Raw genomic sequence first — 115056 nt, 5'->3', positions numbered from 1 at the left:
TCTCGGCCACCTTTGACCTTCCTAATTGCAGCTTACGCAGCACACACACACCTACACGCCGAAATAAAAATGAAAGCAGTAAAAAATTCGAGTGCAAAACTTTCGCATCGCCCATCTGCAAGGGCCCGAAAAATATGCTGAAAGCAAAGGGGGGACCCTTCTCCTTTGTCAGTTTTGCTTTCTCTGTCTCTAAGCTGCCACATTAGCAAGTGAGGTGCAAAGTTTACGAGTGTCCTTTTTCACTTCTTCCCTTGTTCTTGTTCTTGTTCTTGTCCCTACTTTTTGCCGTCACTCTTATTTAGTCCTGATGGGACCTTCTGACTACCGTGGATTTTTATGTATTATTCTAGAATTTAATTAGAAAATTAAAATATTTAATTAAAATAATAATGATAATTATAATTATAATAATTTAAAATTGTGGTATTTTTAAGAAATCTGTTGGAAAATGAAAATATTCGCTATTATTCATTCATCAATTTTTAAATATAAACATTCAAAATATGTGAAGTATTTGTATTCTTAGTAAAAATTGTGGTCTTTATAAGAAATACTTAGTTATTTATATTTAAATGTTTAAATAATGTGTTGAGTTAAATAATGTTTACAAATATTTACAATGTAAAATATTACACAATAGAAATATTTTTTATTTGAAAATTCCCCAGTGAAAATCGATATTTTGTAGATATGTTCCCATCGAGATTGCCCTTATCCCAGCCTGTTTTCCATTGTACTTTCCGCTTCCCTTCATTTTCACTTAAAGTCAGCTTTCTTTCAGTTAAGTCTGCTTATGTCTGCAGTTGGGTCGTCGTCGCTTGCCGTTGTTCCTTGGGCTTTCTCATGTTTTTTATGCTCATTGCTGTTGCCGTTGATGTTGTTTGTTATGATTTTGAGTGGATGTGATGATGGGTAGCCCGTTTCCTTTGACAGGCGAAAGAGAGTGGCAAGTGCCGTCGAAAAGGTGACAAACAGGACTCGAATGGACAGCGGTCCGTCGTCCCTGTGCAGTGGCCTCATTAAAATTGACATTCATTGCATTTGGGCAATTAGACTAATTGACTTTTAACCAGTTCGCGGCACACATGTGACCCACTCTTACCTTTATATCATTTCCATGAATTTTCCATGGGCTGCCGTGCGTTTTGTTGGGCTTGCATAATTGTGGGCGTGGTCGGGGCCGGGTAATTTAGGTTGCTGCAGGTGGGGGCGCACTTTACGCAGAACGCAAGAATAATCTATAAAATACCGTCGAACTTAATCGTTAATCGATGGGAATGTTTCACTGTCTAAAGTCAATTTGAAGCTAATTATGTTGACTTTTTGGGTAAAAAGGATATGTGATTAAGTTGGTTTAAAGTAGGTTGTCTTTAGTAATAGTAATAATAATTGCCCTATTCTACAATTAAAAAAGTTATAATAATATTTAAAGGCACTTTACATATATTTTTTCTTTTATTGATAACAAATTTATAAACTATTCATAAAACGAACAAAAGTGATTTTAGTAATAATTATGTTGATTTTTTGGGTATAAAGGATACAAATTTAATAATGAGTTAAACATTAATAAACTAATTCTAAAAATAAAATCTTTTTTATTTTTTTTAAATATATAGAAGCTATATTATGGTACTTAAACTATCCCTAAACGTATTTAAAGCTCTTTGGTCTCTTAATTAAATTTATTAATTTGTCTAATGCAACGCCAAGCAGCCATGTGCGAAAACTGTCGGCGAAAGAGCAATCGATGGGATTACAGGAAAGTGAAAACTGTGATAAGGATCAATCAACTGAATCCTGCGGTCGACAAAGCCCCTTTCCCTGTCCTTTCTCCTCGCCTGGCTCTGCGCTGGACGAGATTCTGGCCCAGACCTTGTCAGGGATCTGACAAAAGAGCGAGAGCGGCGAACAAAAAACCGCACAGGAATGTGGAAAAAAGCTGCGAAAAGCGGGGAAAAACCGAGGGAAGGGCAGGGGGGGCTGCAGCGCGGAATGGCTGCGAAATGGAGATGAATGATGTGCGGGGGATTTGGAAACAGTTGCCACATGGCGTTAGTCAAGCTCAGGGATGCAAGTCAACTGCGCTTAGCGCTGCACTCACTTTTGGCCAAAATGTGGGGTGGTGGGGAAAGGGGGCGGGAAAAGCCCTGGAAAAGCCAGGGAACACAGTCCATCGCTCTGGCTCACTGCAGTCGCTCATTCATTCATTTGCCCAGTCAGGCATTCATTCATTTCCTTGATTATGTTTCTTATCAATGATAAATGAATATGAACGTAGCGAGCACTCAAAACTGCTCTAAACTGGCTGGCAAAGTGAAAGGAAAACCAGCAGGGGAAGCCTTGGCTTTTCCCCACAGTTGCCAATCGGATTTAGTTGGACTTAAGCGATTTTCCACATCACCCTTTTCGAAATGAATTCATTTAAAGCATTTTTGCGACTAAATGTTTAAGGTTATTTATGAAAATATTTAAATATTAGAAAATGTTTTCTATTATTTTAGAGCCTCAATAACTATATAAAATATTTAATAAATTAATTTTTTTCTTTATAAACTTCTTACATTTTACCATAACCATAATCATCAAATTACATTGATTTCGGTTCGATATTGTGTTCATAATAAATTGATATGCCACACCAACTACCTTACACACATCGGAAAATCCCAGAGTTCGGTGAGGCGAAAGCCAAAAGGGAAAACGAAAGTCAAGCGCAGCCCAGGACGAAGCGAAACGAAACCCAACTGCTCCTGATGCGGCTGCACATCCAGCCATCCAACCATCCAACCATCCAACCATCTAACCTTCCAACCTACCACATGGCCACCCTTTCCAGATCCTCCAGCCAGGGGCCCACATCCCGATCTAGACCAGACCAGAGAATACGCAGCCCGAACCAATCCAAATCACCCGGCACTCAGGGAAAAATGTAATATTAAAGAAAGGATACAATTTTAATTTTAATTATAATTATAATTTTTTTTAATTTGTAGAGCCACTAGACAGTAAATTTGTTAATGCATAATTTGTTAATTGCTTAATAACAGGACAGCATCTATTCGGGTGAAAAGTGAAAGAAATTGTGGTATTCAAAGAATGTGCCACAATATATTTGATCAGGATTCGCCGCTGGCTTGAACTATTTAACTAATATTTACCCACAATTGTTCACCACCTGAGTGAAAAGTGAAAGGAAATGTGGTATTCAAAAAGATTGCGAAAATAATACTTCTCTAACTGGTTTATAATTATGATTATTAAAACAAAATAAATATTTGTCCATTAAATAAAAATAACAAGGCACTTGTTTCGTATTTTAACATTATTTAAATAAAAATAATATAATCATTTCTCCCAGTGCATTTTTCGTTCGCCCCGCCATCACTTGATTGCCGCAACGACTTTGGAGCGCAAAGTTCTTTGTGGTCAGGCATGCGATGGGTTAACGGGGGCCAGCGAGGGGTTAAGGCGGGCAGCGAGGGGCTTGGTATGGCCAAAATTCTCGCTGGGAATCAGCTAAGAGATGAGGTAGTGGGCGGGAAAGGGGCATTTGGCCGATTCAAGTGGGCGCTCGGCAATTTTCCAGCACTTTAGAAATAAAATTTTTAACAACTCGTCGAGGCGGCCGCTAAGTGCGCCGACGTTTAAACTCCCCAGAGGTGGGACAAAAATACGACGGGGGCTGTGCAGGTGCGGTTTCACTGAGAAAAAATCTAACCAATGATATCTATATTTATTATTTACTTTACAACGGTCACACGGCTATCTTACATTGGGCAGAAGTCGATTTGCGTGGGATTTTCATGCCCTCAAAGGTAAATATATTTTTTGGAAATATGTTTAATTGTGTTTTCGCACAGTGTAGCTTTGAGGTCAGCCTCCTCGGCCGTCTTCCTTGACCTTCTGTCAGTTCCAATCCCGCCGAGCGCAAAACTTTGGCCATGCAGCTAATATATGCAGAAAGGAGCAGCGGCGGCGGCATCATCGTCATCATCGTCATCATCACCATCCTCATCATCACAGGAGAAGCCGTGTGGCTCTAACATCAATTACGCACACATTGAAGGCACTTGCCACGCCCACTGAACCACCATCATCCTCCGGCATCCCTTTGATGGACTTTCCCATGAATTAATAATGCCGAGTGGGTGAGCTGCATATTCTTGCACCTCTCTTCGCCACGCCAATCCACGTAATTATGTCACGGGTTAATCGTAGTCGAAAGGGGGGTTTTAGGGGGTTAAGGGGTTTAAGGTCCTGTCCGGCCTTATAAGACATCGATTGTCCTTGTGATCCCGGTGATTCTCTCGCTTCCCGTTCCACTTTCTCCTGCATTATTTATGCCAATTGACGTTGAATAATTAGCCTTCCGTTTTTGCCGGGGCTTAAAATTGTCAGCCCCAACAAGGCCCACCCCTTTTCCTATCCTAGCACCCCTTGGGTGCTTTGGTAATTTGTGATATATGACTAGTCAATGGCGGCCATCAATATTTCCCGGGCTAATGACTCCAGCCAGCCAGCTCGGCTTGCAGCGTCATCCCTTCAGCAGAAGAAAAGTGCCGGGAAAGTGCATAAAAATAAAAATATAGTGCAAAAGGGAGTCCGAGGATAATGACTATAATGACGACCCAAATGACTAGCGGAAAAATGGAGGATGGCTCGACCAAGTTATGGCTATTAAGAAAATCTATCCTCGAACGCTAATCGATTTCCGCCCTTTTGCTTACAAGTTAAACTTAGACAGCGGCTATCGAACACCTGGGCAAATTAGTGGAAAATACAATTTTAATTTTTAAAGAAGTCAAGTGACTTCAAAACCAAAAAAACAACAAAAAAACGGGCGACAAGTCGCTACTTTTCTGCCACTCTCCCCAGGGAAAATCAAACGGAATGCGAAAATCTGCAACCGCCATGGAAATGGAGCCGGAAAAATACAGAACGGAAGAGGAGAAGGAGAAAGAGAAGCAAATTGTGAAAGGCGAAAGAATCTGAAAAGTAGGAGAAGGCAGGGCGAAAGCACAACATGTGAGAAACTGTATGGGTTCATGCTCTCTTATACACTTTTTATATGAAATGGATCTCAATTTTTAATGGGCTTTAAATATAATATATATAAATACTTAGCTTACTTTTCTTCTTTGATTTATTTATTAAAAAAAAAAGCCTGAAAAATATCGACAATATCGATATTTTCGATATTTTTAAAACATCGTTTTTCAGAGGTTTTATTTTAATCTAAAAATATAGATATTTTTCATAATTGACCATAAAATAAATTAGACATTAGACATATTTAAGATATCACTAATAAGGTTATCAATCCATTTTATAGTACAGATCGTTTGCTAAGGGTATTCAAAATTCTTTCTAACCATTCTCCTCGAGTTTTTCTCAATTTCGTTGTATTTTTTTTGCTCTTCTGTGCGCGTTTCTTTTTTCTGTGTGTTGTGATGTGCCGGGGGAATTGGCTTTTGGGCTTTGAGTCCTGACAAGTGTGCCGAAATGTCCCAGACATTTGTCATGCCTACGAAAGGAGGGGCAGCTGTCGTGCGAGAGTGTGGGTATGTGAGTTTGAGAGCTTGTGAGCTTGTGAGCCTGGAGCTTGTGTGGCGGGCCAGAAGTCACATGGATACATTGAATGAGCGGCCTACAATCAGCCACCCCCCTCCGCCCCCCGCCCCACTACCTCATCAGCTGTCAGTCAATCAAATAAGCAGATAGCTAAATGTACGAGCGCGATGCCAATTGAAGGTGGAATCGGGGTTGACTTTAAAAATTGAGGGGCGTTTTGGGTCAGCAGTTCAACCAACAGGTTCTAAGTTCGCAAAGGGATCACATTTATAATATATTTCGCAACTTTTAACTGAATTTGAGTAAAAAAATATAGTTAAAAATACTCCAAAAATTTTAAAGTAAAGTTAAAAGCATAAATCTGCCTATTTGACAACTTAAAGACCTGGAAATCCACTTACTGCCAGGCTCAGCTAATCGATCTATTAACTTCGCCAGCTCTCAGGAAATGAAATCCCCACAAGCCCTGTAAGCAGCTTCTCGCCATTTCCCGGGGCCCGCGAAGTTTATGAAAAAGTAAATAGATCCATTAACCTGTTAACGTGGATTACCTGCCACTCGCGCTTTTCCTTTTGCTCGCTTCGCCTTTTCTGTTCTTTAGTTTGGCGAAAATCTCCGCTTGGATTTTACCCCTGAGAACTTCTTTTCGGGACGAATTTTAAATGCAAACGCAGTTAAATAAATTGCCACCTGATAGGAAAGTCAACAGGGCGGCCTCTGTTAGTTCAACAACTGTGGGGAAGAGGGAAAAGGAAAAGGGAAAATAGGAGGAAAACAAGAACCAACATAGGCGTGGCACGTACAGACCTTTTTGAAAAATATGCACTAATAAAAAAAAATGTAGTTCAAAAATTGCAAAATTTATCATAAATAAATAAACAATAAAAAAAATTGGAAAAATATGCAATAAAACGCTAAACAATAAATAAATAAAATAATAATTATTACCTTATTCGTTAAATATATTTAAATTTTATTATTAAAAAAAATTTATTTTGTATTTAATTTTTTAATAAATATGAACTTATATACCAAGCACTTTATAAGTCAAAAATTTAGTTTTCAAGTGTAACCCCTATACATTTTTCTCTGGCTTCGCCCTTCAATGGCGGACTGAAGGTGAACAAATTGACAAAGGCGTCAATGTGAAGTTGCCCCGCAGGACCTGCTGCTGCTACTCCTTTTCCTCCCTTTGCCCCGCCACCCTTCGTTTAGTTTATGCCACTGATTTCGCTTTCACCTCCCATGAATTCCCTGTTTGACTCTCGTTCAGCTCTTGGGCCAGATTACGCATACGCCGCGTGTGTCACGCATTTTATATGCCACAAAGGAACGGGGAAGCGGAGGTCAGTGCTCTGCTGCGTGCGGTTTGCCTCAGTCGCTTTCAAAAATGAAATTAAATGCCTTTGATTTATTTATTTATTTATTTATTGCTCAACATCTTCTGCTGCAAATGGGGGGAATGGAATGGAATGGACCGCCGATAGAGGGAATTTACAAAGAGCTTGTTTGAGACAATTTGTTGGGCAGTTTTTTTAATATGCACATAAATTATGCAGTTCTGGTCAAAGGCAAGTTAATGGAGGTCAGTTAAGAGGGAGTTGGGACCGTAAGTCACATGGCATCGGGTAAATAAGTGAAGAAGAAATTTATTTTATAATGTTATATTAAAAACAAGATTCCAGTAACTGGACTATCAAAAACCCGTGGCGCCACTTATCGGAAAATGTATTATTTGCTCATAACTTTTTCATGAATGGTCCGATATTAAAATTTTCTTTTACATTTCGATAGGTAATTATAATCCCAGGGGATTCTTAACTTAAAAGTAAAATCTAAAAAATATTTATTTTAAGATTATACACCTTTAAGCAACAAGACATCTAACGGACCTTTTATTGTTGAAAACTAACAACAAATCCACACTTCTATTCAAATATATATTTTTATCAAAACCCTTGGCCTTTTGCATATAAAAATATGTATAGCACTTCATCTGAAAGAACCGAGTTGCTCTTTTTTTTGCGTTTTATTTTCTCCTCGTTGCTTGCCACTTTTCACAACGTTTTCCACGTTTTCCACGCTTTCCCAGCTGCTTTTGTCTGGCACTCTGGCTGTATTTGTTGGTCTGCTCCACATGACATTGCTCAGTTGGTTGGCTGCTGTTAACCCACCTCTTTCGTTTTTTTTTTTACGATTTTTTGAACTGGGCGCGAATTTGTTTTCCACGCTTTTCCTTTTTTTCTTTACCTCTGCCGCTTTGATTTCACTTTGGCTGGCTCCCCGTGCCTTTTGTAGGTGCATGTGTGTGTTGAGTGGCACTTGACAAAGTTATGACACACCCGCAGGTGCGGCCAGAATGCCGGCAATGATGCTGATGATGATGACGGAGGTGGCTCTGAAATTTGCCAAGAGCCTGAGGATGAGCTGCAGGATTTTCCTGCTGCCAGCCATCGATCCTGCCGATCAATGTGGGTCCTTAAATAAAATGTAACGCAGTTGTGCTTTTGATTGTCGATTGGATTCCTGTGTTTTGAAATCCAAGTCAAATATCTGGTCCTTAGATAAATATTGGGCAGGTATTACAAGTAGATTAAGTATTATGTATTTTTTTACCTTTGGTAAGTCTCAATTTGTTGAGTACTAACATTTTTTTTGAAAAATTAGGATGTAGAACTTATAGAAAAAAACGGAATTTACTCTATGTTAAGAATAAATTTCAGGTATATTTAAAAAATATTATACTTTGGTATATTTTTGTAGTTTGTCCTTTTTTTTTGCAAAAAAATAATCATAATCTCAATCCGAGTCTTTGACTCAATCATATTCCATCCACATCATTCTGTTAGCCTTTGAAAAACCCCCTCGAACTTCTTTATTCACTTTTATATGTCTTTCTGCCACGTTTTGAGTGAGCGCCATTATTCTCCGCCCTTCGACTTTCAATTGTACAGGCATTGGGCAAATGGTAAATATGTCAAACCTTTTGCGTTAACTTCATGTTCAGGTCGTAAAAAGTGCGTCGCGACATGAAAAAAGTTGACTGCTGGGCGTCGGCTTCCTTGAGCAATTTCCTGTCCCGCGTTGGGCGCCAATTATTTGGCCGGACGACAGTGTCATCAAAGGGGATTGATGGTGGATCAACAGGTTGCCCAACCGCCCCCCCTCCATTCAACTGCCTGCACTGCCTCCCCGCCCATGGCTCCTACCTTTGATTAAGAGGAGGCAAACTTTGTTGTCAGTCTATTGATGGCTTCGACTGCCTTTCAACACCTCCGGACCCTCTGCAATTTTTGTCAGTTTTAATGGCAGTTTGCATGTTTGTTCGAACCACCCCGCCCCCTGCCTATCAGTCAATAGCTTTCATTATTGCCCATAGGACAAACTTTCACTTCGATTTGCCGCCAGGCTGACTTTTGACTCGACTCTCAACCGATGAATGTCCTTTGTCTTGCCCAGTTCCTATTTCCTATTTCCTTTCTCATTCTCTTTCTCTTGCCCTCGCCTCTCCCCAATTTCATTGAGTTTTTTGTTGTATTTATATGGCCCAAAGATTTTATTGCTTTTACCACGAAGACGACAGACGACAATTTTGCACAAATTATTTGCGCAAAGTTTCACAAAGTGAAGCTTTTGTTAAGGGTTTACTGACACCCTGTAAGAGCATGGCTAACGGTAAACGGTTTAAAAAACATATGTTAAATATGGTTAAAAATTAAAAATTTTTAATATTATATTTTGTTAAAAAAATCCCCTTTTGATTAATTGATGGGTATTTTTTTTGTCGATATGTTCGTTTTTTTTAACTCACTGGTTTTATATTGTTCCTGCTTGTCATTGATCAGCGTCTGGGAAACAATTTAGTCACCTTTGATGGCTGCAAAAAAAGAGAAGAAAGCTAACAGAATTGGGGATGGATAAAGAGAAATGCAAAAAGTTTTGCGTAAAATTCGAATTAATGATGTGCGTTGTTCCTTCGATGTTTTTTGAACTTTCAAGTGCCAAAATGGAGATGGTTACATGCTGAGAAAAAAAGCTGAGGAAGAGAAAGAAAGCTGGCAGCAGATAGAGACAACAGATGCCAGGACACTTGAGTCATCAATTCTTCTAAACTTCCGGCACAACTTCCCAGCCGTTTTGCCAGGCATTTTCCAACCGCTTTTCCTTGAGCCATTAGCTTTTCATTAGCAACTTTTATGCCCGTCGATTTGCCGGCTTTTAATTAGCAAAGAGCCGCAACAAGCTAAACAAAATTTTCAACTTTTTTATGGCCCCGCAAACTGATAAGCAGAAATATGCTTTGATTGTTAAGCGAGGGTGGGCCTTGTGATTTTCCAAATGGCTTTACGATGCACGAATTTTATGATTATATGTGTATATTAATGATGGCAATGAAATTTTACAGTGGAGTGAATTTTAAAAGCGTAAATTTTATAATTTTATATTTTTCATAATTTAAAATAAATTTATAATAGGGTTCGTAAAACGATTGTTAGCATGGTCGATACTACCGAAACATCGATGGTTTTGTCCTATATCGATAGTAACGCTCAGCTAAAAAAATGGATTTAACATGGAACTTTTGGCATATATCAAGATAAAAGAATATTTTAAAGTATTTTTTTTAGGACACGATTTTGTTCACTTAAGTAATTTGTTGTTCATGTTCTCTGGTTTCCGATTGCATCGATAATAACGATAGTGGCCACTATCGATAGCCAAAACTATATAATTCATCCGCTATATATTTCACAGCCCTACTTTATAACCGTTTCAAGTAGTTAGTGTGATTTGTTATTTTTATTTGCCTTTTCCAACCACTGTGCTCGTGTCGGGGCATCGTTTTGGGGCCAGAACGATTATTTTGGTAAGCGAGACCCGTGGCTTCCGTTTCACATACCAACGGGATCATTACTTCTGTAGTATTTTTACCCCATCTGCTTTTCTTTTAATTAACGCCATGCGCGCTGGGGGCTGGGGATTTTCGGGGGAATTGCATGGGATTTTCGGTGTGACAGCCTACTAAACTCCTTTGTGGAGAAGGTGGAAGGTCACGGGGCAGGTGGCAGGGGCAGACAGCTCAACTTGCAACACACACACTCATACTCACACTCACACGAGGCGGGCTTAAAACTGGAAACTCAATTAGGTTGCATGCGAGAGCTCATCGCTGCCTTGTCAAACACGTGGCATGAAGCTTTTCCGAGCGGCAAGGAAAATGGGAAAGCGGGAAATTCCGGGCGGGGAATATCAAAATCACGGCGACAACAGAAAGTACAAGCGAAGTACAACAATTACACGAAGGGGAGGGGTTGGTTTGGGGCGACAACACTAAATACCCAGCAAGTGGAAAGTGGAAAACGGAAACGGAAATGGCACACAGTAAGAGCGAGATGGCGGGAAGTGCTGTTCATCTGAATGTGTGAGTGTGTGTGTGTCGCTTGTAATTCATAGAAATAGCCTCCAATAGCACAAGGAAAAAATGCAGGACTTTTGAATAAAATACAATTGAATTAGAGTGGGGTAAATTAATAATATTAAATTAAATGAAATAAAATTATTAAATTAAAGTAAATATCCAATTTCCATTTAATATTATTATTTTTCTATCCTATGTATGTATTATTGACAGTTCCTTAAGTAAGAAAATATTGCTTTAATGATTAATATTTAATATTTATAATATTAAACAAATATAAATATATATTAAGTGTTGGTCAGAGCTTATGAAAAATCGCATTTGATCTATTTTTTGGCATTTCTTTCAGTGTGAAACCCCCCCGGCTGCCTACCCACAACCATGGCCATGTCAGCATTTTTAACTCGCATGTGTTAAAAACGAAAACCGGGTAAAGCAAAGACAAACGAGTCCGGGACATGCCAGGCCAAGAACTGAGCCACTACAATGTCCCCCTCCTACATCGCCCCCTCTCCCTTTCCCACCCTCTTCCCTCTCTTTCGCGGGGCCCTGCTGCCGTCTCTTTCGTTCACTGTTCAAAGCTTGCCAAGAGCAGAGCTCTTCAATTCAACTGCGCCATGTTCATTGTTTATTTTTCATTTAATTTTACACTATTTTTTTCTTCTTTTCTTTTTTTTTTGTATTTCCCATCTTCGAGAGGCGGACGTGTGTGTCTATTTGGCACCCAGTGGATACCCTGTATAAACCATTTTCAATTAATGATCTTTGAAACTTTTTCGAAATTCTGTTTTCTTATTACATTTCATGAATGTTAATGTAAATAAGAACCAATTATTATCAAAATAAAATTACCTTAACTCGCATTAGGTTACCACCTATACGTTGGTATCAAAATAGTTTATTTTTTAAACTTCTAGGCCCTTATATCCCTCAAGGTATTTGAATTTTCTTTATCATCCAGTGATTTTTGCCCTTGTCTTTTATTTTTTGTGTTTAGTTTCAGCAGCAGAAATTCAATTATGGGAACGAAACGAAACGAAACGGTACCGAAACGGAACGGGGCGGCGAGGTCATCTAGGGGGCGTGGCCGTTTGAGGAGGGGGCGTTTAGGGGATGAGAAGAGCAAATTTTCGGCGCGTAAATGACAAAAGTTTTGTAGCACTCGAATGTTGATCTTTAGTCAGGTCTAGGATGTGGGTGGTGGTGGAGGGGGTGGGAGACGGGAGGCAGGAGGCGTGGCAACTGGAACACACGGTAAACCGGCAACATCGTTAGCTAACTGACAAGCAGGGGCGTAGGGGGCGGCAAAGGGGGGAGGGGGTGCAAAAGGGGCGCGGTAAGTGGCATCCTTGAAAGTTGCGTTGAGGCGCCGCACGCAATTTGCCGCAACAACAACAACGACACAGTGTTTCTTCTGCCCACCGCCCACTCAAAAAAAAAAAAAAAAAATACTGAAAGGAAAGGAAACAAAAAAGTATATAATAAAATCAAAACAAAGGTCATTACAGAAAGAGAGGCAATGAGAGTGCGAGGGAGAAGGCAAGACTGCGTGCCATGGGGCACAGCACTGAAATTCGAAACAATATGATCTCAAAATAAAATGTATCATTTTAAAAGTTTCAAACAAATTGTATGTACATTTTGGTATTATATTTTTGAACATTTGATTAAATAATACATCGATCTCTTGGTGAGTATTAATAAATTCATAAGCAGTACGCATAAAAAAATATTCTTTTTATTTTAATAGAAAGTTTTACTAAAACCACAAAATATAATTTTTTTATACAAGTATTTTTAACAAATATTTTATAAATATCCCAGTTTATTGCCTAGATTTCCCCCCAGTGTATATGTGTGCAGGACTCGAGCTCAGTCTGATTCTGGGGCTGCGGCTGACAGGAGCTGAACTGAACTCGAGTCGCTGTAGTTGGCAGACAGCTGCGACAGCCACGAGCTCTCCGCCCGAGACCAAAATGTGCCAAATTGAGATAAAGAACCATTGAGAACTTAGTTGCAGCGCGAGTCGGCGGTTCACGAGCCGTCCGCCAGGGGGCGCTGCTGTCACGAGGGGCGGGTCAAAAGTCCTCGAAGCGTTTTTTATTGTATCGCTTTTCGATTGTATCGGCTATCCGGAAAGGTGAGCGACCAAAACTATTACATAACCGAAGTTATCTGATTTGTTTTAAAATCACTTTTCGATGGGTTACTTATTTATTATTATTTATTCTTATTTAGCCTTCAAAGGTACAAAAGTCCTACATGATGTTATTTAAATAAACCCAGGGATATAAGCATAAATATAAACTTTAAGTTAACCGCAAGAGCCATTGTCCTTCCGGCGGGGAATGTCCTTTCAACTGGCTGTGTGCGAAGGCCATAGGTGAATCCGCCGGGAAGCGGATGATTGAGCGGCCATTAGTGATCATTACACGAGGGCTGGCAGCTGGAGTCCTTCCTACTTCCAGGAGGACATAACAATGGTCGGGAGTCCTTTGTTGGCTGCCACCAAAAATTATTATTTGTGTGTGAGTGCGCGCGGCCACGATGTCCTTTTGTTCGTGTGTCTGCGGTTTGTCTAACAAGGCACAAGGCACAGGACACCAGGCAGCAGGCAGCAGTCAGCAGGCACAGGGCCATATTGTTTTCAAAAAACAATAACAGCTGGCGCGGAAAAAGGACAGAGAAGCCGGGGAGCCAAGGAGACGAGGAGCCGAGTTCGCAGGACAATGAGCAACGTTCGGCGAGGAGTCGACAACAATTAAATTAAATAAACTTGCTTCAAATGTTATGTAAATGCAGCGCTCGACTCGCTAATTGAGTCGTCGTCGCCGTCGCTCTCATTATCCCTCGTCCGGCGTTTGGCCTTTATACTCTGGGAAAAGGGAAACCTCACGATCCTAATAATGGCAATAAACCGAATTGTGATATTTCAATAAAAAATTAATTTAATGTTTTCTTTGTTGGCCAAGAAAGGTAAATGGTTTTCCCATAATTGCATTGAGCGTAATAAAAGTTTTCCTAGAATAACAAGAATAAATAATAATACAGCTTACTCTTCTTTAAACCAATATTTTCATACCGTCAATTCCAATCATTTAACTTATCCAATTCCCCAAGCAATTGTTATAAAATAAATATAAATAACAATAAAAAATATTTTTAATAAATAAATAAAGGTAACAGTAAATTACACAGCATACTCTTGTTTACACCAATATTTTCTCACCGTTAATTTCAATCATTTAAAATGGTTAATAAAGCTGGGAAATTTTTTAGGGTATTCAGAACATTCTTCTTTCCTTTTCGAAGAGCTGTCAACAAGACTGAGTGAAAGGAGCAAAGGAGTCACCTTATCCCTGATCCTTTTGGCATTCCGTCGGCTGCCGTGGGTGGCCATTAATGATGGATGAACTTAATTTTTATTGCGCGACCTTGAAAAAAGCCAAAAGCATCGAGCGACCCAAGTTATTAACCGGGAAATATCAATCAGCATTTTACACTAGGCTGCCGGCGGATGTGGATGTGGATGTGGATGTGTCAGGAAAAGGACAAAGGATGAGGCTTCGGTTTTCCCTTATCCCTGTCGAGGCATTAAAACAAAACATTTTAATTAATTGAGGCGGAAAATGGTGTAGCTGCTGTTGGGTTTCTCGGGGCTTTCTGCTGATGCCAGTTGCATGTTGTCAACTCCTGAAGCCCGGAAAAAGGGAAAGTCAGGGTTTGGTGGCCCCGTTTTTGGGTTATTTGGGCATTTGACGCAAAGTTGGCTTCCTGATGAGGGGGTAAGGGAAAAGGTCTCCGATTTGCCTCACTTTGTACACTTAATGGCTCAATGATGTGCGCCAGGTTCATTGAAATAAGTGCCCAAGTATGTGCTATATGCCAGGCGTATTATAATGAATTTCCCCTCTCAGATTTTTACTGCGGTTTCGCGCCGTCAAAAAGGTTGAACAAATTGAAAAGCCGAGTTATTAAGGGGATATTTATGCCGGATGCGGGCTGGATAAGCCCGAAAAGCCTGATAAGCGCGTGGAGTTAAGTTGGATTACAAGGGATTACAAGGATGAGGTTCGATTTAAATAAATATTTTTGATACTTTACCTTTGATTGTTTGTTTTCAGCATGTTTTTTTTACCGCCTATTTTGCATTGGGCACACGTCAATTCTTATTTGCGTCGCTGTCTTTAATTGTGTTTGCAAATGCACTGTCATTAAAATATTAATTCCACATTTATTTCAAACTTCAAAGCCATTTTGTCCAAAGTCAATTTACGCAGAAAACCACTCAGGCTACTTAATAGTAAAATAAATTAATTGACAAGGGGACTGAAAATGGTCTTAGCTTAATTGAAAACTACAAAACCTTCATTATGTTGCAGCAAAGCTCTTAAGAAACTATCAACTGGCATCGTAAGAAGGCGGTCTCATGTTTATGTCGGGTCTAAAAACATTGTCAGTCATCGTTAGCTCTAATTTTCAGTTGGCCGACACATGAATCTCCGCCGTACATTACTGGCCATTACACTGCAACACATTTCCCGCACTCGATGCCAATGCCACCTACCGTATCCCCAGGTCCCAGTTCCCGAGTTTCGAGTACCGGGCAAACCAAACCGAACCAAATCCTTCGACAAGCCCCAGACCGAAACCGAGAACCAGATCCAGACCAAGATAATGCAGAGTCCAACACAAAAAGCATCAATTTGCATGCAGCCTGACCACCAGCAACCGACAGTCGACAGTCGCCAATGGGCAGCGCTTTTGCATCTACACTGGGATAATATTGCAGGGATAATTATGTGGAAAATAAACGAAATGTAAACATTTTTATTCATTTTTCATTCATTCATTTATTTATCTCATCAATTTTTTTTGCATACATTTTTTTTTGACAAAATATTAATTTTTTCTTTTTTTTTTGCTGTAACTTGGCCAAAAATGGTCCTACACCAAAAATGAATACTGTTTTGAACAGATAACAAAATAATAAATAAATCCATGGCACATTCCGGGTGATATTGAAAAAATAAAATTTTCGGAAATTTTCAATTTTTTTATAAGGGGGTACCTCATGATTTTTTACGAAAATTGGCAAAAAAATAAAATGTCCAGGTTTAAATGCCAATCGATAGTACATTTAATAACGAGTTTAGAAAGGTATGACAATCCATATTTGGATCAATATTTCCATTGTTACGGTCAAAAATCGAATTATTTTTTGTGGAAAATTAAAATCTGGGATTTTGGTAAAAATTCTATGTTTTTTTGGGTTTTTTGCTGTAACTTGGCCTAAAATGGTCTTACACCAAAAGTACACACTGTTTTGAACAGATAACAAGATAATAAATAAATCCATGACACTTTCCAGGTGATCTTGAAAAAATAAAATTTTTGCAAATTTTCAATTTTTTTATAAGGGGGTACATCATAATTTTTTGCGAAAAATGGACAAAAAATAAAAAGTCCAGGTTTAAATGCCAATCGATTGGAAATTTAATAACGATTTCAGAAAGGTATGACAATCCATATTTGGATCAATATTTCCATTGTTTCGGTCAAAAATCGATACAGTATTGTAAAAATATCAATATTTTTCTATCTCTAACAGTAACTTAATATTACTACCTAATATTTAGTATTTCCATTTTTTAAGTAGGAATTTCGCTCAGTGTGCGACCACATCTATGTGTGGCCATCTCAGTGCCCCCACGACAGCACTTTGTTGGTGGTGTGGTGGTTTGGTGGTGCTTCATCACAATTCATTCAGCTTGAATCTGAATTCGTTGCCCGGCACCTACACCGAATCCGTAGTCGAATCTGAATCCAAATCCGTGGATGTGTCCGTATCCGGGTGCGAGAATGGCGCTCTTTTTCATTAACCTTTCTGGCATCCAACATAATTCAATTTGGCATCAAGTCGAGCATTCCGCATCCGCATCCGTATTCGCATCCGCAGAAGTACGTATATCCAGCGGCCAGAAGACAGAAGCCACCCAGCATTCCGCATCCTGCATTCAGCATCCAACATTCAACATCCAACATCCAGCTCATTTGCATTAATGCCGTGCACGTGTGCCATGCAGGATGAAGGACGCAGGACGCAGGACTCTCGACTGCAAACTGCACATGGCGCACTGCCTCGAATTTTCATAAATAAATTGATTTGCTCCAGCTGGCGTAATTGCGGCTAACTGCGGTTAGCATTAATGACTGTCAATTGCCACTTACCTTATTAGCTCACCGATAGATGCGTATAAACTTCACTCAGCAGCACGTGGCTTAAAAGTGTCGGTTTAATTAGAAAGTTCTCCCCGCAAAATTGCTTTGAATTTTCGATGAATACTTAAAAAGTTAGTTGCCCAATTTCTGGTCCACCTCCATAAAAGAGTTAATTTAAATGTTGGACAAGTGTGTGTGTTGTGGTTATTAAACTATAAGAATATATAAATATTATAACTAACTCATCTTAAACTATTTTTTACGATTTAATAATTAATAGGTAATAATTTAATGTAAATAAAATTAGGTCATTTAACTTGTAGGAATTCGAATAACATTTTTATTAAAATAAATAAAATAATTATAAGTTAATAAATATTCAAAGCTAAACAATGGTGGTTATTTTGTAAGGAATCTATAGAATAAATATTGGGAAAATTCCCAATTAATTCGTAAACAGTAGTAGTAATTTTGATAAATTCCAACGAATTCCCCTCTAACCCCCGCCTAACCCCACCCTAACCCCTTACCAATCGCCACTGCAAAGCGGTGGCAACAATGCACATCACGCATCCGCAGCGTTGGCCGGCTGGCATTGAAACTGCCTCCTGCATCCTGCATCCTCTGCACTCGCATTCGCATTCGCATTCAGATATTCGCGGCACACGGTGCGCATGCCAGGGAAATTTTAACAGCGGGGAAATTCTTGTGCCGCAGCAAGCGAATTTAACAGTGGCCGAAACAGCAGAGGCTGCGTGGCTGTGGAAGGGAAATTCTGGCTGTGAACGGATGGAATTCGGATTTTGGCATCGATGGCAGGATGCGAGGATGGCCTTAAATAGTATGAAACAGGACTCAGCGCTGACGGCACGCGTTTCGCTTTGAGAAAGAGAGAGTTACCAAAAAGCCAAGAAAGCAGCAGCAAAAAACGCGCTAAAGTCGCAAGTTGTCGTTGTCGTTGTCGTCGTCGCAAGTCGAAAGTCGCAAGTTGTTGTCGTTGTCGTCGTCGGTTGTTGTCGTTTGTTGTTGGTTTCTTAGATTTTTTTTTATTTATTGTTGTTGCTCTCGATCTTGTTGTTGTTGCTCTGCCGCCGCCGTCCCGCCGCCGCCGCCGCCTCCGCCGCCCCGCCCCCTTTCCGTCTGTCTGTCTGCGTGAGCGTGTGTTGGTGTGTTGTGTCTGTGTCGCGCATGTGACCGCCTCAGCTGTAGGTTTCATTTTGTTGTATTTTTAAATTATTTTGTATATATTTTTTGTTATAACTATTTATTTTAAACTACCTAAAATTATAACTTTTTATTACCCTTCCATGTGCCAAGAAGTCAGAAAAAATATTAAGGGGACAAAAAAAAAAGCAGAAAGCCACAACAAACAAAACAGCTGGGCAAACAAGTTGCAGACTTTTTCTAGCCCATCGCGTGGGGTTAACAAATTTTTAGTTAGTTGCAACTTTGTCGCGTTGGCGGAAAAAGCAGCGCCCGAAACGCGTGCAAAACGCGCACAAAACACTTACATAAGTTGGCCATTTGTAAGCGCGACTGTGTGTGTGTTTTGTGTGTGTGTGAGTTGCTATTTTAAGGCTAGGAAATTACCTAACCAACGGCTTAATGCAACTAACTGATACTTGGGAGAAGTATTGGCTAAAAAATCAAAAACGCGCGCCCTCCGAATTTTCGCTTGGTGCGCGCGTCTTCTTGCCAACCAAAAAAAGAAACCAAAAAAAAAAAAAATAGATTCAAAATAAAAAAATGGGGTGGGAAAATAACAACAGCAAAAAAAAAACGAAGAAAAAAAGGGGGCAAAGACAACCGAAATTGTTACACGGTCATTGCGGAGGTCGCGCCAAACTAAAAGAGAGATTTTATTTGCGAGCTGCCAAGGCAACAACAGCCAAGGGGAATTAGAAATCAATTGACATGTAATGTTTCGTAATAATAAATTGAAAAGGGAAATCTCCGTCAAATTTACAACTTGTTGATTGCCAACAAAAAGTATTTATTATTTTTTGAAAATTGTGACAGTACCAAAAACGGCCTTCAATATTTACTTTTAATTTTAAACTTATGCAATTATTGATGAACTTTATCGAAAATAGTAGGGAATAAAAAGAGACTGTTTGATTCAATAAATTTCTCGTTTTTTCTATATATATTTGGGTAATACCGATTTTTACCAATTCTAAAGTACTAACTTATAGTAAAACTTAGGGAACTTAAAAAGAAATGGACTCAATTATTTAAACAACAAAATGGATTTAGCCTTTATGTGATGGAATTATATTAAACTGGTTCTTGGTATTCACTAGTAGCCAACAAAAATTAGGAAAGAATCTTTTGATATTATTTTGATATTTTCATATTAAGGACTTGACTGCATAGGTAACCCAAATTTTAAATGAACTGAAACAAATTTTAGCAATGAGTTAGATCTATAAAAAAATTTAATTTCAATTTATACATTTTTCCGTTTTACGTTCAGCTGAGCGAGACCAACCCAAAGTTTTTTTCTCTTTTTTTAATGTTCTAAACTAAACAAAAAAAAACATAAAAAAACGAAAAAAAATATAGAAAAAACCAGGCTGAAACTTCAAAACAAATATTGGAAAATTCCGATAAAAAAGGTGGCTTGTAAGCCGAAGGAACCGAATGCAAATTGAAAACTAAAGTTCGAGGAAGCCAGAAACCAAAACAAGGAAGCGAGCTCCTGTCCGTGTGAAGGACGACGTCGGTCTGTGTGCGTGTGTGTGGGTGCGGGGACACCACTACAGCGGCAGACGAAATACTTTTTGTGCCAAGGTAAGATTAGCATTAGGACCAAAGTTAATGTTTTGTTTCTTGGGCTAGGCAAATATGTGCCTTCGAATCGAGGCGCCCAAATGTGGGTTAAGCCGTGTTGGGAACTGGAACTGGGCAAATATGGGTTAACTTTTACCACAGAGAAGTAGAAGAAATACTAAGGCATTCTTTTTAAAGAGCCCCAGTAACCTTAGTCTGCTCAAGATTAGCTGTCTAAACACTATACATCTTAAAAACCTCGATTAATTTATTAAATTTGCTCAATTATATTATATATTTTAGACAAGAGTCTAAACTCAAAGTTTATGTCGCCAGAAAAATTATAAAATTATCTTTAGTAGTTATATTAAATAAATTATAGAAAGAACAAAACTATTTTATACATTTTTAAATATTTTTACATTTGATTAAGACCATTTCAGAAATTAAAAAAGGAAGTTTTAATAAGATATTGCACTTTCATTTAGTCAAAATTTTAATATTTTTTAAGGCAAATTTTTCGCATACAAGCTTTTGAGATCTTAAGGTCTGTTTTGAAAACAAGGACCACGCCCAGACTTTAATATTAAATCAGCCCAAAACATGCGTTTACTTATTTTTAAGTTTCTGTTTTTTTTTTTTTGGAGGGGAAACTTTTGAGAATTGCCCCTGTGCGTATGCAATAGAAAATGTTTAAAATGTTTGCCAAACAATTTTGAGCGATTACGAAATGTGTGTGAGTGTGCGTGTGTGTGTGACAGGAATGGCTCCGTTGGGAGTGGAAATGCCATTGTTGCTGCCATCGCTTGTTATTATTGCTACACACAGGGAAAATATACACTATTATATTAAAAATATATATTTTAAAATTTATGAAAAATATTTTAAATAAAAATATAAATTGTTGTTATAAATATTGAATGGTTTTAAAAATGTTTTTTTTTTTTCGACTTGAAAGAAATATAAATTGGTTCTCTGTATTTCTGTGGTGGTCAGAATAGCAAACGCGCCTCTATTTATTCATTTTAGCCAGCTTGTAGCTATTGTTCTCCACTCTACATTCTCCACTCTACATTCTCCACTCTCCAATCTCCACTTTGCACTCTCCACTCCGACCATCTTCAATCTGCATTCGGGGCTTTTAATTAAATGCAGCAACAATAACGATGGCAATGCCAACGGAATCAAACAAAAGCGATTCGCACACTAAAACATGGCGTCGTGGGAAAATTGGGGAGTGGAAAATCCGAGGGGAAAATCCGTGGCGAATGGGAAAAGTCAAGGGCCAAATGAAAGCCCCCGAACTGTGACCAAACAACAACAAATAGCGATTTGTGCATGGAAATTAAACGAACTGATTAAATGTTGAATTAGAGCGCCAAACGCCAAAAACCAAACACCAAAATCCAATCCTCCTTTTTCGCACCCTTCATTTGACATGAAAACTAAATTGATGTTTATTATTCGTTTTGGCAAGATGGAAGAGCTTGGCGAAAAGTAATTAAGCCAAGTTTACTTAAGAGCGAGTATAGACTGTGTGTGTGTGTTTTTCGCTGCTTTTCGGTTGAGTGTTTGGTGAGTGGTGAACAAAAAGGCCCAATGATCTGATTACATGTGAATGCAATTACGAATGAAAATGGTTTTATTTAATGGCAAGAAGTCATTTTTATTCCGCTTTGGCCATTTAATTGAATTGATTCTATTCAATAGTGGAAACTATAAATATTTCTGTTTATTATCCACGTTTTAATGAGATTTCAAAGTGATGATATTTAATTTATACGTTATTGAGTATTGCTTGCGATTGTCTAATGCAATTGGCCACATAAATATGGCTGGCTTTGTTTTATTGAATATATCTACCGAGATACATTTTCCATGGATTTCCCAGTTTCCATTTTCCATGCTGGCTTAACTGCATTAGCCAGTTGACTTTTGTGCCTCGGCCATTCCTTTTCCATATCGGGGCCAATCGGGGCGATCCAGAAATTGGCTAATACAGTGTCGGCCAGCAGATGACCCACTTGGGGCTATGCTCTTCTGGCGTTGACTGTTTTGCATTTAAATCGTTTTAATTGTTGCCGAAAAACAAGCAAATGTCTGTGTGCCTGTGTGTTTTCCCTGTGTTTTCTCTGTGTTTCTCTGTGTTTCGGTGCAGAATGAATGAATGAACTTAGCATTTAGAATGTGGCTCTCGTTTCGCCATTGTTATGGCTTTCGGGTCCGAATTTTTGCCTGCACAATGGGGCGTATGAGCAACGTGCACGGAGCATTCACCCAGCCACATTGCTCATACGCCCCATTGTGCAGGCAAATAAAATGTTAACATGGAAAAAATCATTGTGGCCTCGGGCGAAATGAAGAGATTATTGAAATGACCAGGAGGGCCAGGAGAGGACCCTTCCTGGAAAGCCGCTGAAAATTCAGCTCGAAAACAAAGCCCAAAGGGCCAGGCTATCAAACAGCAAAAGGAGCACTGCAAAAAAAAAATAACCACTCAAATAAAAACTTTTTAATCAAATGAGAAGTTGGAATAAAAAATTCCTTTATTTAATTAGAAATAAAGTAGTGTCGTGGTAAATTATGTTTTGTTAGCTAACAAATGTGAAATGTAGAGATTTTTGCTTTGTTGGCTGGAATTTGTCGAAACAAAAGCTGCAACTTTTAGTGGGCCACAAAAAGTTCACAAATGTTGTTTTCCCTTTGCAGAATATTGCATAAAATATAAAATATTGGTAAATGCATGTACGTGCCTCGCTAACCCCTTTTTTTGCCAGTGTTTCGACCTGGGCGAGTGGTCTAATGTCCTTCTTCTTCGGCCCGCTCCTTGTGCTATCTCCATCTCACCGTTATCCTTGTCGTCCTCGTTGCCGCTTGCCTCGTTGCTTTTTATGGCCCATGTCAAACATTGCAAATCAGTTTAAACTAACAAGCGGCACTTGGAACTGGATCCGGGGATCCTGCCAGTGGGCGTGGCCCTGTTTTGTCTGCATTGCAGCTGACGCCTTTCAAACGCAACAAAAAAGGATTAAACAACAAGAAAAGGAAAAAGAAGAAGAGACAAAATTGAGAGAAATACAGAAAGCGACAACTTTAAATTGTAGACAAATTTCGTTAAATGTCTCCTTACTTTTTTATTGCTCCCCTTTGTGCGGAGGTCAATTTAAGGATCTGAATTATTGAGCGTGGAAACTGAAACTCTCACACACACACACAGACGCACACAGAGACTCGGCACACGAATACAGGTGCAGCGGGCTTCCTCGCTCACACACACAATTAACCAATTAGCACTTTTGCGCTTGTTTCTTGTTTTCTGTTTTCTGGCGCCGGCCATTTTATGATTTTTTATTACCGCTTTATTGTTGTTTGTTGTAAACAAAAATTTTTGTTTGCTCATAAAAAAAACAATTTTTAATTGCTGCCGCACAAAACAATGCAAAAATGGCAAAAAAAGAACAAAATCAAAAAAATAGAAATAAAACAAGGCAAAAGTAAAAGGAGCAAAATGAAAAATGTGTGAAAACTGTGAAAAACTGTGCGAAGCCGAAAACAAAGAGTGGCTGGCCGGTGCGAAGAGAGGAGCGGCAGCTAATAAAAATAAATCTAAAAGTCTAGAAGGAGAGATAAAGAGTGAAGGCAGGAGGCCTATTTGTTACCCCAATTAGCCTGCCACGAGGGTCGCTTCAGCAGTTTGATGATTAGAATGAGGACAGGTGAACATGTGTTCCCTTGCTGAATAAATATTTCCAGGATTTATTTTAATTTGGATTAATTAATATTTAATTAATTCTGCAAGATTTTTAATTATTTCCGCTTCCTGGATACATTTTAACATAATATTTGGCATATTCTATTATTAAAATATTTATTCAACTTATGAAAATATTGAACCTTTTTTTTTTTAGATATTTTCACTAATACAAATATTATTCAACATTTCCGGATATGAACAAACAGCAGAAAACAGAAAATATATTTTCTGGATATATTTCAATTTAAAATTTGGGCTAATGTATTATTTAAATAATTATTCGACTATTTCACTTTTTTTTATTTTTATTTATTCACTAATAAAAATATTATTTTTCATTTCTGGATATTTACAAATAAATTTAATCCGTTTATAAATTCTTACTTTATGAATTCTTACTTCTTCTCTTCTACATTTGTTTATTATTATCTTCATTTTTTGTATGCCAACATTTTAACTGCCCATTAATTGCCAATTTTTACCTTCACTTGCACTTAAAGTTTAAACTTTTCAATCCACCCCGGTAACTGTGTCCTTGTCTTGCTTCCGTTCTTCCTGCTCCTCCCCCACCCCCGCTTCCTTCTCATATTTCGCACTTTCCGTGCGGTTTTCAATGTGTTTTCCTCATTTTTTTCCTGCTCGTCGAGGGCGATTTTCTTTTTTTTTCGGTGGGCCGCAGTCAACGCACAAAATGCGTAAAATAAAAAATTATAATAAATATATATAAATTCGTTTTTTTCGTTACTTCCTGCCTGGCTCTGCCCCGCCCTCTGCCCCGCCCCCTTTTCGCTGGCATTTTCACTTCCCTTTTGCTGCTTCGGTGGCCGTTTTTCCTGATTCGCGTAAACTTTTTAATAGCACTGAAAATTCCTCGAAAAAAAGCCGCAGGAAGCATTTTGAGATTTGCGATGATGACGATGGTTCTCCCCTTAGTCTCTCTGTATGTGTGTGTGTGTGTGTGTGTGAGGGTCGTGCGTGTGTATTTCCCTTTTTTTCCTGTGGAGAAATTTTAAATAATAAGCTTGGCGCATTTTCCACTTGCGTAAGTTGCTTCTTTACAAAAACGAAAAATCATGGAGAACCCATTGAAAAAGCTAATTTAACTCAACGGATTAAGTATTTCCATTTGCTAAGGACGCTGGAAATTAAACATTAAGGTAAAGCCCAAATGGAAAATTTTTTTTAAGCGTATAAAATATTGTGTGCAATATATTTTTTGCTAAATATAAATGTATATCCTTAAAAAGCAATCAACTTTTTGATTTGTCCTCTGTGATATTTCTGCTTGAAATATCTTCCATTTATTCCATTCAAATTAAATATAAAATTTCAAAATATTTGCCCAATTTGCGCACACATCCAGTTCAGTTCACATACTGAATGTATCCACAAATATTTGTGCATTTGTTTGTCACCGGTGTTTAATCAGTTTCGGTTCGAACATTTTTCTTAATTTGCTTTTTGCATTCGTCTTGATATTCCCTTGTTATTTTATTTTATTTCATTTCATTTTATTTGCTCTGCCTTTCGGACATTCATTTGTGTGTAAATTTGTCATTTTATCTGCTTGTGTACACATATTTCCCATTTGTCACTAGTGTCAAAGTGTGATTTTTCGGCTCTTTTGGCTTTTATTTGTTTAATTTGGTCCCCCAGCTAAATAGTTCGAAAATACGGTTGAGTATATTTGTATGACTTTGAAGACCTTTTTTCACAAATTTAAAAACTAAACATAATTATTTTTTAATAAATAAAGAATAGCATTATTATTAATGTTGTCCATAAATAGAAAAGAAAGAAAAACTCTGACTTTTCTTCTTCTAAATATATTTTAATATTTTTAAATATATTAAAATATTTTTAAAAAATGAAAAGGAAATTTAAAAATAAAATTCATCTACAAAAATTGTTTTTCGGTTCCTGGTTTTCCTTTAAGGCTTGAAAACTAAAACCAAATGCGAATCTTTTTTATTACTCTGTATTTTAAAGAGTGTTCTTGCGAGCATTTTATATATGTGTGTACGTAGGCACACTATGTTTATTGTGAGCACAGCTGTATGCTGTATATGTGCTTATTTCGGTCTCAGCAAATGACAGCACTCTCGTGTATGCACATATACCCCCTCCTGGATTTTCCCCCCGACTTTTCCGCCCACTTTTCCGGACTGCTCTTTCTCCATTCTACATTCTCCATTCGATTCCCCGGGCTGCGGCAAAAGTTAACAATGTGCCACACAATAAGGCGACTTTGTCCGCACTCTTCTGCCAGCAGCCCCGCCCCTTTTTGGCTGCCGCCCGCTTTCATTACCATTTCCTCTTCAATTACCAATGCAGTCAAATGCTCCTCCCTTCCCCTTTCCCTTTTTGCATTTTGTTTTATTATGGTCAACAGAGTTGCACTAAAAAGTGACGCTCCTTTTTGTTCAGCTTTTTGACTTTGTTGTCTCCTCAACAGTTTATCCTCTCAACCGTTAATTGAGTTTTGTTTCGGCCCACAAAAAAAAAGAGGAGGCGTGGCAATTGCGATTTACCCGCCATCGATTCAATCTGCCAGCTGTCACGCTCCGAAAAATAAAATAAAGCATGGCCAAAGCCACAGGGAGGCATTTTCACCCCAGGGGGCATACGCTGCGTATACGCAATACGCGATACGCAATGAAAACTGAAGATGAGACGAGATGAGCTAATGCCTGCCACTGACAAGCGACGATTTATATGGGCATGTTTGCGGGCAGCATATGTAAGAAGCCACTGAGCTCCTTTAATGTAATTAAGGTTTATTTTCCCCGCAGGTGCAAAAATTGGATGAACGCATTTGCAACTTCCTTGTTATTTATTTATTAATTTACCAGCGATTCTGGTGTTGTTGGATTGTTCGGCATGTTAATTGAATACTTGTAATTTAATATACTTACATTTTTATAACTAAGAGCTTTAATATTATATTATTTGATATGCCGGCTTTTGTACGGATTTTTGATTTCCTCGTAGCCATATCAATCAAAAAAGATATCTTCTCAAAAACCCTTTTTATATTTCGTTGTAGTCAAGAAAAGTCAAAAACTCTTCTTAACAAATATTAATTACATAATAGAGGTTTTAAAATTATTTAATTAATTTTTCCCAGAGTTTTTCAGTTTTGTTTATAAAACTTAATATGTTTATATATTTTTTATGTGAACTTCCTATCCACTATTATTTGTAAAATTAATTAAGACAATAAAAGCCGAATAAATTCACTGCAAGTTAAGGTCCAAATAAAGTTGAATTCATTTGGAAATGATCTGCCAGCTGCATTTGAAGTGCAATAAATAGGTTTAAAGCTGTCGGAAATCGGAAATATATGCTAAATGCAAGAGCAAACTCATTTTTTCGGCTTACAAATGTTCACATTAGGACTGGAATGAATTGTGCACAAATTTGTCGATTAAACAAATTCTGGTAAGCCTCTTAAGACCCTGGAAAGAGGGAAAAGGAAGAAAAGGACAAAGGAAAGTGAAAACAAACATTTGCACATCGACACAACAAAAGGAGCGAGGGAACTATGAAATATGCATAAGGATTGTGCCATTTACAGTCATTTGAATTTGAGTTTCTCCGAAAAGGATTTTCCTCGACAGACACACACAGAGTCCACTGTCCAGTGTCCAATGTCCAATGTCCAATGTCCAGGACAATTATTCAAAATGTATTTACCAAGGCTAAGGATGAACGACTGGCGCTGAGAAGATGAGACGGTGCCTAAGACTAATACCCGGAATCTCGGTTCGGATAGGGCTAAGAAGCATATGCAAAAATGAATCCTTAGCATAACAAATGCGCTGCCCACTGGCCAAGGATTAAGCAGATACCGAATATATGTATATAATTGTGTACATACAGCCGTGTGCGAAATAATAGAGATTCCCCATAAAATAAGGCATAAAATATAAAAAATAAATATATAAATAAAATAATAGTAATAAAAAAATTACTAATAATAAAAGTAATTAGAAGTAAGTTTACTAATATTATATTCAAAATTGAAATGCTTTAAATGTCTGAGTGAAATACTCTTGCGTTAGGAATTTATAAAACAAATAATAATAATTTAAGAATAATTTAAAAGTGTCAAAAAAACTGTTTAAAATTTGAAATAATTTAAAACATTTTTGTGTACACTTTTTAAATATACAAACATTTTATTTTCGAATCTAAAAATTGCATATTATTATGTTTTCAAAGAAAAAGAAATATACATCTAACATTCTACTTGCATGCTTATGGGTATCTTTTGGGGCTTCTTAGTCAGAATGAGACTTAGGCATTTGGGGGAATGACTTTCGACTTCTCTAGTGACTAGTATCCTTGAAAGCGGAGCCCGATGACTGGTAGACAAAAGTGTGGCGAACAATGCCAACTCGCCCATCTTATCTATTTATTGTGCGCCATCTCTTTTTTCCCATCTGCCCGATTTTTGGGCAACATTAATCGAAGTTGAAATGCTGAATGGCCTCCGCAAAGAAGTCAGGAAACCCTGGTCAGGGATATGGGGAAAACGAGGTCAGCAGATGCAGTGGGAAAGGGGAATACACGAAAAAAAATTAAACGAAAATTGTATTACAGTTTTTAATTAGTTTAGATTTCAAATAAATTTTAAAATATATGAAAAGGGACACAACAATTTAATTTAAAGCAGAAACTTAAGTAACTGATAAAGTACAAGCTAAAAACGGTTCTGCAAATTGACCAACAATTTAAATGGAACATTTTAATTCAGATTATTAGATTTCGGCTTTGTTTTCTCCTCTGCTGACAGCAAAGATGAAGGTTTCCCGGAAGTCTTTTGATTTATTTGCCTAAACAATTGATATGACTATTTTCTTTTCGACCCCCGCCTCTTTTCTTTGGCGAGTAGGGGGGCGTGGCCAAGACATATATTCGCAACTCTTTTTGAGCCGCAGCAGATGAAAATATGTAAATAGGATTTATGGCAAACTTTTAACAGGATTTTCCTGACATATCCCGGAACGGAACGGGGCGCCAAAGGATGTTGAACCAAACACACACCCACATACTCGAATATAAAAACAAATAAACAAACACACACACAAACAGGCAAAGCTATCTGCAGTTGTAGACACATTTATCCAAGTGAGTGAGTCCTGCCTGTGTGCGTGTGAGTGATTGTGCTCGTTGTGAGTGTGTGAGTGTATTTGCCTAAATGCGGGCCGAGGGGCAATCGAAAAGTTTCACAGAATGAAAGGTTGAAATTTTGTAAAAATATTTTTGGAAAATTTATAAATGGAATTTAGCTTTCAAATATAATTTTAATTATTGAAATTTAATTTAAATTTAAAATAAGCTAGTTTTTGTTTATATTGAAGTTTTGTTTAGTTTTAATTTACTTTTGAATTGTATTATTTTTTAGAATAAATACTCTTGCCTCGCCCCTCGTTGACTCGATTCAATTGTGTTGTCTTAGGCGCTTCGCTTAACTGCTCGTCCAACATTCTACGCATCATCGCACCTCATCACTTACCCACTTCTGTCACTGCCTTCCCACCCCTTTTCTCACCCCCTCTTCCAGCCCTCCCTTAGCCATTCAACCCACTTTAGAATCCGCACTCAACCTGTTTCCTCATTTCTTCTTTTTTTTTGAATTTAGCTTGTGTGCCATTCAAAATGTCTCCACTCAGCTTGTCTTTTTTTGTTTGTCATGTGAAAATTAAGCCGTCGTCTGGCTGAGTTCTCCCCCAGCCCCGGCTATAACTTACTCTACACATCGTCATCATTATTATCATTATCAGCATCCCTAAAAAGCCACTCTCGAGAAACTTCTGTCGCATTGTTGTCCCAATCTCTTGTCATTTTTGTTGTTTTTTGGTTTTTGTTTTTTTGTGCTTTTGTTTTTGTTTTCTCTCCTTCGACTGCCGACTGCCGACTGTCGGCCGTGTTTTGGTATTTACGCTTTCAATAATTCATGCTTAAGGGATAATCAGGATATGCGTGTATGTAAATTTTGATAATGCCATTTTCGAATGCCAAAGGACATTCCACATCGCACCATCTCGCTTGCACGCACGCACAGGATGCGAAGTCTGAATTTTCACACCTTTTTTTGTTCGCTCTCCTCGTTTTCGCACGCCCCATTTGCCGGGGGGTCCTTTTTCCTTTTGCACCCTGGGATATTAGTTTTATTCCGGGATCAGCTGAATTGCCGGATTAGACTGGTTAGTGTGGAAGAAGAATCTCTGATTTATTAAGATGATATTCGATGGGGACTTGGTTGCAGGGTGCGCAGTGCGGAGCGGAGTTTGTTGATTCGAACTCTCATTTGATGGGGGCACAAAATGCTGCAGGCATTTAAATTACCATTGGATTTATTGTAAATGTTTGGGAGAGGCTTGAATAGCGCTTTCTTAAAGCTAGATATTTAGACAATTATTTTAAAAGCTATTTCACTTTGCAATTTTGTTTGGTTTAGTAATATCTACCGAAATGTAAAATACATTTTTTAAATCGGACCTTTCATTAAAAAATTGTGATCAAATAATGAGTTATCCGATAGGTGGAGGCACTTTATCTCTCTCGCTCTTTCTTTGGTTTTCTAATTAATTTATATTTACTTAAAAGATCGCAATTTCTCTGCGTGTATAGAGATGAAATGCCAATCCACTAAAGTTTCAATCAATTTGCCGCACAACTATAAAAATGCTTTTACATTTAGCCATAAATTGTTTGCCATTTCTCGACTTGGACCCTTTCGCAGGGTAACCAACTCTTCCAGCTTCCCGCTTCCAGAGCCCCAATTATTCCTCGTACATACATCTGGCTTTATCTTTATCTTCATCTTGGCTGCTGGGTTGTCGGTTGTCGACAGCATCGCATCGTCTTGGTAATTTAGCAAATCGAGAAAATGCCGCCCCAAACTCTCTCTCCGGATAACAATGGTGGGGATATTCTGGGGCTGGGGAATGGCAGGGAAAATGTCTTGAGCGAAAATGCCGCGCAGTTAGTCATTCGAGCTATTTACTCATTCATTTCATGCATTTATTCACACTGACTTTCCCCATTTCCTCCCATTTTCCCCCCTTTTCCCAGGTGCGACTCATTTGCCGCTCACGCATTTCTCTTGTTGAATTTTTAAGCGCCCACCCACTTACTTTCGCTTTCTCCTCAGGGAAACTGTCAGCGCGGACCGAAAATGAAAAATGGCTAAACGAAAAAAAAAAGAAAAAATAGGTATATAAAAAAAGGGGAGGCGGAACTCTTCCCATTTATCCAGACCAAATTGCTTTAGCCATGGCCAAGTTCTACTGACCGAAAGCCAAAGCCAAAGCAAACCGAATTTGCATGGGAAATATGCAATCGAGGGGAGCTCTCAAGCTGCTGCTGTCTCGCTTTCAGTTGCAGTTGCAGATTTTCATATGCTGATAAATTAAAAGGAGGGAACAACAACAATAGCCAGTTGTGGTATCATCTGGGCGTGGCATGATGCAGCAGCGTGCACTGCGAACTGTCGGGGAATTCTTACAAAATAATATTACAAAGAAAAAGAAATCACAAACTAAGTGAAAATTGTTATAGCAAGAAAAAAGTGCTTAAATCCAGAAATGTCTGGGTTTTGGGATCTCTTTTAAATGTCAGAATAAGTGTTTAAAATTATGCCACAATATATTTTTTAGCCGAAAGTGATATTAATTTATAGAGAAAGGCCATCATTTATTCACTGCATGCTTTTAGATACATATTGCATATATTATTTATAACACTTATTTCGTTATATTTCCTATTTTTTTTTATTTTATTCAGACAGAAATTTCAAATATAATTAATAATATATTTAATAATAATTTAATTATAGATAAATATATTTAGTTTATATTCCATCGCTTACAAATTTTTTCTAAATTCGAAAACACAATATTTTTTCAAGTGTATGCAAAAAATTCAATTTAGTTTGGATTTTTATTTACTTTGGCATTGTGTCTTGCCTGCACCTCCGCGCAGGTGACACTAACAGGTGGACATATATCACTCACGGTGCAACTAGCCACGCCCCCATCGCTGCACCCTCCCCTCCGCCTCTTTCTGTTGTCACAGCTGACACAAAAATGTATTGCATTCTGTTGGGCGCACACCTGGACACGCTTGCATTCCTTTGAGCAGGACCAAATGATTGGGATCTCTTTCAGCTTTCAGCTTTCTACTTTCAGCTTTCAGGTGTGTCCATCTGCTTGGCAGATTTCTGCAATGCCTCCGACCCACTGAATTGGATTTCCTTTGGTATTTCTGGTTTTTGCTTTATTGCATTTTCAGCTTTTGTTAGTTGACTCAATCAGTTACCATATACATAGTTTGATTTATCCAAGGCATTTGCTTGTTTTGCTTATGACATTTTTCGCAGCTGTTTGGATTGGGTCTCTTTGAGTTGCATTGTAAGGAAAAAATGGTAAAGTTAATTCGAATAAAAGAAAAAATATTTCAAAGGTTTTAATAGAAATTTATAGAAATGAGAAGGAAGAGCTTAGGTATTTTATTAATATTTTCCTCAGATACAACGAATAATAAGTTATAATATTTAAATACAATTTTTGGTACCTTCCATTGCAGTTTAATCAGATTTTATTTTTTTCCCATATTTAGTCCACTTCACTATGCCCTCGTTTTTCATTTCCAACCCCCTTTTGCCCCCTTTTGCGCCGCCTTTGTGCGCTGATGCACGAAATTCCGAGGCATGTTTAGTGCAGTTCTCCCCATTTTCCCGTTTTCCCCTTTTTGCCTGCAGTTTACTGCTTAACTGAACATATTTCAGCGTTTTTGCTCTGTGTGCTCGTGTGCCTTTGCGCGACAATAATTAAAATAGTTGCTGCCTATCGTCGCATTACCTATACGCCGCGTATGCCCCCCGTTTTTCGTAGCAATAGCAATATGTAATTCATAATGCGACAGCGACTTCCGCTTCATTCTGTTGTCTCCCTCCCACCAGGCACTTATAAATATTTCTGTCTCCATCTACTTCTACTCTCTACTTCCTGCTGCAGCCTTTGTCTCCCTGGTGTTTGTGTTGTTATTGCTGTTGTTGTTGCCGGCTAAAAGCGCGCAATTTGCATAGTTGTAAGTTGCATGTTTGTTGTCATAAGTTTCTCGCTATTCTATGTTTTTTCCCCATACCCTTTATAGGGGCCGGAGAAGGGGGTATTATAATTTTCAACACAACAACCAAGTTTGTCTCCTACCTAAAAAGTTTGTTAGTTTCTTCAATAGGGGAAAAAATTAAGAGGCAGAAGGCAGCACATCTTATCTTTAACATCATTCTTAAACTTTGAAATACATAGTTTAGCATATTTTGTTTGGTGTCTGTGCAAAAGTTTCATGAAATTTATAATCTTTATATCCTGTGTGTTTTAAAAACCAGAATCTTTTAAGTAATAATATTAATGCATTTTTATACAAATATTTTTATTTTTAATAATATTTATTTTTGATAATTAAATTAGTTACATTGAAATTTATAATTTTTTTTATGTTTCACTTTTTTAAAATATTTTTTTATTGTATTTATTTAGTTTTTTTTATTTTGAATTTTGTTAAAGTGAAGTCTTTTCATTAATTTGAGTTTTATTAGCATTTTTGATTCATTTAATTTAATTTAGCATTTTTATATTGTATTTTCCAGGGACCGAAAATAATCATTATTTGAGATTTTTATTTTAAAAGGCCTACTGAGGTTTTTACATATTTTAATCAACAATTTAACTGGTTTTTTTGCACTTTATAGACATGACCAAATAACAGTTAATTTGCTTTCCAGATTTGTTGAAATGCATATACTTTGTGGACAAGAGTAAAAAGAACGTTATTTTTGACGTTTAAAACAAAATATCACAGTAGTCTTTTTAAAATAAAAATCTCAAATAATGATTATTTACGGTCCCTGGTATTTTCTAATAATAGTTGTCTGAAAACACCTAATGCTGGGTATTTCCCGCTTCGAATCCCCGCGAACTAGACATTCTTTTATCATATTTTTTCGTCTCGTTTTAGCCATGTTTTATGCATGCGTTGACATCATTCACAAATGATGTGGGGACCAGGTTTCGCTGGCCTGGTGGGGAATTGGTGGCTCGGGTGGCTCCCAGGCTCCCAGGACGATACAGAGCAGAGCTTGCATTTAATGCAGTGCTTACCCCGAAAAGCAGGCGAATGGCCAGGCGGCTGTCTGAGTTGTCATAAATCAAAAATAATTACTTTTTCCACACGGCGACAAGAACTTAGCATACTTGCGCTCGCAAGCACTCGTCCTCGCATTTGGCCCCAAATTCCGGGCAAGGACTCGGCGCTCTGGCCAGGATTAGCCTTCGAAAGGGGGTGTCAGGGGGAGGCAGGTGGCGACAGGTGCAACTGTCGGCAGCTCTGACCTCTCTTAGCTAAAAATCAATCAATTTGCACTGCACGCCGTCGCACGCTTAATTTATAGAAATGAAATTCATTTTTGGACAGGTGAAAATAAATTGAAAAATCTGGCAAAAAATGTAAAAGGAGCGATTTTATTTCGCATTTCAGTTTTGGGGGAATATAGATTTTTGATTATATTTATTACCCCTTTTAACTTTTTACACTATTATTTACTTTACATTTTTTAAGTTTATTCTAAATTTAAAAATCACATGAATGCTTACACAATTATTATTGTCTGGCATTCCTGATATCATTCTCCCCTATTTTCCTTTCTTTTGACATTTTTGCATTGTTAGTCACTGCGCTAGCTTTTAATTGATTTCAATTTTTTATTCCTGCTCCTTTTTTGTTGGTTTCTGTTGCTGTTTGCAATTCCAAATTCAATTTGTCGCAATCGTGCAGTGAAAGCAGCACGGAAAACACAGATAAATGGAAAAGCGGACGAAGGCGATGCAGAGCTTAAAATAATGAAAATAAATACAATTATAAAGCAAGCGAAAGGCGAATTAAGCGCGCAGGGCCTTCAATTGCACTCGGGGATCGTCACGTACAAAAAAATCCCCAAAATACTTAACCTGACACCCGCCCCCCTCCCCCATAGCCGCAGCTCGTTGAAAACTTTAAGACACTTTTAAAATAATTTACACAAAAGGGGGGCGCCCAAGTGCCAAGTGGCGGAAAGGGGCGAAAGGGGAGGAAGATGGGCCAAACGTTGAGTGACTTTTGATGGGAGAATTGTCTCGCAGATAGGGAAGAATGAGGGTGCACTGGAAAAAATTGTACAAAGTATATTAATAATTTTCAAAGGTATTCATAAATACTTATAAAAAATATTTCCAAAAAAACGAAATTTTAAACCCAAGAGTCGCCTTCGTATTTCTTTATATATTTTTTTAAATAAATTCTTACCAATTTAACCCCTTTTTCTTGCCGTGTGCCAGTTAAAAGTTTCGTTGTCTCTGCCTTATCAGCAAATTGCAACCAGAATGTCGACGCACTGAACACAAAACTGTATACCCTTCAGCCAGTCAAATCTCTTTGGCAGACACCACCCTCGGAGGACTTTTCCCGCTTTTCCCCGAACCACTTTGCCACCCAGTGGCCAGTTGCCAGTTGCCAGTGGCTAATGCTAATGCAGCCGGCAAGGACCGAGCACCAAGGACGAAGGACATCGCTGGGGGAACGCCAACGGCTTAGAGGGCGATGAGCACTGCTTAAATGCTCTGTCCTTTCACCAGGACTTTGCTGCACCTTCACCATTCACCATTCACCCCATGTCCTGCTCTCTAGCGTCTCCAACTTGTCTCTTGTTGCAACTTCTGACGTCTGGGACATGGCAAACCACCCAACCACCTGGGCAAACCACCCACATACCAACCCACCCGTAAGCGGCTCGGGATACTTGTGCGTAAAGTTTTCCCCAAAATAGATGAATGAATGAAGGGTCGGTCGGTCTGAGGGGGAAAGCGAATGGAAAATGGTAAAAAACCTGCCCAGGACTTTCTATACATTTTTCAAAATCAGTAACCATTTTTAAGGTGTTTTGAAAATTATATTTTTAAAACCAAGACAGAAAAAAAATATATTAAATTATATCTGCATTATATTTTGTAATAGTTGCTTATTTTAAGTACTAATACCCTAAATTTGTTTAATACTTTTTTTATTTTTTAATGTTTAAAACAATAATTTGTCAATGCTTAAATCGAATTATAATTTTTCACATTTCTATTGTTTTATTTTTAATATTAATTTGTTGTAAGTTCCATTTTTAAAACAGAAAGTAATACATTGTTGTGATATTTTAATATTTAAATCAATTCACAATTATTTAAAATACTTATACCTACGACAAAACTAAATGAAAACTGTATAAAATAATATTTCGAACTGGCTAAATGTTTGTGCTAATTTTTGCCACCTTGGCCACACTGGGCGCACCGGTGATAAAGTCGTTGTTGTTTTTCGAAAATCCAAAATCCAGAGATTATCTTTAATGGAAACTAACTGAAAGACCAAACTGTGCGTTGTTTTTCTTGTTTTCTGTATATACACATGCATATATTGTATAAACTTTTCCAGGCTGAGGAACATTTCCCTGCCGTGTGTTTCAAACTTCTGTTCTGTTCTGTTCGGTTCTGTTCGAAATTTATAACGCCCCCGGCTAGGGTAAAGTCTCCGCCGCTGTTGCACCTGTCAGGTGAGGAAACTTCAACTTCCACCCACCCAGTGCACCACCCACTGGCGCCACCCACTTAGAAACATCCAGCTGCCGTTGGTGTTGCATTGTTTTGTGGCTTTCTGTGAGCTTTTGTGAGCGTAAAGGCGAAACAATTTCGGAATTTGTTTACGGTATTTTGTTTTGCTATTTATTTATTTAAGTTTGCTCTTCCTGGCTGCCTTTCTTTTGCTTTCTCTTCTTGGCTTTTATTTTCTTTTGGCAGTGCGTATTCAAGCTGAAAGTTTGCAGCTTGTTGTTGAATGAGTTAAGCTTTCTGCGGTTTCTTGCTGCGGCGTTTAGCTTAATAACACTGTGCAGCATTTTTAGTGCTTTTTAAATTTACCTCGATGGATGCTATATTTTTGGATTCGTTACGAATTCCCAAGTTAAACTGCGTTTTCCAAAAAGTTCCCCGACGCAAGGATTCTTAGCAAAAGGACCTCAAAGTTCGAAAAATGCTGAAATTGGCCAACTTTGCGGAGCTCTCAGAGGCAAATGGATGCATGGTTTGATTCGATGTTAAAGTTTTTTAAAAGATACACCCTTTATCTTTTAAACCCCATACTTAAAAAATTTTTAAGATTTTTTTTAAGGCAGAAACAAATTCTAGAAAACATAGTCAAAAAACATAAAAGTATACAGCTGCGGTCAAAATGGTAGTAGTGTTGCCGCCCTGTGTATTTAAAAGTTTGTTGTTGTAATTGATCTTTTCCTGGTAATATTGTATTGATTATAATTTTACTATTAGATTAATTGGATAAGAAAAAATTACAACATCAAACTTTTAAAAACACAAGGCGGCGACACTGCTACTATTTTGACCGCAGCTGTATGTTTTTCAGTTTTTTGACTATGTTTTTTGGAATTTATTTCTGCCTTAAAAAAAATCCTTAAATTATTTTATGTATGGGGTTTGAAAGATAAAGGGTGTATCTTTTAAAAAACTTTAACTTCGAACCAAGCCATGCATCCATTTGCCTCTGAGAGCTCCGCAAAGTTGGCAAATTTCAGCATTTTTCGAACTTTGAGGTCCTTTTGCTAAGAATCCTTGCGTCGGGGAACTCTTTGGAAAACGCAGTTTAACTTGGGAATTCGTAACGAATCCAAAGATATAGCATTCATCGAGGTTAATTTTTGATGCTGCATAGTGTAATTAGTTTTGATATGCCATGTTGGGCTTAGGGTTTCATTGGATTTTTCCATAACTTTTCAATGGGTTTGTTTTAAGCTGCAGCTAAATGGTCTAGCCGATGTCAACGGGGTTTTAATTTAAATAAAATATCAGAGGGATTTCATTTGGTTTTCACACAATGAAAACACGCCGGGATCAAATCGATCGTTGTTACCATGCAATACAGGTAAAATTGATTTTAAGTAATATCATTTTTTCGAATTTTCCTTCTCGGAGACTCTCTCTCGACTTAAATTTACATGAGTTGGAGGGAGAACCACATAATATCAAATTGCAGTTATCTCACTTTGCCCATCTATATTATTTCAAACACAGCTGTAAATGTACCATTTTTTTTTGGCAGTTCTGCTGACTGATGGTTTATTTTTAGAGTGTGCCAGTTGTTGGTTTTCCAGCTTTTCCATGGCGGAGCGCGTGATTTTGACGGCGATTGCTTAATAGCCGGCAGGCATTGCTGGCACTTTGGGTCCATTGAAATGGCTCATTTTGTGGCATTTGCGTGGGGAAAGTGCTTTTCCGCGGTGGCAACTCGCCCAGGCAATTGGTGGCACTTTAAGTACCTCTGTGCAACCATTTTGCCCACTTTTCTCGATCTCTCTTTCGGCTTGCGGAAAAGAGTAGGCTAGAAAAAGAAAGGAGAGGCTTTTGATGGCTTATGATTAGGCCATTTGACGCAAATCGGAAATCCGAATGATAAATCCCCCCCTCATATTTCTTCTGGTGTCCAATGCAGCTGCCAGTCGGCGGGAAATGCGTGCGGTGCGATAAATATACTCGTTTATCCCCATACCCCTATCTTTCTCTCTCTCTCTCTCTCGATTACCCATCTCTTTCTCAGCCCTATTTCTTTGTCTTTCATTTTTATCGCATTCGGCTAAACGAAACGAAACAAAAAGCGAAAGTTTTGCGCTTTGGCGTTTCATTAAAGTTTTTGGCTCACAAAAGTATGCTACAAAATATACGAGTATCAGGCCCACGTGCGTGTGTATGTGTATGTGCGCGCTTTTATGTGTACGTTTGTGTATTTGTATGTGCGGGTGGCAAAAAGTTGTAACTGCTATCAGTTACTTTCTGCAATGAGAGACAGAGACAGCGACAGCGACGGCGACATTCACATTATGAAGATAAGCCATAGAAAACAAAAGGCCAACCATCCTGGGGAAAAGCCTGCCACACACACACACATTTACATTCTACATTCGCGCGTGTTTTTGTGTTTCTATACGAGTGTGTGTGTGTGTGCGTATTGGCTGTGTCCGTGCCAGCGCAAAACGTTTTGACTTGCCCTCGGTGTGCGTGCTTGTTGCTATTAGGATTAGAAATGCTAAATAATATTTTCCTTCTGCAACTGACCCCAGAGAACTCCGATTTGGGCTGAGCTAGAGACCTGAATATTGGTATGCGGGTCTTTTTAGCCATGAGTAACAGAAAAGTAAAGATGTCGCCTAATTAAATACATAAATTACCTTGTAGTTTAAATTTATATGTAACTTACCTTGGGGAAATATTTTTAATTATAATATTTCATCACTTAACATAAGGCCCGGCTCATATTTATGGCTTTCGAAAATTCTCAAATTAAAATGCGCTGCTTAATAAATCTTAAAATCATTCCAGGGTAAAATGAATGGTACTTTCAGCCCGGAAATCGGCTTGCGTCTCCCTTTGCCATTATAGTTTTGCCTTCTAGTGGCCAGCATAAACTGATTCGGTCCCTCCGTACATATAGTTCTCCCCTCCCCCTTCTTTCCAGTCCCCTAGAAACGAAACGAAATGAAAGTTGTAACTTTCACTGGGCCAGGCGCGTGTATCTGTATCTATGTGTATATCTGGATCCCAGTCTGTGTGCTCTACACACAAATCAAAAACTTTTACAGCCTGCCCGGCCCACTTCCATAACTATGGGCCACGCCCCCATGTAGGTTCCCACCCACTCGCATCCCCAAAAACATTGCCATTTCCGTTTCCATTCCCACTCGACCCCAACTAAGTTCATTTGTCTGCCCGTTATTTTTCGTCTATTCCGCCATTGTCTTTGCGACTCATTTTCACTAGGGCTTTTGTGAGGGAATTTAAAACAATATTTACGCATTGCAAGTGGCAACGGCAATAGCAACAAAAGCCCGGCCAAATGCCAAACACAAAAAATAAAAACAAAAAAATGAGCAAAAAATAAGAAAAGAATCAACAAACAGGCGCGACATTAAGCCCAACACCGAGTTCACTGAGTTGAGGAAGCTGTCAAGTGGGCCTGATTCACTGAGAATTGAGAACTGGCGACAAGTCGGTGGTTCAGTGGTTCCGAAAAACGCTTGTAGAAATAAGTTAAACATAATTCGAAATTATGCAGATAATATGAGGAATATTTAATTATAATATCTAATTATATAAATCAGCTCTTTCAGTTCTTATGTATTGCATACAATATTAATTGGACCATTTTTCGAGAATTTTAAATAAAATAGACCAATTTTATTTTATTGGATAGACTGTTAGAAAAATTCCTGAAGTTGAAGTACCCTCTCTGTTTTAGTTGCAGTTACCTAGTCAATAGTCAGCACTTTAAATGTTCTCTCCTCTCAAGTGGTTAAATCCACATAAAACTAGTTCATTTTGCGGAATAATCTTTCAGCCCTGAGAGCAGTTTTTTCATTCGCTCGTTCGCCATTTGAGCTTTGTGCTGTTTGCAATTTGCTCCCTGGCCACTGCTCCCTGCTTTCTTTTCGCTTTCACTTATCGGGAGCAGACATTTTTGGCTGAGTGCCGAGTGTGAGTGGGTGTGGGTGTGTCAGTGAGTGTGTGAGTGAGTGTTTGCTCGTCTTTATTGCTTTAAGTAAGCAATTTGAAATTTGAGCTGCTAAAACAGGCAGCGACAAAGACGTCCTTCCAAATTGTTGTGAGTTAATTTTCTTTCACATTGTTTGAGGGACAGACGCTCAGACACACACACACATGGAACTCACATGATTTAAGGGTTAATTTAACATCAAATTGAATTTTCTTAAAGCCGCCTGACGGATGGCCAGAAAGTAAGAGCATTTCTCTTTCTTTCTTCCTTTTTTTTTGTCGCGTTGGAGAGCCTGAGAAATTTCTAATTACAATAATTAATGCGTCGCGTTGAGTGTTCTGTTGCTTGGAATTTTTTGCCGACGCTGGCTGAGTGCCAGGACAATTTTGCAGGCCTCGTCCTGGCGGCTGGCATCTTTATCATGACAATGCCAACATGTCGTATACTCAATTTTCAGGCATCATGTCTCCTTCGAATGTCGACGTGAGCTCACGTACCGAACGGGATAGAGGATAAAGGATAAAGGATCAAGGATAAAGGCAAGGAAGTCGCAGTCGAAGTCGAGTAGCTGCCACGCCCACCAAAGAAGGAATAAAGAGAAAAAAAAGCCCGAATAAAATAAAACAAATTCTAAATGAAATAAAAGAAATGAAGACCCAGGCAACTGAAGGCTCCCTTATGCGCATATTCTCAAATAAGACTCGGCAGTTCGAATTGCTGCAGAGGATGCATTAGCATATCATAATATACATAATATACGAAAGGTACGGGGGGCTAAGCAAGTAACTTGACTTGTAAATAAAGTCCTTATTCACGGCAAAAATTCATATAATTGGGCGGAATAAATAATGAAGTGCATATATCAACCTTTGACTGCAGTTAATAAAAGCGAAATATGCGTAAAAGCAGTACAGAATATTTGGTTTAAAAAAAACTAGACATTTTTAAAACATTTATAAATGTTTTGTAAGAAAAAGAATTTAAATATAAAAAAGTGAATATAATAAATGAGTTCCAATCTTTTATTGAAATTCCTAAGAAATAAACTCTGATTTATTTACCCAAATTTGACGAACTAAAAATGCAACTATTAGGACCGAGTACATTTTTTTGAGAAAATGTGAAACATTTATAGTTATCAATATGAAATGGTAAATACCAAAAATATAATTACAATTGAGTTTCAAACATTTATTGAAATTCCTAAGGAATAAACTCTGATTTATTAACCCAAATTTGACGAACTACAAATGCGAAAGACAAGGAGCAATTTAGCTCAAGTTCGGCAATCTGCTGGCAGTTCATAACCAATCCACTTCATCGCCAGTCGACTGGCACACACATGCGAGCGTTTATTCGACAACTCCTCGAGCCTCGAGTCTCGAGCCTGGGGCCTTGGGTCTTGAGTCCTTGAGTCCTTGAGCCTTCAGCCGTTGGCCGAGTCCTTGGCCAGATTCTAGTGGTGGCTCAGTCGCAGGCTTAGACTTCGGGTCCAGAAATCTGTGCCACCGCCTCGTGGACGGCATGCAAATGGCCACCGGAAGGGGGAGGAGGGGACGAAAGGAGGAGGACAGGACAGCACAGGAAACGGAAGGAGGAAATGCCAGAGTGCTGCAAAGAGAATGCATGAGCAGGCGTAATAGAAAATGTAAGAAAAACTACTCAGGAATTTGTTTTCGCCATTCAGTATTCGCCATTCGGCACTTGGCATTTGGCATGTGCAAATGACACGTACATCTGCTAATCCAAACACTCGTTCGCACATGCATATGGGATATGCGATGTGCGATGTGCGATATGCGATGTCCTGGAAGGCGCACTGCCGCACATTGCGCATACGACGCGTTGCACATATCAAATTATCATGACTTATTATTATTAATATAAATTGGAATGCGTTGCGAAAACTTTCACGGCTCAGCCGGCCTTTTATTTCGGTCTGCATGGAGAGAATGGGCTTTCCTGGGGTTTTCGGGGAGTTTTCCTGGGGTTTTCGGGGGGCTTTCGGTTGATGCGGTCTGTGCGGCAATTAAGCCGAGTGCACACGCAAACAATACGTGTGTCTGCCTGGCACTATGTATGTCTGTGTCTGTGTGGTGTATGTGTGAGTGTAGCACTGCCAAATGCGACTTGCGGTTGGGTCAAGAGCAAGGCGTGGTAATGGTGGTATTTGCGAATTATCCTGCGGATGGGTTCATTTGCCAACCGATTTTTTCACCTTATATTTAACCGTTTTCGTAGTGTTCGTATTTTAAAAATTTATAATTATTTGTTAAGTCCCATTTTTTTAAGAATTAATATGTATAAAATATATTTCGAAGTTTTAAATAATAAAGTAGATATTTATACAATTAATTAGTAAAAAAAATATAATATTATGGAGGTTATATTTCAAGTTCCTTAAAGAAATAAATTAGAAGTATTAGTATAATTTATATTTATATACAGGTATTTAAAACATAATTATATTCATTCGTAAGCCAAAGTACCCTAAAACCAAAATATTGGAATCATTTAAGTTAAGAACTAATTTCAAAGTTCTTTGCATATCCTCAGTGGCGAGGCTTTTTGGTAATTTAATTTAACCACTCGATCACACCGCATGCATTCACGAGTGCACTCACTCACTGTCATTATTCATCGCAGTGCCGCTCACTGCAAATACTCGTGGGCCATCTCCCATATGCCACATTCATTTTCTTGGGATTTTGCAGCGTAAACTTTTTGGCCAAAAGTTTTCGTAAGGTAAACCCAAAACCCAAACCCAAGCCAAAACCCAAAGACCAAACACAAGAAGGGAAAATGGGAGGGGAGAGAGGGGAAAATAGGGCCAAAATGGAAGGTTGGTCTGCTGGCTTTAGATCAACAGAAGTAGCCGGGATACTCCAAAACAATGAACTTTAAAAGCGCCTCCTGTGGCTATGCAGCACATTCACTCACTCGCACACATGCACTGTGCGAAATTATCGGAAATATAACATGTAAATATTAATAAAAAATAAAAAAACATTTAAATTATTTTCATAAAATCAAGAATTAACTTATAATAAATTCCAAATAAATGAAACCCACTTGATTCACTCACTCCTATTTTCTCCCTGTGCACCAGTGTATTTTTGCTGCCAAGTGTTCTGTTATAAAAAGGCAATCGAGCGTCAGGACCACTGCGCCTTATGTCCTTAATGCGTGCATATGTGTGTGTGTATGTGTTTGGACTTGATGTTTTTGTGCTTCTCGGCTCCATGGAACATTTCACTGTTTTAATTTTCGTTTCGTTTCATTTGCTCTTTTTATAACCGATAACCATAAACGGGCATATCGCTTTTCTTGGCCAGAAAGCTCGCAAACTATTTAACAACTCTATTTTCCGCAGATTTTATGTTTTTAGCCTGGGGTAAAAATATTCCCACATTCAGAGAATATAACGACTGCTTTGATTTTGTTTTTATTTTGTTAATTATTTCTTACTGTTAAATATAAACTTCGTATTAATTACTTATTATTAAATTTACAAAGAACTTTAATTTAAAAAATATAGTTTTAAAAAATATTCTTTGTTGATATTTATTCCACTTGAACCATATTACAATATTATTATTTTTTACTCTTCTATATAAAATTCCTTTTAATTTATTTCCAAATTTATCTTTAAATTTATTTTTCTTAAATCATATTTTCTACTTTTTTGTTAGGGCAGAAAATGTGGCCCACTTATGTTTGAGAGTATACATTGTTCCCTAATTAAAAAATATATGCTTGGCAATGCCAGAATCTCAATCTGAATCTGTTTGCCCACTAACCATTTTTTGGAGATTTGTTTTTTCTTCTTTTACATTTGGTTTTTTCCCTTTCCTTTTTTTGGGTTTTTACTTTGGCAGAAGGACGACTGCAAATTGCGTTCTCGGCCATATAGACAAATACATAATAACAATGCCCGAGCCGCAGCACGCACACACACACACAGACACACACACAGCTGCAAATATTATGGCCAAAACAATCAAAAGTGGCAACCACAAGGCAAATAAAGAGGGGCGAACACAAAGCCAAGCGAAACAAAACAAAACGAAACGAAGCGAAATGTTGGCCGGCAGCTAAAAGGCAATACAAAATGCGGAATACGAAATACGAAATGCAGAATGGGAACAGCTACTTGGCCATCTGGAACTGGAAAACTGAGAACTGAAAACTGGACTGTCTGGGCCAAATAATTTGGCCATTTTCGAGCCCACAAACACATAGACCTACACACACACAATAAATAACTCAATTGCAAGCTATTTGCTGGAAAAGTTTCCTACGCCCTCGGGCAGCCTGCTGCTGACTTACAAAAGTAGCCACCCCCTGAAAAACGCAACACTTTTCCCCCTTTCGCCCCCTTTTACCAATTTCCCAGCACATATTTTTCGGTCTTGGCATGCAAAATAGTTGAAAAATGTAAATAACCAAAGGAACGAGCTGGGCGAAATAATTCATTAAAAGAATATCAAGTGTTAAAATTCACACAATTTACAAAAACACAAAAGAAAAGTGTGCCATTGGCAATTTTCCGCCCGCCTTTGTGTGCGAGTGTGTGTGTGTATGGGTGAGTGGGTTGAGTGGGAGTTTTAACCACAGGATAATGGGTAGCCTGGGGCTTGGGCATAACAATTTTGATAGTTATCGCAGTTCTCGAGGCGGCAAATTAAGTTTGAGCAAAATGTACACAAGTGGATAAGAGGTAAGCTACATAATTGCCGATAGTTTGGGCCGGCAAATTGATATTGAATTCATTGTAAGAGCCCAGTTAGGAACTACTATACTGTAATACAAAATAGGGGTGCTTAAAGGCAGGTTTTGTGACTATAAAATAAGTGGTCTGAGCACCCCTGCTATAAGATATGAATAATATCTTCTAAATTCTTTACTTTTTTCGTTAATTTATTTCAAAAAGCTATAGAAATTAGCCGTGTGATTTTTCCATAAAATCACAAGAAAATCCACAGGAAAAATCCTAGATGACTCACTCTCAATTTAAGTTAAATCTAAGCCAAAAACAACAACAGCTTTGCGCCCAGGAGCTCGAAACTCATTATTATGATTGCTGTTATTTTTGACAGCACTTTCGGTGGGGCGTATCAAAGCCATTAATGCGAATAATCGATAAGTTATCGTTATTGCTCAGCGCCGAGCGATGCTGTTTATGTTGGGGCTTAGTGAATCGAACAAAGCCGAAATGAATGCATAATGAATCGCCGGAATGGCTGATTCTGAGTCTGAGCCTGAGCCCGAGGCCAAAAACTAAATGAATAAATGCAGAGCAATGGGAAATGGCGATGGCGATGGCGGCCATATGGCTTCTTGAGGACATTTCTTGAGCCGGTTTTGGCAAGTCAACGAAATGTTAAATAAGCAAAACGTGACTTTATTCGCAAAATTATCGGGCCAACCAACTGGTTTGGGTGGATTTTCCTTCCTGATTCCTAACTTAGCACCTTTGACGGTCTCTCAAATGGAGGTATATGGCATTTAAGGGTTCAAATAGTTGAATCTTGTAAAAATTCTAAACGCTTCAAATTCGAATAGTAAAATGCTATTATTTTACATTCTATATTAAATTTCCCATAGTTCCCTTTAAGTTTAACGATCGAAAAGCGTCGTTCGTCATATGAATTCGTTTGTAATATACAAGATATATAAGGTACATGGGGCTCTTTTTTTGTGTGTCCTGTTCGTCCTGTTGTTGTGGCTCCTGTTGGCTTTAAGTGCTACTGGCAGCTGACGACGGACGAACAAAACAAAAGGCAGGGGAAAAAAGCGAAAAACAAAAAAAAATAGTCGAAGCCAAAAATTGCTGACAGCATTTTTGGAAATTGGCGTCGAAGGCTGAGCAAGGATTCTGGGATGGGAGAAAGGAGAAAGGAGGAGGCACAGAGAAAGGGGCAGAAAGTGAAAGGGGCAGGGGGAGGGGGAGGGGCACAAGTGCGTCTGACAGGCGTGGCATTAAAGCCGCCATAAAGCTCACATCGATGGCCTTTGTTGTTGTGCTTTTAATGTGGCCATTGCTGTTGGCCAAAACCAAAGTTTGTCATAAAGTGTCAAAGTGAATTGAAAATTTCCATTAAGCGCTGCAAATCTGCAGGATTCGCGTTTACCGCAGAAACCGCGCTCACAAAACCACAGCCGAAAACATTGTTGTGCAGTTGGGGGGAAAAAACGGGGAAAAGCGAGGAAAAACGAGGAAAAACTGTGAAAAACTAACTGCAAAAAAATAATCACAATAATTGAAACATCCTCGCTGACAAAGGCGCTTGTAAAATGATTCGAATAATATCAATTATGGACCATCAGCGAGCTATAAAGGCGGAATGCGTGATTTGGTTTTTAGTCGATTCGTATCAAATCAATTCAATTCGATTCGCCAGTGTTGTCATCTCGACTTAATGAGGTTAATAAATGATGATGGAATTTTTACTGATTTACCAGGCGGAAAATTTGTGTAATTTTATTAACGACGAAATGCTGTGGCAAAACAAACATTTTATCTATTAGGTAAGCAATTAATAAATGTTTATTAATTTTAATCACTTGATTGGTATTAATTGAAATCTATTAGGGAATAATTTATTATTTCTATGAATTATGTTCTATTTTTTGTCTCACATTTTTCGCATTTTTAGCCTTAAGTGCCGGAGGAAAAAAGGGTTCACAATTTTGTTGACCCTCACATATTTGCCTTTGCATTGAAATTCGCCTGTACGAACCTACACTTGAACCAGTTCAAAGTGGCATTTTCCATATTCGTTTTGGGCGCTTTGTGCCTTTGACTCGGGCCGTCGGCCATTGTTAAGCTGCTCCTTCAGTGGCCAACAGGAAAAAAAAAGAAAAAGAAATGGCCCTGCCAGGACACCCAATCCCCCGTTTCGCCAAGGAGGCGATGGATCCTTTGCCGCATCCACTTGTGTATGCACTGTATGCTGCGAATCGGGCTGGGGATACTGCTGGTGCCGAAAAATGGGACACTGCAGCAAAAAAAAAGTCAAGGAAGTGGGTACTAAATATATATTTTAAAAAATTATAACAATTAATAAATGTGCTTTAAAAAATAGTTATGAAAGCAAGATTTTTTAGACATAACTGCTAGGATTTCCAGCCGACTGCAAAGCATTTTCCCACAGTGTAGCGTCGTGTGTTCCGCGTCATGATTGATGCCCAGTTTGCGCGAGATTTCGTTTTAATGCCTTTGACAAATCCGTTAGCACAAACGAGAGGAGCGAGAGACGTGGCGTGAAGGGCCGCAGGACCTTATCCAACTTTGAATGGAAGGACAACGGGAGGCCTTGGAGGCACTGGGGGCATGGCAAACGAAACGAGGCAAAGTCTTAATGACAAAAACATTGGAGCGTCAATTTTTTTTATACATCCCTCTCCTTGTCGTCAACGCTACATCCTTGTTGCCCTCGCCGTGTGAGGCAAAGGAAGCGAACCGAAGATAAAGGACTCAAATGGAAGAGGCCACTTTAAAGATTTTATTCAAAAATTATGGGCCTAAAATGTGGCAAAATTTGAAATAGATATTAAATAAGTTTTAGAAAAAGTAAAGAAATAGAAAACAGAAACTACAATCATTTGTTAATTTAAGCTTTTCTTTATAATCTTTTGTCTAAGCTAATTTATATTAACGAGGCCAATAGTTCAAGCACCTTTGAGAGGAAAATGAATAAAAATATGAGTGTGACTAAAACAGGACCTTCGCCTCCAAAGTTTAGTCTCTCTCGCACTCCCCATCGCAAATGGCAATCTGCTAAAAAGAAGGCAAAATATTTGCTGAAATTTTAAGCATTGAAAGGTTGAAAGGTTCGACACTTTGAGGGCGTGTCAAGAGGGGAGAGGGCATGGGCAGAGGCAAAGGCAAACAAAGGCGAAGCTTAGAAGCCATGGACCAGATGAAGATGAATGGACGTTAAGCGCGGCATTGAGGAATTAGGAGACGACAGGCCGAAGGATCTCAACGGATGACAAAAGACGATGACAACGAGGCGTGCGATGATGAGTCGGTTATAGAGCCAAATAGTGGGCACACTCTGGAAAACGTGCACAAATTTTAAGCAGAGTATTTAACTCTAAAATAAAACCCCTTTGATATAATCAGAAAACCAAGCTTCAGAAAGAAAGGCCCTAAAGTGTTTGATTACCATACATTTAGTTCTTGCCTGCAATATTTTATAAATCATATTTTTGATTAAAGTTTTAATCAACAAAATTGGTTCTTTATCTTATCTTCTTATGTTAAATCAATAAACCATATAAAATAAATATTAAAAGTTTAGATTTTTCTTTTAAATTTCCAAGATTACTTTCTTTTTATTTTAAAAACATTTCTTAAGTGTTTTCCATTAGCCAAATAATATTTTCATGCCTTTTTTGTTACAGTGCCTGACATGCAAATGAGGCAATTAAAATTAAAATTAAATTAAATTGCTCGTTTTGACAAAGTTTCATTGATTCGTATTTTTGTTTATTAATTTTGCGTGATTTCATTCCCGAAAATTCTCAAATGAAATTAACTTAAAATTTTGACTGATGACAGGGGGTGACTTGGGTGTTTTCGGGTGGGTTTTTGGGGGGTTTTCGCGGGGCTTTTTTGCCTGTTGTTGATGGTAATGGCTTGTGCCGCTTATAGCCACGCCCACTTGGACGCAGCCCCCTTTTGGATCATTCTCTCATGGCGTTTGACATAAAAAGCATAATTGATTACACGCACACACACACACACACACAGAGAGAAAACCGCAGCCGCGCCCCCTTTCCAAAGCCGCCCCCTTTTTGCGATTGCGAGCGTGTTAGAGGCAGCTTATGACGTTATTCAATTATGGCTTACTTAATGCGGAAAATTTGCTTTCATTTTGAACCGAAAAAATTGCATTTGCCTGCGGGCCAAATGCCATTAGAGGCAGAGGCAGGGTCATAATCGCGCTGTGTGGGTGCCTTAGCCAAGTTTAAATGGCCAGAAACGAGCTCAAGAGCCAAAAGTGTGGGGCAAATGGATGGTGTGGAGTGTGCCGTGTGGTGTGGCCCATGGCCCACGTTAATGTGTTCGAATGGCGACTGAGTGCAGAATGAATGGACTCAGAGTCTCGCATGATGGATACCAGCTAAAATAAATGAATAAATACCTCAAAAAAATATACTGTTACGCCTGAAATTAATAAATAAATAAAAATCACTAGGAAATATGGTAAAAAAATAGAAAAACTGATTAATACCAATTCCTATTTTAAGTGAAATTTATAGAACTTTAAATTTCTTCTCAGACAGTATTTATCTTGAACTGTGGCCGCTTCTAAACTTTTAGCTACATTTTAAAGGCCTCTGTTTACTTCAATTAAAACACAATCAAAAGCCCTTTCGACTGCCAGTTTATAGTTAATTTAAAATGGCCAAAAACCTCGCGTTGGGGGAAGGTATTCCCAAGGTATTTACATGTCCCATTCAAATATATTCCCCAGGCCGGGTGAAAGCTCATGCATAGTTTAGTTTAGACGTCAAAGGATCCCGCAGAGCGTTGCCTTGTGTTAGTAGTGGTGGAAGGAAGGAAGAAAGGAAGGGGGGAAGGTCGAGCCGGCCGGACCGGAAGTCGAGCGCCAGGAACCGGATGTGACCCACCCGCACACGAAGTGCTGGATAATGCGAGTTCCTCTTTTTTTTGCTGCCCAGCCTTTCGGTGCTTAGTAAAATGTTTTAATTATAATACAATTTCGCAAAGCAATTTGTTGTTTCAAGGTTGTGGGCGTGGCAGCAGGGAGGTGGCCGAAATCCGGCAACATTAATGCGAAACAAAAAACTTTTTGCCTTCCAGTTGGAAAACTGCTTTCCAACGAGCGTGTGCCATTATATATTGTCATTTGGTGCACTCGAAGAAATAATTCGTTAAACGATCCATAGCACTATCGATACCATCGATTGATTTCAAATTTAGGAAAAATCGATGGTTTGAACCCATTATCGATAGTATTTTTGGGATTTTATTATGATAATAAGTATTTTTAGGTATATATTATTGAGTTTCCCCTTAATTGCAATAAAATAATAGCATTTTCTGCTCAATTTTTCTGGCTTTTCTTAGTAATGTGTAGTATCGATAGTATCGATAAATTAGATATTTGTTATTAGCCTGACCCTCATCGATGTTGTTTTCCATTTCCATGAGTTGTTTTACCACATCATATCTCTCAGTGTGAAAGGGGGCGTGGCCCATGTTAAACAACAACTGCAACTTACACAACTTCAGGGAAAGGACAATCGCACACACACGCACACACACACGAAGCACAGACGAGTTGACAATACGAGTGGCAATTATTTAACTTGATTTATTTGCTTCAGTCAACATGTGAAGAGGCGGTCGTCGGTCGGCGGGGAGCGCGGCCCTTAGCAGCGGCATAATGAAGCGGCCGGGCAAATTTAATTAGAGCATCCTCCACAGCTCGCTGGCCACTTCACCTGGGCTGAAACAGCTGAAACAGAGACAGACAGAGAAACAGAAACAGAAACTGAAGCAGCCAACAGAGCCATCAGCATCAACATCAACATCAACGGAAAACTCAACTTTAATGACAAAGCAAACCATTCAGAGCAACTCTCCAGGGTCGGGCTAAAACATCAGCCAACAACTGAGGCAGCCTACGGAAATTCGAATCTCTGAATATCCTTTATTTATGGTTAAAAAATATATAAAAAAAAAAATAAAAATGATAGCTTTTCTAAAATATTCCTAATTATTTTCAAGGCTTACCCAAGCATCTAATTAATAGGTTCTCTTAAAAATATACTATTTTTTAAGAGAAAAAGAGAAAGAAAATATTTAAATAATAAATTTCAACTCGTTTTCCAAAAAAATTAAATTATGAAATACCTATTACTCATCTATTGGATTGCATTCCAAATATTTAAAATACCCTCATTATCGAGGGTATCAAGCCAACGACTACAACAACATGGCCATTGCCTTGACAACCATTTGGTCAAGTGTCTCATTTTGTGTATGAGGCAAACAAGCCGGGACAAGCTGCATCGTCTTCTTTTCAACTTTCTGTCAATAAAAAAAAAACAAAAAAAAACAGAACTTGAGCTGCAAAAATGTGCAAGGCTCCCCAGTAACCCCATTTATTAAGGGGGTGGTGAGGGGTTTGGGGTTTGGGGCAGGCTTATGGCAGCGATAACAAGTTCCACGCGAACGGATCCTGTCCAAGCGGAAACGAGTAAAACTGCGCCTCATCATAACAAGCCTGAGTCTCGACAAAATAAAAAAAGCGACGAAGAAATTGCAGTTCGCATTAAAATGAGAAAATATTGAAGGCAAACGAGGGTTAAGCGGCCGGACGGGGGTTAAAGGGTTACCTCGAGTGGCTATCAAATGGCCCTGGCATTAAAAAATTAGTGTCAACAAAGCTGAAAGCTAGCAAATATTGATTGCAATGCATTAAATAATTAAATTAAATTATTTAAAAATATTTAATAATATTACTATAACTCTTGTAGTTACCCATTGTCTGTTAAACTTCCGAGTGAAATTACCAGGCTATAAAGATAAAAAAAATAAAGATAAGGACAAAGGTTTCTTTTAACCCACTTTCCTTGCTTTTTCCACCCACACCAATCCTTTTTTCCCTCCAAAACCTTTATATGAGATGCCTTGTGGATGTGTCGCCATGAACTCGTATAATTCATGGCGGCTTAGTCGAACCGCATCGCATCGAATGGGGCAATAACCCGTCACATAGACACTTGGGATAATCTCGAACAAGATAATCAATTCTCCAGCTCGTAATTTGTCACTCGAACTCGAGAGCAGGCCGACGCTTTAAACAGCTTATAAATACAAAAGAAATGAAACATGGCTGGCGCACAGTGCGTATGAGCAATAAATCTTTGGCGAATGCCAAAAGGAAAAATCCAAAATAAGTAGGCAGCGGGCAAAGACAAAGAAAGGCAAAGGGAAAATGGAGAAAGGGGAAATGGAAAATGGGCGAGAGAGGTAAAAAGCACAAATCACAGACGGCAGCTGTGACAGAAATCAACTGCCAAGGCGAAGGCGAACTGGGGAAATTGGGGTCTGGGGAAAACTCGTTTGGAAAAAACAAAAAAAAAAGGAAAAATAATAGAAAACAAGAAAGGAAGCTAGCTTCGGCCAGCCGAAGCCTACATACCCTTGCAAATCATTCCTATCCATTTACAAAAACGTATTGCGTACTCTGAACTCGTTTTTCGCCTTATAAAAAAATTGAAAATTGGCGAAAATTTTATTTCTTTAAAATGCAGTATAAAGTGTCAAAATAATTCGCTTTTGACTGCAAAAATAGAAATATTGATCCAAATATGGATTGTCATATCTTTCTGAACTCGTTATTAAATTTCCTTACGATTGGCATTTAAACCTTGACATTTTATTTAATTTTCATTTTTCGGAAAAAATCATGGGGTACCCCCTTATAAAAAAATTAAAAATTGGCGAAAATTTTATTTTTCCAAAATCATACGGAAAGTTTTATGGATTTATAACAAATTTTGTTATCTGTTCAAAACAGTACGCATTTTTAGTGTAGGACCATTTTTGGCCAAGTTACAGCAAAAAAAACCAAAAGAAAAAATTCCAATTTTTGTCAAAAACTGAAATCGCGAAATTCCAAAAAAAAACCAAACCCGTTTTTTCGCTAAAACGTTGCAGTTTTTTCGCTATAACAAAGCAAATACTGATTTAAAGTATGGATTGTCATACCTTACTGAACTCGTTATTAAATTTCCTAACGATTGGCATTTAAACCTTGACAATTTATTCATTTTTAATTTTTCGCAAAAAATCATGGGGTACCCCCTTATAAAAAAAATTAAAAATTGGCGAAAATTTTATTTTTCCAAAACCACACGGAAAGTTCTATGGATTTATTGCAAATTTTGTTTTCTGTTCAAAACAGTGTGTATTTTTGGTGTAGGACCATCTTTGGCCAAGTTACAGCAAAAAAACCAAAAGAAAAGGTAAATTTTTTAATTTTAATTGTCAAAAACCGAAATCCCGAACATTCAAAGAAAATAGGGAGTATATACATGGCAAACTTCTGACTAAAATCATTACATCCTCTGCAAGGGTATAGAAATAGAAAATAAAAGGGAAAAACCAGCAAGGGCACGCTGCAGGTTGACGACTGTCACCTGCGAGTGTAAGCGTGCGAATTGCAGGCCACCGAAATGCAAAACCAGCGACAAGGACACCCAAGTGGGTGGCGAAACCCAAGGCGAGCGGCGGAGGACGCCCGGCCATAAGTAGACAATGAGTTAAAAGGGAAAATCTAGCATCTAGCCCCCTCCGACGACGATCCTAACTCGCAGATATATATGCGCACATATATCCTAGCCACAAACAAACAGAAGAGGAAAAAAAACAGGGCGCAGAGAGCGCAAAAAAGTAGGCAACATTAAAGATGCCAACGCAAGGACAAAGCTCAGCTGGTGGGCGTTTTAGGGGGCGGGCGAGGAGGAGGGGGCGTGGTTTAAGGAAAGTGGCCATAAAAAAAGGGCCCCAGAAATGTGTGCGGCTGAGAGCGATTGAAATGGCAGAAATGCGACTGCAAATCGCACATTTACACTCGTAAAAACATGAAGGGGTTACTAGGGGTTAAGGTGCTTAATATATATTATAATTTATTTAAAATTTTCAAAAAGTAGTAATTATAAACAAACATAAAAAAGGTATCAATTCAGGGTTTATTTAAATCAAATATTGCAATAAATCATTGAAAGAATATTATTATTTATTTTAATTACAAAAAATTTTAATTTCATTTTAATTAATTAATATTCAATTATATACAGATATCATAAAAATAAATTCATGAATGAAAGTATTTTTATTATTTCCCATTATGGCATTTACATATAAAGTTAAAAGGTTTTTAGTACGAATACATTACATTTCCCATGTCGCCCAGTGTAATTAACTTGCGAAATCAACATTTGCGCGCAGTGTTGTGAATTCATAAATATGCCTGGCAATTGATCAAATGCAGCGACTGTTTATGGGGGGCATGTGTGGCTCTTTATATATTTAGGGGGATATAGGAGGATATCGGGGCGAACGGCGAGTATATAGCTTTATGTGCCGACGGGCCAATAATGCCGCTCAATTTGAAATGTTGATGCCCGATGATTATGTTGATGACGCAGCATCATTTGGAGCACCGAAAGAGAGAGAGAGAGAGAGAGCGATTTCTGGCGGGGATCGAGTGCCAGTGGGTGAAAGTTGGTGGAGAGCAGGAGAAAGCAACTAGAAATGCAAGGCACACTGTTAACCCCACTTCATTGAAAATGCTAATCGCACTCATTACACGAAATGCATGTAATAATAGCAAAATCAGCAACAACCAGACAACGAGCGATGCGACAGAGACAAATAGAGACAGGGATAGTGAAGCGAAAGGGACGGGGCTATGGCCAATGGAAAGAGACAGCTGCTGCTGAGCATGCGAATGAGTAGCCCAGAATCAGAATGGTAATGATGATGTTCATGTTGATGTTGATGGGAATAAAATTGTTGCCTTAGCCTTTGTTGTGCCTCTCGAGGCTCTTCACGAATACAATATTATAAAAGCCAAAAATATTCACAAATTATGAGGCGAACAATTTTGGGGGACTACAGTTTGACATGAAATAAAATAGTACCAAAATTAAAATGGAAATAAATTGAAAATAATAAATATTACATTTAAAATATACTCTGATTATAAGGTTGAAAATCAGGATATATTAATTTAATTTAGAATAATTTCTTTACGAGACCACAGGAAATGTAAAATCTTTGCCCCAGCTTGGCTTAATTCCAGACTTTGCCACTGGTTGAGGTGGCTGGGAAATAACTTAGTCAGACTGCATAATATAGTTATAACGCCCTTTATCCTCGCACGCTGCTCTGCATGATTAGGGGTTAAGGGTCAGGGGTCAGGGGCTCGAGCTCGAGCTCGAGCTCACCCCATTCTGGATTCTTTTTTTTTTTTTTGCTTTTGCCCCGTCCTTCTTGCAGACTTGACATGCCGCTAGCGCCGCCTAATGAGCGCCCATAATGAGCGACAAATGTGGTGCGGACGGTTGGGGGCTTTCGAGGGGCTAGGGGTTGGGGTTGCGGGGACCAAAGGCCGTGGCAGTGGCAACTATCGCGTGATGACGGGGCAAATTGGGCGGGCAGACAAACGGAAGTTGACGGCAAAAAATCGAATTTCTCTCGCGCTTTTTGACTTAAGTCCCTTCATTTACCCTTTGCTGGGGGTATTATGATTTTAATCGCTTGAGAAGATGGTTGGTTATTATTTTAAATGATTTTAGAAAAGTTTATAGTTCATAAAATAATATCAAAAAAATAAAAATCGTAGAAAAAATGATTTAAAGTACTTAAATTAATCAGAAATGATTTTAAAATATTTTTGTACAACTTTGCAACGCCTTCACAGCAAACGTTGTGTAAGTAACATTTTAGAGAGAAAAGTGCTGAGACCAAAATAAAATAAATGCAAACAATTTTGATACTGGAATTAAGCCATTTTGCTGTAGGTAAATATAATTATTTTTAAGTCCAGTATACACACAGTTTCGATGTACAATATAATGCACTCCCTTTCGCTCTTGTCGGGCTGTCGTTTCTCTGGTTTCGCTTTTCTGTTTTTTCCTTCTTTTTTTTTTGTACATTTCGCCATGCATTTAATATGAAAAGACAACAGGCGAGGACAGGCAGGTCCTGTGGCAGGACGAAAAGAGAGAGAGAGGGAGAGGGAGAGAGGAAGAGGCGTTGCCTTGCCCTGTCAAACCATCAAGGCGCTGGCAAGGACAATGGGGAAAGTCTTAAACGCTGTCAACGTTGGCTTTTTCAAGCTTCAAGTGGCAGGACGAAAAGAGTGTGAGTGCGAAAGCGAGCGAACGATGCCCCTGGCACATTTTTTGGGCCAGGAGACAAGTCTCCGTCTCTTTCATTCGTGCGGCTGTTTAAATTGACACTTGGCATCTTTTGTTGCATCAAAAACGTGTCGTCCTCGAGTCAGCCATCCTTCCATCCTGCCATCCTGCCATCCACCCATCGCTTTATCCTGCCACCTGCCACCTGCCTCAGTCGCAGTCGCTGCAGGCGACCCTTAACCCTCTAATTAAGATTCACTCGATTCATTACCCCAAATGAATATGGAAATTTGGACAAAGATTCCCTGTAGGAGAAGAAGTAGAAACAAATGGCAGAGAAACCTAATTGAGAATGTTTATGAAGTACTTAGAAACTAAACCAATCAAATTTTTTTTTAAATTATTGAATACATAACAAAACTTAACTTCTCTTTTAAAAATGCTAAAATCTTTCTCTCATCAAATTTAAAAATTATGAGTAATTTTCGGGGAAATTGAGAATGTTTATCGGCAAGGCAAATATTTAGAAACTGACCCATTTTATTTTTATAAATTTTATAAATGTTTAATGCTTTAAAATTAAACATTTAAAAATCTTCTTAATTTGTGAACTATGAGTCATTTTCGGGGAATCTACAGATATGTCACTTGGGCATTAAGTGGGTTAAATATTTGACAGCGGCAAGTGAGCAGAGTGCCGGGGGGTAGGGAGCGGGGGTGGTAATGGGGGTGGGAAGGTCATGCACACTCTTATGACATTTTCTTAAATTACTTCCGAAAACCTTTTCACGCCCTCGCTGAATTGCTCATTCATGGCACCTCCCACACCTGGCCCCCCTCGACCCCCTTTCACATATTTCCCACGCAACCCCCTGCCCCTTTCCCACCCCCTTTACATTTTTCCCACGTCTCTCACCTTACCAACCCCTCATTTCGTTCAAGTGGCGACTTAAAGTCGCCCTAATTGAATTGCGCAATAATGTAGCAACTTTTCAGGGGCACTGAAATGTTGCTGATTTTTTTTAATTCGCCATAACTTTGGAGTACATTTTCCATGAATTAAATTAGGCAAATGGGTTTGCGTAACGGTCGTAAAGCTTAAATTTATATTTCTTACCCAGCATTAATTTCTAAAAAACATTGGGTTGAAAATATCACAAAATTGCATACACTTTAAGCTTACTTTGTGCGCCGAAGCCATCAATGTCATGTCATGTTTATTTATGCTAAGCACCGCATGACAACTTTGCCTCCGGCAGATAAATCAAGTTCAAAGGTGACAGCCGGGGATCTCAAGGACAACCTATTGATTTTCCTGGGCAATAATTCTGATTAAAGTTTGAATAATGAGTGAGATTCAAACACTATTTAGCCTTAAATGTTTAAAGTAGAATATAATAAATAAATATAGAGAAAATGCGGCCAATTAAAATGCATTTAAAGGGGCCTTAAGAAATAAACTTGGGCAATCACTCAGCCACTCAAAGGACTTTGGAGATTATCCCAGTCCCAGGAAGAAAAAAGGGACTCTCGCTCGTCAAGTCGCTTGCAGAGTTATTAATTAAATTAACAGACCCAAAGGAGGCGACTGAAGAACAAAAACTTTGGGCGCGAATGCCGTGGGATACCTTTGGATCCGGGGTAAATGAATTACCCAAAATTAGCAATTAAAATTCACAAAATGTTTGCGGCCCGCGTCTCGAAAAATGCTCCATTCTAATGTATACATTTCAAACAATCCAATTTGGGTCAGCGGCCAGAGCTGAAAATTATAATTAAAATCAATTTGCATAAACAGAAAAATACTGAAAGTCGCGAGAGGGAAAATAAAATATATTTGGGACTCGCGGCTGGGATTGAAAACTTTATTGTTCTTCGAACGGAAAGCGGATGAGCTGGGCTAAGAAGATGTCGGAAAAACAAGGAAAGTTTAGGCCTTATAAATCTCAAGCACCTTTTCTTATGTCGCCTTGTTTTCTTATCAACAACTGGTAAATGGAAACTGGTAAATAGAACATTTAATTAGAAGTTTTTAAAAGTAAAGGACTTTCTTATAGAGCTTGAAAATTAACGACATTTTCGATGTTTTGACAATATAGGTTCGATAATATTGATGTTTTGAAGGGAAAACTTAAATATCGATATAAAGCAAACTGTCGATATTTTTTCAAGCTCTAGTTTCTTATCATATTTAAAATATTTGTTAGGTTTTAAATTACTTTCAAGATATCCCAGTTCCCGCAGTCTTTCTAAAAGAGAATCCCCTGCAAAACCAAATGAAAGACCCACACATACATTTCGCCAGCGAAATGAAAGGAAATTTTTTTGTTTTTAATGAAAGCACTAATTAAATGTGTCCTTTCTTCCAGGACTCGCTCCACCACCCAGCCCTCTCCCTTTCCACTCTTCGCGGAACAAAGAACAGATGGAGGAGGAGCCCAGGAATGAGGCGATGTGAAGCAAAAGGACAACGAGGACAACAAGGAGCAAAACAAAGGCAAGGCCGGGAGGAGGCCACTAAAAGGAGAACATACATTTGAAGAATTTTAATCGAAAACTGCCAAGAAACAAATATATTTACAAATATATTTATATATAGATACCTAGTAAACCAAAACGTACATACAAACATAAACATAAATATAAATATAAATATATATATATTATATAGAGAGAAATATGTTATATTTACTATGGAAACGATACCCAGAATAATAATCGATGTAAATAAATGCTGCCAATTCGAGGACACTGCGAATTAAAACCGCAACTGAGATGCATAAAACGCACAACAACAACATCAAGAGAAACCCGCATGAGAAACACATGAAGAAAAGGTTCACTTCTCCCGCGACAGCCGCGCCTGCGCCCTAAAATCGATCGGTCTGGATATCGAATATATCGATAATATCGAAAGAGGAACATTCGGAGGAGCCGCCAGAAGGGGATTACATATAGGGCAGATCCACCACCGCAGCACAGGCAGAAAAAGCGTGCAGAGGGAAATGAGATGAAGTGGTTTCAAGTGACCATAGATATGATTCTTGTGCTTTCATTTATATCAAGTAAGTGGCTCGTATTTATTAGCCTCGACCCAATCTTGTTTGGCCTGCCCACTCATATGGCCCAGTAACCATTCCCATCCCAAAACTCGAATCCGAATCTGAATCCGGTGACCCCCTCCCGCCGCCGAATCCCCTCGATTCGAGTGCCATTCAAACAAAGCCCGTCGACGGCAAGGACTCGCAACACAACACAACACTACACAACGTAGCACAAAACAATCGCATGACATTCGCCCAACATCCCCTCAACACTCAAAACATTCTCCAAGTTCCGACGGCTTTGGTTCCCGCGAGTCCTCATCCTCGTCCTCTCGCAACCCCTCGTAACCCCTCGATTCTCTGATTCTGATTCTGCGATTCTGCGTATCCGTGTGTCCATTGAGGCGCTCGAGTGTTCTGAGTTAGTTATGGGGCGGCAACCGTTAGGACAGGACTAACGTGCACTGCAAAAAATAGTTGGTCTAATATAGCTGTGTATGAATTAACAAGAAATATTAGCTAGTTTTAATTTATTAATTAATTTAAAGTTAATGGAACGTTTTTTTAAAGAAAGAGAAATAAATCTTTAAATAACTTTTAATTTATTTTAAGTTTAAAGAAATAGACAATTATGTATGGAACATATCTAATATATTTTTAATATTTATCAATCATTTTTCTATTTTCTTGAATTAATTATAGTTAATTTTTAATTAAAGCAAACAGAAAAGAAGTTTATTAATCATACCTAATATATTTGTTTGTTTTTGTGAATTCATGATTTAGCGAACAAAATCGAAGAATACTCTACATTAAGTCGCCAAAAAGTAGCTAGCAATCACCCCTTTTCTCCGCGTGTATCGGGGAAGTGGGGCAGCCAAACAATCGGTGGCCAGGAATGCTGGGATGATGAGGATCCTGCAGGGGATTTCCAGGACCGAGGTTAGCTGTTATTGTCTGTGCCAGGCTTTATTGCCAAAGCTTAATTTGGATTTTGGCAATTGCCGCAGAAAGAACAGAAAACACACACACTGACACACTGAAGGCTGCAGGAAAAATAAAGCGGAGGAATAACAAATGAAACAAAAATAAAAATCACTTGTTATAAACGATTGGGAATTGGGTTTAATGCAGCCAGGCCTGAGATCGTAGTCGAAAATACGTGTACCCTTCATTTGGGATTCAAATACAAATGTTAAAAAAATAAATCAAGCACTTTAAAAAATAATAATTTTAGTTTTTGCCACAGAAGCTTATCCTACATCCAATACTTTCGAAAGCAATTACATTTTGTCATTTTATTTATTGTGGCTTCCCTGCATCCCTAAATTGTGTGTGTGTTTTTGCACTATTTTTGCGAAGGTCAAATTCGAATGAATTTCACAAAAAAGTTGCTATGGCCGAAAGGTGAGGGGATGAGCTTGAAATGGAAAGTGAAAAGTGGAAAGTGGCGAGGACGTAACAGGATGAGTTGGCTAATGCAGCCGAAAAAGGACGAAGGACAATGGTCCGGCTGGCTTCGGTCTTCGGTTTTTGGTCTCAGTTTCAGTTTCAGATTCAGATTCAGTTTCAGTTACAGTTTTAGTTCTATTTGGCGTCCGCAAAATGAGGCCGCAGCTTTGTATCTGTATCTGTGGCCCCGTATCTGTATCTATGCATCCGTATCTGTATTAGTGACTGCGTATGTATGTATGTGTGTGGCTGCATAGCCGAAACTGGCACAAGGCAGTGCCACGCCCACAATCAAAGCAGCCTCCCCCACTTCTTGGCCACCAACGCATTGATTGCGAACCGAGCCTGCCCTTTTCCCATATTCTTTGGTTTTGGTTCGTTTTTTTTTTTTCTATACATTTACGCCCCCTTCTTCCACCCCTTCGGCTGGCCAACGCCTTTTGTGCGTGTTTTTCCGATCTGATTTTCCATTTTTTATGCGCATCGCGTCGCGACGCGTCACCAAGGCCAGCCAACAGCATTTAATGGTCCTCCCACCCATTTATTCCCACAGTATTCACTTTCACTCCTTGGCCAGAATCGAAATCGAAGGCTCACAAAGAAATCGTTCGGTTCGGTTTTTGCCACAGCAATTTGGTGGCATTTTCAAGCACCAGCGAGATCCTTGACAGGAACATATGTGCGGGGCGACAACTATTTGTAAAATCAAATAAATTGGGCACGCATTAATCACCATTCAAACATTTCTTCTCCTTTCGAAACGGAAATAAATTAAATTTCTTACAAATCGAGTTAAATAAATAAAATAAAAAATAATGCCCAGTTATTTTGAATTTATATTAAATTAAATTTAATATAATATTTTCTTACCTAATAATATTTATAAAAAAAAACCAAATTTAATGCAAATGCCAGGTTATTTTTTGATTTTAGATCTGAACGTTTTTGTAGCCGGGGAATATTTGTTTGGGACAATTAGGGCTACTTACCATGTCTCAAACATCCTTGGCAGAAGCGAGAGCAAACAAAAAAATAATTGATGGAATAAAGCGAAGTACAAAATAAGCACTGCGAGGGTAAACATAAATCTCGAAATTTGTTTTGGCTCTCTCCGTCTCTCTCACTCTGTCTCTGTCTCTCTCACTCCTGGTTCATTCGTTCATTCTTCTTAAACAAGCATTGAATTTCTTTCGATTTAAAAAGCCATAAATTGCGCTCGAAAAGCTTCCTGGCTGTCTGCTGACTGGCCTTAGGGCCGCATCCGAGGAGTTTCGGTGTGGGGATCCCCGGAACCGCCAAGACCCCCCGAAGAACCCCCAAAAAACCCCCGAAAACCCCAAGCGAAACCGAATCAGAGAGCAGCGCCCAAAAGCGGGCAACACAATTTTTCATGTCATCATTTTTCGGGGGGCCAAGGCATCGGGCAAACATAAATATAAATGGCAGTAAAGCACGCCCAAAACGAGAGGGAGAGAAAGAGAAGGGGAGAGACCAACAAACACATATGCACTGGCATCAATGGCTGCTGCAAATGGCTGCTAATGCAGCTGCATCAGCCGAAGAAGACGAAGAAGAAGAAGCAGCCACGCTCCAGTTTCCGCTTTGTGGCCATTAAACGGGCCACACACACACACGCGCTGACTCACACAGCTGCACTCACACGTACACCGAAAAATATCAATTTAAAAATAAAAAGTAGCCGGGCACACGAAAATATATAGATTAAAATATAATACGGTCACACTGGAAGAAATGATAAGAAGGTGTCCAATTTTATTTGATTTATTTATACATAGGTATATAAAGTAATATTTATTTATTTAACATTTATAGCTACATATATATTATTTTATAAATTAAATCACTTAAAATCACTTTTAAATGTCAAAATAGGTGTCTAAAATGGGGGTATTTTTACAAAAACTCCCTATGGTGGGATTATGTTGCGATGATTATTACATATAAATGTTTTCCCATTTTATTATATTAGCGTTTGTTTTCTCAGTGCAATAGGAGCACCCCGGACCAAGAGAGTGCAACCAAACGCCCTCTTTTTCTTTTAGCCTCAAACGACAGACGACACAGTCTGCTCAGTCCACTCACTTATTCCATGACTACTTATTTCAAACGGCGGGTCAAAGGGCAAACTATAACTTTGCGGCATATATTACACACACAAAATGTGTCCTGGCCCCCGAACGGTATACTTCATTGGGTTGATAAATTCATTGCATGTTTTTATAAAGCATTTCGCAAATGATGTACAATAAATTGCACTTTGAGTTTGTTTTGCGACCATGACGATTTTATTTACTAGTTGTGGAGTTCAAAGGAATGACTTGAAATCTATTGGAAAAAGTAACAAATAAAGAATGGAATGTTGTTTCTTTAAAATGAGTACTTATGTGAAAATATATAGTGAAATATATTTTAAAAAGGCACTTTAATTTGAAGTTTATTTTGACAACTAATTGGTTTCTGGATTATAATAATACATAGATAAACTCCACAAAATTCTAATATTAAAATGGAAAAATTTCAATATTTGCATTGTAAATACTGAATATTTTCTGGAACTCCAAAAATGACTTCTCAAAAGGGTATTTAGAAATCACCCCTGCTCCATCCGTTAACATTATAGCTTCGTATAATTTTTCACTTCCAACCACTTTATCTACTGCGATACTAATGTCCTCCAACGCCCATTATCCCCTTTCCCCCGCCCCCCTTGCGTCCTTCGCTAATGCAATTGCCACGCCCCTGCGGCTGCACTTACGTGGCGCTAATATAGAAAAGTGAAGTGCCACCGACAACGTTGACGATGGGAACGATGACGACAACGACAACCACACCAACAACAACAACAACTACAGCGACGATGGCACTTGCAAAAATGGGGCGTGTCGACGCCCCACTCGAGTCACTATGCACTGAAAGAGAAGACCCAAACTTTAACTAGAGAAGGCTTGGGATGAAAGAAAAAATAAAATAAATTTACCAAAATAAATTTATGTCAGGCATTTCTATAAAAATAAATTAAGAAATCTTTTGCTTTCATGTCATAAATAAAATATTAAAATAATTATAGCATTATAATAAAAAATAAATGACTTATTACAGACAATTACTTGGTATTTATATGATAAAGATTAATTTTTATATAAATAATCCTTTCAATTAAGAACTAAAAATAAATAATTTAAAGTAAGAAATGACTTACAAAAAATCGTATTAAATAACTATTTGGCTAACAGTTTAGATTTCTCTCAGTGCACCAGTAAGTGAGTGAGCTGGAGAACGCCCACTTTTTGCTGAGGCAGTGCGGCAAATTCACTGCAGCAGCGACGTCGGGCGAAGTGGCAGCTGTGGAAACAGGAGCGTTTGGTTGGGTTTGGTTTGGATTGGTTTGGTTTGTCGTCGTCTCCATGGCCACGACGACGTCCATCGTCTGTCCTTCGTTCGACGTCTGGGCTGCTGGGCTGCAGGGTTGCCTCAAGTGGAGCGACCACTGCCATCCAGCATCCCAGTATCTAGCCGCCACAATCCGAGTATCCGAGAATCGGAGAACCCAAGGGTCTGGCAGTGGGACGAGAAGTGGGAGTGGGAGGAGCGGGAGCGGGAATTTGGGTCACCATTCTCGACGGTGACTGCAATTTTTTGGCATGATTCATGACCGCACCATGGCAATGTCGTTCTCGTCGTCTACGCGCGACTTAACACACACAAAAAGTGGCACACAGACATGCACCAGGCACTGAGAAAAAAGAGGCCTGGATTTGGAAAATAAAATATTATATATTTTCCCTTGTTAAAGTGAGAAAGGAATATTTAAAAAATCCAAATAAATATTTTTAAGTATTTAAAAATATTTTATTTTTTTTGGAGAATGCCTTTTTCTTTTTTTTTCCAAGTGACAATCTGAAGTGGAGTCTGGTCGGAAGCCTGCGGCATCCTTCGGTCGGTCAATGTGTTTGGGTGCTCGCCACAATGGGCGTCCTTTGCAGCTGCGAAGGAGTAAAGGATGTAGAGATGTAGAGAGTTGCTCAAACAGCGATAACTCCGTGTCGCACACGGAAAACCCAACCCCATTCCCTTCTACGGCTGTCCAGTTCTCCGGTCCCCCAGTTTATTCCCTATCCCAGAAGCAGGCGACATAAATCCTTTTTGAGGCCAGATCAGCGAAAAGATACTGATCGTTGGCCAAGAGTCTCTCCACATAAATAATGAAGCCATTTCAATCACTTATGCAGCAGGTGGAAGCGACAGCAATAATACTCGATCATAAATCACATTTAAGCAACGATTTTAAGGCGATTTAATTATTTAATCTTTTCGGCTTCCTGGCTGGAACATTAATTTTATCGATGGCAGATCTATCTGTCTGTCTAGAATCGCTATTAAATCATATTTTTCGAGGAGAAGCAAATAGAGCGATGGAAGCCAGAGCCAAACTGCAGCCAAAGGCAAATAGAATCGATTGCTTATCAGTCGACGATTATCAAACTCTATTCTTCGCTCGTTTATCCTTTGTTTATCGCTCTGGTTATTGACTGAAAGTATTGCATTACCCGCTTACCCACATCCCCCATCCCCAACCCCCATCGCTTTATATCATTTGCAATTTATTGAAATTGCTCGAAGCCAGCGGACTCGGGACTTTTCCCATTTTCCTCGCTTTTTTCTCCCTTTTCCTCTTTATTTTTCTGTGCAGATTTTGCATCGTAAATTCGCCACGTGCTGCCATTGTCTGGAGCCCGATTCTCCCACCACATTCCCCCCGTGCACTTCCCTTTGGCGCCCATTGTTATTGAAAATTGATGAACACTCCCGTACTTATATTGCGAGGATATCGCCAGAGATTAGCGGGTCGGGGGCAGCTCCCCCTCCGAGTGAAAGTGCTGGCAAAATTATTGCCGACTGCATCTTCGGGCTGTAAATCAAGCGAAAGTGAAAATTGCCAGCAGAAAAAAAAAATATTAAACTTTTTCCAACTGGGGAAAATGCAAAGGAGGAAAAACTGCAGTTGGATTTGCCCTCCATTTGCATTTCGCCAGAGAAATTTCCCTGCCTATTTGCCTCATTGAAATGCGATCACACTTTCACGGTCAAAATTTAAATACTTAGACATTCGGCGCTGCTGGAAAATCGGAAAATCCTGCTGCAAAAGTGGGTGTGACAAAGGTGAACGAGAGACGAGAGGCTCAGGAAAGTTGCCAGAGATTATGGCCTGGGTTCATGATTAATTCATGGCAAGCCTTATTGGCGGACTTTTAGCTTTGCTCACTGCAAACTTTCAGTTCTCGAACATCGATAAATAATGTGGTATGGCTTGTACTCGAGTTATAGTTAAGTAACTACCAAGTTTGATTGATTAAAATAAACAATAAAAATTACTTTTTACAAAATCTCTAATTTTACATTAGAAATCAGTATTTCTGGTAAAGCAAAGAAAGTAATGGTTCAAAATGGGAAAGTTGAGCTCGTAATTAAATTTCCAATCGATCGGCATTTAAAGCGGGACAAGTAACAGCAAAAAAACCAAAAAGAAAATTTTCCAATTTTTTTCAAAAAATTTTACCAAAACCCAAATCCCAATTTTTTACAAAAAATAACTCGTTTTTTGACCGTAACAATGGAAATATGAATCCAAATATGGAATGTCATACCTTTCTGAACTCGTTATTAAATCTCCTAACGATTGGCATTTAAACCTTGACATTTTCTTTATTTTTAATTTTTCGCAAAAAAATCATGGGGTACCCCCTTATAAAAAAAATTAAAAATTGGCGAAAATTTTATTTTTCCAAAATCACACGGAAAGTTTTATGGATTTATTGATAATTTTGTTATCTGTTTAAAACAGTATGTATTTTTGGTGTAGGACAATTTTTGGCCAAGTTACAGAAAAAAACAGAAAAAAATTCAAATTCTTACAAAAAAAAACACAGATCCCAATTTTTCACAAAAAAATAATTCTAAGTTGTGGTACTCATGTTGACCAAAATTACGATTGAAAAATAATTTACCCTTTTTCTTGCATTTGGTCATATTTTAAATCTTGATTGCTTTCTGACCACAACTATTATTATTGACACGAATCGTAAAGATAATGAAAAGAAGCCAGCAATTGAACAGATTGATGCATGAAAATCGGTGTGGAGGAAAACTTTGACGAACTGGCATTGCTTATCGATCGTATGGCACATCTCCAGTGCAACTTTGGACTTTGGTTGCCGGTGTCCTGGTGTCCTGGTGTCCTGGTTCTCCTCTAGCTGCTCCTTTGCAAGCGCAAAAAGCCATTGAAAAGTTTTCAGCTCTTAAGTACACTTGCCCTTGCCACCAGGCAGCAGGCATCTCCCGTAACCCTTGGCACCCCGTAAGCACCCCACCAACCCCATTCACCCGCCAGCATCCCCTGTGTGTGGGCCTTAATAAACTTTTCAAATGCATGATTGATGATGTTGCCTCTTGTCGCGGCAACATGAAAGTTTTTGATGGCATTCTGTAAACGAGTCGCGTCCGCGAACGCGGCGCTAATTGTTGTTTTGCGAAATGCGCCAAATGTAATTACACAAATGAGAATGCAGAGAGAATGGTAAGGGGAAAATGGGGAAATGGTTGCACTCCGAATGTGTTGACAAATTTTTGATTGGAGATTTTCATGCGGCGGGGGAGATGCACAAAGCGGGGGAAATGCTCATTTAATAGATAATGCCCGTGATTGATGTCGCAGGCCCTAACCCCATTTGGCCCAAAACAAAGTTGATGCGATGTGGATTCGCCACTGAGATTGGATTAGGGATCAGAGGAGCCTGCAGAGGAGACTGATTACCGGCCGACAAACAATGACGATAATTTGGCCCACAATCGTTTGTCCTGACACAAAGTTAATTGGGACTGGCATGCACGAGATGTCAATCGATTTACTCGAATCGCTTTCGATTATGACAATGAATAAATGAAATGACACAAAATGGATGGGAAGTGGAAATACTAGTGGAAGTGGAGGCAAACATTTTGCGGCAAAAATATTGATGCATCTCTTACAAAATGGGCAAAAACCTATGATCTTAACGTTGCTAAAAAAAGTATTATTATTATTAGTATTATTTAAATATTTATTTATACCAACCACAAAAAAGTAAAGTAAATATTATTGCCTACTTTTAGACACCTTATTAATTCACAAAATTAAATTAAATTAAAATAATAAACTAAAATACAAAATATATTTTAGGCTCTAGTAGAAAATAAATTTTATATATTTTAGATACTTTATAAAATCAGCTGAGATTTTTGTGGCCCTTTTTGCTAATATTTATCCCCCCAACTTGTGTAGTCCGGCCAAGAAGTGGGCGTGGCACTGCACAAAATGCCATTTGGCCGAGAATTAGGTTAGTTGGCTCTTTGACTTGAACGACCAGTGGGTGGATGTGGGAGGATTTAGAGGATGGGGATGCAGGACAGCGAGTGTTTTGATTAATGAAGTTGTTGTCGCTATTTCAGTTGCAGTTGCTGTTGCCATTCTCCGGCTCTTCTGTCCACTTCTCCTGGCCAACATTAATGTTGGCCAGTTTGCCAAATGAGCCCGGGGGGAGGGGGGTGGGTGGTGAAAAATGGCCAGGATGAGGCGGAGGACACTTGAAAATTTTTAAGCTGCGACAAAAGAATGTTCGCAAGGCGAGGAAGGCAAGGAAGTATGACAACAAACCGCAACAAACACAGAGAAAAAATAGGAAACCTGCAAAACGAGGCGAATAAGAAGGAGCACAACTGACTTTGGCGGAAATGGCAGAGCTTTCTTCCTCTCTTCCATCATTTGTACTCCATTTTGCTTTTTTCCCCCTTTTTTTGATTTTTTTTTTTTGGCTGCCGTTGTCCTTCCTGCTGCAGCTGAAAATTGCATTTATCTTGAAGTTTGAGTTTCCTTCTCGGTTATTTATTTACTTACTTTTTTCGCTACTCGCAATTCCTTCGGCATCGCACACACACACAAGTCATCCGCCCACAAAGGAGAATAAAAATTGCATGTAGCCTGCTCTTAGGCTGATTTTATGCAATTTGCTTTCGGGCGACAGTTGAGAAAGCTTTACAGAAGACAATCCCAGAACGGGGTACAGTGCGTACTATAAATATCCATAGGGGGAGTTAGTAAATAAATAAATACATATTAGATAAGTTTGACAAAAAATGTCTAAGGTAAAATACTTTAATTAATTTAATTAATAACAGAAATTAACTCCCCATTTAACAATTGCTTATTAGATAAGTTTTCAATAAAGTTTTTTCTTATTTTTTAAATTTCTAAAGTAAAATACTTAGATTTTAAAAGGATAAATAAATGAAAATACTAATAATAAATAAATAAATGGTAATTAACTCCACATTTTCCCATGACCCCTTAGAAAATTTTTTATTTTTCTAATTTCTCAAGTAAAATACTTCAAAACCTTGATTAGCCCTTCGATGAAGTTCACTTGCGATTCGCACTGTACTTTCCCCTGACTTCAGCAACTTTCCGTCCAGGTTCCGCCGGCAGGTCATGCATTTTTCATATCCGCTGTGCATATGTGTGAATATATATTCGAGTAATCCTCTCGGGAATCGCTGAGCCACCACCTGTCCCTGCTGCCTGCTGCCTTTTGTTGCATTAACCTTTGCATAATTTGATGGCTTCACTTCGGCTGCACTCGCATCTCTCATCTCGCATCTGCCATGAAAAGCCAGCCGAAGGCGAGTGAGTGAATTCAAACGTTCCGAAGATCCAATGCCGAATTCGGGAAATACTCTATAGTCTATAGTCTATAGTCAGGTAGGATCATAGGGATTTGCAGCTCATTCAAAGGGCGAGAAACTTGCGAGCTAAGTGAATTTGCCGCTTTTCGGTTCCCCAACTAACAGTTCGCTTAGATATTTCCCATAATTTCCCCAGGCCAAGTTTACCACTTTAATTTAATTTCAACTCATTTCGTTTGCTTGACGGGCGAGCGCGAAACTAAGCATACACAGGGAGAATAGAGTAGTTACTTTATTAAGTAATAAATAAATTCAAAAAATTCCATTTATATTAGAAACCCAAAATAGTTCATGTCAAATCGAACCTTGTAGTTCTTAATAAGTAGTAGCTTTTACTTGGACCCCTTTAAGCATCTATTTGCTTTTCTCAGTGCAGCAAAAAAGTGTTACCTACATTCGCGGGACGTGGCCAAAATCAACGCCAGGCCAAAGCGAGCCAAAGCAGGCCAAGTCCTGGCACAGGAGCGCAGAGGCGGAGGAGCTGGCGAGATGCCGGAGGAGCAGCACTCAACGCTCCTTAGGGCCTCATGCATATTCAAAGAGCATTTCATGAACTCATAAGCACGCCACTCACACCTCCCACCTCCCACCTCCCACTTCCCAAGCCCAAGCCAAAGCCAAAGCCGAAACGCCCGCAGGTCCTGCACCACGAGTCCTGCCACCCTGCTCCGCCGCCTCATCAAGGTGTCCGTGTCAATGCTAGTGGGCCACCCAGGATCTGAGGTTACAGAGATGCCTGCAAGGTGGATGAAAGTGGGTACTTTTGTGGCCAGTGGAGGGGGATTACCGGGGGGTCATTGGTCAGCTTCCAGTTTCAGTTAAGTGGTTCGCCCGTCCGAGAGCAACACCCCCGGGGTCCTGGGGATTTTTGACACTCTCTCTCCGTACTTATGCACATCCCTCGCAACGAGTTCAACCGATCGGCGAGTCTTAATGGAATATTTCACTTAAGGGGTATTTCCCTGGCACAATTTTATAATGCAACTACTCCTTCAACTTAAATATCGAAAAAGTATATTTATACTTTATATATATATTTTATAATAATTTACACCTCATTCCAAGTACCCTTCTTTGATATTATTCTCTGGTCAATTATATGAAATGTTTCTAGCAACCCTCATACAATATACACACGTTCATATGATGGCCTTCATGAGCTTACCGAACACTCAGAAATGATAATAGTCCGTCATAAATATGGCAATTGTATGTTTAACATTATTGGTCCGATTTGTGGCTACTCAAGGAAACCCAGAAGAAATGCTCGAGTATATGTGGGGAATTTATTAGCCACTAACCGCTGCACTCAGGACCTGGCCACATATCCAAGGACTTGTGCTCCTTCGGCTCCTTGAGCTCCTTCAGCTCCTCTGTCCGGTGCAAATGAAATATGAATAACGCAATAAAAACGTCTTCCCAATGTGACTGCGACTGTGACTGTGTGTGCTTGTGTGGCCCAAGAAGTTGTGACATCCGGATACAATTTGCATCCCAAGCGCACTGCACTCCCTCTACCCCTTCCCGAACCCCCTTCCGAACCCCCTTCCGAACCCCCTTCCGAAACCCCTTCCACTTCCACACATGAATGGCTGCGCATAAAGTGACAGTTACATTTGTCGTTCGCTGCGTGCCCAGTAAACCAAGCAACTGTGGCAGTAACCAGTTGCCAGTAACCATTTGCCAGTTACCAGTTACCAGTAAGCCAGTCAGCACACTGAGAGAAAATCTGCAGGCTGTGGGCTGAAATACCAAAAAACTCAAAAGATCCAAGGGATCATTTAATAATTATGTACGATTTTCCTTAGCAAAGGTATTAGTAAATCTTAAATATTATATTAAATATTATATTATTCAATAATTTATATTAAAACAAATACAACAATAAATGATACATTATATATATATAATATATTTTTTCCCCCTTTTTTTTACATAATTTGTATAATACCAGACGTATTTTCTCTTGGTGTATAAGTTTTAGCTGCCAACGCATCTGGCAGATACTCAGATACTTTGCTCCTGATACTGTACACAGCCACCCACTCGTTTCTCTCCCTGCATTTCAGTTTCAGCCAGAGATAAGGATTGGGCCATGACGTTGATGGTTTTGCATACGCTTAATGCAAGGGGAGAGGGGGGGTGACACTAAGGGGCCAGGGGCGGCGCTAAGTAGTAAAAGGGGGGCCATGTTAGTGGATTGTCGGTTTCTGCGACGGGTTACGGACTTTACCTTCCGCCATTTGTATTTGTTTATCAAAGCGCGAACTTTTTGCAGCGAACCCCGCCCCTTTCCGCCAACGAGTTTTGTACAAATTTGTTACCAGCTGCACTTGAGGGCTCGTATGCATCCGCATCTCTAAATGTATCTGTATCTGTATCTGTGGCTCTTTCTGCCGTTGTATTCGCGTAGCTTGCAGTTCAATCTTCAGCTCTGTGACGCATTGCATTTTACGGCTCTCAAACTCGCACGCCCCCATATCTCACTCCCCAGAGTCTGTGTGTTATTACTACATTTTCCGCATTTTCCTTTTTTATTTTTTCTGTATTTCTCCAATGTCAGCAGAAACTGTCAGCCGCTGGAACATTTCTGGAGTGCTGCAGCAGCCAGCCTTTGTTTGCACTGGGGATTATGGGTGCCGTATGGGGCTATAGCTTCCTGTTCGCAGGGCTGATCTTTAATTACACCGAAAGCGGGTTCGCATACTATACATACATATATGCAGATGAAGATGGGAAATGCAACGAAATGTTGGTTCACTTTGTGTTAACTTTATGCAGAGTTCGGGAAAATTAAATAATGAAAACAAATAAAAAGGTCGTTTAAGCTCGAAGTCAAACGAGGTTAAAAATAAACCAAATGTTCAGTAAAATATACAGTATTTAAAATAATACATTAATTAGTAAATATTATTTGCTATTTAGGTAATATAAAAAAAATAGTTATTGATACTTCATTTATAATTTATAATTTTTGGTGAAAAGTTTCTGTATATTTTATTTTTGATTGAAAGCAATTAAAATGTAATAAAAAATAGCCAATACAGTTCTTCCCTTCTTTTGTTTATAGCCTTTGCATGTTTATAGCTCCTCCAATCGCTTTTCGCTTACTTTTCCCCTCATCAAAAGCAGTTGCCTCTTCACTGAGCTTTGAGCATTGGCAGCTAACCAATCGCAATCTTAACTTGAGGATCCCCGCGTCCTTTTGCCGTCGATTGTTAACCGCCAATTGCTCATTTGTCTTCCGGTTGTTCCTGGTCGTCCATGTGTGCGTGTGGCGTCATTTAAAAGCCACAAAGTGCGCGGCAAACAAATCAATTTGCCATAATCATCGAGTAACGGGAGCAAGCGGATGGCAGTGAAAGTGAGAGCCGCCAGTAAATGGCCCCCTGAACCCACGAACCCCTGAACCCCTGACCACCCGGCGGAAAAAGGCGCTGAGTGACAAGCTGGATGCGTTCGCCATTTTCAGTGGCTGCCTCAATGCAATTACATCCTTAACTACACTGGAAAAAATGATTTTTTGTAATATTAATATTTTAAATATTTCTTCCACATGCGCATCGTAAATTTCTGATATTTATTTTTTTGGGCATTATGGTTTTTCATATTTATTTATATTTATTTCATATATATTCATACATATTTCATTTACAATTTTGTATTCAACTTAATTTTATTTATTTATTAAGGATTTTAAAAATTTTGAAAATACAAAGAGATACATTTTTATGTCAGTGTACAAGTGGCGCCTCGCAAGTGGGCCACGTGAATTGGCCGCTTCCCGTTTGTCAAAAGGGAGAAGGGAAATGGAACGAGCACGAGAAAGGGACGGAGAGACACGAATTCGCAATTAAGTGATTTAATGGTCGCGTATTTCAATTTATTGCCAATCGAGCGTTGCCAATCTGCCGCCACCCTCGAGAACTCCGCTCTGCGAGAGAGATTTTCCGCCTCCCCACAGCCATTGCTGTGTTGACATTGACATGCATGTGGGGCAGAGGGAAGAGCGAAGGGAAAGGGAAAGGGAAAGCCGGAGAAAAGCGGACTGCGACGCAAAGCTTTCTTTCAACATTAAGCGATATTAGATTTATAGCACACATACACACGCACAGATATCGCGTCATCATCATCGCCATCGCCATCTTTTTACTGCTGTCGCTGCCGCTGTCAATGGCTGCACTTCCGTTTCCGTTTCGGGACTGCGCTCGTCTGTGTGTGGGTGCGTTTGTGTATTTTGTGTATTTTATCTTGTCAGCGAAAGCGAAGCGACTTGATTACGTTGCCATTTGCTTTTGCCACACTCACTCGCCTGCATTTGGCACAGATGGGATCACAAGAATATGTGTGTTGTATTAATTTGCAATGCAGAGAAATTGTAATAACGATTTTTAAATATTTTAAAATATTTATTAGTGATAAATGTGTTTTTTTTTAATAATTTAATGACTAATAACAAACTTTTCTAAGAGAAATTTTAATAACGATTAATAAAATATTATTAAAATATTTTTTAGTAATATATGTTTTTTTTATAATTTAAAATATATTATATAACATTTTTCCTATAATTTCACTGCCACTGTGCATAGGAATAAATATATATACACATACTTATAAGTTCGCACTTGTACTCCCCAGTGAACCCAACTGAGAGCTCTGTAAAACTTTCGACATAACACATGCTCCCCCTCAGAACCTCCCTTCCCCTCCCCCAGCTCCTTTCCCTATTGAAGTGGATGCAATCGGATTATTATATCACAAAGGATGGAGCAAGTGTGTGGCGGACCCTTGGGCCAAATGAGACCTCATTAAAAACTAACCTCAAAATATTAGCACAGCTTAGTGGAAGTGAAGCGAAAGTTTTGTCAATATTTTTGCAAACAATATAAGTAGTATCATGGCAAAAAGATTTTCTACGAAAGAAATATGTTGGCGGAATAATTAAAAAATACTTTTGGGCATTAAAAATAAGTTAATAAGCTTCGAGGCATTTTAATTGTTATCGGGAAGTTCAAAGCTTCCATTTCCTTCTCAAATATCATTTCTTAAACATTATTTTGGGTCCCCCATTTCCAGGTCCTTTGCATTGTTCTCTGCGGCTGCCTGCCATGGCATTCCATTGTGCCAAAGTAATCAGCTTTCGTTTGCCTTCCAGCTAAGTGAGCTAGAAATGTGAAAGCGAAAGTGGCGGAGGTGGCGGGGCCAAAGGTTAGGTTTTCACATAAATGCTGAAAATGTTTCATGCTTTTCGCGTGTCAATGATGCCAAACGCACACAATCACATCGGGAGTCCTGCGGAGGCGGAGGTGAAGAAGGGAGGGGCGTGGCCGACTCCCACAATTCCAATAGGGCCAAAGACTAGCGGATTTCGTTTGTGTATACCCTGGCTCACAGTACCTATACTTTCAGTCGAAGAAAGAATAATAAATAATTGTTTATATAAAGTATAATTTATAAACAAGTTAAAATAATATCTCCCTACAAAAACATATTGAACCATTCATCATAAACAATACTCTAAAATATAAATCATAATTTAAAGACAATTTTTAAGCACTCCCTTAATACAAACTAACTACATACCAAACAAAGACAAAAAATCAAAAACTATTCAGGATACAAAAACCTATTAAAAGTCATAGATATTCCAAAAACCAACAGAAAATTCGGAATATTTCAAAATTGGTTATGAATTGCCCAAAAGAGCATATCAGATTTGTGTTGTTTATATATTTAAAGCGCTTTAGCTGGCTTTGCTCGTTAGAAATGCGTTAGCTTTGCCCTCGGTGACCCCCCGTTTTCCCCATTTTCCCCTCGCTTACCATTTTCCGTTTCGAGTGTGCGTGTCGGCGACATTTCCTACTTCCGTTTTCCGCCGCTCTTCAAGTTCCTTACACTGAAATCCAATCTCCACACCTCCCCCCACCGAGTTTCTGGTACTTTGGCATTTTTTTGGCTATCCTAGGGAACTCCCGATTCGTTTTGACACATTGGCAGAGCCAGATGGTATTTAAGGTTGGGAGAGGGGGCTGCCTTCTGGTAATTCCTGTTCGTTTTTTGACGCATGGCCATAAAAAATGATGATGGGGATCATGCACGTGCTCTACGCTCAATTCATCAGGTTGCAACACCTACAAAACGAATGAAATTTGGTATTTCGAATGGGGGAGGTTGGTATCCGAAGTTCGGGATGGGCTGCGGTGCCGGGGGGTCTAGTTGATGGGCATCGCCTGACACTTGGCAAAAATATTGCCATTTAAGCTTCGGACGCAGCGTTTACGCCCCTGACAGGGGCAGCATGGATATGACGATGACTGGCGGAGGAAAAGCCGAGGAAAATGGTGCGGAAAGTGCGGGGAAAGCGGGGGAAAGTGGGGGAAATCGAGGAGGCAACTGGCACAGGGTGTCAGTTAGTGAATGATTGCATTCGTTTGCATTTGATGGCCATGTAATTGGTCATATCACCGGGAATATATCAAACGGGATGCCCCAAATTCCACACCGAATGCAGAGGGGCATTGGAAAAGTGGATAAGGCCATTGGAAAAAGGAGTGGTTCGACTTTCGGCGGCTTAAATTTAAATTGTATAACTATTTATTCATTCTTTAATTGACGCTAACAACTATTTAATAATAAGTAATAAATAATTTAATATTTTTTATATATAAATACAAGCTGGGATCAAATCTATATGCCCATGGTAAATTTCTGTTATTAATACGGAAATTTCGTTTTTACCATGCACTACTGTACAACATTCTTAGAAATTCTGTGGCTTTCCAAAGTGAATTGAGAAAATTCCAATTATTACAAACATTTTAATTAAACTACACCCAGAAAAAAATATGGACTTAAAACCCAAAAAATGGACTTAAGCTAAGGTAATATGGACTAATTTTGGACCTAAGGAATCTTAGACTTGTTTTAAGTCCTAACACACTGACTTGTTTTAAGGCCATGATGGTCTTAAAAAAAGCCCATATTACCCAAAAATTTAAGCATTTAGATATTCATCTAAACTTACAAAAGCAGTTAGCCACTCGAAAATTTAATAAGGGCGTAGCCCAGAGGAAACTATGCCAGTTCCCGGTTATTTTGAACCGGGTTCGAGTCCAGTACAAGACATGTTTTATTTTTTTTTTTTACATTTATTTTTTAATTTTATTGTTGTATTTATTTTTTATTGTTATTAGTAAATGAATTTTACAACTGAAAAAAACTTTCAACTCATTTGCACCAGTGGGATTCGAACCGGGGTCCTCTCGCTTCAGGGGCAGACACCTTACCAGTCACACCATCAGACACTGTTAAGTACATGTGTCTAAGCGACACATAAAGTCATTTTTAAAATTTTTTATTAGATAAAAATTATTAAAATATTATGTGTACGCCGCACTCTCTTACTAAGCTAACATCTCATATGGATAAGATAAACATTGTTAATTTAACAGCATAGCTAACATATTTATGACTATTTTTTATATACAGTTGTGATAGATGAAAATATACTGATATATACTGTTGAGAATACTCTTACAAAAATTCAGAACGATCGGAGCATTAGAACCGAAGTTGTAGCTATTTATAGCGCACTACCACTACCTGCACATCGGCCGTTACAAACTTGAAACTTTAAACGCGATTATCTCAGAATCTTGTTTTTCCGAAATTACCTTTGCGGTGGACACGATTACTATAAAACTATTAATCCGATCGACACAAAATTGAACACTTATTTATTATAACAATAGCTAGTCCTTGAACGAAGGATTTAGAGCGTCTTTAATTGCATATTATTTTCCTTTTAGGGATACTTTTCCTAAAAATACATTGAAGCCAAATCATCAAACTTGTGGCTGTCCATACATTAAGTAATTAGCAAATGATTACTGTATGGCAAAAAAAAACTAAATGTATAATTTTATACGTTTTCGCTATATAAAAAATCAACACATTAAAATTATTAAACATTTTCTTGAAAATATAAAAACAAATACATATATTATTGTTTATAGACTATTTTTTTTAAATATACTCATATATGGGTAAAATTTTGATAAGTACCAAAATCGTAATTTCCTTCCGAATAATAAAAAATTATTTGTTTTTATTTTTCGTTAAAAAAAAAGTTTTTTTGTGTTGTTTATGGGCATGTGCTATTTTTTAGGTAGTGGACTATATTTCACGATTTTAATTCCTTAAAATCTATGGCCTAAAATTGAACATTTATGGCCATTTTTACTATTTTTAAGTCCACAATGGCCTTAAATCACCATTTTAGGCAATGTAGTCCATGTTTCCTTAAATCTAGGAATTTTTTTTTTCTGAGTGTATGGGAGCTCGGATAGCCTTTAAATATAGCCGCTTTTTTCTTGCCTTTATCTGCTTGCCCCGGAAACCAGAAACCTAGAAGCCTCCTGGAATACGAAAGGACTCGCACATGTGGCTTGGTCAGCACTTTCAGCAGTTTCAGTTTTTTGCTCAACCGGTTTTTGGGCTGTGGCATCTTCGTGGGTCACTTGTTTCGCCCAGCAAAAAATGGAAAAAAAATACAACAAAAAAACCGGGGAGCGACTAACAAAATTATTCATATTATATTTACACAGTCGCTGTCTACTTCGCTTTTCCCTGCTGTTTTTCCTGCGTATTTTCATCTGCAATTTGTTTCATTCTTTTGTCGATGTTTTTTGTTCCGTTCCGTTTTGTTTTTTTGCCGTTTTATTGGTGGAATGTGTGGAACGTGTTTGTGTTGCCCAATGTGCGTGCCACCTGCTTTTTCACCTGCAGACGCCTCTGGCCGAAAAAAGGGGGCCAGCGATTGGGGGTTAACAAAACGCGGCCAGTTTGTCACCCACATTCGGAATTCCCACATCGGCCATTCGCATTGTTTGGCCGCGACCCCCTGCGACCCTCTTAACCCTCTGCAGCCCCCTTTCGCCCTTTTCGCTGGCGGTTTTGTATTATTCATCCGCCCCGTTGGCCCTCGATTGCAGTTGCAGTTGCACCAAAAAGCCGGACTGCTCTCTTTTCCATTTTGCTGCACTGCACATCCATCCATCCGAAAGACACGATCAGATCGGAGTTGAACCCTCCAGATAAACTAGTAGTGGGAAACACAATAGATTTGTATTATAGGATATACACTTTTTAACTTAAATATATAAATATAAAATATTTATAATAAAAATATATAAATATAAAAAGTATGCAGTGAATAAGGGATAGTCAATGTTCTGTGTGAATTCATATCACATTTAAAACTGGACATTTTATTTCTTTGTACAAAATTATGATGTACCCCCTATATAAAAAAATTAAATTAAAATTATACTCCAAAAAAGAAGAGAATGTGATAAAAATCAACAAAGATATAATTCGTATGAATTGCATACTTTTAGACACCTGTTTTCACATTTATTAGCGATTTAAAGAACCCTGCTGTTTGTGTGTCATAATTTATAGTTAATAATAACCCCGTATATCCTTGTTTCACAGTGCATGCATAGGCATTACGTATACGCAGAGTTGGCTTGGCTCCCACTCTCTAATTATGCGACTTAGCCGACGCCTTTAATTAGCCACTGCCAATGGGCGTGGCTCGGTATAGAGAAACTTCATAACGAGGGAAATTCGCAAGTGGTTGTCAGGAGTGGGAGGTGAATTTCCCTTAAATGCGAGCGAAGATTTTCACTCAAAAATATTTATATATTCCACAGAACAGAACAGAACTCCGCTCGAGCAGCTGCACCCACCACCACATTCACCTGTTTTTCCGCTTTTCCTCCAATTATTTTTCAACTTCGCCTCGCCTTTTTTCTTCCCCCCCCCCCTGCCTCTCCCTCTTCCCCTTCCCGTTTTTTGCTTACTCAACTGCAAAAGGCGAATGCAATTTTTGTGTAAACAACGCCATAAATTCCAATGGAACTAAACAACAAAACGTTTGGCATTGGCAGACAAGGCCGAAGCCAAAGGCGAGGGGGAAAAAGGGAAAAGGGGCAAGGGAGAAAGGGAAAAGCGAATGGAAAAGCGGAAAAGCAGGGCGGCTTCAATAGCCCAAGAAAGAGCTGAAATTATCATGAAAATGCTACTTCGGTTATTCGCTTATTCTTTGTTCAAGTTGGTTTTGCTTGAGCGCTGCAAATTTACACGCAATTATTGTGAATGAATGCACAGCAAAGGGAAATGCCCACTGGAAAATATGGGGGGTTAAGGGAAAGTATGGAAAGCCCTTTGTCATTTCGAAAGTTAAGATCTGAGAAAAGTTTTCTGTGCTCAAAAAAAAAGTCTAAAGTGGTTGAAACCCAATTTTATACTTATAAAATGGAATAAATATATGTTAATTATATATTTTTAGTGTGTTGCTCTGGGCAATTCACAACAACTCATTTAGAACTTACAGCTGCGAAACGCACTGTCCAAACGCTGTCCTATTCATTAATATTGTCGCCACAGGAATGGAATGGAACAAAGAGGAACAAAAGGATCGGGAGTAAACTAATCAGAAGTTCATGGCCCATTTGGAAACCCCAAATGTGTGTGTGGGCCAGTGTTATAACAACAGAATACAGAGCACAGAGCAGAGCAGAGCTGAAATAATTATTTAGGAGTCAGAAACACGATCTAAAAACGGGGGGACGGTGAAAGTGCGAAAAACAAGGGGCGAAATTCAGGAAAGTACAGGAAAATTGCATTTGGTCGGCAGCCAAAAGCAAAAGCAAGAGCACTGTGCTTTAATTAGAAGTCGAGGTCAGTCCAGAGAACCCACTCCCATTACCGTTTTGAGTTCCCAAACCGAAAACCCAAATGGCACATAGTATTCGCCATCGCAATGAAGTCAATGCATTCGAATGGAAATCTAATTGCCCCTGGCCTTATCAATTAACTGCAGAGCCAAAGGAACTTTAAATTTATATTTTAGGGCTCAAAAACACGGCTGGCTAAGTACAAAATAAATTTATTTTCACATGTGTGCACTGGGAGAAATATTTTCCAGTGCTGATTTAAGCGATTTTAATCATTATTGAACTTTTAAGATAAATATTTCAGTTTTTCCTGTATGTAAAATGAAATAACCATGTTTTTCCACTTAATGACATTTGGTTTTTTCGAGATATACAAATTGCTGTTGGCCAGTGTAGACACAGCCATGAACACTTGTTTATGCGTGTTCACTTTTGTGTGTGCTTTCGACAATAAACACATTTACAAGTGCGGGGAGGGAGGGGAAGGGAAAAAACACGCAAAGCAATCATAAAATGTGCTTTTTTGGCTACCTTAATGTGATTGTCATACACACACATACCTACGCACACACCTACGCACGCACGCACACCGGCAGTCGATTAACACCAACACAGGCAAACTCAGGCAAACAGCCGACACACACATGTTTTGGGCAATATAAAGCATACGCCGCGTATGACAGGCCCAAGTTGAGACCAACAAAAGCGGTCGCCGCAAAGGTCCGTTTAACTTAACGTTTCCCACGCGAGCCACAATATACATGTATGTGTGAGTGCGGCATAGCACACACACTGGCACACTCGCACACCCACACAGTGTCGCATAAAAGTCTCACACCTTGCCAAACTGAATAAGCGAGAAAAGGTACACTCTTGAAAAAATAAACCCCAAAAATCTCCAGAGAAACTTCTTTTTTAATCCAAAAATATTTTGGGAAAATGGGAAAAATATTGTTTAAATTCAGTTTTATATTTCTAAATTAATTAGGTGTTAAAAGTCAATAACCTCATTCATATAAATTATTGTAATGATTACTTAAATGTTTAAGATATTTATTGCGTAAAATATTTTCAAAATTAATCACATAATTGCCAATAAAAATAATGTCTTAAAGCTAAATGCTTAAAAGCAATATTTTAATTCATAGAAATTTAAAAAAATATATAAATATCTCCATATTTATTTCAAATATAATTAAATTGATTAAATTGTAGAAATGGTTAAAAACATTATCCTAATTTTTCAAATTGAGTTCAGAAAATGCCGCAAATATTTATTTGTATAACGCCAGTATAAAGTGTTAAAAAGGCGTTTTTTTTAACGTGCATGCGGAATTCAGCAGCCACCATCCAGAATCCAGAATCCGGCAGCCATGTGCTGCTCAAATTACTCGACGCCATCTAACGGCCTCAAGGCTCGTTTAAGATGTTTAGGCCAGCCGCAAGATGTGGCCAAAAGTGAGTACACCAGATGGTAATGTCACTCGGCTCGGGTGGCCCAAAGTGGGGTAGGTCAATGCCCAATAAAACAGATCCAAGTGCAAAGATGTTTTGCTTACTGCTTTCAATATATTCAAATATAAAAATTCTTCCTAAAGCTTAAAAATATTTACTTGTATTTATTCTCTTTATCATCCTGGAATAAATAAATACAATGCGTACGAACCGAATTTCGTTGCCATTATTTGCCCATTATGAATTTCATATTGGCCGTTGTTCAATTAAGGCCTCACAGATTAAATTGATAATTTATATTTATTTGTTTGTTGTCAACTGACCGAAATTAGTAGCACCTAAACCCTAAAGTCGGCCGCAATGATGCCTTGCTGGCAGCATAACCATTCGGGATTAGCCAGTGCCATTAACATTGTTCGATTCCCCGAATCCCCAGTTCCTCATTTCCCGATTCTACCCCCACAAGAGACAGACATACAGCATTATATATGCTCACATTATGGTCATTGTGCTGCCCATCGTCTCCCTCCGACAAAGTCAATTAATGTGCGGGACATTAAATTAATGATATACGCCGATAGCCACGCCCCCCTGCCGCCCGGCCGCCTCCCTTTGGCGGGGCTAATCTGGCTGGGTCGCTCAGCTAATTAGCTTTCCGCCCGGGACCTTGGCTTTGGTGGCCCGGCAAAAAAAAATAAAAGAATAAGGAAAAAAGGAATATATACCATTATATGGGCGAAAACATCATGCAGAGAGGATAATGCGGATGGGAAATCTTTTAATTGATTTATTTTCGCTTTGTCTGCGTTTGCGTTTGCGTTTGCCTCTCCGTTAGCGACATTCGACAACATCTCCATTTCAATCCGGGGTCCCAGTAACTATTTTAATGCGCTTATGCCCCAGCGACAGGCATTTTTATGCCCCATGTTATATAGTAATGATAAGCTGATTAGCGCAAGCCTCGCATAATGACATTGGCGACATTTTACAGCTGCCCCTTCGCCCTCCTCCTTCGTCCTCCGCCCACCAAGTATATCCATTTCCATTTCCGTCCTTTACCCTCATTCCGATTCAAAATCAGATGCAGACTGGTGCCGATCCAAGGCAGGCTAAGCCAACCCCGCGGGCGGATGGCTGTCGCCCCCAGGCGAGGATGCCAATCAGGCTCTGCTGCTGATGCTCCTCGCTTTGCTTTGCATGTCAAGCTGCACTGAGAGAAGAGTGGAGGAAGAGCTTGCAAATTATGGATAGTTTTGATATTTTGATAATATTAATTAGATAATATTGATGATTTGAAGGCCACAACAAAATAAATATCCAGAAAATGCAAATTGTCGATATTTTTTCAAATTTAATGAACTGAAAAATGCATAGATTAAATGTATAGATTAAATAAATAAATATTAAAACTTTTTATAATTTAAATTCATAATATTCCATGCTTCATAACCAAATTTGTAGGCTTAAAACTTAAAAAAAATTAATTTATTTTTGTTTGCTTTTTTCTAAATAATACCTACATATTTTTTATATTTTAAATATTTAACATTTTTTAATTTAATCTTTTTAATATAATTATGTAAGTAATCATTATTTAAAGGCACATAATTATCAGACTAAAATATAACCGGAAAGTTAAGAAGCTTATGTTAAATAAGTCAAAATATATGCCATAAAAATAATGTAATACTAAGTTTATGAGCTTTGACAACTAGAGACAAATGCACTTTATGTTTTATATTTAACTGAGTAATTGTTTTAAGTGCAGTGGCAGGACTTAGTGGAGCGGAGCGGAGGAGCAGGAACAATGGAGGCCGACGCTTGACTGAGCCATTGGCCACCCGCCTGGCTGAATGCTGTCGCTCGGCGGGTCCTTTCGTCCCTCTGTCCTTCTGCCCAGTGACCACTGGCCCCCCCCCCCGGCCCCCTTGCCCCTGGCCCCTGGCCCAGAGCCTGTTGTCCTGGCAGCCCTTTTGCCCATTTGGTCTTTGCTGCTTGTTGCTGGTGTCGCTGGCATTGACGGCGCATTAACTCATTTCCTGCATCATTAAGGGGCACCTGCAATTTTCGCACATTTACGCCACAGACGTGTCCAGGATGTGCCACTCCTCCCCCTTCTCTTCCCACTCCCTTAATCAATTTAGTTGCAGGACTCCACTTAAATACGCTTTGAATGACAGAGGAGCTGGGGATTGATCTCGGGGAATTTGAGGCGATTTATCAACCGGGATTTGGCTAAATTATAGATGTAACTGCATTCACAAATATGATGGCATTTTTTAGTTTTACATTTTGAAAAGGCTGCGTCATTATATCCTCAATTTCGAACTGTGCAGTTTGGGTAAACAATTTATTCTAGAATAAATATAAATATCACAAAAAAGGATTCGAATATTACTCATCCGACATGTTGGTTAGATAAAAGTACAAATTACACCGAGAATATAAAGTTTTTGCCTACTGAACTCACACAAAAAGTGTGTATTTATCGAAAGCGTTTAATAAACTTTCCCAAACTGAAAGGCCCCGGGCGCTTTGAGCTTGAATGGAGAAAGTTCTCCCATCTGATGACCCCCGTTTAGCACCCCTTAGCGTTCTAATCCATTGTCTGGAAAATCTCTAATACCCGTATATCATCTATCCACTCCTCAGGCAGCACAGCGAATCCGGATGCGAAACGATTGTACGACGATTTGCTGAGCAACTACAACAAACTGGTCCGCCCGGTGGTCAATGTGACGGACGCCCTCACCGTTCGCATCAAGCTGAAGCTCTCCCAACTGATCGATGTCAACCTGAAGAACCAGATCATGACCACCAACCTGTGGGTGGAGCAGTCCTGGTACGACTACAAGCTCAAGTGGGAGCCCAAGGAGTACGGCGGCGTCGAGATGCTCCACGTCCCCTCCGATCACATTTGGCGTCCGGACATCGTCCTCTACAACAAGTGAGTTTATTAAGTTTATTTATATTTGGCAAACCATCTCGTAAACCATCTCTGCAAAATCTGGAAAAAAAAAAATTTTTAATTTTTTTATAAGGGGGTACCCCATGATTTTTTTCGAAAAATTAAAAATAAATAAATTGTCAAGGTTTAAATGCCAATCGTTAGGAAATTTAATGACGAGTTCAGAAAGGTATGACAATCCATACTTTGAATCAGTATTTGCTTTGTTATAGCGAAAAAACTGCTTCGTTTTAGCGAAAAAACGGGTTTGGTTTTTTTTTTTGGAAATTCGGGATTTCAGTTTTTGACAAAAATTGGAATTTTTTCTTTTGGTTTTTTTTGCTGTAACTTGTCCAAAAATGGTCCTACACCAAAAATTCATACTGTTTTGAACAGATAACAAAATTTGCTATAAATCCATAAAACTTTCCGTATGATTTTGGAAAAATAAAATTTTCGCCAATTTTTAATTTTTTTATAAGGGGGTACCCCATGATTTTTTTCGAAAAATTAAAAATAAATAAATTGTCAAGGTTTAAATGCCAATCGTTAGGAAATTTAATAACGAGTTCAGAAAGGTATGACAATCCATACTTTGAATCAGTATTTGCTTTGTTATAGCGAAAAAACTGCTTCGTTTTAGCGAAAAAACGGGTTTGGTTTTTTTTTTTGGAAATTCGGGATTTCAGTTTTTGACAAAAATTGGAATTTTTTCTTTTGGTTTTTTTTGCTGTAACTTGTCCAAAAATGGTCCTACACCAAAAATTCATACTGTTTTGAACAGATAACAAAATTTGCTATAAATCCATAAAACTTTCCGTATGATTTTGGAAAAATAAAATTTTCGCCAATTTTTAATTTTTTTATAAGGGGGTACCCCATGATTTTTTTCGAAAAATTAAAAATAAATAAATTGTCAAGGTTTAAATGCCAATCGTTAGGAAATTTAATAACGAGTTCGGAAAGGTATGACAATCCATACTTTGAATCAGTATTTGCTTTGTTATAGCGAAAAAACTGCTTCGTTTTAGCAAAAAAACGGGTTTGTTTTTTTTTTTTGGAAATTCGGGATTTCAGTTTTTGACAAAAATTGGAATTTTTCTTTTGGTTTTTTTGCTGTAACTTGGCCAAAAATGGTCCCACACCAATAATTCATACTGTTTTGAACAGATAACAAAATTTGCTATAAATCCATAAAACTTTCCGTATGATTTTGAAAAAATAAAATTTTTGCCAATTTTTAATTTTTTTTATAGGGGGGTACCCCATGATTTTTTTCGAAAAATTAAAAATAAACAAATTGTCAAGGTTTAAATGCCAATCGTTAGGAAATTTAATAACGAGTTCGGAAAGGTATGACAATCCATACTTTGAATCAGTATTTGCTTTGTTATAGCGGAAAAACGGGTTTGGTTTTTTTTTTGGAAATTCGGGATTTCAGTTTTTGACAAAAATTGGAATTTTTCTTTTGTTTTTTTTGCTGTAACTTGGCCAAAAATGGTCCTACACCAAAAATTCATACTGTTTTGAACAGATAACAAAATTTGTTATAAATCCATAAAACTTTCCGTATGATTTTGGAAAAATAAAATTTTCGCCAATTTTTAATTATTTAATAATTTTTTTATTTCCGTTTTTACTACCCAAATGGCTCATCATATCATGCATTTACCTATGAATTTTTCAGCGCCGACGGCAACTTTGAGGTGACCCTGGCCACCAAGGCCACGCTAAATTACACGGGACGCGTCGAGTGGCGACCGCCGGCCATTTACAAGAGCTCCTGCGAGATCGACGTGGAGTACTTTCCCTTCGACGAGCAGACCTGCGTGATGAAGTTCGGCAGCTGGACCTACGACGGCTTTCAGGTGGGTCAAAACTAGAAGAAATATTATTTTTATAAAATTAATTCAATGAAAATAGAGGCCCAAAAATCCCAAATATATCTAAACAGCACAGCAAACTTATGTGCCTTCCAAAACCATTTCGTTTCCAAGACCGGAAAACAATGGGATTGCCGGCTAACAAGATTTCAATTTTCCATTTTCCATTCGGAAACAAATCTTTGATGTCCCTTTTATGGGTACCGCAAATTTGGCTGGCGGCTTTCAAGGAGAAGATCCCCTTTTCCATTCCACACGTGATCCAATTTAAACCACACAAATGAAAGTTTCTCGGCCGTGTGGCCTTTGGCTAATTGGTTTATAAATCTGTGGCAAGAGTTCGAGTCGGAGGAGCAGGACATATATCAGTTAGATATGTATGTAGGTGTATATATGTGTGTGTTGCCATTAAAGGATGTGCCATCCTTATCTCATTCCCATTCAACGTTCATTCCCCAGTCCCCATTCCCTGGCGACTATCTCATTTACACATTTACAAATTGCTCACCTGGCGCTCCTTTTTCGGGTGTCTCTGAGCCCGGTTTAGTGGTCATAAACCGAAATACGGTCATAATTCCTTTTTGGAATACTGGCATGGAATTTCTCACGTTTTATGGCCACAAAACACACGGCAACAAAGAAGAGGAGACGGCAGGCAAATGGGTTTGGAATAGACAGACCGACAGAGGGACAGGCAGACAGACAGACCGAGAGACAGCCGACCACAGGGAAGCTTCATAAAAACGTCTCCAGTGGTTTTGGGGCTAAAAGCAGGGAGCAAGGACGAGCTGGGGGAACTGGGGAAGCGGAATTCAGAGCACAGGACACTGAGCCAGCTTGACACCTGCCCGCGTAACCTCGTAAAGAGTTGCCTGCACCACACAAAACTGCAAGCCAAGGCAGGCATGCACCCGAAAAAAATTAGAGCTAAAATTGCATAAATTTGATTATATTATTTTACTGCCAAAAAAACAAATCATAAATTATTTTTTATTTTTTTTAATTACAACCAAGGCATAATCGAATTTTTTGCGGGAAATATGGCCACCGATTTAAATATACGATTTTCTTCCAGTGCAAAAAGCTAGAAACGAATGGATAACCTCGATGGATGCTTTGTGGCTTCGTCCTGCGGTTGGGACATTGCCAGCTAATAATGAACCGGCATTAGGCGAGGATCTAAGCCATTTGCAAAAAAAGAAAAGAAAATAAGGCAGGAATGGGTTAACCACATGCATCCATTGCATCTACATCTATTAGACCATAAAATCGCCAGTTTACTGCCTTCGATGGCGAAACAAAACCAAAAGATTTTCTTTCTTATTTATTTTTTAAAGAAAAACAAGAATTAATGTATCGATTTTGGCACACAGAAGTCAAACGATGGTTAACTCAATTTTAAGCTTATCAAACACATTTGGCCGTCTAATATCAAATTAAGCGCCTTATAACTTTGAGTGTGAATAATGTATTAACTTAACTTGCCCGCCCATTCCACCCACAGCCGATGGATATTATTTTGGAAAATATCGACAATTTAATGGCCTATTTAAAGGCGAACGTTAAATTTCCCCCCCCAGGGCAAAAGGGGAATTTGTGTATTTTGTTTCTCAATCACTCAATTAGGAGGCCAGATAAAATATATCCATCTGTCTTTATCTCGACTTGCTGCCTTAGTTTAATTGTCGAGACAATTAGCAAAATGTAGGCACTTTACTTTGTCCTCCGTCTCTTTCTGGCCAGCACACACACATATGCATTTGCACCTGCTCACACAGACAGCCGACTAATTTGGTAAAAAGCTAAATGCTCATTTACTATTAAAAAGGCAAGGCGCTAACAAGCATTTGACACGACACAAAATGAGGGGCGGGGCAAGGGGATGTGGACAACATTGTCTCAAGTGCTACACTTCACTGAGAGAAATGGGATATATAATAAAAATTATACAAATTATTATAAATATTATTAAGACTAGGGAAAAAACTAAAATGAAATGATACACTCCTGATTTATTTATTGTTTTATTTTTTTTATATATATTTTTTTTAATGTTGTTTTTATTTTATTCAGTCATTTTTTATTTATTTTTTATTTATTTATTTATTCTTTGATAAGCATTGGCCTTATTTTATTTGTAGCTATATATTGTAGTTAACTTTCGGATATTATAAAAATATTTTAAATGTTTTTCGAACTATTTAATTTTACTATCCATGCATATTTTTCGCATTTTCCATTTGCTGATAAATTCCTTTCAAGTGGCAACATATTACACATGGCTTACATAAATTGTAGCATGTTGTGCGTTCAACTTCACGCATAAATCAACCGCAAAATGAGCGATATCCTAAATAGTCGCTGCAAATTATTTATGAAGTCTCCAGAGAAATGCCATTCGTTTCGTTGGCAGTTCTAGTTGCTCGTCGCCTGCCGTCGGTGGCATCAGTCTGCTCGACAGCGGAAATACTTCATTAAATCATCACTTCCTTATAGTGAAATTTCCGCTACCACTTAAAATAACAATTTCCGCATCGGCAGTCCCAGCAGCCGGGATTCCATTGCACCTAGCGAGCTCCTGGGGAAGCCACATCCTGTCTGATTACTCTCCCCGTTGGCCAACTTGCCACAGCCACAGCTGCATCTTCGCAGCCTGTTCTTCATTCATGTTCACGCTCAGCCAGCGTCGATTTCCTAATTTCTTGTCAATGAGCCAAACTTGAGTGGGGAAAATCGAGGAAAGGCGGGGAAAATCGGATAGAAAGGGGGGAACATTGCGGAGTCTGTGCGGCGCCGAACAAAAGGCAAGGGCAAGTTCATAGGCTCAATTTTCACACTTGATTTTGCACAGGATACGCCCACACACAGTTTTCCCAACCAACTCGACAAAAAAGCGGGCATAAAGTGGAAAAAGCACTTGAAAACTTTGGGAAGGGTTTATTAAATTAATCGTTATAAAAAAACAGTTTTCCTTTCTTAAATATTATTTTTTAAATTTATTTTATTCACTTTATAAATATATTTTGAGAAATTAAAAGGGTTTAATGAAGTCAAATATTTTTTCCAAGTGCACATTACCACGGGGGGATGAGCTTAGCTGAAAGGAAGAGTGAGCATGGAAACGAGAAATCGTATTAACGTCACTTTTCAAATTTCACGCTTTTCCAAAAATGCCACCACCCACCGCCCACTGCCCTCAATGTCAACTGGCACCTGCAGCAGCCTCCTTTCCTTCACCTTCGCCTCCTTCCCCCTGGAAAACCATGGAAAATCGTTGAGGCGTAAATTGGCAGACAAAATGCTTTAGGAAATTCAGTCGAAGAAAGGAAGGAATTAAAAATTGCTGATGGGATGAATGCACTTCCGGGTTAATATTCAAACAGCAAGTGCACACAGAAAAGCTGAGCCAGCTGGGCAGAAACTAGAAACTAGATAATGCAGTTGTGGAAGAGCTCTACTTGCGACATGGGTAAAAACGAACAGGGCAAGAAAATGCGCAAGAGAACTTAAAGGGATCTATTAAAATATAAAAAATGTTCCGCTTTGAAAAAATTCTTCTACATTTCGATAGGTATTAATAAATTATAATTTGCCAAAAAAAGGATTCTAAATAATTCATGCTTCCATATCAACATTTATCGATTAGGCAACCTAATAACACGAAAATGTAGCCGGAAAATCCGTTCGAAAGCCAAGAATGAAGTTCGATAGAGTGTTGCAATCGCATGTCAAATACTTTATCCGGAACTGTTCGACCCCGGACATTCGAAGGCGAAGGAATGCTGCCAATACTGCTTCCTGTGGGCCAGGTGGTCGACGGTCGTTGGTCGATGGTCCTGTCGATGTCCATGTCCTGTCAGCTGCACTCGTGCCGAACTAAGCAAAACTGAGCACTGGAATTGAAGTGCGGCCTTCGCATGTTTGTCCATTTCGGTATCGATGCAGGAGGAATGCTCCTGGAGACCCAGCCACCTGGCCAACCAGCCACCTGGCCACCCGCTCTGCTCCAGACAACCCTTGGATTTGGATCCTTCTCCCGTAAGGATCCCAGTTTCAAGGATGCCGGGCATGCTGCCACTGAGTTTGACAGTCAAATCGGAATGGCAGCTCGGGAGACAGGACGGAATGGGATGGGTTGAGATGGGATGCCCCAGGAATAAAGACATCTGGCAGGGAGTGCAGTCCAATTATGTTCGCTGTCAGCGCAACGCAGTATTTGTCTAATCACTGGGCAACTGGGAGAAAACTCAGGCTGAGAACTTTCCGAGCATCGAACTTTGATATGAGAGAGAGTCTTCTAAAGAGCCGTTGTAAAATACATATTATATAAAATATTTTTAATAAAACTGGTATGGGTTTCCATGTATTTTCTGTACTAAAATTCATTGATTTTGTTTCTTAACTACCAACTAGCTTGTAAAAAATCCTAAGTAATTTTTTAACCAAGCAATAAAAATCCCAGTGCACGAATATCTTAAGACTAACCACTCTGCATCCACTTTCAGGTGGATCTGCGGCACATCGACGAGCTGAACGGCACCAATGTCGTGGAGGTGGGCGTGGATCTGTCCGAGTTCTACACGTCCGTCGAATGGGATATCCTCGAAGTTCCTGCAGTGCGGTAAGTGCCAGCTAGCCACCCAATTGAAACCGAATACACCGAACAGCCCACCCACCTGGCGGCCCAAAAGCCACCCATCCAGTAGCGCCACCCACCAAGAAAGGCAGCAACAACAATTATTTTTGGCAGAAACTCCTTTGGCAAGTTCCTTGGAAGCTTTGGACGCTGTCACAAAACACAAACACAAATCTTTCAGGATGTCAGAATGCACACACACACACACACACACACGCAGGTCAAGGATGCAAGTGAGAGAGACAGATATACGGCGGTAGAAAAAGACGGCAGATACGGCGTAGCTGACCTGAGTTGTCGATGCCGATGATGATCTTCGTGGGCGGGGGCGGGGGCGTGGTCCTTATTTACACTTTACACCTCCCTTTCGCCACCCAAAATATTTTCCCCTTGAAGTTTTTAAATTAAAAAACTTTGGCAAAAGCAACGGCCAAGGGAAAAAAATAAAACAACACAAAATTATACATATAAATAAATAGGAAGGTCTTGCTTCTTATGTTTCTTCCTTCGGCCCGTCTGGTCAGGCATATGTGTGCCTACAGCAGCGGCCAGAATACTAGTTACTAATACTGGGACCAATAAAAAATAATTAAATTAATTATTGAAATCTTTAAAGAAATTAAATACAAGTTCAAGTACAGAACAAAGGGATTACAAATAATTTGTTTTTAAATCAGTGTTAAGAGAAAAACCAAATGAATTGTTTTTTTTTGTAGTGAAATCATTTTAAGATATTTTATTTATAATATTTTTTTTTAAATAACGTACTATTATAATTTTTAAAGATTTTTGTTTTAACCCCAATTGTCGACAAATGTGTGACTTTTGCTCTGCGAGAGAAAGTGAAAGCTGCCTGAATTTGTTTCCTTGGCTCGGGAGGCGGTTGTTTAATTGCCACGCCCCTTACTGGAACGAGGAGGACGGCACGCTTGTGTGCACACCATTGGGGTGAGAGCGAGAGGGGTTATATGGGGGGGGGGGGGGGGTTGGGGGATGGGGCCTTTCGTAGGAATTTCCCAGAACCAGAACACCAGAACCTCGTCTTTAATGCATTAAGCCCCAGACAAAAGGCAACAAGAAATTTTTGTTTCACTTAGCGCAACTTTGTTTGGAATCTTAGGATTGTTGGAAGCCAGCAGGTGAGTTTGTGGGCGGTCATGGGTTAAAAGGGGGTTAACAGGGGGGTTGGAGGGTGTGGCGAAAAGGGGTGACAATACTGTTGAGTGCTATTAATTAGTTGATGACACGTGCTAGATGAACTGGGAAAATTCAGTTTGAAAATACTTTTCATTAGGCTAATTTGGTTGTTCAAATTGCTTGAATTTTTACTTTGATCTTGCTTTGTTTTGTCTCCAAACGAAAGATTTTTCCCATTTAATAGTTGGCTTACCCCCTTTTTATCTTTGATTTACAATCTTGTTCCTTTTTTATCGTATTTTGTCCATAAACTACACAATTTGTTTTAACACCATTTTATTTATATACTTTTTTGTTTCAACTTTATTCTTATTTTATTGCCTAGAACTCAAAGGTAACGAAAGTGGAAATCAGTGGATTTCTCTTGTTAGTTTTTGTATCGAGCTGTATTCCTTTATATACACATACTTTTTCTTTGGCATTTACTGGTCTTATTTTTTTTTTTGTATTTTTTTGTCGTCATTGGCACGCGTGGAAGCAACAAACAAGTCGCGACTCCCGTCTCTAAAAGTCATTTTATTTTTATACGAGTATTACGAGCCGGGGGATAAATGGGTGAATTTTTTCGGTGGCTTTTCGAGGTGGAAAAGAGCGTGGAGATTGTCCGTGAATGTCGTGAAAGTGTTGTTTATGTATCCCCACCAAAATGGAGGACAGAGACTCGTAAACTCTTCAGGTGTATGAGTATTAGATGGGCGGAAAATGGTGGGTGGTGGGGTTGGTAGGAAATGAAAGGGAAAGGGAATGGGAAAAGCGAAAGTAAAATGGCTGCAAGGCAATAATTTTCGTTGAACTATTTTGAAGTTGCGTATGGGGCAAGAAATGGTCAATAAATCAGTGGCAAGAGTTTGCTTTTCCTTTCCTTACCTTTTATATTACTTTTTTCCTTCCCTTTTCAAATTGTTTCCCTACATATAATTACTTTGATTTCCTTTGCTCTTAGCCGAGAAAAATAATATTATTTGAAACAAAAATGTTTTTCCCTTCGAAAACACTTCAGTTTTGATGGCTCCTTGAATGTTTCAATCTTCAACAGCTTAATTCGTTTTTCCTTTGACCTTCGGCCCCGCCCACTGATGGAAGCCAACCCACCATATTTCATAAGCGGCACGTGACAGACGGAAATGACAAGGCTCAACTACAGTGAGCAGTAAATAAATAAAACAAAGCGGGAAAAAACGTATATGAATATGTATGGGAGTCGCGAATACCCTATAAAGTTTATTAGGAAATTTTCTTATTTTCAGGGGTAAATTTTTCTGATATTTCTATGAAAAGACCCCCTGGGTTTTTTCTTGATGGGCATGACAAAGTTTCTGGGGATGCTATAACACCCCAAAGCCAAGGTATCAACGACATGTTAAGACCTTTTGCCAACTGAGAGCTGAAACCACTGAAAACGGGGCTCAAGTCATTGACGGGAATTAAAAAGTTGACAGCGCCAGTTACGTGTGTATATGTGTATATGTGTGTTTGTTGGCCCCTACATATATAGCATGTGTGTGGGTGCGAGTGTTCGTTGGTTTATTTGGCGTGGCATTGGCAGTAAATTATGCCACAAGTGCGTGACACACTCACAAAAGCGGCCGCCGGCTGTGAGTCTCTAAACCTTAGCCCCCTTACCCCCCTTTTAGACCCCTTAACCCCCCTTTTACGCCCCAAATTTCGCCACCTAACCATCAGCCAAGCCCCCTTTTGACTTACTCCCTTGGTAGCTTTTATTGTCTGCAGGCTGCTGCTTCTGCCGCTGCGCCTAAAATGCTGCAACACAATTCACAGCACGTAGAGCAATTTTCCCATGAAGCCATGAGTCCTCCTCCTTCCCCTCTCCTCCCTCTCCTTTCCAAAAACTTGTGCAGAGCCTCCACCGACAGGATTCAGTTTTAATGCGCATCGACAGTTAAATTAACTAAGGGGCAGGGGCTGGGGCGGGGGGCGCAGAAGGGGCGTGGCAGGCCGCAGCACGTACAGGTGGGAAAATGGGATAGTGGGTAGGTGCTTTGGCCATACTTATATAGGCGAAAGGCAGAGCGGCAGACAATCAGGCATTGATTGACAGGCGGACAGGTGGGCAGAGCTGAGACAAAGGGGCGAAATCGAAAGTCGAGGCAATCACGAGCCCATAAAATTAACCCTGCTTATTCCCGTTCTCAAACCGAAACCCTTTTCTTCCGATCCGATAGGCGGACATAATGACAGTGCGCCGGTCTGGCATTTTGCAGTTTATAGTTTTCGTTCCGGGGAAAAGTGCCTTGAAAATACTTAGTAGGGGAAAATATTAGTTAGTACTTTAAAGTTCCCATACGTTTTTAATAAACTAAGTGGAAATTCTTTTTTTAATCATTTAGTTTATTTTATATACGTTTTATTTAATTATTTAACCATTCTTTGAGAACCTCTCCTATAGAAATTTTTACCAAAAACCCAGATTCCACTTTTTCCACAAAAAAATGATTCCCTTTCCACAAAAAAGTTATTCGTTTTTTGACCGTAACAATAAAAATATTGATCCAAATACGAATTGTCATACCTTTCTGAACTCGTTATTAAATTTCCTAACGATTGGCATTTAAACCTGGACATTTTATTTTTTTTTTAATTTTTCGCAAAAAAATCATGGGGTACCCCCCTATAAAAAAATTAAAATTTGGCGAAAATTTTATTTTTTCAAGATCACCCGAAAAGTGTCATGGATTTGTTTATAATTATTTTTTTTTAGTTTTATTTCATGATTTATGGTATTTTTTATATTTTTACTACCAATCAGCGAGTTCCTCATTCTTATTCTTCAAATTAACTCTTTGTCATTAAAGTCCTGAAGCTCCTAATACACTCATTGTTTGCACAATTTCTTTGACTTGCCTTCATCTTTTTATATCCGCTTATTGAGTTGTCTTTCGGTGTCGTGCTCGTACTGCCATCTCCCATTCCGAATTCCCCATTTCCCATTCCCCAGGGGGCTGTATTTTGTTTAATTGCCGCAATGGGTCTTACAACATCAAATCAACACGCCGGGCACATACACCGAGAAAGCAGAGGCCCAAGACCCCCTTTCCCACCCACTCTCTCTTTTACTTTCCTCCTACAACTTTCCTGCTTTCCACCTTGCCACCTTGCCACCATTGAAGCTTGATTACGAGGCACAAATTTCGGTTGTGTTTGAGGTTTTTCGCTCCCCAGACTCGTTCCTTTGCCTTATCACAGATCGATTAAAATCATAATTAGCAAACTTTCCAGAGAATCTTCTCCCTTTTTCCCTTTTCGGCTGCGGTCACACCTCAATTGCCACGCCCTGCGAGTCCTTCGGAAATCCTACGGCAGTCCTGCGAGATTTCCACTCTATCTCTTTTTTCAAGTCATGCAACGAAGCGTGTTTATGTTAGTTATTAAAATTCTATTACTTACTTTGATTTCTGGTTGGCCCCAAATTCGAGTATCCAGAAGGAATGAGAGATGGATGCACGGAGAAAAAAAAGAGGGAAATATTCATCAGTTCGACTTTGAGTTGCAAAACAAAAATAAAGCTTCTAGTTAGATACTTCATTTGGCTTCGTTTTTTTCTTGTTCGGCTAGCTGCACTTTGTGAATATTTTAATATGAATATTTTTGATTGAATTTCGATGGATATACATAGATTTCGGAAAGTGCATAAGAAAAGCAAGAAATCGAGGCATAGAAAACTCTCGAAAGCTCATAGAGAACTTTTGGCTCAAAGTTGTTGAAATCAATCAAGCGTTGAGACCTATCCTCCCCCGAATTTCCTCCGAATTTCCCTCCCCATTTTCCCAGCGACTTCTAGGTGGCAATGGTAGTGCTTTGCTTTCTTTCTCCTTCGCCTCCGCTTTCTTTATGTCTTCGTTTCTTTTTTATGTTGCCAATCATTTTGTATTTATGCGTTTGTTCTTTGACTCCAATCAGCAAGCTGTTTCCCCTTCAATCCTCCTCGGAATTCCCCGTTGTCAATCAGCGATTTGACCATTTTCGGTCACTTTAGTGCGGTAACCCCAAACCCTCAAAACCCCCCAGCCCAAAAAAAAAAAAAACTAAGAAAAACCTCTCATTTCTCAAATACGTGCCGAGTTCTCCATTCAATTTCGCTGGAATTTCACTTAATTTTTTGTTTTTTTGGCGACCCAAGCGAAGAGGAGGATAGGAGCCGCCGGTTGGAAATCTAAATAACATTTGATTTGAAATCTGTTTCACTAGAAAATCATTCAGCAAGCGCACACACAAAGGCCAGGAATGAGGGAAAGTGGAAAATTTGTTTGACTGCTCTCGATTTCCCTTGGCTCTGAGCATTTGCCATTCACTTTCACTTTGGTTGGCATCCAGTAAAGTAAATCCATTAAAATAAAAACAAAAAACTTGTTTATTTTACGTATACTTAATATTAAGCATACGCCCAGTGGGTCAAGTATGAAAATAATTTATAAATTTGCTTAGAATGTAAAAGAAAGTAGGATATTAAACACTTCGACTACGTTTTTGCCTGGCTTTGAACACATTTCTATTTCTGGTTCCTTAGCCTTTATTACGCATACGCCGCGTGGCCCAGCGCATTGATGAATTGTTGCCAATTTCGGAATTTCACGAAGAGGGATGTGTTTGTGGGTGGATTGTGGGGGGGGTGTGGAAATATGGGAGTGCCATGTGCCATCGAGTCAAATCAAACTGAAGTTCTGCTGGTCTTGGCTGGTATTTGTTGTTGCTTGTGCTCTAGTCTTTTCTCTAGTTGGATCTCTTTTTTTTTATATTTTTCCTTTTTTTTCCGGATTTTGCCTATGTGGCGCCATCTTCCGGCGCCGTGTGTCTGTGTGAGTGTGTGTGGAGGCACGCGTGTTCTAAAAGTGAGTCTGTGTGTGTGTATTTCTTGCCTATTTTATGATTTATTGTATGTTTTCCCATCGTGCTTGCTAACCAAGTAACCAACTAACCAAGCGAACCCACCGAGTCACCGAGCTTATTACACTGACCTTTACACGTACTAAGCCACCCACTCCACGCCACCCCATTCGCCGACTTAAGGGTCTTCCAAGTTTTCTGTTTTCAGCTTTTTTTCTTTTCTTTTTCGGGGGCAAGTGTCTCTGTCAGAACTCGTGTGTCTCTGTCTGCAGGGACTTATCTTTAAGGAGCAAAGTGGCGGGGGAGGGGAAGGGGGAGGGGGAGCGGGAATTCCCCGTTTTCGGACACTCCATGGCCTGTTGACCAAAGCTCACTTCAGCAGACTTAATCTGTAGCCATATTACATTTTTCGCATTCGCATTCGATCGGGGGACTTTGGGAAGCCAAGTGAGCCGAAGGATATCGGGTATTAGGTATTAGGTGGTCCGCCCACTTGTGTTTTGTCGTATTTAAATGTCCTTTTAATGGACCAAGGCCATGGAATCGTCGAGGTGTTTGCTACATGTTTTCTGCTTTAAAAAAATGGCATTTAAAAAATATTTAAGAACTTTTGGAAAGTAAATTCCATTATTTGCTCATAACTTTTAAATGAATGGTCCGATTTTAAATTTCGGTACGTTTTAATAAACACAACCAAATCACACAAAGTAATATTAATAAGGGAAAGTTACCAATTTAATATTATTTATTAACTGCCCTTTAAACAATAACTTTATTATATCTGCACTGTTCGTTCCCTCTGTTATCTTATTCGTCCTTTTCCCCCCGTTCTGGTTCCCTTTCGAGTGACTGACATTTGGAATTGCCTTGGCAAATTATATTTTATTGCTGCAGCCATCAAAACTAACCCACAAGATGTTGGCCTTCAATCCCGGATTCCCCTCCCCCTCCTCACACATCCTTATCCCCATTTGCCATCCCCATCCCCATCCCCATTCTGTGTGCCTATTGCCACATACTTCATTTCTATTTGGAGGGAAGTCAACTGCCACAAACAGTTAGTTGCCTGCCGGCCACATCCTTGTCGTTGCTGTTGTCGTTGTCGTTGTCGATGTCCTTCCCCCCGGCTCACTTCCATTTCCCACGCTTTATCCCTGCTCCTTGCCTTGTTTATTATTTATTTACAATATTTTCTTATTCAAAATGAAGCCGCAAGCCTCTCGGAATTATTGATGGCCCGGCCATATACCACAGCGAAATGTCGAGTGGGGCAGGGGGCTACCCCTTTTTTTTCTGTTGCCAGCAGTAACGCTTTTTTCTTATTTATACATTTTTATTTTCGTTGTTTTGTTCAGTGTCCCTCCACTGGCAGCTTCTGTTCCAAGAGTTTTTCAAGTGCTACGAGGGGAAAAAAACATAACGAAAAGTCCGCTCTACTCAATTTACAAAAATTTTCTTTCTTCATTATTTTTTTATATTCTACCCATTTTTTTTGTTTTTTTGTGGGCAGCCGTAGTCAGAGATTATTAACTTTTAAATTATGCATTGGTCCGGAGGAAGGAAAAGGGGCAAAAATATGAGAAATGCGAGAGCTCAAAGACTGAATGACTGTCGAACTGATTAACGCAAATGGATTAAAGTTTCAGAGGGTTAGTTCAAGGGTTCTTTAGCTTAACTTTTCAAGTGGGTTTCTTCTTTGTTGGAAACAGTTTTGTACTCCGATATCGCAGAAAAACAATTTATGAGCTAATTTTGTAGTTTAATAATAATTTTTTTAAATTACAGCATAAAAACACATTTCTATTTAATTATTTTATTTTTGTATTTATATTTTTGAATATTTTTTTACTGAAAATGTTAGTACTGAAAAACAGCATTAAACCTGGAAACACAAATATTGTTCGCATATTTGAAAGTTTTGAAGTCACTGCCTTTGCGCAGCTACGCAAAAATACGCAAAAATACACAGAACCATTTTGACACTCAGTTAGCAGTTAGGCCAATATTTTTTCAGCATTTTACAATATTTATCATGCGGCCGATGATTTATGTGATTGGAGCGCCATATATCTGGGGATATATGTGTGTTTATGTAAATAAATATAGGTTTTGGGTGCCAGACACTGCGGATGCTGCAACGGTAGCACCACAAACGCAAAAAAAAAAAAAAAAACAAATAAAATACCATCAAAATAAATATCCACAGCCAGAATGAACCTTAATAAATATTTACGCGCTGCGTAACAATTTGCCTAGCTCATACGCCAATTTCCCCGCCCTTAATTTATCCGCAGGAACGAGAAGTTCTATACGTGCTGCGATGAGCCATATCTGGACATCACCTTCAACATCACGATGCGCCGCAAGACCCTTTTCTACACGGTCAACCTGATCATCCCCTGCATGGGCATTAGCTTCCTCACCATCCTCGTGTTCTACCTGCCATCGGACAGTGGCGAGAAGGTGAGTCGAGGGTTATCCTAAGATATATTTTTGGGTGTACAAGTAACTATTCATGAATGTATTAAGGGACCCTTTATAATCATCATCTCCTTTTTTGATGGTGTTTCCTTGATTCACACTTCCTTATTTCAACCTTATAATTCTCAATTCATTTTTCAGGACTATTTCGATTTTTTTTACATATAAAATTTCTTAGTAATATTTATTTCATTTTTTGCAATGGAAATAAAATAGGGAATATAAATACTATTGTGCAAAAAAAAATTTATTAAATTTATTTAAAAAAAACTCCTTTTTATTTATTTGCTAGAGTTTTTATTGTGTAGCCCGATTGATAAACGGGCTCAATTAATGAGCTAAAGTTTAATTAAATCAGTCGGCCAATTGCTGCGGCCCGCGTGTCTAAAAGCTTTATCTCCGGCCGTTGGATTTATGCTAATGCTACACATGTTATTGCATTTATTCGTAGTGAAATTAACCATTAGAATCAAGTTCATCCGCAGCTGAAATGCATTAGCTTGAAAATACCATTTGCCGTTTCCCCCTATTTTCCTTATTTGCTTTGTTCACATCTGCTGCTGCTGCTGATATTTTCCCCGCGCTTTTCACCATTCTGATTTTTTTTTTGCATTAAACCAATTGCCATAATTTATTACCAGCTCAGCCCCTAGCCTTCGCCCATCCGCTCAAAATGTGCTTTTAATTAAAAAGGCAAAAAAAAAAATAATAATAATTTCACACTCAAATGAAAATGAAAATGCATTTCAACATTTTATTCGTTTTGATTTTACACTTTTTTCGGCTCTTCTGCTTGTGTGTGTTGTGTTGTGTGTGGGTTCTTTTTTCGCCCAGTTTGCCATCATTTAAGTTTGAGTAAATAAAATTACACGATGTATTCAATTTAATGCGAACAAAAGTCTGGCGCGTTTTTTGCGGTTCTTTGGCGATTCTTTGAGGGAAAAACGCCAAACGAAAATGAAAATGAAAACACGAAATGGCATAATGCATAAATATAAACATTTACATGCTGCCTGGGACTTATGAATAAATTACGGCCAATTTTCAAAATAAATAAAATGCAAAAATAATTTGTGTGCGCAAGCGGTTTGTGGATTACTGATGCTGATGTTGATGGCGATGCCATCCGACATTTCCACATCGCTCACGGAGCATAATTTATGTTATAAATATTGACAGCGCCGGGCATTTGATGGGCCAACCCAGCAGGCCTTATGTAAATTCCCGATTTGCGTGTGCATTATCGAGTTAAGAGCGACCGATTCGATGAGTACTCATCGAATAATGCACGTATTAAAACAAGCTGTCACACGAAAACGACTTTTTTGAACGATTCATTGCAGTTGGTATTTATCTAAGTTCTTTTGATAAGAAAGTATAAGGAAATATATATATATTTACATTTTAAAATATTAGAATTTTTTACAAACTGGTTTCATCGCAAATTTTAATAGTTATTTATATATAGTTAGTTTATAGTTAAGCACCATGAAACTATTTAAAGTTAATCTTTTTTAGGGCAAGTAATTTTTCCAATTAATTTTAGATTTAGATGACTCTCTAGTAATATTTAGTTTCCACCCATAACTACTTTTTTTCTAGTACTTAAACTTCGCCGATCCAATAAAAAATAATCAATTCATGCGATAGTTTTTTTTTTTTTCAGAATATTTTCCCCTCTTTTTTGGAAGGCATCTCCGGTTATTTTGGCTTTTTTGTTTGACTTTTACGATTTGTGCCGAGTGGGCACATTTCATTGCACTGTTGTCCCTTTTATGGCCATGCACGCACACTCACTCCGTCACAAACACACAGACGGAAACACTGACACACGGATCTGGCAAATATTTACGCCTAAAAGCAGGCAGCGAAATAAAACAGGACACAAACTGCGGAACTGCGCCCGAAATTCCCGCCACTGGCCGGTCAGTCTGCAGTTAACTGTGGCAACTCTGGCACGTCCGCCCCGCCCACCGCCCACCGCCCAGCGCCCATCCTTTCGTCCTTTCGGAACCCCGGTGGCCGAAGCTACGAAGTTCCAGCCCCGCGATGGCATCGGAATTGGAATTGGAATTGCCAATTTACATGCATATGCGCCACAACGCACTTCATTCATGCAATTGCCGATTGCGGGAGTGTGGAAAGGAGGTGGGGTGGTCAAAAACGGTTGCGGCACACTGGCAAAAATTGTTTCTTTTTGTTTTTGCCTAACAAGATTTAATTACAAGTCAAACGCTGCAAAAATAGAGCGAAAAGAGGAATAGGAATGCAAAAATAGTGCTTAGAAATAGGATTAGAACCAAAATACGAATATATAAATATTTGTGTAAATAATTCTTCATATCTACAGTAATTTTTGAGTGGTTCCTATATATATAAATAATATTAACTGTTCACAGATTAATTGGTAAAAGGAAAATAAAGAATTTAATACATTCTTTTACATTTTCAAGTTTATTTATAGCCTCATCTGTCCAATTTGTTTGACATTTTATAATTTGTAGTTTTGGGACACATTTTTTTCTGCTCATTTTTTTGTTTTCCGTGCAGGAAACGAAGGGCTACTTTTCCAATACTAAGTAGCCGCACTGTTCCCAATTCCCCTCCGTTTATTTGCATCGTATTTTTATGGCCGAAACAATTACGTTTTACGAACGGAGTCCACAGATTGAAACTGGCCCATCAGTTGGGACATCCGAGCCATCCAGTTCGAGCTGTTCAACCCGACCCAACAGAACCGAACCGAAATCGTAACCGAAATGCATTTGGCAACCTTAATTACACCAAGCATTTGCATAAATAATGAGCAGGTCACTGGCGATGAGAGCGTGAGGCGATTGCATTTGGATCCTTTCGCCTTTCGCCATTTTTGCCATCTCTAAGACGCCCAGCCATCGATAGAGGCACACTGAGAAAAAAATACTAAGCTTTTAATATTTAATTTTAAACTAAATTATTTTCTTTTATAATTTTATTAAACTATATTTATTTTAAAAAATGTTATAAATATTTGGTCACTGTAGTTAAATTAAAAATTTATCATAATGTTTATTCTCGGAAGCATATATATTTTTTATGTATATTTTAATAATAAATGGTTTTCTTTATTTTATATAATTTATAAAATAAATATTATTTAGTTTTCTCAGTGTTTTTATAGTGGAAAGGTCGAGGAAGCTGGCATTGGATTTGCTTGGCAAGTTGTAACCTTAATTAGGCAACGTCACTAATCGCTTTACAAGCCCTGGCCCCAAACTAAGGCTAATTATCATAAAATCATTAAGCATCGAAAATTTATGCCGCACACAGACACACACACACACGTACACGCACACAGACATTAAGAGGACACACTCACACAGACGGGCAGACAGACAGAAGAGAGGCTCAAATCGCGCGTCTCATTTTCGACATTTAATTACTTTCTGCCGACACACACACACAGATCGAAAGCCATACAAACACACTTTATTACAAGCAGCTTAGGCATAAATAAGGTGAGCTGCCACGCCCACCTCCCTGCCGCCGCCCCCTTCTACAAATCATTTTTCGCCTTATTGAGCGCCCTGAAAAGTATGCCGCGCTTTCGTTTTCATTTCCATTTTCACGTTTTTTTTTGCTTTTTTCTTTTTTTTTGGCATTTTCCATTGCCTTTGCATATGATTTGTTGGCCAGCTTTTGGCAAGGCCGCAATTGCCGGCTGACAAACCGCCTTTTCATACGCCCATTGCCCTGGCTTATTATTTGCTTGTGATGCCCGCTTAGGCATTCTAAATCAATTTGGATTTGTGCCTCAAATGGAATGGCCAAGCGAGCGGAATCTTGGCGATTGTCTGGCACTGAAATTCAAATTATCGGGCAGCAAGGAAATTAGTTTGAAACTAAAACATTCTTGGTAATAAATAGTATTTATTTAATAAATTTAAATGATTACATTTAGAATTTTAGGGTCTAAAACAGCATTGGAAAATATTTATACATTTAAATACAATATGATATTCATAGTTTTCTAATTAAAATTATTATAATATTTACTAAGTCTATTAACTTCATATTTAATTAACTACGTCAACCATAAGGTTTTGTTATTAATGAAGTAAACGTAAGGCACGCTTAACTTTTGTGTATTTATTAATTAATCCAAAGGGCTTAGATGCCTTTCCTATTACAACAAGTAAATACCATAGAAATTAATAAGGCCAAACTGCTACACTAATTAGCTAATCCAAACGACTTATGGTTTGATTATTTAATTAATTCAAAGGTCTGCTGTTATGTGTTTCTACCATTTATTTAATGGTGGAATTAGGGAAAAAATATTTCTATGTACATTAAGTCTACAATGTTTATTTTTTTGTATTTTTTTTAATACTTTTAAGATATAATATCTTATGCTTTATTTGATTAGTTTTATTTATTTTCGTATAAATTATTAATTAATTTATTTTTTTTTAGCACCAAAAACTATTTATTCCCAACAAAAAATCACCATAAACCAGATACCTTTTGGGAGTATTATGCAATCAATATGCACACCCTGATTGCGACACTATTAAAGCAAGGGGGCAAAGGGGAAGAGCAAAGAAAATGCTCCATGGGAAGAAAAAAGAGCTTAAGCTGCGTCTGAGCAATATTTATGCATTATAAATGAGAATCCTTATCAGGCCGGGAGTTTCCCGTTTCCAGTTTCCCGTTGTTGTTCGCAGTTCGCAATTGTCGCTTCTTTATGGCGCTTTAGATTTTCCGCTCGACGTGCAGCTCAATTTGCCACGCCCCCTAGCCCCCAGCACCCCCTTGTAATACATATATATATATGTACTGTACGTATATTTGCAGGTCTCATTAAGCATATCCATTCTGCTGTCGCTCACTGTGTTCTTCCTGCTCCTGGCGGAAATCATTCCGCCCACATCGCTGGTGGTGCCGCTGCTGGGAAAGTTCGTGCTCTTCACCATGATACTGGATACCTTCAGGTGAGTTGCTCGGGTTTTCCCGCGATTTTCCCACGATTTCCCCATCGATCTCCGAGCCAAATGTGCCACTAATGCGGCCCAAGTACTTAAGTGCTGGGTACTTGAAATATTAAATTTTAATATAAAAACTTTTCATTTAAAATTTGAAATATTAAATAATAATAGTAAAGAAAACTAGAAGATTCTGTATTTCTATTTTATTTACTAAACTATAAACATATTTGTGTAGCCATTACTACGACAAAGTAAAAAACTCAATCATCTTTATATACCCCAAAAATTCAAATCATTGAAAACTTCGGAATATGTAGTTTAAAAAGTTTTTTGAAAAGTTTCGCAAACCGGTGGAGGAAAATAAAACTCGATTCGGCAGCCGTTTGGCTTAGCTTGGCTTAGTGCCACGCCCTCTTGCCGGCCCCCGCCCCCCGCTGGGGCCCTATTAAACGGCTGCGGCAATTTACAGTCATTTGCCACGCCCACAAGGCGGCTGGCCGGCACACCAAATGATGGCCGCCTAATTGTTGGTAAACAAAAGTCGACTGAAACCGAGAGTCGGAGTCTGCCAACAATGGAATCGCCAGTGGCGCAACAGGACCTCGCCTCAAATGATGTAATTAAGGCTGGCAGGACACCCTCCTCGAGTCCCTGCCCCCTCCCAACCCCCTTATTCTTTTCCAACGCCTTGGCCAGCTGCTAATTAGACGTGGGCGTCGAAAGTTAATTACCCAGACTAAGAGAGCAACTCACTTAAGTCCTTTCTGCATGTTCTCAAACATCTCCCACCACCCCCTCAATTTATCCTTGGACAACTCTTCTGCAGAGGGGACAAAATATAGTGACAATTTATCATGCACTTCCAGATAATAAAGTTTGCTAAATACATATTACAGAAAGTGAAGAAAAGTATATTTTAATTAATAACTATTTTAAGTATTTGAAAAAATATTAGAAAATATCATATCATAAATAAAAATAAAAACAAATAAACTTTTAAGTTAATACCGATTAGAAATTATAAATAAAAATTTCGGAAAAATATTCTTGTAATAAAATTATATTTGCCTAGTGTTTTAATATATTAAAAAATCAGAATATGAAATTTAAAAAATACAACACTGTTAAGATAATAAATTTATATTTATAAACTTTATATTAAACACCCTTCTCGGGTTTTTTTCTTTCTGTGCAGCATCTGTGTGACTGTGTTGGTGCTGAACATCCACTTCCGGTCGCCGCAGACGCACACGATGGCTCCTTGGGTGCGGACCGTGTTCATCAACCAGCTGCCCCGCTTCCTGGTCATGCGGCGTCCGCTCTATCCGATCAGCGAGATGATGTGAGTGTTGCCTACAGTGTGGGTGACCACTGTACAGTAAGCCCCTGACATCCTCTAATTCACAGAAAATCCTCGCGCCGCCTAATGGTGCGCACCTGCAACGGACTCGAACTGAGGGATCAAATACCACCGCTGCCACCGCCGGTGGCCTTGTCTCGGTAAGTTTAAGTTGGCTTACGTTTTGAACGACCTTGGGGAATTATTAAAAGTATGCATTTACAAACACAATTGAAAGAAAATCACACGCACAAGTAACGACACACACAGTCATAACTTGGCCAAAAATTGGCCTACACCAAAAATACATACTGTTTTGAACAGATAACAAAATAATAAATAAATCCATAACACTTTCCGATTGAAAAAATACAATTTTCGCTAATTTTTAAATTTTTTATAAGGGGGTACCCCATGATTTTTTTCAAAAAATTAAAAACCAATAAAATGTCTAGGTTTAAATGCCAATCGTTAGGAAATTTAAAACCAAGTACAGAAAGGTTTGACAATCCATACTTTGAATCAGTATTTCCTTTGTTTTAGAGAAAAAAATGGTTTTGTTTTTTTTGGAAATTTGGGATTTCAGTTTATGACAAAAATTGGAATTTTTTCTTTTGTTTTTTTGCTATAACTTGGCCAAAAATGGTCCTACACCAAAAATACATACTGTTTTGAACAGATAACAAAAAAACAAGTAAATCCATAATAATTTCCGTGTGATTTTGGAAAAATAAAATTTTCGCCAATTTTTAATTTTTTTATAAGGGGGTACCCCATGATTTTTTTCAAAAAATTGAAAACCAATAAAATGTCCAGGTTTAAATGTCAATCGACTGGAAATTTAATAACGAGTTCAGAAAGGTATGACAATCTATATTTGGATCAGTACTTCCATTGTTACGGTCAAAAAACCAATTATTTTTTTGTGGAAAATTAGGTTTTTGTTAAAAACTTTTTCTGTTTGTTTTTTTCTTGTTTCCTTATAAAAATAAATATTTTCCGAATCTTTTCAGTATGCACCACAGCCCGAAGACGACATCGCGCAGCACCTCGCCCCACCTGCAGCACCGCGCGCAGACCTACAACCTGATGGACGAGTGCGGCATGGGGGGCATGGGGGGCATGGGCGGGGGAGGGGGCGCCTCCACGATCACCGGCCACCTGAGCTCCCTGTATCCGCCGACGATGTCGACGGCCAACCAGCAGACCTCGACCACGTCCTCGCTGATCGACGCCCAGTACCACAATCAGTACCAGCAGACGGGCGGCTCGCTGCTGGACCACCCACTGACGCCCACCAAGTTCCGCCAGATGACCTCGACCTCCAGCCAGACGGGTCAGAATGGGAATGGGAATGGCGGAGGGAACGGGGGCGGTGGCGGTGGCTACGGGGGCCACAACCTGTACCGGCAGCAGTCGAGCTGCTCGGCCAACTTCTCGCCGCTGCCGCAGCACGCCCACCAGGCGCACGCCTCCACCACCACCAGCGACCTGGGCATGGCCAATCCGAATGTGATAAAGTCGACGACGACGGTTAACTCGGTGGCCACCGCCTCCACGCTGGCGGAGTCCTGCTGCAGCGGCACCATCCAGATCCACCAGGGCATGGGCGCCGGGGCGGCCTGCCAGTCGTCGGAGCTGCTGCACCACCAGCAGTTGCACCACCAGCAGATGCACCACCAGCAGCAGCAGCAGCAGTACCAGCAACGACCCACCACCTCGGCAGCAGCGGCGGCAGCGGCAGCGGCGGCGGCGGCGGCAGCAGGAGGCGGACCCAGCACCTCGGCGGCGGCAGCAGCGGCGGCAGCGGCAGCGGCGGCCGGAACGCCACCCCCACCGCCTCCGCCGGCGGGCGTCTGTGATATTCTGCCCGCCTGCCAGCGCGAGGGCGGCCCGCACTGCTGCTCGGGGCGTGGCAACGTGCGCCAGAGGTGGCACACCTGCCCCGAGCTCCACAAGGCCATGGACGGGGTCACCTACATCGCGGATCAGACGCGCAAGGAGGAGGAGAGCACAAGGGTGAGTCCTTGGATAGTAAATAACAATAAATATTACATAAAATATGTTTTCACAAAAAATAACTGGAAAACGAAAAGATCAAGCGCAAATCCGCCTGATTTCAGTATTCTTTTGAGCACAACTGTTCTTGAAATCAAGCGTAAAAGCTCTTGATTTCGGTTTTCTACATCATTCTTGAATTCCTTGAAAATACAATATTATAAAAACTAAAATATTCCTGCAGGTTTTGAGTTTGAAAAATATTTTAATAAGTTGATTACTATTCTAATACTTTCGGAAGCATTAAAATAAAACTACAAAATATATACATAATAATATTTAGTATGAAATTAAGTCTGCAGAGTACAAACTTTTTATTATTTTATTATTATTCAAGACCACATTTTTATACTACTATATTTTTAACACAACCAGCTTTAAGATTAAACTATAGCTTTTTTTGGGTGTACCAAAATTTAATAACAATATTTGAATATTTTGATTATTACCCCAATATTATTGCGTATGAAATGAATACCAAAGGGTACAGAATTTATATAATTTATATTAAGTACATATAGTATATTTTTTTTGGTCTAACCAATAACCTAAGTACACTTGAACATTTCAATAAGTTCGCCAATGTTCGCGGGGGATTAGCTTTAAAAGAACATTTTATTTGTCGTATCCCATTGGAAAAATAAAATTTCCTTGCTCTTCAGGAATTCAAGTGCAGCAAGCCAGTGAAAATAAAGAGGAGGAAACTGGAAAACCGACAAAAAAAAGAAGAAAACACAAGTGGCCCCAAAGCCGCTTAACGTTTGGTCGCGACAGAGACGGGGATACCTGGGAGAGGGAGAGGGAGACGGCAACTGAGGCCAAGAGAGAGACGGCAACAGAGACAGTGTGGGCTTTGATGTTAATAAGCCTGGCGCAATAAATTAGAGCGGCCTAAGGCGGGATTTATTGGCACGTCGATAATCGATGGCCAGGACTCGAGGACTCGGGGCTCGAACTCGAACTGGAGTTCGGAAGCTCCGGAGTGGAGATATGTACCTTGGCCAGAGCCCAGTTGTTGATGATGTCCGACTGTCACTGGCTCTCTGCCCTTTTGTTGACCTTTCCCATCCGCTGTGTGCCGATGTCCCGGTGTCCTGGTGTCCCGGTGTCCATATGTGTGTCCGTGGGGCATCGTCTCTATGGGCGGACTTATGCCGGCTGCGCCAAAAGTTTTAATGACTTTTCATGCGCCTTATTGAGCAGCGACTACGGCCATGTCCTGCCATCGCACACTCAAAAAAAGTCCAAGCTGCTCACAAAAAAAATAGAGAAATGGTTTTAATAAGATTTCAAAACAAGAAAAAATCGTAAATTAATTTTAAATAAAATATGAAGGAAGGAAGGTATATTTTTATTTATGTTTATAGATTTTTAATTGTTCTAAATTCCTGGTAAAATAATATTATTACTTTAGTAACATAATAATATAAAATCATAGAACTACCACCCCGTTTTTTCTTTGAGTGCAGCCTTGTACGCCTGCTTGTTCGCGTAGTTACGAGCATTGCTGTTGCTGCTGTCCTCTCATCATAATGAATGTTTTCTTGTGGCATCGAACAAAATGCCAATAAAAGTATTTTATTAAAATTACGCACACATTCAATCATTATTGGAATGTCCTGCCGGGCTTAGCGGCGGAGGAGGAGGAGGAGGCGTGGCACTGGGACTGGGACACTCCCGGACACTTGGACGGAACTAGGACACCTCCGGACGGAAAATGGAGAGCACAGAACACGGGACACAGAATCCAGAGGCAGTGTTGTCAAATGCAGGGGCAAAAAAGTAGCTACATTGAAGTCTTGAATTATGAAAATTTTTCGGAAAATAATGGAGTTTTTACTATATCTAAAAATATTTGTTTTAAAGATGTAAGGAAACTATTGAAGATGTTTAAATTTAAACCTATATAAAATATTTCTTTTATAGATATTTCTTCATATTAACCCACATATTTTTAACTGTAAAAATTTGTAGAAAATATTTTTTAATATTAAAATATAAGCAGCTTTTTTACTCTCTTAGATCTTAGAAATTCCGCTATAAAATGTCCAATTTGGCGGCACTGCAACATCGAATGCTGAGAAATGCGAGACAGCTTCGGCGGCATTTACATTGAGTGCGTGTCATTTACGCCACGCCCCCTTGGGCGATGGTAGGCGGTGGAATGGGGGCGTGGCAGCGGACTGACGGGGGAATTAGTCGCAAGATGCGTGGACAAAGTTGAACATATTGCCTGGCTTATGAACTCCAGGCCCAGCGCATGAATATCGAATGAATGGCAATCGAAAGGGGGGAATCTTGTTGGCTCAAAATTTAATGTTTTCTTTTTTAAAGATGTCAATTTTAAAATAAATAGTAGTAACAAGCTAAAAGCCCTTAAAAGGTGTTTAAAGAAATTAAAAAATAGCATATATTTAAATTTTAAATAAATAAAAATTAACAGAAAAGTCTATAGCAGATAAATACAAGAATTTCATTTATTTACATAAGATAGAATATGAATTGAGTAATTTAAAAAACCTTTGAAATATTATAGCCACCTAATTTGACTTTAAACTCATTTAACAATGGCTAGCCATTGAAAAGGGTATTCAGTAACAATGATAATAACTTGGACAATTATGCCAACAGGTGAAAGAGGACTGGAAGTACGTGGCCATGGTGCTCGACCGCCTGTTCCTGTGGATCTTCACAATAGCCGTGGTCGTCGGCACCGCCGGCATCATCCTGCAGGCTCCGACGCTCTACGACACCCGGATGCCCATCGACATAAAGCTATCGGAGATCGCCTCGACGACGGCCAAGCCCAATGTGGCCAGGCCCGTGTTGTAAGCGTATCGATATGTATCGATCCGTCGATCGATATCCAGTATTCCGGAGAACACACACCACACACAGTCTGAAGAAGCCAACAAAAGCAAAACACAAGTAATGAATGAAATTCGCATTTGTTTTTTCTTTAACCAGAGAGAAAGGGGATACAAAACCAAAAAAAAAAATAATTACCAAAAAAACTTGTTCCACAAAAACAGAATAACAGAAACGACGACGAGAATCCAAGTAACTATAACTATAATAAATTGTATTTGTTGTATACATAAAAGGTATAACTAACTATAAATAATTTGTACACTAATGTTTAAACAGGCAAACGATGCTAAACAAAACGGTTTTTTTTTCTAGGCAACGTAAATGAACAGAGACAAAAAAGTGACGACAAAACAAAAAACCAAACAAACGAACAAAATAAGTAAGTAAACCAATTCAACTGAAACGAAGCGCAAAATAGTATGCAACAGATAAATAAATACGATTTATGGTAATAATTGAGAGCGAAATTAAATTAGTGAAATTAAATTAGCCTAGCCAAACATCAAGAATAACGAAATAATGCAAAAAAAAAAAGAAAGAAAAAGAAAGCGTATTTGTTGAACAAGAAAACGAAGAGAAGGGGGACAACATTAGTTAGCTAAGCGAACCAAAATAAAGGAACAGGAAAAAGCCAACAAAAAAGGCGTATATGTATATGTATGTTTTTGTGCACCGAGAGAAAGCGGAGGAAAGAAACCGAAAATTCAGTGATTTAAAAAGTTTTCTGCCCCTGGAAATAATATTCAACCTACAGATCCATTTAAATAACCTAAAATAATAATTTTAATATTTTGTATATATTTTATAAGTTTTTATATAAAATGTTGCAAACAAAACTTTTAATTAATTCAGGGTTAATAATTTTAAAATTATAATTGAAGAACACCTGACGGGAAGAAAGCCTTTTTAAAATGATGAATTCTTCTGCTAGATTCTTTTCTCCGCGTGCACGAGTGTGTGTGTGTGTTGTCGTGTGTGTGTGACTGCAAATGAGGCATGCAAATTAGTGCAAATAAACCGGGAGAATATGAGAGAGGAAAATGGGGGGTAAATGCAGCCCCAGGCCCCGGAAAACCCGGAAAATCCCCCCCTTCCACGATTTCGCCTTGGGGCAATTAGTTAGCACAAAGCTTTAGTTATTATGCCCAAGTGTACGTGGGCCTCTATGACGGTATGTGTGTGTGTGAGTGTCTGCGTGTGTTGGTGCGAGCGCATGTGGTTGCATAGTAAATAATCACCATTAGAAATTCAAATTCAATTTTGGCGCTTGCACTGCCTAATTGGCAAAAACGCGTCCAAGTTGCTTTCACTGCTCACGTTTCTTTTTGCCGCCCAATTAACATTTCCCACGCTCGCCACCGGGCTCATAATTTATGCTAATTTCCGGTTGCATAATTCACTAAAAATAAAAGAAACAAGAAAGGAAGAAGCCACCTGCCAAATAAAAAGGGAGATACTCCAAAAGTTTCCTTCGCCTTCGCATTTTTCCTGGTGTTATATGGCCATTGCTTTATTTGCAGCCCCGTTTATTTGCTTTACACTTTTTATTGCTCATAAAATCAAATGATGCCTGATTAGGGGGAGCCAACGACAAAAAACAAGCAGGGGAATTCCCCTTTTTTTCGGTGTGCGGAAAAACAGAAAGTTTTAAAATGTACGCGGCATAACATATTTCTGTTAGCCGAGGGAAATTTTAACAGCGGACAGGTGACAAGGGTTTCGTTTTCGTTATTGCGACTCACTAAAGGGACTTTTTTTTATTGACACGTAAACATATTTTTAATTAATAAAATAGATACATTTAATTATTAATTTTTGAAGCTAGATATTTAATACTTTTTTTAAGGTTTTTTTTGGTGCATTAACTGTAGAATTTTTTTTATTTTAATACATAACTGATTTATTACAAAAAACTGTGCCCATATTTTATTCTTTTTGTATAAATTTCCAGTTTTACAAAGATATTTACTAGTATTAACTAAATATTTTAAACGATTTAAACTCCCTAATTGATTTTCTAAAAAATTAGTAACTTTTTATTTCCAAGCAATTACTTGCTTATAAATTTAGATAATATTTTTACCATTTAAAATTAAAAAATATATTTAAAGATTTAAAATTTGTTTAAATTCTTTCATTGACTTCATTTTTTTGGTCGCCTGATCCTGAATTATTGCCGATGCCAACAAAAACCACAATGCGTGTGTCGTCACAAGCAAGTGTCAATCACAGTCACCGCAGTGCAATTGTTCCAGCCCCCTCAGAGCCCCGCCTCCTGGCCCCTGGAACATACCCCCGCCCATATCACACACAACACTTTTCCAGTTTTTAATTAAATGAAATGCAGGCGAAGAGTTATAGCAGACAGTGTGCCAGAGGGAGACGGGGCGAGGCGATGAGTGAAATGCACACAAAATGAAAAGCCATTAACGAAATATTATATCTGAAGATGGAGGGAGTGGCGATGTCAGCTGAATCCTGTTTGGGATATAAAAAGCGCACAAATTTCGGAAGTTTTTCTGCACTGGGAGAAGCATTCTAGGAGAACCTAGAAATATTTTACACTTTTTTTATTTATCACTGTCTAAGAAAAGAAGGGTTTTTAAATATTTTTATGATACGTGCGCTTTAATTAAAATTTAAAATTTAAAATTGATTTTATTTTACATTATTTTGCACAATTTCTCTCTTTTTTCTTCCCGTGTGGCTTTGATGTTATTTAAGCACAAGCCATTTAATAGGTTACCCACGAAATACAGCGCGCCCGAAGTGAAGAAGAAGTAAATCTGGAATGGGGGCAGTTGGAGACCGCAAATCATAATTGTTGCGGACACACAAGACACAAGAAAAGCAAATAATGCGGTGGGGTGGGAATTCGGGAGTTGGGTGGTCGAGTGGGTGGCTCGGGACTCCGCCCCAAAGTCGTAACAATGCAAACTGTGTGGCCACACACAAAAAGGACATTAGCCCTGCTCCTTTCTGCTTTCTGCTTTTGGCTGTTGCTCTTGATTTTGCTCTTGCTTTTGCTTTTGCTTCTGCTTTTCCCCTTGCTCATACTTTGGCTTTGTTTCATTCATTTAGACTGGTTTTCCCTTCGCTTTTGGCCGCCAATGAGCGATGCGTATCAGCGGCGAACGTGGCCAAGAATTCGGTCTATTTGTTTGTTTTCACTTTTGCGGCCTAAATGTACTTACAGTGGAATGTCCGATTTGGCAATTGGTTGGCTTAGAAAACATTTACCGGTTCATAACCGATTCGCACTGGACTTATAACCGATTCCCAACCGATTTAAACAAAAACACTTCTCAATTCGCATTTATAATTGATTTTAAAACCGTTTCATTGACAAAATCGTGCTCTCTTCAAAATCATTTATTTAATTTAAATCAATGGAATAAAACATTTTCCCATTGACCATTCAATTGAAATTTCAATTTGAAGCTTAGTCCTGTGACAGAAAACAAAGGGAAACCTATTGCATGCCGATTGATGGGGCAAAAGTAATCAAATAAAAAACCAATGGCAGTTGGCTTAGCCGGAAATATTCATCATTGAACATTTCCCACTGTACCGGCATTTTATCTATGGGCCCCCCAAACGCAGTGGACAATACAAAAGCAATCATAAAGTTATAGCCCCGACGAAACAGTCGCTACTCCGGGGTACTTCCCCTTGGCCAGTTGGCCATTTCCATTTCCACTACCGTTGCCGGTTTTCGGTTCTCGGTTGGAAAAACTCGAAGCAAAAACCAACTTTACACCCTTGGGCGACATTTTCCAAAAGGCAGCCTTTTCCGCACCCACACTCGAAAATCCACCGAACACCGTCTCTCCAAAACCAGTGTTGAAATTGTGGCTGTTTTTCAGACAGATATGTCTGCAAATTTTCGTTTATGCATTTATTTAAAATCTTTAACTATTGACATTTTGTTAAAAAGTATTCAGAATACAGTTTCATATTTTTAAAATGTGTTTTTGGACCTTCTTTTATAGAAATATTAAAAATAATTAAGTCTTTTTTTTAATAACACAATTTTATTGTTT

The 115056-nt window shown here is 38.9% G+C and overlaps 1 protein-coding gene across 2 annotated transcripts; it reads left to right on the top strand.

Moving 5' to 3' along the window:
- Window positions 1–18375: 18375 nt before the first annotated feature.
- nAChRalpha3 (nicotinic Acetylcholine Receptor alpha3) lies at window positions 18376–111852 on the top strand. 2 transcript variants are annotated; one of them, XM_070218859.1, is made up of 12 exons: window positions 18376–18420; window positions 19781–20008; window positions 58670–59365; window positions 84445–84739; window positions 86427–86607; window positions 91128–91243; window positions 99592–99760; window positions 104615–104751; window positions 105941–106087; window positions 106153–106245; window positions 107098–108103; window positions 110774–111852. In XM_070218859.1, exons 3-12 carry the CDS (start codon window positions 59311–59313, stop codon window positions 110972–110974), a joined length of 2400 nt encoding a protein of 799 aa, XP_070074960.1. In that variant the 5' UTR covers window positions 18376–18420; window positions 19781–20008; window positions 58670–59310; the 3' UTR covers window positions 110975–111852. The 2 variants fall into 2 exon arrangements, with proteins under 2 accessions (XP_070074960.1, XP_044251721.1); XM_044395786.2 differs by lacking the exon at window positions 18376–18420 and having other exon boundaries at window positions 19663–20008.
- The last annotated feature ends 3204 nt before the right edge of the window (window positions 111853–115056 follow it).

Source organism: Drosophila takahashii, chromosome X (assembly GCF_030179915.1).
Source record: "Drosophila takahashii strain IR98-3 E-12201 chromosome X, DtakHiC1v2, whole genome shotgun sequence".
Taxonomy (NCBI): Eukaryota; Metazoa; Arthropoda; class Insecta; order Diptera; family Drosophilidae; genus Drosophila; species Drosophila takahashii.
This window is presented reverse-complemented; position numbering and strand designations above follow the sequence as displayed.

What these genes read in the sequence shown, in the direction of transcription:
- nAChRalpha3 (XM_070218859.1), top strand. Translation starts at nt 59,311, where the DNA reads ATGAAGTGGTTTCAAGTGACCATAGATATGATTCTTGTGCTTTCATTT. An exon ending in GACATCGTCCTCTACAACAA is followed by an intron (nt 84,740 to 86,426) that starts GTGAGTTTATTA and finishes TGAATTTTTCAG; the next exon opens with CGCCGACGGCAACTTTGAGG. An exon ending in CTCGAAGTTCCTGCAGTGCG is followed by an intron (nt 91,244 to 99,591) that starts GTAAGTGCCAGC and finishes ATTTATCCGCAG; the next exon opens with GAACGAGAAGTTCTATACGT.